The following is a 144,179-nucleotide window of genomic DNA, read 5'->3' on the forward strand; positions in this document are numbered from 1 at the left end:
TGTAGCTAGAATTGAGAGCTTGCTTTGTAGCTTACAATCATCTAGTAGAGTTCTTTAGTGTAGCAAGTGTGAGAGCTCTTAGTGAGTAGTGACTTAGCCATTTGTGTGCCTAGTGATTATAGTAACTAGAATTGTTGGATAGGTGGATTGCAACCCATGTAGAGCTAGAGCAAGTTTGCATTTCGCTATTTGTCATACTAATCAAATTGCTCTAGTGATCTTGTAGATTTTTAAATAGGCTATTCACACCCTCTAGCCATATTAGGACCTTTCACCGATGCAACTCCGCTGCCTCAGCCTACGTGGCATTGAGCTGCTCCTCGACGGCTGAAAAGGTGATAGGAAAACCCTACAACTAAACACACAACATCACATCGCACGAAGTAAAAGAGCAAGATCGTGTGCAATATGACTTACTAGTGAGCTGCGCCTAGGCCTCGGTGGCCACATCCTCCATCGCTGCTATTTTGCGCTCCAACAAGACAAGTGTTGTCTACATGATATCGAGGCAAAGCTACAGTGGTGGGTTATTCTGCACATAGATTCGGTGGGCGGTTGGCCTTGCCAGTCACATCGTGGCTTAATGGCGCCCACCTGTGAGCAGTCGTGCACCACAAAACGCGGGTGCATAAATCAAAATGGTATGAAAAAATAGGAATGCGTAAGGCTTACTTGGTTTGCACTGCTGTGTGGGCAACCATCGCTCCGCCTTCCTTCCAATTGCTTCACCTGCCTTAGGTGTTCGTTGCGGTTATAAATACCCTAGAGTGGTACGGCGAGGGACGCATTCGCTTCAGGTCACCTACTCCGCCACTTCCTCATTCTCGTTCTTGCGCACTTGAAACCTCTTCTCTACCCACCGAGATGGATCACGGCAAGTGTCCTCAAGAGGAGTCACCAGAGGCCGAAGGGCTGACCCCACGTCTCCGATCCTACCTATGCGGGCAAGGCTAAGTTTTCAAGTAATGTTGTGAGATTACGATTGACCTGCGCTGATCGGTGATGCTTCTAGGGCCGTTTCCCATGCCGCATCTAGAGGAGCCGCTAGTGCCCCCTGTGCCATGACCCCATCGACAGCGGGGTCGAGTTCATCCTCCTTCTCATCGTCTTCCTTAGATGACCGACGAGAGTTCCACGAGCTCGTCCGTGCAGTGGATGAGGCCCGCTAGCGCCACTCCGACGCCACCTACGAGGTGGGTTAGCAGGAGCGTTGCCTCAATGCTGTCGGGGTGGCGCTCACCAATTCAGAGAGGGAGAATGCTGCCATGCAGGCGATGACCGTCGATGCACATGCCTATATCGTGGGTGAGGGTTCTCTTTGTCTTGTCCTATCTGACATCCGCAGCTTCTGATCTTCTCGTCTCCTTGTTGCTAGCGCTGGAGGAGCAGCTGGCGGCCTCTCGCCACAAGACGGAGGAAGCCCACCTCTAGGAGTTTTTCCTGATGGAGGACCATGAGCGGGCTATGGTGGCTGGAATTTGGTAGGGAGCCGGAGTCACCCTCGCCGCCATGTAGCTCCGCACCAGCCAGGACTTCTGTGGGGTGGAGCCAGGGTTCCTAGGCCATGCCGGGCTGGCAGAGTGGGCCAAGCTAGTCGGTGACTTTGTCACCGCCACGGTCACCATCGTGGCCACCATGAATGTGGAGGACATCCTCTGCGATGGTGGCCAAGGGCCTTAGGTTGTACCTAGGGCCTTTTAATAAAGAAATCTTCTCAGCTTGTGTTTCTTGATTTCTTTTCTTTTGTGCACCACCGTCTTGTTGTGCTTGCCATTGATCTGATCGTTCGAATGTTGTAGTCACATGACCTTGCTTGGGGATCGACCCATGAGGCTTAGCCTAGTTTAACTCCATTTTCATGACCGAAGTGTCGTAGGATAGATCCAGCGGCATCGTGCCCTCCGTCGACCTCTTTTCTTTAGGTCAACCTGCCTGAGGGGAATGGCCTGAAGTCCCGATATGACTCCATGGAACAGAGCACCAGATGGCCGCATCGCCACTCACGATAATCCCATTGCATCGTAGGTCTTAGTGTAGAGGAGGTTGAGACCGCTCTTGTTATCCATGAGGACATGAGTAGGCGGGTCTTGCCGATGATTGGGTCGACGACAAGGGGAAAATGTCTTGGCAGCGGAATGTGGTCGGGGTGATCCTTTCTATCAAAAGTGATCGCAATCTTTGACCATTTTAGGAAAGCCAGGACAGCGTCGCCTAGGGTGGCCGCGTTGACCTCCTTGTCCGTGATGTTTTACCGGCATTTGGACTTGTGCACCACCATCCCACCAATGATCATGAGGCACCCTTTTTTGGTCGGGATACGCATCCCTTTTTCCCTCATCGCCGGTGAATCTGAACAGTGCGCCCATGCCGGTTGCCTTGTAGTTGTCCTTGAAATAACATTTGGTGGGGTCGCAATCTTCAAGGGTGTGTTTGACTGGGTAGCCATGGTTGCGGCATGATAACTTGACTATCTTGTCAAAACTAACATGGTTGAGTTTGCTAGTCTTCTGCTTGTGGACCCTATCGACCGCCGTGACAAACTTGTTGTCACGATGCCTCCAGCTGTCCTTCTGGTCTTTCCCTCGCTGATGGCGGTCCTTAGCCTCATTCGTGGTTTGTTGTGTCTGAGCTCATGGACGAGTGCTTCATTGGTCATGCCGGAGATGAATGCTCCAATCACGTCCGCATCCATGATGTCATGAAGCTCATTGCACTGCTTGGAAAAATGGTGGATGTACTCATGCAGATTATCTCCCGCTATCTACTAGCAGGCTTTGAGATCCTAGGAGTGGAAAAGTGGCCATGAGAGGTGCAGGATGAAGACAAAGCACTTCTTGGTGATGAGGAAAGATATAGTAGCTCACAAGTGTGTGGATTCAAGAGTGTGTGAATTGAGCCCAAGAGGTGCATCCAGACCCTGGTTAAATAGGCCAACCTTGAAGATGGAGAAGTGTAAGTAATGGTGATGCAACTGTGTTGTGGGCGTAGTTGGGAAATAACTCATGCTGACTTCACCGCCGATAGACCAAACAATCATGGAGGGTCGACAGCCATAACACGTATCATAGTCGGCTCGGCTTTTCATACGACTGAGAAAATACCACGGCCTAATCTATTGTTAACCTATCGGTGGTAGAAGTTTCAACTGCCAGTTTTTTCCTTAGGAGGCCTCGCTATTGGTCCAACCGACAGTGGACATATAACACTGTCGCTTCTATCGTTACGACAGTGAAATATCAATATGTAGTAGTGTTGGGTCCGATGTGTGACTACGGGGGAGATTGTTGGGGTTTAGTCCCACATCATATATCTATGGTGGGGAGCACAACATATAAGACGGGGACAGTCCAACCTATCAGGCTAGTCTTTGGGTTGACTTAGGCCCAAGACCTTATATATTGTCAGCTCTGGTGGACCTGGAACCTATGGGAGCAAGCTCATGGGTAACGGGCCACAGTCTTGTGGTAACGAGCTGGGCCAGCTCCAAGATCGATAACTCGGTGGTCACCACCGGTTTCAATAATTAGTATCGGAGCCGCCCAAGGTTAGAAAAGCTAAACCCGATAAAAATCTTGAGCGTCACATCATGGCGGGGGCACCATGATGTGTGACTATGGGGGAGATTGTTGGGGTCTAGTCCCACATCGGATATCGATGGTGGGGGAGAACAACATATAAGGTGGGGGTAATCGGATATCGATGGTGGGGGAGCACAACATATAAGGTGGGGGTAGTCCAACCAATCAGGTTAGTATTTTGGGTTGAGTAAGGCACATGGCCTTATATGTTGTAGCTCCAGCGGACCTAGGACATGTGGGGAGTGAAGGCTCGTGGTAACGAGCAAGATAGCTCCAAGATCGAGAACTCGGTAGTCACCACTGGTTCCAACAATTGGTAACAGAGCCGCCCAAGGTCAGAAAAGCTAAACCCGATAAAAATGTCAAGTGTCACATCATAGCGGGGGCACCCCGATGTGTGACTACGAGAGAGATTGTTGGGGGTTTAGTCCCACATGGGATATCGATGGTGGGGGAGCCCAACATATAAGGTGGGGGTAGCCCAACATATAAGGTGGGGGTAGTCCAACCTATCAGGCTATCTTTTGGGTTGAGTAAGACCCATGGCCTTATAATATGTGGTAGCAGGGTGATTGTTGGGGTTTAGTCCCACATCGGAATCAGATATCGATGGTGGGGGTAGTCCAACCTATCAGGCCATCTTTTGGGTTGAGTAAGGCCCATGGCCTTATATGTTGCAGCTCCAGTGGATCTGAGACCTGTGGGGAGTGAAGGCTCGTGGTAACGAGCAAGCCAGCTAGTCCCACATCAGAATCGGATATCGATGGTGGGGGTAGTCCAACCTATCAGGCTATTTTTTGGGTTTAGTAAGACCCATGGCCTTATGTGTTGCAGCTTCAGTGGACCTGAGACCTGTGGAGAGTGAAGGCTTGTGGTAACGAGCAAGCTAGCTCTAAGATCGAGAATTCGGTGGTCACTATCGGTTCCAACAGTGACCTTGCAGCAGTGGCCCCATAGCTTCTTGGCATCGAAGTGGCCCAGCAATCAGGAACTCGGTGGTCACCATGGGTTCCAATAGTGACCACGCAGCAGTGGCCTCGCAACAACTTGGCATCGAAGCGGCCCAGCACAATCATGGTGCCCTTGTCCACCTCCATCGCCATGCCTGCCAAGCAATTAACGAGAGCAACGACCAGCGATCAGTTGGCGAGTGTATACCAAGCCAATGCACGATTCAGTGGCTTCTTGAGGAGTTCTTCACATCAAAGTTCAGATATCATGCAATTCGCCTCCCTGAAAGGATGAATGAAATACACAAAGTCTCAGAATTAAGTTCTCGTGCTCTAATCTTCGCACTGAAGTCTCAAGTACTCCCTCCGTTCCAAATTATAAGTCGCTTTGACTTTTTTTTGTTTCATTCATTTTAGTATATATCTAGACATATTATTATATCTAGATGCATAGTAACATGGATATATCAAAAAAGTCAAAGCGAGTTATAATTTGAAACGGAGGGAGTAAGTATCTGGTTCAGCTCAATAGATTTGAAACTTTTCAGAACACATGGCAGTCTTCCCTTTATCGTCTAAACTCCAGTCACAATGAAAAAACCATCACAGATGAAGAATATAGTGCACGAACATCGAACACTTTGGCAGCCAATCCATGTGTCGCCCACCGCAGGCCAACAGCGCGGTAAACAGCCAAACAGGCAGTCAGGCACTGGCGCCTCCACCCATTCTAGCGTTCTCACCCAGGAAACTAACAAGTCGACCATTCGTTTCAAAAAAAAAAAAAAGTCGATCAAGAAACCTTAAGCACACAGAAAAGCATATGCATCGAGGTCTTAGTTGCTGCAAAAAAAAATTGCATCCAAATTGTAAAATACAATAATCTCCGAGCTGTAAAGTACAGCCAAATCTGGGAAGAGGGGGAGTTAATGTCAATAGTCACGACGTTACACACAGATCAGCAGCATCAGCTGCTTCTCCTCGATGACCTACCTAAGCTCCTACTACAGGCTACACTACAGTCTCGACGATGATCTCCTGCAGCGCGCGCCTTGACGCCTCGACGTCGCGCCGCGTAAGGAACGGGTGTGAGAGCAGCTGTGGCACCGTGGCGCGCCGCGTCGGCTCCTTCTGCAGGCACGCCGCCACGAACCGGCGCAGCTCTGCCGACACCTCTGCATCCTCCGGCACGGACGGAGGCTCCCCATCGCAGATCGCCTGCTTTATCTGCTCAACGGACGCCTTGTCTACTCCGGGCAGGAGGGGTCGTCGCCCCAAGAAGAGCTCCAGGACGGTGACGCCGAGGCCCCAGACATCGGCCGCCATGGCGCCGTGCGGCCCGGCGTGCGCATTGGGCGCGAACCGCTCGGGGCTGAAGTAGACCATTGTGCCACCGGTGATGGGGACCAGGAGGCGCTCGCCGGAGCCGCCGTAGAGGATCCTGGAGAGGTTGAAGTCGCTGATCTTGATCTCCCCGCGGGCGTTGGCGAGGAGGTTGTCCGGCTTCACGTCGAGGTGCGCGACGCCGCGGGAGTGGAGCTGGGCCAGCGCCACGACGCACTGCGCGGCCACCTCGGCGAGCGCTGCCTCCGGGATTCCTCCCAGCCCCCTGCGTCGCCGCAGGAGCAGGAGACGGCCGAGGGATCCAGCGTCCATGTACTCGAGCACGAACGCGGCCTTGCCGCCGGGCCCGCGGAGCAGGGCGTGGAAGTCGACGACGTGCGGCGCCCCCGCGGCGCGGGCGAGAACCTTGGCCTCCTCCTCCGCGACGAGCGGGTCCGGGTCGAACGACAGCTTGAGCGCGAAGACCGCGCCGGTGCGGCAGTGGCGTGCCTTGCAGACTCTGGCGAAGCCGCCCTCGCCGAGGTCGCCGATCCAATCGAGGTCCGACAGCCGCAGCTCCTCTGGTACCGGCGGTGGAGCCGCTACAGGCTCGGAGGCCCTCTTCCTCTGGTGCGGCGGAGCAGCACTGCCTGCCGGGCAGAACATCTGGTGAGGCATCATCGGGATGACCGAGCAAGCCATCGATCGGACGCGCTTTGATGGCAGACGCGATCCAAGAAGCAAGGGACTAGGGGAGAGCTGCAAATACGTGCGAGATTGGATTGGGAGGAAGCAGTGGGGGTGCTCGGGATTTATAGCGCGTGAGGGTGAAGCAATGCAAGGTCGGCGGGGCTCAGCTGATTTTGGTGCGCACCTGATCGTGATCGACATCGACCCCAAGTCGGAGTCGAATCTTCACTCCGACTCCGACTCCGACTCCGACTCCACTGTCCACCGCACCCATTGCGCTGATTCTCCCCTGTGCACGCGCGGAGACGTAAACGAATATGATAAAACCTTCCAACTAAGACGATCATCGTGCCTACTGCCGACTGCCTATGTATCCGTCACAGCTTTCCGCTGGCAGATTTAAAATATTTCTACTTAATAATTTGAAACTTGTACTTGCATAATTTTATACTGTGAATGAAAAACTTTCCGTCACATCTATAGGACTTTGTAAGTAAAAAAAAATCTGGTTTTGTGCGGTGCTTTTTAAAAGGTTTTGGGATTTGTTGGGTGATCGTCTTGTTTCTGAAGTTCTCGACGTAGTTAACGATTGCAAAACTCTGGACGCAGCGTTGAAAATGGACGTCAATTTTTCCGTCCCGTGTTTTTCTACATTTGACCTGACCGTTTCTATATTGCCGGAAAAATCCAGAAACGGGACGGAAGGTCTCGGAATCTGAACGGAAGTAGAAATGACGTTTTTTCCATCCGTATTTGTGGAATTCTGTATTTGGTCAGAATTTTTCTGGATTTTACCCGGATTCCAGACAGGCCCATCAAAGCTTGCCTTGTATTTGTCCCAAAGGCCCAACACTAGCCCATCTAAAGAAAACGTAGGTCTCTAAACTCCTAGGCTCTCAACTCCAGTCCATGGTTATTAGGACCGGCCCGGACCGGTAAAAGACCGAACTAAAGACTACAATGGTTCGGTTTGCTTTAACCTAATTAATTTACGACTAAAATTTGCCATGCCAAAACTAGGTAAAAAAATTGCTATGGATTTGGCAAAGGCAAATGTGGGAGGTTGACAAGTTTTTGTAGTCAACCAAATAATAGCCAAAATCATGGTTCGTCAAATCTTTGGTTTGGCATATTTTAAAAGTCAATCATTTGGACCGTAAAAATCTGTCAGTTTTTTTATGAAACCGAAACCGGCCGGTTCCTAGTGAACCGCTCCGGTCTTAACTGCCGTCTGCAGGTGGTGCCGTGTGCGTGCTCCCCGCCTGTGCACCTGCTGCTGGGCCCGCTAGCTGCTGCTGGCAGCCTGCGGCTGGTTCGTGGGGGAGCAGGATCGAGTGCAGTAGTGCAACATAAGCAGCAACAGCATCTCAGCCGTGTTGCCATGAAATATTTTAAAAATCTGAATTTATGGTCCATAAAGTAATATGTTTCTATGTAATAATTTCTCAACATATATGCTCAAGTGAAAATAAATTCTTTTTCTCACATGAAAAAATAAATTGTTTTTCCATAAGTGAAAATAATTTTTCCAGTTAAACTCTTCGCTGCTCGCTACCTTTCGTCTCAAAAAAAAACCCCAGAGACTGAGAGCACTTGAGGGAGAAAGAATGGGAAAGAAAAAGATTTGATCTTAGCCATTGATGGTTTCTTAGACGGCTGAGATGCTGCTACTGCTTATGTTGCAGTAGTAGTAGCTACTGCACTCGATCCTGGTCCGTGGGCGCTTGGAGCCTTTCATGTATGCTGTTTACTTCAAACTTTTTCATTTCAAAAATTTTGAACTTTTTCTCTCGAAGAGCTGTTCTCAATGGTACATACTATTTCAGCATTTGAGATTGTTTTGCAACGGTTAATATTTGAATTATTTTTTGAATCCTTTTTGCACCAAATTGTAAATGCTCCATATATTATCTTTTCATGCACATTTTTTGTGTATCATGTAAAACAACTCTATAGTACCAAAAAATTAGAATTTGTTAATTAAATTAAGACATATCCAGCTACTAATTATCGTTTTTAGATAAAAATTATATGTTATATATCATTATATTGCACCGATTCGAAGTATTTATGGGCGGTTCAATTTATTCGGTCCAAATCTATTGAACCGGTGGTTCAACCTGTTCTTAATTGTTGGACCAGTGAACCAGTGAATCGATAGCCTCGCTGGTTCCATGTCCAGTCCGGTCCTAACAACTATGCTCTAGTCACAGTCGCATGGGCGCAGAGTGCCACGCAGGGCTCTGCCTCCAGGCCGCCGTTTGACAACCCGTGGATGAACACCTTCCTTACATCACCGGTTGAGGAATCTGTCATGCATCTGTTTCTTAGTTGTCCTTCTGCATAGATCTGTTGGGCAAGCTGGGGCCTACTGCCTCCACAGTCTGATGATCCATTTGTGGTAATCACTATGTACAGAGCTCAGCTACACTGTCCATTTGCTTTGGAGATTCTCATCACAATGTGTTGGAGTATTTGGTCAGTGAGTAATTACCTTATCTTCAGGGGCATTCAGCCATCTCTGCAACGATGCAAGGCTATCTTCAAGAAGAAATTTGCTCAAGTTATCCTTAGAGCAAAAGCTAGTTATGAACCCCCATATTAGTCAATGGTTAGAAGGCTATGTGTAATTTTGCTCATTTTCTTTATTACCTTCTTTGTATGGTGAACCCTGTTGTAAAGCCTTGTATTTCTCTATACACCTAAAAAATAACTAATGTCATCGTCATGTGCTAATAATCAATCGCTTCACTCCCTCTGCCTATCGGCCGACTTCGACACCGTGTCGGACACACCGCACGCAGTGTTATCGTCGTGTGCCTGACATGACGTGGCCTGCATCTTCCATCTTCTTCGTGGAGGTTGCTGCAAAATTTGCACTGAGCATGTTCTGTTACATTCTTCTTTATTAGATTTGTATTGGTGTTTTCTGCGCCAAGTGGAAATACATCATTTTTTTTCCTAAATTTTTCAAAATTTCGACCTGTACAAATTATTTTTTATGATTAGTGAAACATTTCCTATACTCGTGGTTGTGCTCCGCCCTTGCCTAATCGATCAAATGGTGACATGAACCGTAGATCAAACCCTGCTAGCTGCCTATAGGCCGACTTCGACACCGTGTCGGACACACCGCACGTAGTGTTATCGTCGTGTGCCCCGCTACGTGTCCACATCGGAATAGAGTCCGCAACATGCAGCCACTTCGCCAATTATTTAGATGAACGCAACCAACTCGCCCAAAGCAATCACGTACATGCCCAAAACAAAAGCAATTACGTACGGACTAAGTGTTAGTTAATTCAAAAACAAAGCAATCACATAAAGGCCTAAAAGGTAAAGAGTTATTGTCGCTTGCTAATTCAATCTCCTGTCCACCCATGTCTATGGAGTATGTGTTGGGATCATCTGCTCACCTCCGCCCACATCTGCAGAGTCTGCGTCGACTACGTCCTCCTAGAAATGGAAGCAGAGCCTGAGAGGTGCTTGTGTCGTGTGAAGCCAGTACGTCGCCAACTACTGTCCTGTGGTTAGCTGCGATGGGCTCGAACTCGCGTGTATATCGCACGGGCTTCATGGTTCTCACAAGGGCGATCGCATCGGCGGCGGCGCCGCGTCGGGAGGCGGCAGCGCGTCGACCTGCAGCGCCGTGCCCAGAGGCAGCAGCGCATCTGGCGGCGGCGTCGCATCGGGCACCATCATCGTGTATGGAAGAGGAAGCATCGCCCGCCACGTAGAGATGAAGAGACGCGACCTTTTCAGCTCCAGCCCCATAGGAAAAAAAAGGAAAATAGGAAAAAGAAAATAGGGAAAAAAAGAAAAAAAAGGGTGCAATGGCAGGAATACGAGAGACACACGTACTATAGGCTATTTTGCGAAAACAATGGAGGTGCCAAATATGCAATTTTCTAGGAAGGTTCGCGTCCTGGTGCTGGACACGACCACAATGGAACGATCTATCATCAATGCTTCATTCCCCACAGGCGAATCCTACTATGTGGCTGTTAAGCGGGAGCATGACGAGCTGTGTCTTGTTTTCAGTAAGGAGCAATGCTTGCAGCTCAAGTTCTGCAACGACGTAGGCTAATGGGTGCTCATAAAAAAATATCTATTGGCCGTATTAGATGTGGACAAAAAATCATAGTCCCGTGTAACGCACGGACCTATATCAATTAAATTAGGAAAACCCTCTCCTGTATTCATAAAAAAAATGAACATCTTTTTGACCCGTTCGTGTTTCTGAATATTTCTATATACCCCTTCTCTGTTCTTCCGCACTCCTCTAATGGCTATCAGTAAATATATATACTCCTATGCAACATGCTAGCCCAAAAGTACCAGGCCTAAAGCCCATCATATCGAGCCCCATATCCTGTGGTACAGGATATGACACGCCGCCGTCGCCCTCCAGGTCCTGGGCTCCTGGCCGGCCCGGCGGCCCCCGCCGCCAGCCAGTCCACCCCGCCCGGCCAGCCCCGCCCTCCAGCTCCAGTAGCAGCCACCATGTCGAATCGTGGTCGTTCCAGCTCGGTGCCGCCGCCAGCTCGTGGAAGAGGAAGCCGTCGGAGCAGCATCTTGGTTTGGGCACCATGTTGCCAGCGCCGCCGCGACCACCATCTTCGATTAAAGACAGCAGCAGCGGATCCATTACAGTTACACGTAAGCAGTAAGTAGCCAGTAGCAGTTGCAGTAGCAGTTAGCGGGGAGTTTGAATAGTTTACAAATTAATAAGAATTTTATTGTTTTCTTTGATAGGAAAGAAGATGAAAGTCAGTGAAGTCGGTGTGTCAACATCATCATCTTCAGCAGGACAGAATGAAGATCCAAATCAAGTGATTGTCAGTGGCGTGGCGTAGGAGGTGACACTCGGAACCAAGAGGAAGGACAACGTACTTTAAAGCACTGAAGAAATAGTTGCCCTTGATGATGGCGATCCTGAGGAAGAGGAGGTTGCCGGGTCAACAGGAAAGAGGAAGAAAAGGTACACATCTGTTGTGTGGCAATATTTTACCAAGAAGACAATGGTAGTAGAGGTTGACGGCAAGAAGTATGAGCAGCTGTGGGGTTATTGCAACTTCCCAAGGTGCAAGCAAAGGTGAGTCTACCAATGGAACAAATGCATTTCGGAGCCATTTGAGATCATCCCACAGTCTTGTAAAAGGTCAGTTGCAACCCAAGGCTGAAAATGACGGTGGAAAAGATGTTACCAATATTCAGCCTTTCAGGTATGACCCTGGGACTAGTTTCAAGAAATTCTATTTGGCAATAATCATGCATGAATACCCATTCAATATCAGGAAAATTGGTTTCATAGCACTCAAAGATTATGACATCCGGAAAATACCATCCAGTGGCGCACTCGCATCAGGGCCACGGCCCACGGGCCCAACAGACAGCTGCTGCTGCAGCCCCGCCGCAAAGTAACGCGATAGCCGCCGCGCTCCCCGATTCGCCCGCGACAGCGCCGTCTCCCAGTAGCTACGATGGTCGGCTGTCTGAGATTCATGACCAGCTTCAAGCGCACGTGAGTGATCCTCTGCACATATATCCATTCGTGCTCGATAGTATATTGGTTCAAATTCGTGTTTACTTTCCATCGATTCATGTGCTTAATTTTTCATTTCATATGAATCTATCACAGGAATCCTTCTCCATTGCCTCCACGATCCATGTGCTGTTGCAGACTTGCAGTAGCACCTTGCAGCTGGAATGGGAATTCCAGGCGTACGTGCAGGAGAGTAGAGAGCGTGGATGCGGTCACGCGGTGTGCGACACGTCGACACTCAAGCTACTCATCCCCGGCAGGTCCGTCTCCTTTCGGTGAACGCGGTGACGGACTGGGTCACAAGACAGTAAGCCACTCTTTCATGGAGTAGCTGTGCATGGTGATGATGATCGGCGGCGAGTGCAGAGGACCAGCTGCCGCATGAAGCCCCATCCCGAGCAGCCAATGTCGTGGCCGGCGGTTGTCGCGCCGTTCAGCAGCAGCAGGCCCATGGGCATGTCCTTGCTCTACTGGTGCTGTCGTACAGGTTGTTCTCTATGTCCGCTGCCGTCGTAGGTCGTAAAGGTTGTTCTCCACATCCTCCCGTGGCTGCTGCTCGTTTTTGAGTCAAGTGGAGGTGATAGGACGGAGGCCAACCAACGACGTTAACAGCTAACAGAGTGCTAGATTCCGGACAGTGACTTTCAATGTTATTTTACGGTAGGATGAACTTTCAATGGTATTTTTCGAATGCCGTGTTCTTTCGGTGCTACGAAACCAATTTTCCCATTTCCTTAAGTCTTTGCGTCTAAGCTTTGCCTTCAAGTCGAGGGTCACTGCTAGAAAAGATATAATGGACATATACATAGAAGCCATGGCATCCGAACCCGCATTTTTCGAACCCGATCCCGTTTTCGCAAAAAAAAAATATAGAAATGGGAGTAGAAATGGGTTTTTTTTCTGTCCGTTTTCATCGCTACTCCTGCGGTCGGCGCTCCAGGGCTCAGGCCTCAAGACAAGACTTCGCCCGTACACCAACCCAATCCTTTCCTCAGTGGACGTTCGCTCCAGAGTCGCACGCATGCACGGCATTTTGTGGAGGAGCGCTCACGGAGCCGCGGATGGGGACAGCGAGCGGCGAACGACGATGTGCCTGCGTTGCGCCGTCAGCGCATCTTGTTACTATCTAGCTTCTGTCCTAACCTTCCCCTCTGATCGGTGTAAGCTCGCGACGGCGGCGGATCTCCGCCTGCAGGCATGGCTCGGAGCGCGCGCCGCCCACCACAGACAAGCTCGATGGAATGCCGCACCTAGTGCGCTGGATGTAAGTTCTCCACTAAACAAATATTTATACGGAGTACGTAGCTACCAAGTCATCGTTTCCCCATTTCATTTATGTCCTGCATCTGCAGTAAACTATAGTACATTGCATCACTCCAATTTTATGAATCATCTTAATCTAAGAGCTGGAGTAAGTAGCACGGAAGCACCATCCATTGTAAACCCTGGCCGTGTGGTTTTGGTGCATGCTTGTCATTGTAGACTTTCTGTGGATCAACTAGAGTAGATCTAGGCCGGTGAACTCATAGAACCATGAAACACATGCACATTTAGACCTAGAACACTACACCGAGAGGGAGATAGGGGAGAGAGGGCTGGTGATGAACCTGAGCCTCCAGATGATGTCGCGGTTGTGCTAGCCATCGCGGGTTCGGTGATGGAGGCAGCACACGGGCAGCGACGGATGGAGTAGAGGTTGCACGGACGTCGATGCAGTGCGGTCGGGCGTAGCAGTGGCGACGGCGAGGATCAGCGGAGCTTCCCGTCGCTGGCTGCGCGCCCTCTCGAGATCGGTTAGGGTTTGTCGGTGGGGTTTGCGGCTCACGGCGAACCTCGTACTTTGAGCCGCCGGCCCCCACCTCTCTATATAGCGCAGTGCGACGGGGGCCCACCAACCATGTAGGGTTGGGCGCCCCCGATCAGGGCGCGAGACCAAGGCCCAATAGGCCGTTGGGCCTATTGGTCAGGAGATCAATCTAACATTCTCCCCCTTGATCTCACTATTACTTTTATCTTTAAACTTTAAACTTCAATCCTTTAAACCTTACTCATTTCTTCACAGATGATGCATAGAGCATGTTTCATCGTCTCGGTCAATCGCCGATAGATTTGACAGCTACAATGCACGTCTCTGATCTAAAACAGTTACTTTAACTTTTGGGCCCTTTATAGTCCAGGAATCATAGGCTTTCCCTTAAACCCATGCCGGCTACATGTTCTCTGAACACGTTGGGTGGTAAGCCTTTTGTAAGCGGATCCGCGAGCATCTTTTCGGTACTTATATGCTCAAGACTTATCATTTGATCCCGGACTTTATCCTTCACAACATAATACTTTATGTCAATGTGTTTGGCAGCACCACTTGACCTATTGTTGTGAGCATACTGTACTGCTGGATTATTATCGCAGTATAATTTCAGTGGTCTATTGATGTCGTCAACCACCTTTAAACCGGGTATGAACTTCTTTAGCCAGTTCACCTGCCCCGTTGCCTCATAACATGCTACAAACTCGGCATACATTGTGGACGATGTAGTGACGGTTTGCTTTGAGCTTTTCCATGAAATAGCTCCCCCTGCGAGAGTAAACACATATCCAGACGTGGATTTTCTATTATCTCCCGCATAATCAGAATCTGAATATCCCACTATATGGAGTGAATCAGATCTTCTATACGTCATCATGAGGCCTTTCGTTCCTTGCAAATAACGTAAGACTTTCTTTACCAATTTCCAATGTTCTATTCCAGGATTGCTCTGAAATCTGCCAAGTAACCCGGTAACAAATGCCAAGTCAGGGCGCGTACACACTTGAGCATATTGCAAGCTTCCGACAGCTGAAGCATATGGAACCACTTTCATTTGATCGATCTCATATTGGTTCCTGGGGCATTGAAAATCCCCATATCTGTCGCCCTTGACTATAGGAGCAGGTGAGGGACTACATTTGTGCATACTGAATTTCTTTAAGACTTTTTCTATGTATGCCTTTTGTGACAGTCCTAATACCCCTTTACTTCTATCTCGGTGAATCTCGATCCCTAGAACGAACGAAGCTTCACCAAGATCTTTCATATCAAATTTTGAGGACAAAAACTTCTTTGTTTCCAGTAGTAGACTGACATCACTACTAGCAAGTAAGATATCATCCACATACAGGACAAGGAAGATAAACTTCCCATTCTTAAACTTTGCGTAGACACAATTGTCCTCAACATTATCTTTAAACCCAAAATTCTTTATTGTCTGATCAAACTTCAAGTACCACTGTCTTGAAGCTTGTTTTAATCCATAAATAGATTTCTTTAGGCGGCATCCCAAACGTTCTTTTCCTTCCATGACAAAACCTTTCGGTTGTGCCATGTAAACATTTTCCTCTAAGTCTCCGTTGAGAAATGCCGTCTTTACATCCATCTGGTGTAATTCCAAATCGTAATGTGCCACTAATGCCATTATGATTCTGAAGGAATCCTTACATGAGACTGGAGAAAAGGTCTCATTGTAATCAATCCCTTCTCTTTGTGTAAAGCCTTTTGCCACAAGTCGGGCTTTATATCTCTCTATATTCCCTTGAGAGTCAAGTTTTGTTTTGTAGACCCATTTACAGCCTACTGTTTTGGCTCCTTTAGGAATTATCTCCAAATCCCAAACTTTATTTGCATTCATTGATCTCATCTCATCTTCCATGGCCTCAAGCCACTTTGATGAATGGTCACTTTTCATGGCTTCTTCAAATGAGGTGGGATCATCCTCCATTTGAAATTCTTCAGTGTTGTACACTTCATAATCAGCAGGAATAGCTGATTTTCTAACTCTTTGAGACCTTCTAGGGGCCTCCTCAATTGGCACATTTTCTGTTTGAGGCTGTTGTTGCTCCCCCTCATGTGTGGCAATAGGTTCTATAGGATCCTGAGCCACAGGTTCCTCATCATCATTCATTGTTGCCACAGGCGGGATAACAACAGGTGCTGGCACCACAGTGTCTTGTCCTGTTGGTGCAGCAACAGCAGGTAGTGAGAAAAATGGCTCATGAATGATCGGAGTGGGTGCAAACACCCGCTTCTCTTCAAGGTCAATTTCTCGAGCTACCATGCTCCCCCTTATCATTTCATCCTCTAGGAAGACAGCGTGTCTCGTTTTCACAAACTTTGTATGTCTGTTAGGACAGTAGAAACGAAAACCTTTTGACTTTTCTGGGTAGCCAATGAAATGGCAACTCACTGTTTTGGGATCTAGCTTCCCAATGTTTGGGTTAAAAACTTTAGCCTCAGCAGGGCTCCCCCACACACGCAAGTGGTTAAGTGAGGGTACTCTTCCTGTCCACAACTCATACGGTGTTTTGGGCACCGACTTACTTGGTACTCTATTGAGAATATGAATGGCGGTTTTTAACGCCTCCATCCACAGACTCGTGGGTAAAGTGGAGTAACTTATCATACTACGCACCATATCCATCAGGGTACGGTTATGCCTTTCAGCTACTCCATTCTGCTGAGGTTCGCCCGGTGTTGAATACTGGGCGACTATACCATTCTCCTGTAAGAACCTTGCAAAAAGTCCAGGAACTTGTCCATATGGGGTATGCCGACCGTAGTACTCTCCTCCACGGTCAGACCTGACTATCTTAATCTTTAAATCATGCTGATTTTCAACTTCTACTTTAAATATTTTAAATTTATCCAACGCTTCTGTTCTTTCTTTAATTGGATAAATGTAGCCAAACCGAGAGTAATCGTCTGTGAATGTTATGAATGAGTCATAACCATCCACACTTTTCACAGGAAAAGGACCACATATGTCTGTGTGAATAATCTGTAGGATTCCTGTGCTTCGTTTGGCATCTTTCTTAATTTTCTTTACATACTTTCCTTTTATGCAATCTCTACATTGTTCTAACTCTGAGAGCTCTAACGGAGGAAGAATATCATTCTTAACTAGTCTTTCTATTCTCCCCCTCGAAATATGGCCTAAACGACAGTGCCATAATTTCGACAACGCATCTTGAGCTCTCTTTCGTTTTCTGTTTCCATTGTTCGATGAGGATACATTTTCATTTTCATCACATACGGAATTAACATTTTCACGAAGTGATAACAAATAAAGCTCGTCTTGTCGGAAAGCAAGACCAATACATTTATTATTAAACAATATCTGACATTTGCCATTTCCAAAATGACAATCATAACCATCATGGTCCAACTTTGAAACACTAATCAAATTTCTTTGCAAAGAAGGTACATAAAGAACATCTCTAAGAATAATTATGAAGCCATCAGCAAGCTCTAACGGAAGATCACCAACGGCCTCAACATCTGCTTGTTCTCCATTTGCGACTTTAATGAAACTTTCGCTTCTTTGCAAAGTTCTCATCGAACGGAATCCCTGTAATGAATTAGCAACATGAATAGTTGCACCTGAATCAATCCACCAAGTAGATTTTGAAAACTTTACATACAAGGATTCATTTACGAACGTAATAATGTTCTCACCTTTATTCTTCATTATCATCTTTAAGAAATCAGGACAATTCTTTTTATAATGCCCCGTCTTCTTGCAGTGGAGACACTGGTCTTTAGCCACTGGGAATTGTTGGTTCTGAGACTGTTGCATGGGACCTTTTCCAGATGATTTGGAGGAAGAACTATTATTATAGTTCTTTTTCTTATCTTTTAGGTAGTTGACAGAACCACCTTGTGAAACTTTTATTCTTTCCTCCTCCTGCACACACATGGCAATGAGCTTTTCTAAATCCCATTTTTCAGGCTGTATGTTGTAATTAACAACAAATGTGTCAAATTCTTTGGGCAAAGAAGCAAAAATCAAATGAATAAGGAACTCATCCTTGAGTGCCAAATCCATTGGTTTGAGCTTAGATGCCAAATTGCTCATTCTCAGTATGTGCTCTCTTATGCCACTACCGCCACCAGAGTACCTTTCTGTAACCAGCTGCTTGATCAGCTGGGTTGCATATGTCTTTGAAGAGCCAGTGAACTGACTCTTTATTCTGTCTAGGTACTCTGTGACCATGTCACAGTCTGGAATTGAGCCCACAATTGCAGGCTCAATCGTGTTCTTTATCACTGCCAGACACTTCTTGTTGGCAGTGACCCATTTCCTATGCTCAAGGTCATAGGACATCTTTACGGGAGCAAAATCCCGCTCTCTGTTCTGCCATGCAGTATCAGTCTCATCTGTCTCCCTCACCGGTGCCTCAGGTTCTTTAGGGCACGGTGTGGTGACAACCCAGTCCACCTCAGCGAGGATAAAGGCCAGGTCTATCTTTTTCTTCCACTCAATATAGTTATCACCTTTTAGAGTGGGGATTTCTTTGATACAACTCATTAAGTTGTATCCTCCTGAAAACACAATTCAAATAGGGTGAGAACAGAAATAACAACAATAATTGCATGCCTTAGTTTAACGTTGGTCAAAATTAAAACATACAATTATTGTCTACACTAATTCTACATCACCGTTGGGCAGAAATAGAATTAATGTATAACAAAAAACATTATAATATTGTCATTAATCAACGTTGGTCAGAATAACAACAACATTATAATCAATTTAAAACATATTCTTTTTCAAAATTAAATTCTCCCGTTGGTTCGAATTTAATAATGAAAATTGCAACTTTAAATACGCAGCGGAAACTTTAACATTTAATACTCTTTTTCCTATTTTCCAGAAGCTAATTTACTATTTACTGAACAAAAAATATCATTGGATAAATTTTGTACAGAAAATCATCATAAAATCAATTCAAATTGATCAAACTTTTCCTGGAAAATAAGAAAAAAACAGAACTGTGATTTTTCTATTTCTTTGGCCATTTCGGCCCAGCCAGCACATGCGCGGCCCACGGCCTGCCCACGCGCACGCGCGCAGCCAGCGAAAACGGCCCAGCAGCTGCGGCCCATCCGCGCGCTCAGCGCGCCCCCGCGCCCAGCCGCGCGCGCTCTCTCCCCCGCGCCCAGGCCGCAACCTGGGCCTGGGCCGGGATTTCGGCCTGGTGCCCTCATCCCGCCTGGGCTGCGGCGCTGGCCCAGTCGCCCGTGGCCGTCCATCTCCATCCGACGGCTGCCCGGCCGTTTCGCCCGAACAAAACCCCCGGCCGGCGCTTTTCCTTAAACCCTAGGTTCATTCTCTTCCTCTCCTTCTCTCTCACCCAGCAGCGCAGCTCGGAGAAAAAAACCCGCAGCAGCGGCCGTCCTCAGTGGTCGAGGGAGAAGAAGGACGGCACCGTCCAGCGCCCTCTCGCCGGCGTGCGTGCTCGCCCGAGGCTGAGCACGCCGCCGTCGAGGGGCCGCATGGTGGTGCCCTGTTGCCGGGACCGCTTGGCGCGGATCTCGGCCCTGTCCCGCGCGCCGTTCGGGAGCGACGCCGCGGTCTCCTATCCGCGCGGTGGCGATGCCGCCGGCGGTGGGTAAGAGCCCAGGTAGGCTTCTTTTAGGGTTTTTGTTTTGCTTTTCCGATTTGAAATCGGTTCTTCTCCTTTCTCAGTCAGTTACCGAGCGGGCGCCGGATCCCGTCGTGACTGCAGTACCGCGCAAACGCGAGGTATGCTCCCCTCTTTCCCTTTCGATTTCTTTGATTCGTATTTTTTGCACTATTTTCCCGATTAGGGTTAGGGTTAGGGTTAGTCACGACGCTGTTTTCTTTTTCCCGAATCATCTTCGGGTTTTAGGGTTCGTTCTTTGCATGAAAACCGAGCCCTTCTTCTTTTCTCAGATCCGACGGATCGAGTTAGGGTTCAACCGAAAGTCGGGTGACCCCTTTTCTGCTTAGATCCACACTGGATCTAAACAACTTTTCTTTTTCTAATCGGTACCCGTTCTAGATCTACATGCTAGTATGGCTCCGGTACCATTGTAGACTTTCTGTGGATCAACTAGAGTAGATCTAGGCCGGTGAACTCATAGAACCATGAAACACATGCACATTTAGACCTAGAACACTACACCGAGAGGGAGATAGGGGAGAGAGGGCTGGTGATGAACCTGAGCCTCCAGATGATGTCGCGGTTGTGCTAGCCATCGCGGGTTCGGTGATGGAGGCAGCACACGGGCAGCGACGGATGGAGTAGAGGTTGCACGGACGTCGATGCAGTGCGGTCGGGCGTAGCAGTGGCGACGGCGAGGATCAGCGGAGCTTCCCGTCGCTGGCTGCGCGCCCTCTCGAGATCGGTTAGGGTTTGTCGGTGGGGTTTGCGGCTCACGGCGAACCTCGTACTTTGAGCCGCCGGCCCCCACCTCTCTATATAGCGCAGTGCGACGGGGGCCCACCAACCATGTAGGGTTGGGCGCCCCCGATCAGGGCGCGAGACCAAGGCCCAATAGGCCATTGGGCCTATTGGTCAGGAGATCAATCTAACAGTCATATATAGATATTAGAGCATCTCCAAGAATTTGCTATCTCAATTTGGCAAAACAAGAAAAAATAGCCTTCAACAGTTTGGCAAAACAACTTGACATCAATAGCAACTTGGCAAATCTTCCCTTAGCACGCACAAATATACGCGCGCGTATACGGCTTGGCATCCGGGGCTCTTCTTTCCTTAGCGGGGCTCTTCGTTCACTTAGCGGGGCTCTTCGTTCGCTTAGCGGGCCTCTTCGTTCTGTTAACGGGTTTTTTTATTTTACCAAGTCAAAAATGCCAAACTCTTGGAGATGGATTGTTTTTTACTTGGTATATAATTTTGGGAGTTGGTAAATCACAAGATTTGCCAGGTAAAATTTGACAAACTCTTGGAGATGCTCTACGTGGTAATCAACTTCTGTATCGACTTTCACCATCTTGGATTCATTCTTTTGTCGCCATTCAATTGTTTGCTGTTCCACTAAAGCCATGGGATCGCCGTGAGTACTCCTTTATGAGTCTGGAGAATTCAGAGCTCTCGTTCTCCAGTAATTTTGAGGGCGTGTCATATTCTATAATTCTTCCTGCTCATCACAATAATTTAGTAAAGCACACTTATATTAGTAATCCAGCAGCTATGTCTGGTAACATGTAGAGAACTGGTGCTTCACTCACATGACTTACCTTCACTGAAAACAAGAATGAGATCACTGTCAATTACGGTGTGGATTCTGTGAGCTATTGTCAATACGGTGCATTTCCCGAATTCCTCGCGGATCGTGTCTTGGATAATTGCATCAGTGGAGGAGTCAACTGAAGCAGTTGCCTCATCGAGAACAAGAACATTGCTTCGCTTTAGGAGAACCCTTCCGAGGCAAAACAGTTGCTTCTGCCCGACACTCCAATTTTCCCCATTCTCGACAACTGCAGGAAATATCTCATAATCTCAGTGACAGTATCATTATGAAAGGGCTATAGTATCAACCAATGAAATTTCGTATTCCAGCATTCTAAATTTACATTTCGTATTACCTGTAGAGTCCAGTTTCTTTGGGTTTTGCCGAACGATATCACCAAGCTGGCATTTATCCAAAATCTGTCCAAAAGAAGGGGGTGGGTGGGAAATGATTCCTGATCATATGCTTGAGGAACTAAACCATTTTACTTTAGTCATGAATTTATAATAAGTTTTGTATTTTTCTTATTTACAGATTGAGTTTTGATGAGATTACAATTTTATACAAAAATTACATCATGATTTTACCGTTTTAGATTATGGGAGAACTCTGAAGCACTGCTTTGCATCTACAGTTCTCTGAAACAGGTGCACTTGTACATGTGTTTTTCTACTTTACCCGGAGCCACATTTAAAGCCTTCATAGTGCTCAATCACTGAGCTTGGTAATTTAGCCATGAATGCTGTTACCAGAATTTATTCACAAAAGATATTGTCGTCCACAACTTGTTTTCTGGTGACGTGGGACATTAAGTGTGAACAATAATTACTAATGCTACAAAGACTTAGGGCCTGTTTGGCAGAGCTCTGGCTCCTCTGAAAATTGCTCCGGCTCTGGCTCCTCTGAAGGAGCAGCTCTTCTGGAGGAGCTGAAGCCGTTCTGGAAAATGTTTGGCAAAACGGCTCATTTACACTAGACGACTGAACCCACAGTAAGGAGCCGCGCGAAGCTCGTTTTTTAGGCTTCTCCTGCGCAGGCAAAAAATAGCTCCGGCTTGACCGGCTCCCCATGCGGAGCCCTTTCCAAAACAGGCGTTTGGTACAGCTCTTGCAGGAGTCGGAGCTGAAGCCCCTGCAGGAGCCCTGCCAAAGAGGCTCTTAGCCTCTCTATTTGACATCTTAAATCGGATTTGTTTATAATGGTATCTGTAGTTCTTTAAGTTACCTCCCACACGCGATGATCAGGGTACTCATTCAGGGCAGTCTTAATGAAAGAAAACTAGTAGTTTCTATAACATAAGATACTGCACAAAAAAAGTACTGCTTTCCAACCCATGGTTTCTATGAGTAATAATTATTTTCTCTTTCTCTCTCCCAACTCTATCTTCTTCCTCCAATGGGAGTGCGACACGAGCTTCATAGAAACTGGTGGTTTCTTCCCAATGACGATTTCATGGTTTCTTGGTGCATTGGATAGTAGACCTGATTTCTTCATGAAGAAACCATTTCTATGATTTTTGCTCTCTTTCTTCATTAATTACGTTGCCATGTCAGCGTTTTGCCTACGTGGCAAGTCATTTAATGAGGATAGAAACCATCATCAATGCACCATTGAGACTGCCCTCGAGGGATCCAGATTCCCTACTGTTCCCTCAAACATCGTTGGATCCTGCGGAATGATGCTTAGTCTTCCTCTTAAATCATGCAGCCCTATTTTCAAGATGTCAACATTGTCGATTTCGATTGTTCCTCCCCTTGGTTCAACGATCCTGAAAAGTGCTTGGATAAAAGTTGACTTTCCGCTACCAGTACATCCTACAATCCCCACCTTCTTCCTTCCTGGAATTGTGCATGATATGTTTCTCAAAACTGATGGGAGGTGCTCTGCATATCGAAACCTATAAAAGCAAACAACATTAGATGGCTGCAATTGAAAAAGTGCATATATCAGGGTTAATGAAATCATAAGTTTCCTTCTGAAAAAGAAAAACTTCCACTCTTATGTGTCATGTCTCATCATAAAGAAAAGAGAGCCCTTTTACAATGGTTGTAAATGCTTCCTAACACTTGCTGACGCTTCCAGATGTCTACCCAAAATTGCTATTTTTGTTGTTTTTATTCGTCCAAGAGCATTATGGTCATTTCGCACATCCCCACTTCCGTCCCCGCCGCGCCCCCCTCCCCCCAGACTCCAATCCCGCGGCATCGCCGTACTCCCCCACCCCACCCCACGTCGAACTCCCCAATCCTACACGCACCTCACCCTAGCTGCCCTCGCACGGCGTCGCGCCGGCGGCCCTGCCCCGCCGCCGCCCCCACCCCCAGCGCGAGGCATGTGGTAGTCACCTCTGTCGCCGCCGAACTCCCCAATCCCGCACACACCTCACCCTAGCTGCCCTCGCACGGCGTCGCGTCGGCGGCCCTGCCCCGCCGCCGCCCCCGCCCCCAGCGTGAGGCCTGTGGTAGTCGCCTCCGTCGCCGGTGGCCCTGCCCTCTTCCTCGCTCATCGCAGCGGCCGTCCTACTCTCGCCCTCACTCATCGAGGCGGCCGCTGTGCCCTCGGCCCCAAGCCGACGGTGGCACCAAGGCAGCGCCGCGGCACCCAGCCAACGGCGCGCCCCCAGGCAGCGGCGCGGTTCCCAGGCAGCCCCCAGGCAGCGGCGGATCCGGTGCTCTCCTCGTCTCCACCTCGTTCAACTTGGCGGCAGGGACTCCAAGGCGGCGAGCTCCTCCATCTCCGGCACGGCAGCCGTGGTCGCGTCACAAATCTTTAGATCAGCAATGGAGGTGTGTGCCCTGAAACCCTATCAACTCTAGAAGTTTTGCTTCAAAATCAGTTCCTTTTATTAGGTGTCATTCAAATAGGAATACTGGAAATGATTGTGGTACTGTTCCTTGCTCCTTAATTCTTGTAGTCTATGCTTAAGCTAGAAGAGGTCTAGAAGTTCCTGTAACATAACTGCACTTTCGACGTAACATAACTGCACTTTCCACCGATCTGTGATGCTGTTTTACTGTAAGTTACATCCCAAAATTTTGAAAGGAAATAATGAATGCATTGTTAGTGTTAGTCATTGTAGAAAGTTTCTGGAAATAGCTATGCAACCGTATGGAACCCACCAGTAACAAGCAAGTTATGCTTCACTGCCAAAGTACTAACTGGAGTTTGATAAAATCCCTCGTAGTAATTCCCATGGACCATGGTGCTTCTGAAGTCAAAGCACAAAGAACGTAAGGCTGTGTTGCCATAAATCAAATAGACAAGGCTCTGCAAGAAAAATGACAAGTTCAAAGGATCATTCAGACCTCACATGCTGTGACATATCCTTGCAGATCAATTACTTCTTGCTTCTTACAAGTCAGTGCTGACCAATGAAGCACAGAAAAGTTTGACATAAGATACACATCGTGCCTTGTTTAGAATTTCAGATCAGTTGAATGAGTGTTTTGTTTAGAATTATTTCCTTTTCCAAACAAAATAAATGTAAATTTACTTAATTAGATAACAATGCATATATCTCAAAGAGTTCTGAGTGACCTACAATGCACAACAGGCAACTAAACCTGCTGGTCAAGAATCAGAGATAAGGTATCATATACTGGGAAGTGTACAGCTACATCAGTGTGTAGTGCAAGCCCAGTAGTTAGTTGGACCTTGTGATGCTGCCCTCAACTGAACTGAAACTGAAACACTGCACTCACCGCTTTACTGGAGAATATAGCTTTTCTTTCATATCGTTTGAACATTGTCACATGATCATCATTTTCCTTTCTTCTGATTTTTGTTCGCTGGGAATATGTTAGTATTGTAATCTGTACAATTTTACAGCCTGGAAATTTACATGGAATGGATAGTGTACTTCAGTTGGTGACTACAGTCAGTATCATGATGCTTGCTTGGCAATTGTAACCATTTTTCTTGAATTTTTGTGTTGTCTTTTACTCGTTCACCCCAATTTTAGCCCAAAATATTCTGCCTCTAATCCTTTTAGCTACTAAAAGTTCACTTTACATGTAGGGAGAAGGGCCTTCTCGAGTTCACTTTAGCTACTAAAAGATACCGAGCAGTGGTCAATTTGCAGTGGTTAAAAAATGGATTCCCAAGATTACGTTCACTAGGGGAAGGGCCTTCTCAAGTTTGGAGCTGTGCTCATGCTGGAGATTGTGTTGCTGGGGCTGTCCAGATGCCAAGATCAAATAGCATTGCGCTATTGACTCGGAGTGGTCACAAGAGGCATGCATCTTCGAAGGGAGAGCCCAGCAAAGATTGGGCTGAAACATAAAAAAAAATACTTGCATGCAACTTCCTAATGCACTCAGTAGGTTATATTCATGACCTCGCATTGTTATAGTTGCAAGGTTATGTATGCTTACGAATGTTTTCATGGCTTAATGGTCCGGCTAGGAAATGACATAGATATGCTTGTGTAGCTGACTAAATTTATCTCCTATCAGTTATCACGGTTGCCGCTTGTGCATAAAGGCCTTAGGTGTACCGATTATTTTTATGGGCTGAATCTGTTCCAGATGAAGTTGTATGTGCTGGAAATCGCTGGTAAACTGGCCTCTATAACTGCTCATCCAGTTCTATGAAACTACCGCAATTATCCCTACAGCCGTACGGCCCTACTTTGTATGATTGTAACGTTGTTAATGTTGAGACGAGATTTGACACTGCAATGAGACATCGATAAGCAGAATCTGTTGGCTGTAACATTGAACTTGGTCGCTACTCTGTATGATCTGTAAACCAAAACGCAAATTGGATCATGCTAGAAAAGCAATTTTTCAGGTGCTCGTGAAACCTTTCCCAGGAGGTGTTGGCATTGCTTTGGTTGGCTCTGAATGGAATCTCGAGTTTTTTAAAGTGTGAACTCGAGTTTTTCTTATTTTTAAGGTCTGTTTTTTTATTAGCAATTAGTAGTGTAACTCAAAACAATTAGCATGGTTTATGGATGAGGAAAAGATTGTGGAGGGTGAAAAATAAATATAATACATAGAATTTGGATATGAATGGTGATAGCCTCACTAGGGGCAGTTATAAAAAAAATTAAAATAAATGGTGGCAAAAAAATTTGTTGCCACGGGCCAGCATCAGCTAGGTCGGGCTCAACCACGGAGGGAGCCCAACCAGGCCGCGCCAGCCCGATTGGCCTAGGTGACGAGCCAGAGCAGGTTTGTACAGTTTAGGAGTTCAATCCCTGGTACTTCTCATGTTCTTTTATCTTGTGTTCTTAGATGCTCAGCGAGCGAGGTGGGACTAAACCGGAAGCAGATGGATGACTGTCGTATTCACGTGGCTTAGTTGGGCCACGACCTCATGATGGGCAGGCCCAGCCGCCGCCCGCTCCCCCTCCTAGCTTCATTGCGTGCGCGCGCAGGCCGATAGGCCCAGCAACCGTGGCCAGGCGCACGTGTCAGCGACCCGGTCCCTTCTTCCCCGCTGCGCCGCATCGACCGGGCGAATCCACCGCCGCCCGATTCCCTCGCACGCGCCCCCCGAGGTTCCCCGCGCCCGTGCATATAAAGATTAGGCCCAGAGCACCGCGCCGGCCCCTTTGAACCCTACAGGAGCCGCCCCGAGCCCTAGCCCTAGCCCGCGTAGTTGTACCCGCCGCTGCCCGGAGCTGTACCTGCCGCCGCCGCTGATCTCCGCCTTCACCGCGTCACCGGCGTCTAGAAGCCTCCACGACCTTCGCAGCGAGGTGAGCAATCCGTCAGTGCCATTCGTGTATCTCTTATGTAGGTATTGTTGGTTTGGTTGATGGAAATCGACAAGGTTTTCAGTTGCAAATGCAGTTGTTCTCAGCCTAGTATATCTCTAATTTGAAACATGTGAGTTGACATGTTCTTCACTTTTGCTTTCAATTTAAGTATTCATAATTCCATACACTGCAGAGGCAGGAGCAAACCTAAACTCATTTCAGATAAACACATACCATACTACTCTAATCCATAGTGTATTGCGAAAACAACTCAAACAATACATGTCTTTTCTACTACTTCAGAGAAAAGAACATTGTATAATATCATCTAAATTTTGTCAAAAAAAAGTAATAGGCTATGTTGCTGTACCATACAGATAAAGTAACACCCTGCTCTGCTATGTTGCTTCTTCAGTTGGGCTCCAAAGCAATAATGATGCTATACATATAATACTCATAGATGTATTGATTCTTTAGTTGAGCTGCAACTGTTGGCTACTTTAGGTGTGGGTGCGGAGCAATTTTTTATAGCAGCAGCTGCATTAGCAAATTAATATAGTGTCTTCCTAAGTAATTTTTCATTGCAATGGATTTTTAGTCTACTGGATGTAGTTTTAAAAGGGTTTCAATGTAGCATGGCACTTATTCTTGTTTTTAAATCTCTAGGTGTCATGGATCGTAGCAACAACATGCAACGAGTTCGGAGGTCCCTGGAAGAGGGAGAGGAGATGGTTAGCAAACAGAAGGCGGACCGGCATGATCTGGATTTAGATATACAGCTTGAACGTGTCCAAGCTGAAATCAGGAGGAGAGAACAACGATGTAAATATGACAACTACATATCACTTCAGCGTGCCGAGCTGGACAAAGCGGTAGAGACTAAGCATTCTGAATTGGCCAAAAGAGTGCGGATAGAACAGATTGCCCTGTTGAACAAAGCATTAACTGATCAGCATGCCACCTATGCCCAGAAGATAGAGCAGGAGCGTGCTCTCTCAAATGATGCCTTGCAAAAGGTTATGTTTAAGTGTGTTCACTGTTCTGCATTATTCTTTTATCTTGGTTAATAGGTAGAGTAGCATTAATCACTATCCATTTTCTTTTTTTTCATGTTAATACAACATTTGTACAAGCATAACATGATTTCGTACTTTGATGTAGCATACTTTTTAGTCTACTGGATGTAGTTTTAAAAGGGTTTGAATTTAGCATGCCACTTATTCTTGTTTCTTACAAAAGGCCCGTGAAGAAAATGATGCCAATATAAAGAACGAGAAACAACACTTTGAGTCCATGATTGAGCAGGCAAAGGCACAATTGACAACGTTGGAGAATGAACGCTTAAAGACGAAGACCCTCATTGAGTCCTTCATCCAACGAGAGGAGGTTCGTGCTAATATGAATATAGAGGTAACTACGGTACTCTTTTAATTTATATTATATATATAACCAGCTGAACGCCCCCCTTGTTTGCACTTTCAGGTAGAAGATATGATATGTATACCACGGAGATACATGTGTGTAATAACTAATAATGAGTGTGGCCCGGTATATGAATTTTTCATATAATTTTAGTTACTCGTTGATCTGAAATGATTCTTATTCGTCTAATCTATACATGCAGCATGTGGTAATGCGCTTTAAGATTCACTCCATGAAGGAAATTTATTCGGATCTACAGAAGTACTACGACAGTCGAGAACAATTGGCCGAGTTTGCAATTACAGAGCCAGCCACCGTTGAGTATTACATTCTGTCAGAGCATTTGACAGCTTATTTTGGATACAAAGGAGACGCACAGTTGTACTACCTGAATCCTGTTCATGGGAGTGAGCCATCAACTGCATTGGTAAAGATTGACAGACAAGAAGATGTAGACAAAATGGTGGATGCACATGCTCATGAAAGGACAAAGATTTGTCATCTGTACATAGTGAACGGAATTGGATTTTATGATGAGGACGGCCGTCCATGGCAGCCTGATGACGAAGGCCATCCATGGCAGCCTTATGAGGAGGACCATCTATCGGGCAGCGCTGATGAGGAAGCTGAACAAGACGACACGTCTCCTGTGATGAAGAAATGACGCGCTGATGAGGAAGCTGAACAAGGCGACATGTCTCATGCGATGAACAAACATGCTTCTTAGCTATTAGATAGTTGGAGTTTGGTCTTTTACTTGGTCACTTGTTATATTTTTTTTGAAAACTGAATGCACTTGCTCTTGGTCTTTTATTTGGACACTTGGTCTATTAGTGTTGCAAGCTGCTACTTTTCTGAAAACTGAATGCATGTTACTGTGATTGTGCAAGCTGATATTTTTTTCCGAAAACTAAATTGCAGTGGCTTGTCCTTTGTCTATTTTACTTGTAATTAGAATGTTGATAAAGACAGCGCGCTCAGGGAATGCCCATTAGATGGCCTGGGCTCTACTAACTACAATGGTAGAAACAGGTGCTGCAATGTCCATTAGATGTCGATTGCTGGACTGGACAGTAACACCAGCTTGTCTATTTTTTCTGCATTGACTTTTTGTTGCTTAGAACGCTGAGTGAGCATGTCCTGCAGATAGTATAACCTGAACTCCTCAAGTACAAAACCAGCGTGTTGCTATGGTGTTCTGTTGATAGACCTATGTTTTGATATGCACCTATCTTCTGGAGGACAACTCAATGAACCACATGCTGGGAATTATAGGCAGATGACATGTACTTTTACTATAGAAGTGTGTTGTGTACCAATCCACGGAATTTCGATCGTTGGTATTTCTGAAGCTTGTTTTGAAATGCTCATGAATGTAATGGACACATGAATTTTCATGTTCTGGCTAGTGATTGAAAAATGTCGCTAAATTCTTGATAATCTGTGAACTGAATGGTTGGTTGCAATTGCTCAAACAAATCTTCGAAATCATCGACCTAGTGTGGTTAACTCTTTTCTCCACAAGCAAGATTAATTGTTTTTGTTACTGGTGTTTGAATCACAAGCAAGCTAGAATTGCATAGGTTCACCTATTTACGTCCACCTTTGTGTAAACTAACATTCTAATGAAGGCACAATGTTTCACGTGCAATAAGAATACTGCACCAGTACAAAATTATTGATATTGTTTTGCTTTTTGTACGTTGCTGCAATCTGTTTGATGGAGTTTACCTGGATGCAAGTGGTTCAGGTCAAAATTAAGTTCAGATTCAAAGATATCTTGTGAGGCAGCAATAATGCAAGGTGACTATGCCTTCATCACGTAATGTGAAACTGCTAGTTAAGCAGTCATGAAACTGCTAACCTCAGGACAAACTGCAGCGATACAAATCACAACACGCACTGGGTTTTGTTAAGTTCTCACTCCAGTATCAAGCATCTTGCCTTTGCCACAGACATCATTTCAAGTTGTCCTACACTATGAACCAGCTTGAGAGTCACCTCCAGATCCTATCTCCACAAACTACCCTATGCTGAACTTGTAAGGTAGATGTTTCAATGTTCTATTTCTTGTAGGCAAAAATCTAGCAAAAAACTTTGAATGAATCAACTGAAGATCACAGCTGCGACGACCAGTATCATGGTTGTGAGGAGTTTGTTGCTCCATCCAGCATCGCCTTGCCGACGACTTGCTATTTGACTCATGAACCTGTGGCCTGTAGGGTTTTGGGGCAGAATGTGAGTTGTAGGTCAAGAACAGTAAAATGTATCATTGCATCAGATGTTAAAAGACATTCAGCTAAGACATACTTTTGCCTCTCCTTCAGTAGACCACAGTACAGGGCATTATCCAGGATGACCATTTCAGTGATGTTGTAGCCCAGTGGCACATAGACCTCCTGCCCTATGTACCAGTTATCCAGCTTTTTGGCACGCAGATTCCAGATACCAACATTGTCAAGCGAGACTAGGACCTCATTGTTGATAAAGACAACGCGCTCAGGGAATGCCCAAAACACTGGTATTCTTGCTCAGGGAATGCACAAATCAAAATAAAATGATTATGGACTCAATTCAGACACGATTATGGACTAAACAACCAAAAAAATAGGTTAAGCTTCATGTGCTATGAAATAAACGACAAAAAAAAATTTGCACACCAGCCCTGTTACAGCTGGCTGGGTCAAATTGGATCTAAGGAAACTATGATTTATAGAAAAGGTATTATAGCAAGCAAGTAGGCATGAAGATGGATGGAAACAGGAACGGATCAGCTTACAAAGGTGACTTGAAATTCCCCCAAAGAGCTGAACCAAGATGGGAGTTGTCCATTGTTAGCATTCAAAACAAGACATTGCCTATTGATTATCTTGTTTTGCTAAGATGGACTAAACAAAATGATGGAACAAAGACATGTGACATGAGGATACTATGGATCAGAGAGTAGACAGCTAGAGGTTTGGCAACAATTCTCTCTCAAAACCAAGTAAGGTTGGGTTTCATTTCAATTCATTTTCACCATGGCAAACCACAACTATTCATAGTAGCAGTTGTTTCATAGCTACTGATCTGTGACCCATTTCATTAAGGTGAAGAACAGTTAGAGAGACACTTGCTAGTCTAAAGACATTGCTGGGTAAGTTCCATGTTCAGCCAAGATGGACTAGAACACTAGTGTGGTTAAGAATGGTAAACAGACACTACCAAAGATAAACATACAAAGAAGCCTAAACATGCAAGTAAAATGCAAAACAAATGTCTCATCCCTACTGATCTGTGCCCCATTTTATTGAGGTGCAGAACCGTTAGAGAGACCATTGTTATTAGTCCATTAGCATTCAAAGCAAGACATTGCCAACTAGGCTCCATGCTTTGCCAACATGGACTAGAAAACCAGTGTGGTTCAATTGGACACTGGTTCAGCTACCATGTAAATCTGCACCACACAGGGCAGTATCACCATTGGTTGCCTTAACCTAAAAAAGGTATCAAAATTAAGAATTACATCACCTATTTCAAAATCTGCATAGAGAATATGTACATGATATGAGAAGAAAATTACCTGAAAACTCCATTTGCTATCTCAAGCATTGACACATCAACTCCATTTCCATTTGCACTGACTATCATCCATTTTGCAAAAGTACATTGATTCCTCCCTGTAGGCTTTTCAACTTGGCCTTTCTGGTTCACTGAATCGATTGCCCTTCAGTGCCTCCTAGCATTTGGGAAAAACAAAGTATAGGGAATGGTCACATCTACTGATTGTGTACATATTGCTTATTTACCTACTAAGCAAAATCACACTGCAAAATGATAATGCACTAATTGTAGTAAGTAGTTTAGACAGATAATAATTTTAGGGTCAAATTGGCCCGGATCAGCAACACATCAACACGAACACAAAGCCGACGATATGAACAAACCAAGCAGCATGATTCCATGATGTAGTTGCAATTTCTGACGAATACATTTACAGACAAATCGTGCTATGTGCCACAGCCTGCGGTCATTTCTAACTATCACTCTCAGCAAGGAAATACTAGAAACAACAGAATTCTGCACTCTATAGCAGCGGTGCCGGAGATCCTCACTAGAGTTTCTCCATCCCATAGGTATCTTCAGCTCCAGTGGCTACCTTTCTTCTTCTTTCTGCTACCATCTCGGTGTATGCCTGAGAGAAGCCACCACAGGGTCAGTTCTATTCTATCATTCTTTGAACTAAGTTTGTAACACAACAGTAAAGTAGCAATGTTTAGAACAGGGTTAGGCCAAAGGTATTTGACATAGAAGAAATGCTTAATTGACTGATATGCTGCAGCGTACCTATTGTGCAACAGCAAGCGGATCCTTGGCAAATCATATATCCAGCACATCTTCAGGGAGCTTTGTTTCCTACAAATGAAGAGTAACATTAGCCATAACTAAACAATCCTCACAGACAGGCAGTTGTTAGCTTTGATGAACATTACTCTTAACTACCTCTTCTCTCACGGAGCATGTTCGCCGATTGTGACCCTCACCCTTACACAGGGTACATTTCACCTTAGATCTCTTCTTATTTGAAACTGACTTCAACTTTTTCTTTGGGGCCCCTTTGCCAGGAACATGCATGGGGATCCAAGACATTTTTGGACTCTGTAGAATCAACATCCATGCATTGCGGCAGCACCAGACCATACCTCTTGTCTCCGTTCTCTCCTCCGTTTGGCAGGATCATAGCAGCTTCCTCATGCAGAACACGTTTCAGCCGCTCATATGCTTTAGGTGAACGAGATGCTAAAAAGGATGCAATGTGACTGATATTGCGTAGCTCATGGTACCTCTGTAGGCTATTGGAATAGTCATACATGGTGCTCTTCCTTATAGGAGGAAATGCACTCTTGGCCCCCCTTGTCCACCTTTTCAAAACACAACAGCCTGGAAGCTCGCGTTCTTTGCGATATCCCAATACAAAGAAGATGTGTGAGCAGGGGGTTCCAAGGGACTGCAACTTAAGACAAGAACAAGAAATTCCCTTCAGATTGACTTCATCAACACATATCTCACATTCCACATGGTATTCTCTGTCTCCTTTATCCTCCCTACCAACAATATACTTAATCGCATCATAGTCATCTAGAATCTCTTTTGCAAAACACTTTTTGGCTGCTGTTATGCTGAACTGCACCTTGGCAAAAATTCTTGGTGTGAACAATTTCGCAACCTCTTTCTCAATAATTGAAGCATCTAGTTCTAAGCATGGCAAAGAATTCGATGCTTCAAAGTCCAGATTCACTTCATTACTGCGCAGCCATGAAAGACAGTGGTCAAAGTGCTCAATCAGCTCTAACAATGTCATTTTACGATCTAGATTTACCTGAATCCTAGAGTTTAGGCTCTCGCTCCGCTGGTTGCTCCTCAGTCCTAAATAGCACTTATCAGCATGGTATGCAGCACACCAGATTTTCCTCCTCTCATACATCTGATACAGCCAGGACTCCTTGTCTGTAACGTTATGCTTATCCAAGAATTCCAGCCATTTCCTCTCAATCTCTTCTATGGAGCAACAATCATAAAGGAAATACCTAAAATTAGCCTTCACACCATCATCGTGAAGATTACGCACAATGTTCTGCTCAATATGCCATATGCATAGCCTATGCGATGAATTTAGCCACACCAGTCTGATTGCTCTCTGCATAGCAAGGTCTCCATCAGTGATCACGAAAAAAGGATGCTTCTGAACCATGGCATCAGAGAATGTCCTAAGAATCCACACATATGACTCAATTGTCTCCTAGGAAAGAATTCCACATGCAAAAAGAACTGTGCTGCCATGGTGATTCACCCCAACAAAAGGAACAAGAGGCAGGTTGTACCGATTCATTTTGTACGTGCTATCAAATACGATGACATCACCAAATGCTGCATAATCAAGCCGACATTGACTATCACACCAGAGCAGTCCTTTCAGGTGCCCTTTCCCATCAGTCTTGTAGTCAAAGAAGAAATTAGGATCCCTACGTCTGCACTCTGTCAGGTAACTAATGACTGTTTGAGCATCACCAGCAGCAATTGTCTCCACCTTATTGCGATGACAGAAATTATACAAGTCCCTTGTTATAAATCCAACCTTATCATACCCACCATACTACATTTCCATAATATCCATTATCTGGTGTTTGCGGATCCCATAAATCTGCATCGCCAAAATATCAGCTTTTTGCTCATCACCGATTCTTCTATGTGAACGCAGAAGACAATCAAGGTCTCGTTCTGCCATTGGATGGTTGTGTTCATAGATGAAATCCTTCACATACCACTGCCCTGTGTTCTGATCCCAAGCAATCACAAATTTAGCAGGGCATCCAACACGAGTAATATTTCGTGGCTTCCACTTCTTAATCTCCCTCTTCAGCTCCTTCTCTTCGCGGAAACCTTCACAACTGCAAACAAACTTCCGAAGGGTCCTCTCATTGTGGCCGTTGCCCCACTCACAATAACTTTTCCTAACACTAAATCCTTTCCCCTTAGCGTATTTGTTATACAACAGATATCCTTCCGTTTCACTACCAAATTTCTTCCTAACAATTTCATTGTACTCTAGCAAAGAATCAAGATCCGGCATTTCCTCCTGCATCAATCAACGACATTTGAGAAAAGTCTGAAGGAATAGTTCTGTAAAGGCATGATTTCATGCTACATTTTCACATACAAGTCACTCAGTTGGTCTACCTAGTAGCGCTGATGGTGAAGTGCCTAAACATAGGAAACAAAGTACAGGAAAAAAATTTATAACTAGCAGCAGCAAACATTCGTACGACAATGTCAACAAATATTTAGGACTACAGTATGACAACGCTTGTTTTCCTTTCCCATTCCCACATATTACTATATTATTATGGCATCAACAACGTTCATGTTCATAGATATCTTTTTTTCACAAGGAAAGCCAACAAAGGAGCCTCCCAGTGCCAAGGCCAGGGATTGAACCCAGGATGCTGGTTTGAGGGCTGGCTCAAGGAACCACCCGGAATAACAGCCCTACTGTTCGTACATTATCCACTAGGCTAAAAAAGGGTTTAGCCGCTGTAAAGGATATGCGGACATTTTTAATCATTCTCCAAGGACCAGAGTATCAGACTTTGTCCAATAAGTGTGGCCATCTACCAATACAAGATAAAATTTGGAATTAAAGGGAACAAAAATCCCTTGATATGACCACAAGTATTCATGGTAAAGGAAAGCTCATAGTAACACTCAACATGTAGGTATTTGCTAATGCAGCTGCTGCTATAAAAAATTGCTCCGCACCCACACCTCAAGTAGCCAACGGTTGCAACCAGCAGTTGCAGCTCAACTGAAGAATCAATACATCTATGAGTATTATATGTATAGCATCATTATTGCTTTGCAGCCAAACTGAAGAAGCAACATAGCAGAGCAGGGTGTTACTTTATCTGTATGGTACAACAACATAGCCTATTACTTTTTTTTACAAAATTTAGATGATATTATACAATGTTCTTTTCTCTGAAGTAGTAGAAAAGACATGTATTGTTTGAGTTGTTTTTGTAGTACACTTTGGATTAGAGTAGTATGGTATGTGTTTATCTGAAATGAGTTTAGGTTTGCTCCTGCCTCTGCAGTGTATGGAATTCTGAATACTTAAATTGAAAGCAAAAGTGAAGAACATGTCAACTCACATGTTTCAAATTAGAGACATACTAGGCTAAGAACAACTGCATTTGCAACCGAAAACCTTGTCGATTTCCATCAACCAAACCAACAATTCCTACATAAGAGATACACGAATGGCACCGACGGATTGCTCACCTCGCTGCGAAGGTTGTTGAGGCTTCTAGACGCCGGTGACGCGGTGAAGGCGGAGATCAGCGGTGGCGGCGGCGGGTAGAGATTCGGGCGGCGGCTATGGCGGTGCGTGGGCTAGGGCTAGGGCTCAGGGCGGCTCCTATAGGGTTCAAAGGGGGCGACGCGGTGCTCTGGGCCTAATCTTCATATGCACGGGCACGGGGAACCTCGGGGGGCGCGTGCGCGGGAATCGGGTGGCGGTGGATTCGCCCGGTCGATGCGGCGCAACGGGGAAGGGACCGGGTCGCTGATGCGTGCGCCCAGCCGCGGTTGCTGGGCCTATCGGCATGTGCGCGCACGTGATGAATCATGGAGGGGGAGTGTGCGGCGGCTGGGCCTGCCCATCACGTGGTCGTGGCCCAACTAAGCCACGTGAATACGACCGTCACCCATCTGCATCCGGTTTAGTCCCACCTCGCTTGCTGAGCAGCTAAGAGCGCAGCATAAAAGAATTGGAGAAGAACCAGGGATTGAACTCCTAAACTGTACAATGCCTACTCTCACTCGTCATCTGGGCCAATCGGGCTGGCGCGGCCTGGTTGGGCTCCCTCCGTGATCGAGCCCGACCTAGCTGATGCTGGCCCGTGGCAACAAATTTTTTGCCACCATTTATTTTAAAATTTATTTTTTTATATCTGCCGCTAGGGCGGCTGTCACCATTCATATCCAATTTCTTTGTATTGTATTTATTTTTCACCCTCCACATTCTTTTCCTCATACATAATCCATGCTAATTTTTTTGAGTTAAACTACTAATTGCTAGTAAAAAGCCAGAACTTAAAATAAAGAAAAACTCGCGATCACACTTTTAAAAACACGTGGCTACAGTCATCGGTTCAAATTACTATCATGTTGGCCTATTGGTCCACTCGGACGACACATGCGAGTGGCGGGTTAGTTCCTATCATGTTATGCCTAGTGCTTCATCACTCTGGCAAGAGATAAGAATGACCGGTTCACTTCCTATCATGTTAGGTCTATTAGTACACTTGGAGTACATGTAAGAGTGATCGGTTCGCTTCCTTTCAGGTTGGGCCTATTAGTCCACTTGGACTAGCCCCGGAGAGTGTAGGTTGAGTTGCTATCGTGCAAGATTAGGAGTCCACTTAGACAAAGCATGAGAGTGATCGCCTGTGTTTTCTTATCGTGCTAGCCTATTGGTCCACTCAGGACGACACATGAGAGTGGCGGGTTAGTTCCTATCATGTTATGCCTAGTGCTTCATCACTCTGGCAAGAGATGAGAATGACCGGTTCACTTCCTATCATGTCAAGCTGCGAGCAACGCAGAACACGGAGAATCGTTTTGAATCGCTCGCGCCGTCTACCAGCCATCCGATGCCATTGAGCTATTCTCCCTTGCCGTTGATGCATTCAAGATCCGCTTCACCCAAGTTCCTAATGCTCGAGACCCATGAAAAGGTGATGGAAGCAGCGAAACGTTGTCCTCTAGACCAAGCATCGGGGATGTAGCTCTAACAACGACCAGCGGTGGCAACAAACTACTACTCCTTGTTAGTGCTAAAGAAAAAAATGACACGTTGACGCGGCGGCGGGCTCGGTTCAGAAATGCCGGTGATCGATGAGGACTCGCCAGGCACCACGTTCACGTGGCGGCAGGCTCAGCCACCACCACACGCATGCCACCCATGGGCCGCTCGGCTTGGGCCTCCTGACTCCCCTTACATGGGCCACGCGGCTTAGCGGTAGGGTGCTCTTGTTTGGAAACTCTCCACTGGAGAACATGGCCTCCATAATTGTAGGATCACAATCGCTCTTTCCTGTAGGATCGCAGTTGCTCATTCCTGATCGTAGCAACCCTAGAGCATCCTTCACAAACCGCATCCTCTCTCTACTTTCTCATCTCTTTTTTATTGTTTCATCTCACCGGCAATGGGTACGACAGAAGATAGAGGCCAGCCAAGTAATCCATCGTCTGGAATTGGCACTATGGATACAGCGGCAGATGGAGGATAGCCCCATACTCCGACTGTAATCGCCAACTGGGTTCAAAATGAGGCAAAGATTACAGGTAAGTTTGCCGTGTTATTTTCCAACCAATCACTATTGTACTACATATGAAATCATTCCAATGTAAATAGACATTTATTATCTGTTGATACAGCATATATGTACCATATACAACAAACTCGAAATATTAAGTCAACTCTAGAACAAAATTCAGTCGGCTAGATGACTAAGATACTTACTCGAAGACTAGAGCTAGGTGATGGGCGAAATCTATTTGGTGCCACGAGGAGACTATTCAACAAAAACATTTCATAGCCCCTTCTCTTTTCTGGTTCACTTAACGTATTCTTATGGAAGTCAGAAAGTAACATGCAGAACCTGGCTTCATTTTTCCACAAATCCTTGAGAATAGATTCAACCTGAACAAATTGAGTAATAAAATGCTTAGTGATCTGCTTCCAAAGCTTGCATTTCCCTTTTGAACTCAAGAAGCCACAAAACATACCTCTGTAGGCAATAGATGTTTCTTTCCTGATGATGCTACCATCTCTTTAATTGCATCATCAGAAAGGTGTCTAACTTCATTGATTGATCCTTTGGACACCAAACCAGGTGAAGTTGGCTCTTCGTCAAGACCAGAAACCCCCATTTCCCCTGAGTTGTGACCATCACCATCTCCCTTGAGTTTAAAATCACCAATTGCATTTGCTCTTACAGCAGAAGCGCTTGTGTCATACAAATCAGAAGATGCAATCACATGCAATCTCGATCTCTATTGGTGTTTTGTTTGCTTATTAGGAAGAATATATAAGATCTCTATTGGGTGACAACTCTTGCAAGAAAAACTTGATGCTTTCCTACCCAATTTACAAAAGCTAGCACACCTTACTCAAACTTATTTTCATTGATCTGTCATTGGAGTTTATAAACTCAAATGAAATTTGGTAATTAGATTAAACAATGTATCATGTACAGTACAATGCAAACTGACTCATAATCTTTGTCAAAGCCATAGTACATGGACACTAAATTGCAAGAGGTAGATGGCACACTCACCACGGTGTGTATTGCTTTGTTACAGTAAATTACCACCAAATCAACTGCTGATAATAGTGAAATTGCTACTGCTCGGCTGTTGTTCCTTGGCTACTACTGCTACTGCTCGGCTGCTGTTGCATTGCTGCTATCCCTAAAAATAAAAACACAGGATCAGTGACAATCTATCACCAGATTATAATTGCAGCATTCATTGTTAATCAGCAAAGTAAAAACTACTTCTCTCACTAACTTTAACATTTCTTATTCACATAATTTGATGCAGATGCCAATGGTACCACGGGTAGTACTACAAAAGAGCGAGGTGACAACAATGATCAGGTAATCTCCATATCCAGTTCTAGTTTTTGTGTAAGTTCCCTCTACATTTTTAGCAACTTATCAACAAGCAACTGGTTGCTGCAGACTGCGTCTTTTCATTTAACACACTCACCTACAAGATTTGAAAAAGTCGTACGTGGTTTATCGGAAGAACACAAGGCTGCTATTAAGGATATGGGATTTGGGGGCTGCTTTGTATGCCAAAGATGAGTATCAAGAAAATAATGATAAAGGACGTTGCACAAACATACCAAGTCAGCAACCAATGTTTCAAAATATGTGATCAAGATATTACTATTTATCCAGAGGACGTGAGAGACATAATGGGACTGGGAATTGAAGGCGCTGATGTAGACGAATATGTAGAGCAAACAAAGACCAGTGAAGAGAAAACTGTGGAAACTGAATTGTTTAAGAGGTATGCCGATGCAAACCACAAGCTCGAGTTAAGGAATCTAGAAAGCATGATTCGTGACTCAAAAACTCCGGATGATGACTTCAAAAGAGCATTTGTCTTGTTCACAATTGGTGTCATTCTAGCACCAAATACACAGCCCCATGTCAATTATAGTTATATACAAGCTGTTGAACATATATCACTCATTGGGAAATTTAATTGGGGACAATTCACTCTGACCCATTTATTAAACTCATGCCATACTTACAACACACAAAAAGAAGCCACCCTAAAGGGCAATTTGGCTCTGCTACAGGTCAGTTCTATATGGTACAACCAACACCTATAAATAGTGTTTATTTTTGATCTTACGTGTTTTCTTCATTTTGTTCACGGTGTTGGTACTAGGAGCATGTCATTATTGAGGACAGCACTTACGGGGTCAAGTACAACTAGACAATACAACCACGGATGGTGATGTGGAATGACACCAATGCTAATGCTCGAACGAAGGCTTTTATGAAGGGGGATAAATGGAGGAACTGTAAGTTTCCAAACATAGCATCAATATGATGCTGTTGTCATGTGTACAATCTAACTTTCTTAATTGTTTGCAGCTTATTTTGCCCCGTGTTTGTCACTCCAGCCATCAAAAAAATGAACCACCAGAAGAATCAATGTCACAAGCGCGACAATCAAAATATGCACACGAGGGGTACATGGTAAATTCACCAATACGCTAGGAGGGTCTAAGCAACCAAAAAGTAAGTATGGCATCTACTTATGTGCCCAAGCTCTGTGTGCCTAATTCATTATATCCTAATTATGTAGATGAAAAGCCTTGAAGAATGGAAAAACGACACTGAAACTCACCTTGGACTGCAAGTGGGAAAAAAACTATTGAGATGGAATACAAACTTGGTACTAAAATACTATCACAAAATGAGGAGTTTGCTAGGTTTTAAAAAGAAATGAGACTGGAAGCTTCCAGGGTGAGTAAGATTGAAACTGAAAATGCACAAATGAAAATGGAAATCAAGGTAACCAGCGTGAGAATACTTATTTTAGCTACCCATCCATGCTTCATTATCTAACAATGTGTCAAAAAATAGGAACTCCGACAGCTAGTGCAGCTTCTTATTCAGCCTACTCCTACAACTGCACATGTTCAGCCACTTATGCCTACATCTGCAAAAGTTCAGCCACCTATGCCTACATCTGCAAAAGTTCTGCCACCTATGCCTACATCTACAAATGCTCAGCCATCTTCTATGACTACATCTTCACATCTACAGGTATTACATCTGCACAAGTTTAGTTATCACTAGTTCATGTCTGGTGCTACAATAGATACTTTGGAATTTAACAAAAAAATACCAATTGCAGGAATCACACCGCAAACGTTTCCAACAGACATTGGCAATAATAAATGACGAAGCACCCACTGCAACAAATGGTACGACAGAAAACATTATGCAACAGCAAGGCGGCCCCTCTACAAATAATGAACCAGGGAAGCATATTATCGGCAACCCCTCTACACATATCAAACCAAGACGACCCATTATCGACAATGATTACAATTTGAAACAAATTGACACAGACGCTGCCATCTTCTTAGTATCAAGTTACGACCATGCTACGGTTGTACACATAGATGGCCATGTTCTTACAACAAAACAGCTGCGCCAAAATGTCACAGGGGGCTTTATAGTAGATGAGGTAATATCATTTCACATCCATGTCGTTAGTACAAACATGCACACACCTACTATGTACTAACTCAACCTTTTGCAGGTCATAAATGCCTTTGTTCATATCAGCAATGTGGAGACTGGGTCGGCATCATATATAACAACATTCCAAGCCCATAAGTTGGCAACAAATAATCTGGGTCCTGACAAACGCTTGACATTCAGGAAGATAATTGCTGAAAAATGTGAAGGAAGGCATTTGGTACGTAATACTGATTTTGTTCTGACACTTTTGCTTGGTTGCTATCTCGTGTTGTACTATGAATTTTGGAAATCTTGCTAGTTTGGATTATAGCCATACACTCAATAGTTTTCAATTCTTTTTCCCAGGTTTTTGTGCCAATGCATATTAACAACAACCACTGGGCTCTCCTAGTCTTGAATTTTATAAAGATAGAGGTACAAATACTTAACTCTATACTAGGAATGCGAGATAGAGACCTAGAGAAGGCATTGGTAAGTACAAATCCTCTGTGTAACAACTACCGGTTGATCAAACTTAACATGTATCTCGCCATCCACTAGGTGGAAGGCATACAGACATGCATCGAGTATTCGGTCAAGAGAGACTTGGTTATATTTGTAAAACCAATTAACTTGCGCGACTGGGATATAGTTCCCTATGATAACATACCGCAACAAACCGACAGGTACTCTTTTTCCTTTGCTGTATTAATGTTGTACTCCAATTACTTATGTTTATGTTCCGTTGCAGTATTTTGTGTGGGGCGTATGTAATAAAATATATACTGGCATGGGACGGAGATCAAATGGCTCATGATTTCACAACGGTGAGTCTTAGAATTATTGTCACTTCCAAATTGCTACATACTGAAACAAAAACTATTACATGACATGCACTACTTTCTCTTGTATAGAAGGAAATGAAAAGTTTTAGATTCAGAATATGCACGAGGTTGCTCCATTCTGAGCGCAACCTAGAATACTTACCCTCAAATGGAAAACCTATCACGGTTTGTGCTTTTACTGCATATTAAAATATTTGAGTTACAACAACTTGTTCCAGACTGTCGGGTCTATCTAACATTTTTTTTGGTGGATGATACTTAGAAGGAAGAGTACTTTGCAAAATATCCGAAGGAACGAGGGGGGCACGAACAGAATGAAGATGCAGACGATGTGCAGACACTATCGCCATCAACGGGAACTCCAACAATAGCTACGGCTAGCATGAAAGAAAGCAATGGAAGGAAAAGGAGGGGAAGCAAATAAAGCATCAGGAGAAGGGAAAGAAAAGACAACATCGGGAACTGAAGATAAGAAAAGAGGACGGGGACGACCGCGAACGAAAGGTGTTGAAGGAAATACAGCAGCAGCTGAAAGTAAGAAAAGAGGACGAGGAAGACCGCGAAACTCCTGTTCTCACTTTGGAGAGCACCGAAACTTTGAATCAACGAGTGCGACGCGTAGGGCGATTCAATGGTAGCCCTTGGAGGGAATAATTGTATAGCAGGAACCACATAGTGGATACACAAAGAGAGGCCACTTTTAGTGATGGTACCTAGCTACTGACACCAGATTTCATGCAACTATTCCTATCCTATCTACTGTAACTAAAATTAAGTTGAAGGCCATACGATGAAAGGTATTTTCTTGCTGGTGCTTCACTTGGTCACTGGTATACAGAGCAACCAATAGTTTCTCAGTATGCATCTCCTTTAAAAAATGTAAATATCCTCACCTAAAACAGTGAGACTAAAAACCGTAACTAGCCTAAAACCTTGTGTGACAAAGCCAGTAAACTACAAAGGGAGACACTGGCACAGATTTGAGGATCCAAGGCCAGATTTAATTATACCTGTATTACTATCTTGGAGCCAACATATGCTTTGATCTTTTTCCAGTCACGGTCAAAGCTGTTACATGAAAAGAAAGAAGGATTAATATGTAAGAAAGCTGCTCCAGATGTGTGGCACAAGGCATTCTACAAGTATGAAATGTCCATAAACTGCTAAAGCATCTGTTTAGGTGACAAGCCATGTATGCGACCAGGATCCATAATAATGGATTAGATACATGTGACTAAAATCCTAACGGCTATCCTTAGGGTAAGACATTGCCATTCAGAACAACTTAGTAGGGTGAAATCCTAAAGGCAACTAGGCAGAATCTAACTACAGGACGATAACGAACAATTTAGGATGTCTACCAGTCATGTTCCACAATGGGATAAAGAGTGATTGCCCCCAAGAGATGAGACTCTAGGGTGTACTAGACCAAATAGGCCCTTAGGTCAGGAATATGATGGGGGAGAGAGCGGGACGGGATGACTCACAGCTGTAGCCTCGAGGAACTTGTCGTGCTCGGGGTCGGTCCAGCTCTCGCGCGACTTGGTGATGGTATACGGCTTGTGCACCCTCCGGGGCTCCTCCTCCTCCTTGTTCCCAACCGACGGCACGAGCACAGGCATGGCCGTGGGCGTGGCGGCGGCGCCCTCCCACGCCCGCCGCCCCTCCTCCTCCTTTCCTCCCCCGGTGACGGCCAGGACCGACGGATCCAGCGGGTAAGGCGTCGTGCTCATCGACACCATCGGCCTGCCGCTGCGCTGCTCCCTCCTCCTCCTTCCTCATAGACCCTAGGGTTGGTGGCGTGGTGGTGGTCTACTGCTGCTGGCGCCTAGAGTTTCTGCTGGTGTGAGACGTGAGGCAGGAGAGGACAGAGGAGGAATAGTGGTGACCGAACGGGTGGTGTGGTGGGGAAGAGCTCTTCTCCTGTCCACAAGTTTCTACACACACTGGTACGCCCACACAACCTTTGCTTCTCTCTCGTTCCCCGGGACGGTCCGGTGTTGGGCTTCCATTCTATTTCGTATGGCCACGGACTGCATGCTCAGCCCATCATGAAATAAATGGCCAGAGCCTTCGTTGATAGGCAGGCGCCGGATGGTTTAGTCCCACCTCGCTGAAAGACCAACCAAGAACGCAGCATAAAAGAACAGGCGAAGTTGCAGACATTGAACTACTGAAGTACAATGCATACTCTCACTCTTGTCACTTGGGCCAATTGGGCTGCCGCGGCCTGGTTAGGCTCCCTCTATGGTTGAGCCCGACCTAGCTACTGGCTGGCACTTTGGCCCGTGGCAACAATTTTTTTGCCCCCATTTATTTTAAATCTAAAACCTGCTTAAAGAAAAAAACTGAAACAATGGGAAAATGCATGGAAGCGAAGAGATGACAAAGCCACCGTCAGTAACAACTGGGTACAAAACTTTTGTAATTCGTTTCTCCAATTTCTCCTGCTCCAGTAACAATAACCAGAATAGCAATAGCAAATGGTAACAAAACCTGAAAAACCATCAGCTCGATTTACAAGTGCACAGGTACCAGGGTTCAAATGGTGAATGCAAAATGCAATCCTGATGTTCAGTTCTTCACCAGATTACAAGCAGACTTGCCCAATACAACATCAAAAGTATTACCAACACATAACGCTGGTCCAACTCAGGAAACTGTTCGAGTCACAACGACCTTGCTAACTAAAATTTAGGACAAGAGCAATTGCCATTGCCTCTGCAAAACTAGCCAAAACCCTGTAGGCCAACAAGATCACTGGCTGGCGCCATAAACCAGACTGGGGAACAGGCAGAGGCTACTGATTTTCCTGTATTCTGGTGGGAATGTATGACCATACATCATGATGTCAAATACACAGTGGTGGGGCACTGACTGACCAACCTCCAGCGCAGTCCAAGTCTCTTCAGGATTAGCATCATCGAATAGCCTGGCAACGTAAACACAGTTACTCTTTCCTCCCCATCTCTCAGGGTTCACGCAAGAAATTGCAGGGTTCCTTCTATCCAGGCTAATAAACAGCGCATGGTTTTCCAACTTCTCCATCTGTACCCACCTATCTGGGAGCTCGTCGTATGTGTTTGCCTGCAGGTGCAACGCAACAGTCAGAAAACAAGCATTTGGCAGAGAAGTCACTGAACTAGAGCTGGAAAGAAACAAAGATTGTCTATGTGGGTTTCATTTACCTGTATAAGAAACGCCATGTCAACTACCAAGGTGGTAACAACACCAAACACCAAGCCCATTGATGTCGTTAAGTAAAGGAGTAAAGATGTCGTGAAGTAAGAGAGTCTTTTCCATAGCCACCAAACAGAACACCTGCAAATTAGAGTGACAATCATACCAGAGCTCTCTTCAGAATATAATATTGCTATATCTACGAGGAATGTAATAACAGGTATCTGCTGTGTCTGTTCAAAAGATTAGCACTAGATTGGTGATATTACATGTAATTTTAACCACACTACTGAATAATCATGCATTAAATATTGGGCTGTCCCCAATCCCCACAAAAAATAAGTGCTACTCTAGATTCAAATAATATAAAAGTAAATGTCTGAAAAATCACTGATAAACCAAAGACAAAAGAAGTTCACAAGGATATATTTACCTGCAACAAGTGGCTTTTAGAAATAAGAAAAAGATAACAATCGATAAAGAACATGTATTCTGTGACAGAAAGCAACTAGCGCCAATAGGAAGGAGGCAGAAGCACACCCTATTTACCAGCACATGTATTGTACATATTAGTATATTTTTTCTATAAACTGGGTTTACATAAGTGTAACTTAGGACAAAACTAAAACAACCTTCCTTTTAGGTATGGAGGGAGGCAGAAGCACACCCTGTTGTTGTTGTGTCCAAAGAGTGACAGAAAGCAACTAGCGCCAATAGGAAGGATCCATACATCTAAAACATATGCTGCTATCACTGACAATAGTTAATTCCAATAATAAAGAATCAATCAGGGAGCTTTTCTGAAGCACTAATAGTTTTTTTCCTTAGTCACTTGTCCATATGTCCTTGTAAGAGGTCGAACATCTTTCAGGTTCAAACCATTAACAGGTTACTTTCTTTTAAAATGATATTCTTTCTTATGATCAGGTATGACCTGATGCCTTTTCCTCCAAGATATTGACGGCTTGCATTAATAACAGCACAGCTACAAGTATCAATTTACAGTTTTTTTCTACACTAGATCAATGCTTAAGCTTTTTGGGCATACAGTTGAGAATAGACTGTGGTTCAGTTTTCATATAGCTGAGGACATTTAGAACAACGAAGCAAACCAAGGCACTAACTAATTTATGATGCCATAGGGTTAGACACTGCATTAAGCTTTCCATGTCACTGAAGAAAACCAACATGGAGGTACAGAGTGATTGCAGAATCTTCACAAGAACAGTGGCATTATATGTAACAAAAAAATCAACTTATAATCAAGTAGTAGCAGTATACCTGGGTGTGGGTTTGGCACCATCGTCCTAAAGCATGAACAGGGTGATGGCCTCCCAGCTATCGCGTTCGCGTCGCCGTGCTGCTGCTGCAGACGCTCCACTTCGCAGACCAGAGGAAGACGGAGCTGCTCGTTGGCTTCAACTACACGTGGAGACATGGGACTGACCTTGAAGCCAAGGTCAGATTGGAGTCAGCGCTGGGCGGAGGCTCGCCCGTGCCGCCGCCCTGCCGCATCGAGAGAGATGGGGAGAGAGAGAGGGAAGGGAAGAGAAGAGACTGTGGAGACTCACCCGCGAGGGGAACGGGGGGAGGGGGCCGCCGGTGCGGACTCAACGGCGACAGGAACGGAGGGGGAGGGGGCGGCCGGTGCGCCGCTCGGGGGGCGCCGTCGCCTCTCGGGAGACCGAGACAAAGATAGGATGGGACGAGTTGGGGAGCTGAGGGCTGGTGAGGAGGGGTCGGCCCCGGATCTCGCCGGAGACGATGCAGGAGCGGCGCAGCGTGTCGAGGTCTTCTCGTGGACGGATGGCGGACGACGACAGCGAATGAACCCTAGGCGACGTCTACAGCTACGAAATTATTATGTTGGAAATGCTTACAGGAAAGCGTCCAACAGATGAGATGTTTACTAACAGTTTGAACCTTCACGATTCATCTTTTTTTAAAAGCAAATATTCATCAAACTATAGTACTTAAATTATACCTCCCAACTATACTACTTAAAACATTATTTTTATAATTATAGATTTTACTGTTTTACCCTTGATTAAAAAAACTATGAAAAAGGAATTACTATTTTTTTATCAGAAGTCCTAATTCTCTCAACTTTGGAGGCGTTGGGAGGCGTTACGGTGCATATGGGCCCACCGACCATAGACACAACCAACGCCTCCCTCATTGACGCCTCTCAACGCCTTCCCTCATATGGGCCCATCAATCATTGACACAGCTAACGCTTCATGATGCCTGCTATTAAAAAAAACGCTTCCTGACGCCTCCTCAACCATGCATGCATTACAGTATCTATATCTGCCACTCTTGCCTTATATTTCTTCATTTTTTTTTACAATCTGTGGCACTCCCTCTTTTGTTTATGTAATCGAATAACCATATTTTGTGCATGAGAAAGCGTGAACATTCTGCTCTTTATTTTGCTCTCATATTTAAAAATGTGGGCTTATTATCTTTGGTGAAATATACTGCAAAATATCATTAAGTCGGCAGTTTCCTGAGATGAATTCTGCTTTGCAGCACTTTCTGCAGGTTGTTGAACCTTTGATTTAGCAAAGATTGTTCAATTTCAGACATTAGTCTCCATGGGAGATTTTTTGGGTTTGCTGACTAAAACTGTACACACGCACACTTGATTATTACACCTATAGTGGGTCAGAACTCAGTATAATATTACACATACCTCCACAATCTTATATTGATAGTTCTGGCATCTGACCAGCTGTTTGGTGGGCGGTAGTGGTCAACTACGAGAGGAGCCTCATTAGGGATCCTCGAGTACTGCATTATTCTTTCAACTGATATCATTTTGTTTTCTGTGTTGCAAATGTTCCAAATTGTGGATGCCAGCTGTGAGTTGAGGTTCAATGCATAAGTCACTGCAAGTCCAGCAATACCTGTATATACAATCACATTAGTTGGCAATAATCAAAAGTAAGATAGCTTGAGGCTTCTGTAATCATCCATGACTATATCTGCATATAGATCTTACTTGGATTTATAAAACCTTCAGGGAGGCTCACTAGCAGAGTCAAAGAAAAGGCAAAGACAGTTGGATAGCATGTTTAGCCTGAAAGAAAGCCACTCCATTGAGGAAATGTTATGGAACCATGGCCTGGAGTGGTTGCCAACAAGACCAAGGTTTGCTTTTCTGAAATGATCTTTCTGTGCATATGCTCTAATACTTGATGCTCCTGCTAGTGATTCCGCAAAATGGTGTAGGATTGGAGCCCTTTGATTTTGCGATAAACGAGCCAACTCTCTCGCTGTTGGTATGTAGTAGCTCTGCACACATACAAAACATGAACACCTTTAGCATTTTGTGAAATGGGTACCATCAAATAAAAGGAAGCTACTAGTGAATCTTCCTGGAATTCACGGTGCAAAAAGGTAATAGGACAAGGCTAATTATAAACAGAAGATCATTTTTAAGAGTTCATACTTGACACAGGAAACAGACCACCGTCACCGGAACAAAGACAGCAAAAACTGGCCATGCAACTTGTGACATAACACCAATGGTCCCCAGAATTTGTATGATTGAAAACACACACCAGCCTAGCTTGTGTGCTATTTCCAGATCTAGAACACTTTGGTCATTAGAGGCCTGTTCCATGTAAAAAAAATAAATAAATAGTTTAATGGTGTGTAAGCATGTGACAAATGATGAGAATGGTCATAAAGTTAAATAAGCACTAACCCTGTTCAAAATTCTACCAGTAGGTGTGGAATCAAAGAAGGACATTGGGGCACGCAGGATGCAGTGGAGCATGTTCTTGAAGAACTTTTCTGATGTTAGTAGACCAATCAGTGACATAAGGATGGACCGAGACAAGACACACAGGGCACTTCCCATAGATAGTGCTATGTATACATAGAAGAGGAGGCCTAATCCAACGGTTGGAGTGGTTGCAGTTGTAGGAGGTGATGCCCATACCATCCAATAGTTGCTGGCTACCTGAAATATTTGAAAGAATGATTGCGCAGCTATTGTTACTGGCACTAAGGCTCCACCATGAACTGCCCTCAGGTAGGCCCAGTAAACCTTCTTGCCAATGCCTCCCTTTTCCCGTTCTTCTTCTTGTGTTAACCTCCCCTTGTCACTGATGCCTTGTGAGACATCATGTGCAGACTCTTGTTTTGTTATGCCCTGAAGTTGATCATCTGTTTCATTTTCTGTATCAAACTCATCCTCACTGTCTGCTGATTTTTGGTTGCCTGCCGGTATTCTGCTGGAACTCTCAGCATTTATAACAGATTCAAGAGCCTGGCTATGCACACCTACTATAGCTTCAAACCCTATGTTTTGTTGAATAAGTTCATCGAATTTCCCTTCTGCACAATCTTACCATCTTGCATCACCTGTTAATTTGAATTCAAACGGTTAGTTACTTGGCAATTTTGATCTTTGGAATATGGATACGATGGGTTAAACCAAAGTATTTTTCGACACTTGCCAGTATAAGGTCTGCGGCAGGAAGGAATTCGACCTGGTGTGTCACATTCAACACTGTTTTATCTTTAAGAATTCCCATTACACAATCCTGTAGAATGAAATTATTTCATTTGATTAGAATATGAACAGATTTCTTTTTTCTCTTCTGACTCAACAATGAGCCTCAAACGGTCAAATTATCACATTACTAGTACAAAGTTGAATGTATTTGTGCATTTAAACGAACCTTGAAAAGCTGGCTTCCAGTATGGGCATCTACTGCACTGAAAGGATCATCAAAGAGGTAAATATCTGCATCCTCATACACTGACCTTGCAATCTGAATTCGCTGTTTCTGTCCACCACTCATGTTAATTCCCCTTTCAACAATCTCAGTCAAATCACCATTTGCAAACAACTCAAGATCTTTTGTCAACGCACATGCTTGTACGATTTTTTTCATACTTTTCCTTGTCATGTGTGTTTCCAAACAGAATGTTTTCCCTTATGTTTCCAGACAGGATCCAGGCAGTTTGAGGAACGTACATATGCTTTGCGGCCACTGACCCTGACAGTCCCATCTAGGTTTGGCATCTCCCCAAGTATGCATGATAATAGACTGGATTTTCCAGAACCGACCATTCCACAGATAGCCACTTTCATCCCTCTCTTTACCTTTAACTCTACATCTGTCAGAGTTGGAGAAGTTGTCTCAAGTTCCCAGCTGAATATTCCATGATCAATCTCTACATCGTAGTTTGTGTCATTTCTCGGTACTTGTGTAACTGCATCACAGTTCAATTCGTCTTCCTCAAGGTACTTTGCCACTCTATCAGCTAAAACTTTTCCCTGAGCAAACACTGAAAGTACGTCAGGAAATGTGAAAATTGGATCTTGTATATGCGGAATGTCGCAAGAGCTGACAAAACAGTTCCAGCTGTAAGAGGAATCCCATATTGCGACATCCCATATTGCCTCTCTCCTCCAAGGAATTTCACCAAATCATTAATCAGTGAGGGTCCGACATAGGATGCGCTGGCACTTAAAACTGCAAATCCTGCGTTGATCATTGCTTTCTGTCTTATAAATATAAACATTGCTGTATAGATCGACGAAGTACTTAAACCATGCCTTCGTTCAACATCATCTATGATCTTTTTAAATGAATCAGAAAGAAACTCAGCAGCGCCTTTGCCATCAACATCTGGCACCTCATTCTTCTCTAGAGGTTTCTTGTATCCAATAGAAAAGACAGGGTTTATCCAGGAGAAGGTGACAAGTTCAAGAACACTTGCTCTTCCATATGGACATGGCCGTTTGGCTTCTGCCTGCTGTCCCACAGATGGATTCAAAAGTGGCTCTGTTACGCTGCTGTCTGTTAATGTGATTCCTGTTTTCCCTCTGGCTGAAATTTCAAACAGGTAAAGTGCAGACAACAAGCATGAACAGATCAATCCATTCTTCAAATCCTATATCATCATGGGTTGACAAAATTGACCTGAGATCAATTACAACAGTGGTAACTGATTGTAGAAAGCTAAATATCCACCAGGACCGAATTACCATTGGAAGTTTTGCAGATTTTGTTTTCTGAAAACTGAATACTAGCAGTGACAATATTATCCACGATAGCACCTGCAAACCTTCACAAAGAATAAAGGTTGGATACTTGCAATCACTTATTCTTTCATGTAACTGTAGAAATACTGCCCTCAGAACATGACTGCCTAGTATAAGGAAGCAACAACCTTTGCATGCTGTATACGAGATACCCAGCTTTATATTTGTAATCTTGTGTTCCTGTTGTTGTTTATTGCTTTCAGGAGCTGCAGCCTTTAGTCTCTATCTCCACCATCTGAATTTCTTGGACACAAATTGAGCCAATATACTCATGATGAATATCAATTGTATCAGTGCAAAAGTGCCCATCCAGAAGCAAGGTGAGTATAGCTCTTGCCATTCTTGCATATGGTGCAATATAGTAGAATCTGTAATAATAGGTTGCAAATTTCATGTCAAAAACCAATGGAGGAGTACATTCTTGAGGAATCAATTTTTTCTTGTGGAAACATAGGAGCTAGTAGCTACAATTATGTCATCGGTACTCAAGAAAAGTAGAAACAAACATGTTCTTGTGAGGACTGAATTTTATCTATTTCTTCGAAGCATTATTTAAAACTATAGATAAGCTGCTAACCACAACCATGGGGTAATTGACCTAGCATGTAAACTGTTAGGAAAAAGGACAATTAACACCAATCATTATCGAGAAAATTGCAATTATAGGACGCGAAACAATGCGCTTAGCTATTATAAGACTCCAAACATCGACTTCGCTAAAACAATCCTTGAAACGTTGGCACTTTGTTATACATGACATTTGATCTTTTTTAATCACTTTTCTCAACTAAAATATATATATTTTGTCATGATGTGACCGTATTGTCCTCAGGGCTTCAATTAACGTGGGATGGGGCTGCTGGCCCCAGGTAGGACTGCAACAAGAACGTCGACGTGTTTGATGCATCATGGCTCGCATCAATGCTTATTCCCTAGCGCTGCTGCTCTTTTGCTACTTTTTGTCAGGTGCAGCTGAAGCGGCGTACAATGTCGCCGGTTTCGGAGCGAATCCCGACGGCCGGACGGACTCGTCCGGGGCGTTCGCCAGTGCCTGGTCCGCCGCTTGCCTGTCACGGGAGCCGGCGACCGTGCACGTGCCGAACGGGCACTTCCTGCTTAGCCGTGCGGCCTTCACTGGCCCATGCTCCAGCAGGGTGACGCTTCAGATCGATGGTACGCTTGTTGCGCCATCAGGCTACACCAGCGGCGAGGACGACGGCTGGATCATGTTCGATCACGTCGACGGCCACGGCGAGGCGCCGTGGGCGTGCAAGGCTGCCGGGCACGGCGGGTGCCCCAGTGGAGCAACAGTGAGTTGCCATATCACATCACATGCATCTTATTCTTGCAAGTGCATGCTGAAGTGCAAACATGCATGACACCACAAATATAAAGTGTTCCTCTTGATCGACTTGGTGCGTCGCCAGTCGCTGAAGGTGCTGAACTCGAGGGACGTGGTGATCAGCGGCCTGACCTCGGTCGACAGCGAGCTGTACCACGTCGTGATCGACGGCTGCGAGGGCGTCACGGTGCAGGACGTACAGATCATCGCGCCGGGAAGCAGCCCCAACACGGACGGGATCCACGTGCAGGCCTCGTCCCAGGTCACGGTCACCCGGACCAGCATCCAGACCGGGGACGACTGCGGCCACATCCCACGTCAATTGAAGCCTGAGAGCAATACGGTCACATCGTAACAAAATATATGTATTTTAGTTGAGAAAAATGATTAAAAAGATCAAATGTCATGTATAACAAAGTACTAACGTTTTAAGGGACGTTTTAGCGAAGTCGATGTTTGGAGTCCTATAATAGCGAAGCACATTGTTTCGCGTCCTATAATTGCAATTTTCTCATCATTATCATGATGTTTGGGGCGGAGTTCATCTTTGAGTTGGACTACTCATCTGTTGTTTCAATTAATTAAGGTATTCTATGTTTGTTGTTTCAGAAACACCATGTTACAAATCTTTTTTGTTACTACTTCAAGCCATAATTGGTTGTAGGATAAGATTTGATCACACCCAGGATTACAGGTTCGTTCTGCTTTACTCCTGTCAAGAATGATTTGACAATGCATTTTTTTTTCAGCTCTTTTTTGGGAACCTTCGTCCCTAATTAGCTTCCTTTTAAAGTAGTGACATGGACCCCAAGTGCTCAAATCTTTCACATTGCCGTTCTCCCTTACCTGATGGTTTGCTCCCATGAACCAAAACTGGCTAACTACTACTTTTCATGTGCTGACAGAAACATTCTCTGATTGCACTATAAATGTTCAGTCGTTCACTGTTCTTTTTCCAGCTATGGTATCTTGTAATGATATCTGAGACTATAGGAGAAGAAGTTATGTCCTTAACTCCTAGTGACGGAGAGAGTTGGACGCTAGTCAGATGGAGCGGAAAGCTAAGCACAGCTCATAACTTGACTGTTGCCATAATGCCATCCCAGTTTGCTATGTTACTTGAAAAAACATGTTTGGAATGAAGGGCCGATTTTTACAGCTGCTAAAGTTAATTTTCAGTCTTATGTTTATTATCTCATTCTCGTAATCCCTAGAGCTATCACTATCACACATATGAACCACGTTTTGTTCATTGGCTACTGATACTGTGACATGCAGTTTTTAGTTATGTACATTCTTCAGCACCATTTGTTTCCATTCCCCTGATGGTTTTCACAAACATTTTAGAACGAAGGAAGCAGGAGGGAAAAGAAATCAAAGGTGGTCAAAGTGGAAAAGCCACGGCACAGCAGTGTGTAACTGACACATGGAGTCATGGTCTCATGGATACATGTCTGGGAGGAGGCGAGGAGCGGAGCGGATTCAGACGACGTCTGCATGCAGTGAAGTTGCAGGACCAGCTTACCTGCTGACGGGTCATCGAGGAAGCCCCCATGGATCAACAGCTGTTGCACCCACTTGGGAAGAATCCGCGCGAGAGCTGCAGGCGAGTAGTGCAGGCTCCCTCTCTCCATCGTGTCTCCAATGAGAGAGGGAGAGGGAATTGGAGAGAGAGAGAGAGAGAGAGAGAGAGAGAGAGATGTGGTGGTGGTGGTGAACTGGTGACGATGATATGTAGTGGAGAGGCGGAGACTGGATGTGCATGACAAGGACGGAGACACTCAGACACCCTGATAGTTGCTTTTTTGGCGTCTCATGGACTCATGGTGCGGTCTTTGTATACGTGCTTGGCAGCGGTATTTCCTGTAAGTTTTTTTTATACTAGCTCTCAGTTGATATTGTGCATTTGTGTACGATCAGTAGTTCTGCAAATGCAATGATTTTCTTTTGCTAATTTTATCGGGAAGTGTAATACCGACCGTGTTTATTACTACTAGTATTTGGTCGCTTCCTTCCTAGGAAGGCACCCTACTGGTACGAGAGGAGAACCGTTTAGTTGGTAAAACCTGCCACGCCAAAGGTTGGTCGTGTCACAGTTTCTTCATCAGCTGTTTGGTTCACTGCCACATCTATGACACGTCAAATTTTCTTAGCACCCTGCCCCACGTATCATAGCCTTATTTTCGTGTCAAATCTTGCTATAAGTGTGGTTTCGATTTTGATTGTCATATTTTCTTTGACAGCCACAATTTACTGAAAGTTAGATATGACGAGTTTTGATCACCAACCAAACCGGCCCGAAGCCACGAGTGCTCAGAGTAGATTCACGCAATAACATTGCACATGTGACTTGGGATCGGAGCAGACGGGCAAGAGCATGGAGCCATTGGGACGAGAAACTGGGGGCACACGTACGGACTCGAGCTGCTCCGGAAACGGAAAGGCAACCAATATACGTATTCCCCCATCATTGCATCAATGATTCATTTCGGTCAGACACAGGCACAGGCACAGGCACAGGCACGCACGTAAGATACCGGTCGATCGCGTTCACGCACAAGACGGCAATTTATTTTACGTACGGTGGAAAAGCCCGGGCACGGAAGCATCATTCTTTAATTTGCCCCACAAGCGCATGACTTGACACGTGGTGGGCATCATCGTCGCAAGAAGCGATCCACTTCTTGTTGTGCTGAATCAATCTTTGATCTGCTTTGCGGTAGTACGTAGATGCTAAGGAAGCAAGGAATGAAACAAGACCTGACTCGATCGACAAAGCGAGGCCAACGACGTATCCGGTCACCCCGCCAAAAAAAAAAAAAAGACGTATCCGGTCCAAGCACATGGCTGTCGACGATCATCACCTATAGCTAACCACCACTCGTATCTAGCTTATAATCCATGGCTTAAATAGTATTTTTCTCTCGCACCAAACTAGCCAGCAGTACTTTCAGCCATGGCTTATAAGACAATCCAGCCGAAACGAACAGGCTGCATATCGGCAGATAAAATCATAATAAAAAAAGAGTTAAATGCACCAGAGATCCATTAACTTGTGATGAGGTTTCGGTTAGGTCCATCAACTTTCAAAGTGGCTTTTTGGGTCCATAAACTTTGTACGTCGTATCACTTAGGTCCATATCTCTCCACGTTGGCTTCTCGTGCTGATGTGGCACGATGCCGTGGCCATGCGGCGTGCATGCAGGTGTGGGGGAACACCGGCAACTACATGGCCAACAGCACCTACCAGTCCAACCTCGCAAGCCTCGCCACGGCGCTCTCCAAGAACCTGAGCCGTGGCCGTGCCTCGTGAGCCGCTTGACACGGCCACCATCGTGGAGGCCATCAGCGTCATCTCGTGCTTCTACGAGGACAAGACGGAGTGGGGGCGGCGCATCGGGTGGATCTACGAGTCAACGCTCGCGCCTCCTACGTGCTCGCCGGCGGTGGCGGCCTGCGCGGCTGCGGCCGCGGCGTCTACCTCTTCAACAACCGCTTCTCGGCGCCATCCCCGCCTCCATCGGAGGCTGCGTTGCGCTGCAGGCGTTTGATGCCAGCAACAACCGCCTGACCGGTGCGGGCGTGCGAGCAAGTCCACCGGCACCACCAGCAGCTCATCATCGGCCCTCGCCGCTGCTGAGCTGGGAGAACACCTTGCTGTTGACGACTCCCACGTCGGTGACGACCGTGTCGTCCGGGTCGCCCGTCGTCAGGAAGCTCGTCAACGACGGCACCCAGCGTGGCACGACAACGTCCTCGGGGAACTGCGCGCCAACAGCGCCGCAATCCTCGAATGCGCCCCGCCGCACGTGCATCTCCTGCAGCTACGGGAAATACTCGAGGTTCCACAGCACGTCGCCCATGGACCACGGCCGCTCCTGCTCGTAGTCCGCCAGGCACCACTCCGCCATCTCCGCAAATTTGCGAAGCGAGTTCTCGTTCACCTCCCCGAGGATCCACGGGTCGGCGATCCGGTCCAGCTGCCCGCACCTCTGCCACCCGATGGCCCACTCGGCGAGGTTGATCTGGTCACGCTCCAGCGCCTGGTCGATCACCGACCGCGCGCACAGCACCTCGAACAGCACCACCCCGAAGGAGTAGACGTCGGAGCGGTCCGTCAGCTGCTGCGTCTTGAAGTACTCCGGGTCCAGGTACCCGAAGCTGCCCTTCACAACCGTGCTCACGTGCGTCTCCCCGAATGACGGGCCGATGCGCGACAGCCCGAAGTCGGCCACCTTGGCGATGAACCCGTCGCCGAGGAGGATGTTGGTGGACTTGACGTCGCGGTGGATGATGTTCTCGGAGTAGCCCGTGTGCAGGTAGTGCAGCCCCCTGGCGGTGCCGATACACACCTCCAACCCGTACAGGTGGCTCCACAGCGTGCCTTTCTCCATGTACTCGTACACCAGGATCATCTCCGCCTGCTCGTTGCAGTAGCCGATGAGCGACACCAGGTGCCGGTGCCCGATGCGGGACAGCACCACGATCTTCGTCTAGAACTCCGACAGGCCCTGCCTGGACGCGCACGTCACGCGCTTCACCGCCACGCGGGTGCCGTCGCGGAGCGCGCCACGGTACACGTTGCCGAAGCCGCCCACGCCGATGAGGTTGCGCTCATGGAAGTTGTCGGTGGCCGACCTGAGCTCCTTCAGCGGGATGTGGAGCTGCGTGCTCACCCTCTACAACACGCCGGTCGTGCCCTCGCTTGACCGGCTCAACGTCTCTAGCACCCACCCGGAGCTTTCCTACGACCACGACAGCGGTTTGCTGCTCTCCTTCTCTAACGGCACCGGCCGCGCCATCCGCCTTTTGTGCCCATGTGGCAGCGGCGGCAGTACTTGCTTGCACGCTCGCATGGCCGCAGCAGCGGCGGCGCACGGTGCCTGCTCGTGCGCCTGCAACGGCGGAGGCATTCCTGGAGAGCGCCGTGGCGAGGCTTGCGAGGTTGGACTGGTAGGTGTGTTGGCCGTGTAGTTGCCGGTGTTCCCCCACACCTGCATGCACGCCGCATGGCCACGACATCATGCCACATCAGCACGAGAAGCCAACGTGGAGAGGTATGAACCTAAGTGATACGACGTACAAAGTTTATGGACCCAAAAACCCACTTTGGAAGTTGATGGACCTAACCGAAACCTCCTCACAAGTTAATGGACCTTTGGTGCATTAACTTAAAAAAATGGACCTTTGGTGCATTTAACTTAAAAAAAACACTGGTGGTGGTGGATGACTGGATGTGTTAAGGACTTTATTGAGATGGAACATGAGACAAGAGAAAGGGCTGTGGATTAAGTGAGGTGTGCGTGGCAGTGTTAGGCTTCAAAGAGGCAGATGGCGACGCCGCAGCTCAATTAAAGTGTTACAAAACTAATTATGTGAGTGGGTTTATACCGAATTAATTCTTGAAGCTCGGGAGTTATAATTGAAGAAGTTAAAAGGCTATCTTCTATCTTATAAGGAACTTATGTATTCACTATTCATTAATGAAATAAGAGAAGATTGGTTTCACAAATAATCTGTCTACTGTGTGATTCTACTTTTTATGATCTTGCGATGGGAACGAGAGACGTGATATTCTACTAATTCTCACGTCTCTTATTGCTTGGTGATGGATCAAGATCTATAACTATTACATATATCTCTCACAACTAAAAAGACTAAAAGATGACATTTTTGTGTGCGACAAAAACATTGGGGTCGTCGGTCTATCATATGGCCTGCGATCCCGCTGAGTCCGTGGCTTCGTGCGCCAGCGGGTGGGACCTCCTCCACGCACGCGCAATCACCCTAATCAGGGCTTCCCCAATGCTGTTTTTACTAATAGCCCCAAGTGTCATATAGGATTAGATAAAAAAGTATGTGCTCTACACTCGTTATAGTGACTTGCAGAAGTTACATTTACTTGGGGAGAGAGAAGGTGGTCCATGCTAAAAAGAAGAGAGGGAGGAAATAAAGGTGAGATATGATGAAAGAAAAAAGTTTCTGTGCAAATCACAAATAGTGATAATTTACATTGTGTGAATAGTAGTCTCAATATTTTCTAATCTATATGGATCATTTATTTGTACTAAAACAACTAGGAGTGTTAGCCTCCATAGGTGGTGCCCTCACCGGCAACGAGGAATCACCGCAAATTCGCAATCACCCTCCATCGTATGCACGCCTCTCCTTTCTCCAGGCTCGCCCAGCACGCCACTCCGCGTGCAGGTGGGCTCCAAGCTCGCGCCGCTCGACCCCCCCCCCCGCCGTCCGTAGCCACATCTGCCTCCGCGGCCTGCGGCCGGCTGCCTCCGCCGACGCTGGCTCGCTCTGGGTCACGGGCCGCAAGGAATTGGCCTTTCCCCCGCTCCCTCGATGCTTCCTCTCCCACGCGCGCAACTCCTCCTCCTTGATCTCTCCCCCACGGACGAGGTACCAGCCCACCAGGCAAGGGCGCCGCCCAAGGACGACAGGCCCCCTACCGCTAGCATGGCAATACAAGCCTCCCGCCGCCAGCCACCAGGGCAGTAGGGCCCACGCGCACTCTCTCTCATGGCGACCGCTAGACCATCACGGCAGCCCTACGCTAGCTGCCTAGGTTTTCGTCAGGCCCTTCGCCATGTCTCCGCCGGACCCTTCGCCGACGACGAGCACCCAACAGGTACGCCCACCCCTTCCTTGCTCTCCCTTCTGTGCTAAGCCGGGGACCAAAACCCTAACTTAAGCTATTTGGTGTACTCAGATCTGATCTAATATCAAGCCTACCAAATTGTCACACCTGTGGCCACTGACGAGATCAAATCGGCGACTGTGAGCAATCACAGGGACAATCTGAGAAGGATGATCTCGATACCGAGGAGGAAGAATCGCTTCCTTCCCTCTGTCCGTGTTCTTCTTTCTGAAATATTTTTCTATTCTTCCCCTTTCCTTTGGCTGGGCAGTATATAGAACTTGTCCTCTCTTGTACCTGGGTCCCACGGCTGGTGGATGGTGGACCCACTTGTCAATCAATGCACTGGACTCCTTGCTCTCCATCCTGGGTGTGACATTACCGCCCCCTCGAAACTTTGCTTGTCCCCAAGCAAAGGCATCATGTAACTGACAATAAGTTTCCTTCAACAACAAATGGTGTAAACAGCTAGATTCATCAATTGAGGAATATTGCTGTATAGTGATGCACAGTTGAGCCTGACTGTTTAGTTTCAAATGAGTCGGAACCATATTAGATCGGTAAGATTCTACTGAACCAAGTAGTAATTTGCCATGCGAAACCATTTTTCGTCGCACAAATCTGGCGCGGTAAGTAAGGATGGTGTTTGGATCCGGTGACTAAAATTTAGGAGATATGTCGGGAGGATGTTGCATAGGGTGTTCGGATACTAATAAAAAAATAAATTACATAATCCTGTCAGTACTCTACGAGACGAATTTTTTAAGCTTAATTAATCTGTCATTAGCACATGTTACTGTAGCACCACTGTTGTCAAATCATGGAACTAATTAGGCTTAAAAGATTTGCCTCGTAAATTAGTCGCAAACTATGCAATTAGTTTCGTAATTAGTCTATATTTAATACTCTATGCATGTGTCTAAATATTAGATGGGACAACGATTAAAATTTAGGAGGGACAATCAAACACCAACTAATTCGATCCTGAACCACTCTCTGGAACAGATGATGCATCCAACAAAGTAGATTAGTAGCTGCCAGCATATGAAATTGCAACTGGTCCCTGAATAGTAGATCAGCAATTATATCTGATCTAGCGTGAATGAGAATAGGCAAGATACCCGGATCACATTGCCTTGTATAACAGCAAAGTATCTTGACTATTCTGGAAGTGCTGCTGTACACCATGTCCTTTTACTGGATATGTACACCGTGTGCATACCTACACCGTGTCCTTTTTTTTTTTGATCCACCCCTGCTGTTGGTCGGTTTTGTTGATTTGCTATGTAGAGATGGAGGGTTTAGAAAGGAACTTACTAATCTAGCAGAAGCAATTGGATAGTTTGGTAAATCTACTGGTAAAGGCAAGTAGGTAATGTTGTTATGCACCTTCTGCTCAGTTTAATAATAGCAAAATTGCTAGTAATTTTATCCCGTCGATATGTGATGCTCATAATTTTTATGGGTGTGTTACTAATTACAGCTACTCATACAGTGATATATTATCTGTAACAGTTTAGTTTGTCTATTGGTTCATAATTTCGTATACAGCCTGTTCATTTGTTGGTTTCAGCCAGGGACTTATCAGCCAGTCAACAGTGTCTTTCTCTCACAACAAACCAACATCAGCTGGACTTATCAGCCCAGAAACCAATCAACGAGACTCATGGTATGATAACTCTTCTCAGCCGCAAAGCATATAATGAGCTGTTCTCGGGTGTTACTGAGCAGAAGCCTAAATCATCGACTAATAGCCTGTTTGGTTTGCCGGTTGAACTCATCTGGCTTCAGGTGAATCCGCCGGAAGCAGAATGGGTTCGTGCGACACATTTTGCGGAGCGACTTGATCTGTCACGATTGGCTTCCGATTCTCTCTCCATGGAGGCACTCGATGACGGACAGTGTGATTCCATACTATGAACCAAACAATATTAGCAGCTTCGGATATAGGATCGGATCATTCCGGATCATCTGACGCCGCACACCAAACAGCATATAATACTCCTGATTGGGTGGCATCTCTTCTTAATGCTTCGTTCGAGATCACCAGAATTGTTCAAGGACCTGGTATCCTGCATCCATGGATTAGTTGCTGTATTGGTGAGTTTGCTTATTTCCCCTTTCTTTTATTTTATTATGGATTTTTGAACTATGACTCCTTTACTGCTGTGATCTGCTACTTGTTTTTTTAATTGATCACAAAACTTCTTACTGCAAAGCGGGCCATACTTTTGATTCACGATTGAAGGCTCTTCTCACTTAAGCACCTCACCGTGCCTGCTGGATCTCCTTCTGGTATTGATTTTTTTTTCTTTCATCTCCTTCCTCCCTAATGCTGATTCTTAGAGTTATGTTTCATGAACTTTTATTTGTTTAAGACACAGTTAGTTGGCCATATCAATACTAACTGCAAACGAGTATAATATTTGCAGCTTTGTTTTCAACTTAATTTGACCTTAGGAAAAAAAAATAGAGCACCGGAAGTTTGATAAATTGCATAGAAAATATGTTCTAATTGTTTGTGTGGTTTTCGTGAAGCACATTCCTATAGATGTTGTTCTATAATTAAATAAATTATATTGTACTTGAACTATCCTCTTTTCAACAAAAATTACATGGATCATGCTTCTTACTTGTACTGCATCGGCTGTGTGATATGATATTATAAGCAAGGCATTTCAGCTCTAACCAATACTCTATGTTTGTTCTTTGAATAATATTTGGAGTGTAGGTCGTGCCATTGGCAGCATATTCACTAAATGATGATATAAAGGGATAGTAAATTTGCTCAATATAAGACAATGCATCGTACTACCATGACACATGCTGGACTCATCCTTTCCATTCAGCTCTCATCCGCGACAAGTATGAGGTAAAATGCATAGTTGCTAATTGCTATCTATTTCAAGGCAAAAACTCAGAAGTCTGAGTTGCATAGTGCAAATTATCTTCAGTTAAATTATTAGGTGTTCATGCATGAGAATGACTTGTTCTGTATTTCTTTCCTCGATAGTGGAACCCTCCAGCCTATTTCAAGAATATATTGTGAAATTCAAAGAGCTCTAGTCGATGTTTCACTACCGATAGCCTGATACGGGGGTACCCGGGGCAGTTTGTTCGGGCTTCAGCTTATGCAGAACTCGACGGTAAACGCAAGAGACAGTCGATTTATCCTGGTTCGGGCCCTCGACCGTGATCGAGTAATAGCCCTACGTCCAGTCGACATTGGTCCTTTGCGTTGGATTGATTGTCAAGTGTTCTCTCTAACTCTCTTCTCCCACCTCCATCTAAGGAGCCCTGCCCTTCTTTATATAGTTAGGAGGCCAGAGTCCTAGTCGGTTTACAATGTAGAGTCCTAGTAGGATTACTGGGTAGTATTACTACTAGGATTACATGGAAGGAATCCTAATCAAACTAGATCTCCTCTCTTCCTTACGGTGTATCCCGTGGGTCCTGCATCGACAAGCTCTTCTTCCATGGTTTCAATCTGACGTGGGTTTTGGTCCGTTTGTGTGTCGGTGGGTTTTTGTGGCGTCATGCAGAGCTGAAGGTGCTGAGCAAGGCGTGGAACGGCCGCAACCGTCGGTGTGACGGGAACCAAGCGCCACAGGCCTCTTCAGCTAGCCTCCATGAAAGTGCATCTAGCCCTTTAGTGAGTTTTGGATGATTGAATGACAACGTGATTAAAGAACTAACCTGTTTGCTAAGTGTGGACAGGTAATAGGTTATCTCATAGGTACTTAATGAAAGCCAAAATGATGTATTGTTGTATAAACAATCTAGTTCAAGCACAAGACAACAATGCAAATAGAATTCATGCAAAGGCTTATTTATTGTGGGATTTCCATGTTCTATGTGAAAGCAAGCTTGTAAGAATTAATTAATGAGACATAAGGGATTGCATATGGATTGGTCTCATATTTGAAGCTTGCTAAATTGAAATGAAAAAGATAATAATACATATGAATGAATGATTCAACACAAGATGTGACTTAATGGCTTGAGATGGTGAAGATAGCAAGGAAAGGCTTCGAGGTACTAAGCAAGGGTGAAGGGCAAGCGACAGCTTGGCGGCCGAAGAACCTAGCTAGGGTGAAGAAGAAAGTACTTGCATTTAGTTGAGGTACTAATCAAGCTAAGATGGTCATATTGATGTGAAGGATCAAATCTATATTGGACAAGTTGACTAAAGTGACTTGATGCATTTGGAGTTATTCATATTTGATGAATGGAATCAAGTCACATGCTCAAGATGGCTATGCTCAAGTGAAAAGATCAATATTGACATGTTGGCACCCTCACTTGATGAAGATTGAAAGACACGGCATCAATTTAAAGAAGATCAACTCAAAAGGTTTAATTTCATTTTTCTTCCGATCTTGAGTTAATAGGTATGCCGTACTATTAAGAGGGATGCAAGTTTAGGTGGTCTGAGGAAGATAGAGTGCTCAAGCATAATAATTAAATCAAAAGAGAGACACTCTAGCACTTCACGAGCACAAAGAATAATTTTCTGTGACTGTCGGTGTCGGAAGTCCCGACGTAAGCCGGAACTCCCGACAGTCGGAAGTCATGACTCTTGCCAGAAGTGCTGACTCCCAGTCACTGCCTGTGCGGTGACTGTGGACGTCGGAAGTCCCGACGTGAGTCGAAACTCCCGACAGTCGGAAGTCCCGACCCAAGCCGGGAGTCCCGGCATCGATGGTTCTACTGACCTGCTGGCTGTGCACGTCGGAAGTCCCGACGTTCGTCGGAAGTTCCGACCGTCGGAAGTCCCGACGTTCGTCGGAAGTTCCGACGTTGGCTGTCTCGAGTGGACTTTGACCTCGCATAAACAGTGTTTTCTTCATACGTTGGAAGTCCCGAGATCTGCGTCGGAACTCCCGACGTAGATCTGAACGGTTAGATTTTGCCTTGGAGTATATATACCCGTCTTCTCCATTCTAACCGTTGCCCACTCATTTCATTGCAACAAATACTCGGCCAAAACAGCCCCCAAGCATTCTAGGCTCGCCACTCTTCTCTCCTTTGCCTCCAACTTCAATTCCTAAAGGGTTTGAGTGATTGGAGAGTGGATTGAGTGAGAAAAACACTTTGAGCAAGCTTGAGCACTTGATTTCTTCGTCAAGCCGGTTTGATTTGCATTTGTTACTCTTGGGGATTTTCCCCTAGCCGGCGAGGCGTCGCCCAAGAGCTTCCATCTTGTGGAAGAGCCTTGGGAAGTTTGTATTACCCTTGTTTTCTAGTGAAGAAACTCAAGTGACCTTTGTGGTATCCTTGAGTGAGGCAAGGAGGTGGAAGAGACTCCGACCAAAGTGGTCACCTCAACAATGAGGACGTAGGAGCTCCTTTGTGGGGCTGCCGAACCTCGGGATAAATTCTTGTCTCCCGCGTGCTTGTTGTTGTTGTGATTTGCTCGAAATTACTTGTATTTGGTTGTCTCCCCCTCTCTAGCTATTTCTTAGGGTTTGGGACTCGATCTACGGAGTGGTGGCTTATCAACGTCAAGAGAGTGACCCAACACCTTACCTTACCACTAGGAAGTGGGTTTAAACGCCTATTCACCCCCCTCTAGGTGACATCCTAGATCCTTTCAATTGGTATCAGAGCAAGGTTCTCACCTAAAGCTTCACCGCCGTGAGAAAAGGATGTCGACGCCTATCGAGTTGGAGCCGATGCTTCTCCAAAATGATGGTTCAAACTTTCTATCTTGGTCAATTCATGTACTCAATGCTTTTAGAGATATTAGTCCTCTTGTTGAGCATATTGTGTTTGCAAGCATACCTCTTCCTATAGTTGATTGGAGCAACTATAAGAATTTATCAAAAGAGGAAGAGATATGCGTGCAACTAAATGCTCAAGCTATTAATATCATTTTGAGTACATTGAGTGTAGAGGTTCAAGATGAGGCAATATTCAATGGACAACCACCTCCGGAGAGTGCTCATCTCATTTGGAACAAACTCATTGAGTTATATGGAAAATCCAAATGCGATGATGCACTTGAGGTCGATTCAATGGAAAATATGTCCATTATGTCTTCATGCAGCGAAGAAGCCTCACAAGATCTCAAGAGCGCCGAGCCGGAGCAAGAGGTGCAAGCCGAGGTGACTGCGCTATCTGCAAGCGCATGCCGGACGTGTCCGGTATCCCTACTAGACGCGTTCGGTATGGCTAAGGCAGCCGGACAGCAGGCAGTCTATGATGATGAGGCTCAAGCCCGGTGGCGGCCAAGTGATGAGTCAACCTCAGTATCTCATGATACTCATCACTTGTGTCTCATGGCCAAGAAAAGCAAGAAGAAGGCTAGCAAGAAAGATCAAGCCAAGGAGATAGCACGAGTAGATGATCAAGAAGAGAGTGATATTGAAATTGAAGATAGCTACACTCTTGATCATATAAGCAACAAAGACAAGCTCATTCTCATGAAGCTAGTTGAGAAGAATAATGAGCTAGAGGAAGAGAATGAGAAACAAGAGCAATCTCTTCAAAATCAAGAAAAGTTTCTCATCTCCAAATTGCAAGAGCTATAGGGCATAAATGAGAGGTATGAAAAATTATCAATTGAGCATGCTTTAGTTACTAACTCCTCTTCTAGTGTTTCACAACTAGAGAAGGAAAACTTTGAGCTCAAGGCAAAATTAGATAAACTCTCAAGCAAATATAATGTGCTACAAGCAAACTATGTTCATCTCAAGTGCTCTCATGAAGAATTAGTAGAATCAAGCATCATGCTTGAGGTGGCTCATGAGGTTGTGATTACAACGGTAAAATCATCTCAACCTCCTACTCACACACTCACTTGTACACAATCTCAATTGAATATTTCTTGTGCTAATGAGTGTGCTTCTCAAGCAAGCCAATCTTCGATTGAGCAAAAATTTATAGAAAACATAGAGCTCAAAGAAGAGGTGAAAAGATTAAAGAAAGATGTGATTCGATTGAAGGGTAAGGAGAAAGCACAACCTTCTCAAGATAACCGTGATAACATGGTGAAGAAGCTTGAGAAGGGTTCAAACCTTGCTTCCTTCAAAACCCAACAAAGGAATCACATTTCAAGCAAGGCCAACACAACCAAGAGCAAGAAACATAGAAAAAGTATGTGCTATGGTTGTGGATTGTATGGACATGAGTGGGCTATGTGTCCACATAAGAATTGGGCCGACAAGGTTGAAGCCGCCACTCAAAAGGCTTCAATCAAGGAGGCCAAGCAAGTGAAGAGTGATGGACAAAGCGCTTGTCTCATGAGCAAGAAATTGGGGCATCCTACCAAGAAATGCCCAATATATCAAGAGTCAAGAAAGGTAGCCCAAGTTGCAACAAGAAGATGCTATGGATGCAATGAGATGGGCCACAAGGTTGATAGATGTCCATACAAGCAAAACAAGCATAAAGCAAACAAAGGTCGCATATGCTATGCTTGTAAAAGAAAGGGGCATCTAAGCTATGATTGCCCAAATGGTAACATCCCTAAGCCGAACACATTTGTTTATGATAATATGCTTAGGAAGACCACAAAAGGAGTTAGCACTAGCAAGGTGATGTGTTCACCACAAACTAGTACTAAGGCCATTTGGGTGCCTAAGCACTTGTTGACTAACCCAAAAGGACCCAACAAGAGTTGAGTACCAAAATGTGCTTAGGTTGATAATGTAGGTACTTGGTGGTGAGATGAAAGCTTCGGGGTGGTTGAGCAAGTAAATTGAAAATATTCACTCAATCTATCAATCAATTCTTATCATAATCTCATATATGGTTGACCCGAAGATAAATCAATGACCATATCGTTTACTTCATCTCTACCATTGGTAACAAGTATCTAAAGACCTTATAGGATAGCCACTTTGTGTTTAGTGCTCAATGGCTCACAAATAAGCATATTTGTGAAATAATTGGAAGTGACTAATTAGTTTTATTTAATCATTATCATATTTGCCATGTGATGCTTTTAATGGCTCTCTAGTAGAGCAATGCATTTGTTCAGATGCAGGCATACAAGAAGTACTAGAGCTAAAACGAAGAATCACAAGCAGCGCTTCAATTGTTTCTGTCCTATGCCAACCAGACATGTCCGGTATGGCCAGAGCAGAAACGAAAAGTGTTTATGTTCTTCACATGCCGGACGTGTCCGGTATGTCTACCGGACGTGTCTGGTATGGCAGCAACCAGAGCACTAATTGGGATGTAATTGAGGTTTGATCCATACGATTTCATATATCCTTAATTTGCTTAGAAGCTTGTGATCTATCAAACCTAAGTGGGTTGTGAGTATGTCTCAATGAAATTTAAATATGGCAAATTACTTTGTGTTGGTCAAAATAGAAAATTGACTCCCAAATTCTTAAAAGAATAAAGTGCTTGTTGAAAGTCATTCAAATTACTTGTGGTACTTATTTAGGGGGAGCTTAGTTTCTATTTTGCACCATTGTGGACTAACAAATCTATCTAGTATTATTTGTAGTCCTTTGGATGAAAATTGATTTCATATATGGTATGATTATTTGACAAGTGAGGTCAACATGATGTTGTCATGCCATGTATTATCTCAGTGGTGATATTGTGGGCTCAAGGCAAAGGTATGTATTTACATACATGCATTGTAAGTGCATCTAAGGCCCTTTATATGTTAGTGTGTGCATTTGTGTGATATAGGATAGATGTTTTTTCAAAATCCCTAACTAGCATGTGTAGGTGGTGTGTTTTTTTTAAAATCATGTGGTTTTGGGTCTTTGTGACCTAGTCATGTCATATTGTGATTATTGCTACCCTTGGTTGATTATTTGCCTAATCACATGTGACATGGTTCTCTCAAGTCCATAAAAATCCCTATGTCCGTCTAAATTCTTTCTCAAGTTTTTGAAAATCATAAATTTGCCAAATATTCGTAAAAGAGAAAATCAATTCTTGGCTAATTCATGTCCCCTAAGTGAGAATCCTAAGCCTATTTCAATTGATGCAAATATTATGCCTAGGAAGGTTTGTTATTGTACCTTATTGGTTAGTATTGCAAAAATTCCGCTATTCATACTAAGGCTATGCCTAAGTATGTTGCATCTAACATGAGAGGACCCAAACTAGTTTGGGGTACCATCGAAAAGTGGATGATCGTTTGTAGGTACCATGGCATTGGAGACTTGATTCAATGAAATTATTATTGTTCATCTTATGTTGAGTCAAGTATTAAAACCTAGTGCAATTCTATCCCAATGCCAAGTCAAAATTGATTGAAGTCCATATGCTATCAACATACAAGTGTCATATTCAAGTTGTGGGAATTTATTGATGTATTTGAAGGCCTGTAAATAAGTGGAGTTGCAGCTTGCAAAGATGATCATAAGCTATCAAGGTATATCTCTTGTTGATCAAAGTTTATTTGGGTGCATATGAGTTAATTTAATTGGATATATATATGCATATGTTGCTTGCTATGAGATGTTTGAATGGATTAAATGCTTAAGTAATCAAGTTTGAAGTTGGTTTGATTGGATATGTTCATAAGATTTCTTCTAGTAAGTGGTTTGAATGGACATATATCTTGTGAGAGTATTCAAACAAGTTGATTTCAAGTTTGGTTCAATTTGGAGAAAAATAGCTCAATTATTGAAATCTGTCCAATATTGAAAATCTGAGCTAGCAGTGATCATTGACATGTTTGAGCAACCAAATCTATTTGTATTGGCTTAAAACTTGGTCTGCATGCTCTACACTTATGGTATTAGTTGCTGTGCAAATTTCATGAGATTTGGATAAGTGATACTTCGGATTTGGAGTAGATCTTGTCAGCTATAGTGCAGCAGTTTTCAGCATGTAGCAGTGTGGAAAGATATGAAATCTGGTAGAAATATAGAAGTCAAAAGAAGCTAAAATTTTTACAGCTACTAGAAGGCTTAGTGTGTCACATCTTCACCAAATTTTGTGGTTTTTGGATATGTACTTTGGGAGATATGATTTATTCTTTGAAGAGTACAGAATCTGCCAGGAAAGTGACAATTATTGGATTGATCAAAAGTCACTTATATTCAAAGGTCCTCAAATTAGAATCATATCTATAAGTGATTGCGGTACCTATGTTTTGGTTTTGGTTTGAGATAGAAGCATGACAAATGATGAGTACAAGACAATTTGTTTGAAGAGTGTATCTGGTACACATTTGGTACTCAAGCTAGAGATCAAGACCAAGATGAAGATGAAGATGGAGTTTAAGTTCTAGTGATAATTGGAGATCTTTTGATAGAAAGAAAAGGACTTAAACAAGTAGAAAGAAAAGGACTTAAAGAAGGATTCAAAGTTATTCATCAAATTAAGTCCAACAATATGGATCAATCAAACAAAATCTTTCAAGTGGATCAAGTGATTTTCTTTTAAGTTATTTCAAGTGAGTATCAATGATGGTTCTTTGGAGAGAGGTCACTTTATCCTAGGCTTGGATGGCTAAAATCAAAGTGGTAATCTAAAGGGACATTTGAGGTACTTGGTTGAAGAAAATCAAGAGATTGGTCTAGAAAGCAAGCAACACCCAAAAGAGAACAAGTCATGAAATTTTAAGTGGTATTACAAGTGGTGCATCTTTTTAGTTCTCTCAAGCAAGCAATGATCAAAGAAGAAGCAAGCCAACCACAACAAGAAGAGTGCACTTGGTCATTAGTGATTCTCAATTCATATGGGTGAAGAATAGGAATTCAAAGAATTGGTATCTATTGGTCTTCACCAAGCTTATAATTGGACTTCATGGTGCTATTGGAGAAATGAATTGAAATCTATATGACTATCTTCCTCTCCAATATAGCAAAGGTATCATTGTATTGTGCATGATCATTTTTCATCCCTTACTAGTATGCGGTTAGTGCATATAGTACATGCTTATAGGATCATGCATTATAAATGAAAATTTTTTGATTCATAGACTACCACTATTGCTTGAATGATTATATGATCTAGTGGTTAGTGTATGAGTTTGTTCATGAGCTAGTAAACCCATGTACTTGATCTATTTTGAATTGCAAACAAGTGACAAGTACAACCTCTTTAAGATGACAAAGGGGGAGAGTTTAATACAAAGGGAGAGATTAGTACAAAGTTTGAACCTTAAGCATTCTTTGTGCTTTGTATGACAGCTTGTAGCCCCTTGTCCTTAATATGTCATTGTTGGACCTTTGTGGTGATAGATGACAAAGGGGGAGAGAGACTGATTAAAGCTTCAGGATAGTCTCATTTGCTTATCTTTGTACCTAAAGATATGTACTGCAGGCTCTGAAGATATGTACTGCAGGCTGTCATTTCTTGTTTTTGTGCTTCATTGATGTATCTTGGATTTGAGATAGATTGTATCATGTGAGAGATGAGACTCACTTATGCTTTATCTATATATCTCTTGAGATATGATCTTTTTTATATATCGGTGGTTTCTGGACTTGAGAAAATATGTAATGAGTGCTATGTGTGAATTACATGTGTTATATTTATTTTCATAAGGACTATGCATGCTAAAATGAAAATATTTGATGTGATGCCTTTATATTTATTCTTGTGTGATATATCTTGTCATATGCATCATGGTTTAACTTTGTCACACACATGCACCCCACGGATGCAATGATTTAGGGGGAGTCTCCTATATGTTTTAGTATGTGCAATTGACATTTGAGGTCATTTTGTGAATTCTAATCATAAGCACATATTAAGGGGGAGCCTCTCATAAATCATTGAACTCAAAAGTTTAAATGTTTATATCATTTTGTAAGCTTTAATCAAGTTGTCATCAATCACCAAAAAGGGGGAGATTGAAAGTGCATCTAGCCCTTTAGTGAGTTTTGGATGATTGAATGACAACGTGATTAAAGAACTAACCTGTTTGCTAAGTGTGGACAGGTAATAGGTTATCTCACAGGTACTTAATGAAAGCCAAAATGATATATTGTTGTATAAACAATCTAGTTCAAGCACAAGACAACAATGCAAATAGAATTCATGCAAAGGCTTATTTATTGTGGGATTTCCATGTTCTATGTGAAAGCAAGCTTGTAAGAATTAATTAATGAGACATAAGGGATTGTATATGGATTGGTCTCATATTTGAAGCTTGCTAAATTGAAATGAAAAAGATAATAATACATATGAATGAATGATTCAACACAAGATGTGACTTAATGGCTTGAGATGGTGAAGATAGCAAGGAAAGGCTTCGAGGTACTAAGCAAGGGTGAAGGGCAAGCGACAGCTTGGTGGCCGAAGAACCTAGCTAGGGTGAAGAAGAAAGTACTTGCATTTAGTTGAGGTACTAATCAAGCTAAGATGGTCATATTGATGTGAAGGATCAAATCTATATTGGACAAGTTGACTAAAGTGACTTGATGCATTTGGAGTTATTCATATTTGATGAATGGAATCAAGTCACATGCTCAAGATGGCTATGCTCAAGTGAAAAGATCAATATTGACATGTTGGCACCCTCACTTGATGAAGATTGAAAGACACGGCATCAATTTAAAGAAGATCAACTCAAAAGGTTTAATTTCATTTTTCTTCCGATCTTGAGTTAATAGGTATGCCGTACTATTAAGAGGGATGTAAGTTTAGGTGGTCTGAGGAAGATAGAGTGCTCAAGCATAATAATTAAATCAAAAGAGAGACACTCTAGCACTTCACGAGCACAAAGAATAATTTTCTGTGACTGTCGGTGTCGGAAGTCCCGACGTAAGCCGGAACTCCCGACAGTCGGAAGTCATGACTCTTGCCAGAAGTGCTGACTCCCAGTCACTGCCTGTGCGGTGACTGTGGACGTCGGAAGTCCCGACGTGAGTCGGAACTCCCGACAGTCGGAAGTCCCGACCCAAGCCGGGAGTCCCGGCATCGATGGTTCTACTAACCTGCTGGCTGTGCACGTCAGAAGTCCCGACGTTCGTCGGAAGTTCCGACGTTCGTCGAAAGTTCCGACGTTGACTGTCTCGAGTGGACTTTGACCTCGCATGAACAGTGTTTTCTTCATACGTCGGAAGTCCCGAGATCTGCGTCGGAACTCCCGACGTAGATCTGAACGGTTAGATTTTGCCTTGGAGTATATATACCCGTCTTCTCCATTCTAACCGTTGCCCACTCATTTCATTGCAACAAACACTCGGCCAAAACAGCCCCAAGCATTCTAGGCTCGCCACTCTTCTCTCCTTTGCCTCCAACTTCAATTCCTAAAGGGTTTGAGTGATTGGAGAGTGGATTGGGTGAGAAAAACACTTTGAGCAAGCTTGAGCACTTGATTTCTTCGTCAAGCCGGTTTGATTTGCATTTGTTACTCTTGGGGATTTTCCCCTAGCCGGCGAGGCGTCGCCCAAGAGCTTCCATCTTGTGGAAGAGCCTTGGGAAGTTTGTATTACCCTTGTTTTCTAGTGAAGAAACTCAAGTGACCTTTGTGGTATCCTTGAGTGAGGCAAGGAGGTGGAAGAGACTCCGACCAAAGTGGTCACCTCAACAACGAGGACGTAGGAGCTCCTTTGTGGGGCTGCCGAACCTCGGGATAAATTCTTGTCTCCCGCGTGCTTGTTGTTGTTGTGATTTGCTCGAAATTACTTGTATTTGGTTGTCTCCCCCTCTCTAGCTATTTCTTAGGGTTTGGGACTCGATCTACGGAGTGGTGGCTTATCAACGTCAAGAGAGTGACCCAACACCTTACCTTACCACTAGGAAGTGGGTTTAAACGCCTATTCACCCCCCTCTAGGCGACATCCTAGATCCTTTCACTCCACGAACGGGAACACGGAGTTGTGCTGGTTCCTGATCAATACTTGCGACGTCAATGCGACCGATTCTGATGGTAGTATGGCGCCGTAGAGGGTGTGTTTTTCTTTCTATGACATTAGTAAGTCGTGAATGTTCCTTTAGTGCATTATGCAGAGAGTTTATTTGCGTGTGAAATATTGATGGAAGCTAGCTGGCTGTGGTCATGCACTGACGCAAAATTGTGTAATATTTCTATATACCTATATGATTTTGCAAATTGTGATGAAGCAGATGCTGGTGAACTTTTAGTAGCATTGTTTTTATGTTGCCCTTAAGCACTAGGCACTAGGTTGCTACGATCAATTTACCATTATTCTTGATTCATGAAAGATGTCAGTTACACTTAGGTTTTACTTGATGATAGATAATGGTAACATTGTTATTAGTTGTAGAAACACATTTAGAATTTTTGTGTCCGACAAGCTTCTTTTATGTCAAAAGTACATTGAAACAGGAGATGAATGCAATTCAATAGCTATACTTTTTTTTTTGCCTCTTGTGAGTTTGAATAGTGCCTGCTCCAAACCAATGTGAAACTTAAGTTGTAGGAACTTTTCACTAAGTGTTCTCTTGCAAATTTTGATAGTTGGCATCACCAAATCTGATTGTTCCTGTTGCAATGCACGGTGAGTATAATATACTTTGTTTTAAGGTTTTGTGGAAGATTTTTCATGACATGCAGTATTATCCATGTGACGAGCACTAATATTTATATATATACTCAAATCTGTATACAGGATGGTATGGAGATGCGACAGAACTTATTCGTGGATTTAGTGGCGCACGAAAGAAATGGAGATCGAAGATTTCTTTCTGCTGATATAAAATATTATCTTAGCAGCATCACGGAAAAATCTATACAGTAGAGTTTGTGAGCCTACGATGCCGCACTCTCTATGACTATGTTAATTTCATGAACTTTGCTTTTTGGATTAAATGTTATTTTAACATTGGTATTTAACTTCACAGTATTGTTATCTTATCGTGTGATCCGTGTGTTTTTAGTCTAGAAGTTTTGCTGTCCCGTAGCAACATATGGGCACAAACCTATAATATTATATATAATATAGGATCTGTCTACATGACATTCAGTTGTTTTTGGCCCTGCTATCAACTGAATTATTCCCATACACTTACACTGTCTTCTACCTATATTTACATTAAATTATTACTATATTTACAATGACTTGTTCAATGTAATTTATTAGATATAGTGGTGTAATTTGAGAATAACACAAATATATGCCAAAGTTTTCAGAAAAATTTACAAATTATTTCTATGGATTCCAGATATCAGAGAAATATATATCAAATTGTTCACAAATATCATTAAATTGTTAACAAATTATTCACAAATTTTAGAAAAAATACAAATATACATGTGGGCTGGGCGTACACGGTACATAATACGTGTATTCCGTTGGAGCTATACACGGGCGTAGATGCGGGCATACACGGACCAACCACGGACGTATGTGCGTGTATTCTAGATGACCCGGACCTAGAATGCTGGAGCACGAGCATGTGCGGGGACCGGCAGCCCATCTCGCGTGACCAACCGACTGACTTATAGCAATTTTGATAATATAATAAAGCAGTTGCGGTGCGGCCTTGCAATTGCGTCGTACGTGACCGTCTGCACTTTGTTTGGTCTGATCGATGCATAAGGAGTAGGGATGAAAATGGATCGGATACGGACGGATATCACAGATATTACATTTGTTTTCATATTTCTGTCCGGATTCGGATTCGAATACGGATAGTATCAACTATGTCGGATATGATACGATTGGATATCGACATCATAAATATGCGATTTGTATATTCGGATACGGATACGGTATCGGATGTTGGATATCCGGACTCGGATACGGACAGATCTCAACCCCTCTAAACAGATTCAGTTTCGAATACGGTCGAAAAATATCCGTACCATTTTCATCCCTAATAAAGAGGGCACCGAGGCATGGTAGGGAAAAAAAAAGAAGGTGACGCGCCGCGCTCTTTTGCGGGAAGGGATGCATAGAGAACTTTGTACTTCTAAAAATACTTGTAACTGAAACATTATAAGCTATGGACTCAAACATTAGAAACTTAATTTGTAATACAAACTCCAAAACTTAAAAAAATCCTAAATTTGCACTATGAATTCAGTAACTTCCATCTGCTAGCAGAATTTCGAAAAAAAAGAAAAAGAAAACATCATACTAATAACTTCATAGTTCTGGTAAGGAGTACGAGGTTCTCTAAGGATCTGTTTGGACGTATATAATGGAAAGCTGACATTGAATTGGGTACCAATGCCAAAGTATTGGAAATGAGCTACAATACTAAATCAGACGTTTGGATATACATAATAAAATTGCCACTTGGAATCTAGGGACATGGCGAATACCAAATAAATGTTTGGATGTAATCTCGTCGAATTGAATTGAGTGTCTTCTTCTTCGCCTAGTAACACCCCACTTCACCTACTTGGCACCGGAGCTCTCATCCACCACCACCATCACCAGCTTCCGCCCATCGCTCGAACTCAGGTGCCGCAGGAAGTGCTAGCTGCCGCCTTCGGTGCTCCCCCATTGATCCACTACTCACTGCTACCGGACTCGAGGAAGGGGATCCCGGCCATGGTGGACCACCCACGGGGAGGAAGACGACCTTTGATTGGTTGGTGGGCATGGGAGTTTGTAAGGTCCTAATGGCTAGAGTGAGGTTGAATAGCCTATTAAAAATTTCTACAACAACACTTAACAAACCGGTTAGACAATTATGAGGCGAAGCAAGTGTTGCGCTAGCCTACTAAAAATGCAAGCCACCTAGCACAATTCTAGTTTCTATAGTTTTTATCCACACAATGGCTATATCACTACACTAAGTTAGTGTGCTCTTAAAGACTAACTAAAGAGCCACACTAACCAAATTAATAAGCTCTCACAGCTAGCTACACTAAAGAGCTTGATGACTAGTTTGCGATAATATAAAGAGAGAGAGCAATATAGTTATACCACCGTGTTGAGGAGTGAACCAATCAATCATAAAGGATGAATACCAATGAAGACCAATTACCTCAGAATCAAATGATGACACAATGATTTTTTACCGAGGTTCACTTGCTTGCTGGCAAGCTAGTCCTCGTTGTGGTGATTCACTCACTTGGAGGTTCTCGCGCTAATTGACATCACACATCAAACCCTCAATAGGGTGCCGCACAACCAACATAAGATGAGGATCACATAAGCTACGAGCAATTTACTCAAGTACCTTTTGGCTCTCTGCCGGAAAAAGATCAAGAACCCCTCATAATCACCATGATCGGAGCCGGAGACAATCATCAACCTCTGCTCGACGATCCTCGCTGCTCCAAGCCATGTAGCTAGCGGCAACCACCAAGAGTAACAAGCAAACCCTGCAGCGAAACACGAACACCAAGTGCCTCTAGATTCAAACACTCAAGCAATGCACTTGGATTCACTCCCAATCTCACAAAGATGATGAATCTATGATATATATGAGTGGGAGGGCTTTGACTAAGCTCATAGGTTGCTATGTCCATGTAAATGGCCAAGTAGGTGAGCTTGAGCCAGTCATGAGGCTTAAATAGAAGCCCCCACGAAATAGAGCCGTTGTACCCCTTCAATGGGCACAACACGGGGTGACCGGACGCTCCGGTCAGATCAACCGGACGTAGGATCCCAGCGTCCGGTCGCCCGATGCTTGCCACGTGTCATCGGCTTCAAACGCTGATCGCCCGATCTCAATGGTCATCAGTACATTTAAGTAGTGACCGGATACGCTGCTCAAAGTGACTGGACGCACCAACACCAGCGTCCGGTCGTTTCCAGTAAGGTACCAGAAGCAAAAAATCACGACCGAACGCGTCCGGTCGTGACCGATCGGACTCACCCAGCGTCCGGTCACTCAACGTCTCCCCTGTGCGCTGCATATGTCATCATACGTCATACTGACTGGACTCAGGTCCTGAGCATCCGATCATTTCTCGTGCCAGCGTCCGGTCATGAGACCGAAACCGCACACTCACTGCTGTCGCTGACTGGACGCGCCGGTCCTATCGAGACCAGCGTCCAGTCACTTATAGTGACCTCCGTTCACCTAGGTTTAGCCACCGAATACATCCGTTACGTTCTGTGAAACCCTGTCTTTTCTATACAGTGCGCCAGTAGCACCGTCGGACTGTCCGCACTCTATGGGCGGACACTCTGCCTGTGAAGTTTAGAACCCTTGCTCAAATATGCCAACCACCAAGTGTATCACCTTATGCACATGTGTTAGCATATTTTTCACAAATATTTTCAATGGTGTTAGCACTCCACTAGATCTTAAATACATATGCAATTAGTTAGAGCATCTAGTGGCACTTTGATAACCGCATTTCGATACGAGTTTCACCCCTCTTAATAGTATGGCTATCAATCCTAAATGTGATCACACTCGTTAAGTGTCTTGATCACTGAAATAAAATAACTCCTACCATTTATACATTTGCCTTAAGCCTTTTGTTTCTCTTTCTTCTTTTCTAAGTCCAAGCACTTGATCATCACCATAGCAAGACCATCGTCATGTCATGATCTTTATTTGCTTCACCACTTGGAGCAGTGCTACCTATCTCATAATCACTTTATAAACTAGGTTAGCACTTAGGGTTTTATTAATTCACCAAAACCAAACTAGAGCTTTCAGAGTTCTTGTAGGAAGGGGAAGAGGAATTTAAGGGCCTCAACTCTTACCTTTTAAATCCAGGGAGAGGGGTGGAAATTGAGTGGGAATTTTTTATCAACACAAGACGAGCGTATCTCCACCATTGATGATAGTTTAAGTTATGATTTTCTATTTCCAAACCCACCAACCAAACAAAGACAGAAGAAACTCCCTCTTCATGCCTAACAGGAGATTGGGAGTATAAATCAAACTCTCATATCAATTTCCTCCACTAAGTACAACCTACAATTCCCATACCCTTTTCTTCAAACTTGTCAATAGAGACGGACCTTGTCTGTGGGTTGTATATACCCCTATCGCTTTCTCGACTTGGGCCAGTGCCCAATGGAGCTAACCAGGCAGCGCCCATAGACAGTTCAACAATTAGACTGTCTCCAACAATCGCGATCCAAAATACAAGACCCATTCGTTCTTTGGGTAACGCTATAGGCAAAGGGTTCAACAACTATTTTTGGTCTTCTTTAATAATAAGACCCAAAAGACAATTTTTTTTTACAAATAGGTCTTCAAGAGAGAGGATACTTAGATTTGAGTTATGCCTCTTCTGGCATCTAAAATGGGTCTTCTATAGATATTGTGTTGGGGACCATTTTAGGTTTGGGTTTCACGATGGATCGTCGGGAGACCGCCTTAGACTGTCTCCAATAGGTGATTCATATGGGCATCCAAACCCAAAATGGGTAGCAGGAGACCTAAAATCAACCTTCAACAGAGTACCTATACGGGAGATCCATTTTAGATTATCTGAGACTGTCTCCAATAAGGAGACCCAAACCCAAAATGGGTAGTGAGAGATCCAAAATCAGCCTCCAACAGAGTATCTATACGGAAGACCTATTTTGGGTTGCCTGAGAGACACAATCCAAATATGGGTATCCTCTCTCCTGAAAACCTATTTGCAGAAAGTATTCTCTTTTGTGTCTTGTTGTTGGAGAAGATGTTGAATAAGTATTGAACGTTTTACCTGTAGCGCTACCCAAAGTACGAATGAGTCTTATATTTTAGGTGGTGTTGTTGGAGATAACCTGAGAGGTACAAACCCAAATATGAATATCCTCTCTTCTGAAAACTTATTTGCAGAAATGATTCTGTTTTGAATTCTGTTGTTAGGTTGAACGTTGAATGTGTATTGAATTCTTTGAGTAGCGCTACGAATGGTGTCGATGTTGGAGATACTCTTAGGGCTTCTTTGGCACGGCTTATGTCAGTTTTGACTTCATCTATTTTGCGCAAATCGAGACACTGTAGCATGAAGCCGTTTTATAAGCCGGAGTTAAAATAAATTAGAAATAAAAAAAACTAATTTTTCTAGTTTCACCGGCTTTGACTTCAGCGGTGAAGCGGATTGCTAAAGGGGCTTTAGCCGCCCAAAATGAAGCCGTTTGCCAAAGGGGCTTTAGCCGCCCAAAATGAATAGAGATCGGCATCTTCTTCGACCTTCCGTCCGTGGCTGAGGCTCGGACAGCGCTCCTTCAGTTCGTCACAGCCTCGCAGACCTGTGCACTGGGGGGGTTGGGGTACCAGCGCCAGCGGCTACCTAGGGCGGCCGCTCCACCTCGCTGGTACGGTAGGTACGCTCCTGTTCTCGAAGCCTCGTCGCGCGGGGGCGGCGAATCCAATGGAGGGCGAAGACGAGCTCACCGTCGGAGGGGGCGTGCCCATCCGGCCGCCGCGGCTAGAAGACGCGGGGCTCGAGGAATGCGCGCTCCCGCCGGAGTCCATCGCCGAGGCCTTCTCCCTCGCCGCCGCTGCCGTCGCCTCCCGCCTCGCCCGCCTGCCCTTCTCCGAAGACTCCGACGACGACGAGGGCCGCGTCTCGGCACCACGCGAAGGAGGCTGCGTGGATGACGCCGGACCCGACCGCGGGGCCGCCCCCGACGCCGGCGGCGGCGTCGCGGGCGACGGCGGCGTCGACGAAGTCGTGGTCGTTGGCGGAGGGCGCGGAGGCGGATACGAGGACGCGGTGGTGGTCGTTGGCCGCGGAGAAGAGGTGGATACAGTCGTGGTGGTCGGGGAACGGCGCGGAGAGAAGAAGCTGGGGAAGGAGGATGGATGCGTCGAGGGGGTCCGAGAAGGGGTCAGTGAACCCAGACGGGCGCAAGGCGACGAGAGGAGGGCGAGGAGGCAGCAGAGAAGGCGATCTTAGTGCCAGATTTCGACTGAACAGCTCAATTTCTGATCGCTGAATTCTAGCATCCCGCTGTAGCTTGGGCCAAGGTTTGAATTTCAATTTAGCTTTGTTCTTATTATTATTGGAGGTAACTGTGAGGGTAAGATCTTTTGCTGCATGTCGTTTGCTTGGCAGTAATGTAGTGTGGTTTTAAGCTCAGACATTTTGTTTATCTCAGATGTTTAAACTCAGATGACAGTTTCTCATCTGTATGTTTAAGCTCAGGCGAGAGTTACTAGTAGTTTCTTTTTCTTCCGTACTGATGATTCTTGGCTGCTATGGGCTGGTGATTGATATGGAATGATGAAACAGCTACTGAGCTGGCACCTATGATGAAAGATCTAAAGAATTTAATTAAAACTTCTTCCTCGTGCACAGTTGCAATGTATCATGTAGTAGTACTTTGTTTTCTTGTCAAATAAACTAAGTTATCTCCGTGAGCAAAAAGAGGCTAACTGGATTATAATGTTAAAAATAGAAATATCCGAATTTGTATTTCTTAAAAGGAGAATTCCTGCATTTACTAAATTACTGTGCATCCTGAATCCATTTGTCACTTTGTTTGCTATAGAAGGGCAAAGTGTCTGAAAATTATTTGCTGGTTGAAATGATGAGAAGGCAAAATAGGATTAACAGGGAATGTATTGCTTGTGAATTCAAACATGTACTGTTCCACGAGAAGCGAACTTGATTGAAATGATGCACAAACATATTTGCCAATTCCCTTTGTGCCACCAGATATGGCAGTGGAAATTGTGTAAGCTTTCTGGTCGAAGTCATACAATTTTCTAAGCTTGATAGTGTTTCTGAATGCTGAGAACGAAAAAATGATGGAACTGAATGAGATGGGAAAGATAAGTTTCTTATCAGATAGAAGGTTATCCAGAATTCTATAGTAACTAGTAGAGGAGCTTCAAAGGTTTTGCATTTCTAGCAACTTAGACCCAAATTAGTATTCTCTCCATGTGACATGAATCATATAATTTATTGCCTCGTGTAGCTAATGTGAAAGGCTTTGTTGTTGTTGTTGTTGTGTAGCTAGTGTGACTGATGAATGTTTCAGACCACCATACCACTTCCAAACATAGAGCAATACTGAAACTTGGACAGTTCTTGTGTTTTAAGGTACTGATGGTAACCAACTAGTTTAACTGGTAACTTTCAGATCTGCTGAAAATTGTCAATGATCGGAGAATTGGTAACAAGGCTCATTCAGCCTGGTGAAGTGGTGATCTAAGCACTTGTGACTTGGTTCACTACTGAGTACTGACATATATGTGCTGCAGTGCAGCAGATCCTGGTAACCGCTTGCTGGCAGAATTACTGCAAAAGAGGCCCCCCACAGTAGTGTTATTAGTTTCAAGAAATCTTTTTTGGAGAACATGCAAGACATGCAAATTTTTTCTTTGTTAAGACAAACTTTTAGTAAATAAGCTATTTGGATGAGAAATTTACATAATTGTCAATTCTGTGTATACATGAAAAGTTGGCATCAGTCATCTGCTTCATCTTTTGTCTATGTACTAGGTTTGTCAACTCTGCATTTGTGAGACCTGACACGTTCTCATGTTATTTGACGTACCGGAAATACTAGAGTTCATTCTTGTTTTTTTGAGGAAACAGGAGGGATTGGAGGCCAATCCCAACTGGCATATATTAACAAAACAAACAGAAGTACAAATCAACAGAATTACAGGAGAAAAATTCAAGAGACGTAGAAGGAAATAAAGAAGATGAGGCAGATTACACAAGCTGCTCTAGCCATAAAGAGATAAAGGGGAGGTATTTTTTTCTTCACACAAAGAATAACTAAGACGAAGTTTTCTCTAAAAAGAAATTTGCAGCGCTCCAAAGAGACAGCCTCCCCTCTGAAAATGAAATTATTCCTGACAGTCCAGACACTCCAACACATCAGGGTGATTATCTCCATGAAGAATGAGGCTTTGAGCTGTGATCTGAAGCTTTCCAGAACTTGAAAGGGGTCTAGCGCTGTTGGCACATGAAAAGAGTTCATTCTTGTTGTGTTTACCGTGTATTTTGACTTTGTCTATTTATACAGGATGAAATGGATAATATTGAATTGCTTGTCACCATCACCATAATTGAATACAAACTTGTAACTGGCTGTGAAACAGTCGCATACCATTTTCCATAGCAGGTTGCTGGCTGGCAGTGGACATTGGTAAAGTGCAGGGGCTTGCTGGTAGTGATGACAGTCATCAGCCACCACACAGGTACAGTAGGTTAGTATATGATCGATGACCCCTGTGGCGCTGTGTTGGCACGCACCTTACCTGTTGGATTTTCTATCTAGTTTTAAGAGTTTTTTTTATCACCATTTCACGAAACATAAGGATGTATAATAATGGATATTTTTTTTGTTAGTGCTTTGTAAAGCTTTGTAAAGTATTTGCGGCTAAAGCTTTTTTTTAAACGAACTTGTTAGTGCTTGGACGTCTGATCCGGGACGCTAGCATCGGAATGTGCTTCGGCGCCCGCTCATGACGTACCCATCTTGCTCCAGAGGCCGCGTGGGACCACGCATGCGCGGGGACCATCCTAAGCATGCTTCGTTTCACACGCGCGCATGCACGTAGCAGCAGCACCACCATCAGTAGACGAGTGCGGTGACCCACGACAGCACGGTGACCTACGGTGGCGCACTAGCAGCAGCAGCATGTGCTTCCTTGAGATCTACTTTTGAGACATCCAAATGAAACATGTGTCTGAAACAGATAAAACACTTGCAACATGCACTTGTAACATGCGTGTATAGCCATAGCAACATGTGCCACACCAGATCTATTTTTAAAACATTCAGATGCAACATATAAAAGAAGACTTGCAACAAAACACCTGAAAAACACAAATCCATAGCAAAACATACGCAACATCTAGATAAAACACTTGCAACATATGTATGAAACATCCAGATAAACACACTTGCAACATATGTCTGAAAAATAGATAAAACATTGGGAATAGACACTTGCAACATACGTGTACAAACCACTGCAATAAATGCAATATCCCGGTCTACTTTTGCAACATCCGTACGAAAATACCTACAACATACCTATGAAACATTTGAAATGTACGCTTGCAACATGCGCTTTCAGCGCAACATCTTTTTGCTGCTTGGGAGAAATGGTGGCTCGCCGGAGTGTGAAATTCATCGACGTAGAACTCGCCGGTGGCGGGGAGCGACCGGCCAGGGGGGCAATAGTCGTCGAGCGCGGCGCCCGGAGTGGAGTTTCCCTCCGTTTCTTCGAGCCTAGCGATGGAGCTTTGCATTGTCGGCGGACCGGCCAAGGGACATCGTTGCAGCCTTGGAGTGGACGGGTAGGGGGCAGCTGCGGACCGGCCAAGGGACGCGATGGGGCGACGGCTGGAGCGGAGCTACCCTCTGTTTCTTCGAGCCCGACGATGGAGCTTCGCGTTGTCGCCGTACTGGCCAGGGGACATCGCAGCCTTGGAGCGGACCGGGGTAGGGGCCAGCTGTGGGCCGGCCAAGGGGCCTGATGGGGTGGCGGCCGGAGTGGAGCCGCCCTTCGTTTCTTTGAGCCCTACGATGGAGCTTCACATCATCGGCGAACTGGCTAGGGGACATCGCAGCCTTGATGCGAACCGGGTAGGGGGCAGCTACGGACCGGCCAGGGGGCGCAATGAGGCAATGGCTGGCCTTGGGCACTAGTACAAAAATGATTTTTAGATGCGGTCAAATTCGATATATAGGAATGGTTGTTTCAACCGTCACTATGACACCGATGGTAAAAACAACTTATTTCTAGTGGCGGATTAACAACCGACTCTCAAAAACAATTTCTAAGAGCGGGTGTGTTAAATCAACCGATGCTAAAAATGCATCTTTACAAACGGTGAAGTTCAGTGAACCGATTCTGAAAATACATATACAGAGTCGGACCTCTTAAGCAACCGGCGCTGAAAATGATTTTTGGGAATAAAAAAAAGCTCGCCGGCACCGCACTGCAGAGCTGCCGTGTCAACCAGTGCCGATGTGCCGCACTGCCTGCACTGCAAGCTACAACAGCCAGCGCCGCAATGTAACGATGCACCCGGCCAGCACACCGGCGCCAAAACCACCACGCGCGGCCAGCTCGCCAGCGCCGCTGCCCTGCCCGTCAAGCACATCGACACCAAGTCGCCACACACGGCCAGCTCGCCGTTGCCGCATTGCCGCACCCGGCTAGCACACCGGCGCCAAGTCGCCACACACGGCCAGCTCGCCGTCGCTGCTCTGCCGCGCCCGGCTAGCTCGCCGTTGTCGCACTGCCGCGCCCAGGCAGCACACTAGTGCCAAGCCGCCACACACGGCCAGCTCGCTGTCGCCGCTCTACCGCGCCCGGCTAGCACACCGATGCTGAGCTCGCCGTCGACGCTGTGGGCCACACCGTTGCCATGGCTGCCGCACCTCTATCCAAAGAACGAACAAGAAAGGGAGAGAGAAGAGAGAAAGTTGGAGAGAGTTCGAGAGATGAGAACAGGTTGTTGCTCTGCGTGAGAAGATAAAGATGCAGTGGGATTGATCGAGGTGCGTGGGTCCTATGCACATGGTTATTGAAAACCAGGAAGTATATGTTCAAACTGCTTGCGCGCGAATAGTTTTCTCTCCCGTGAAATTGCATCTTTAGAAGCAGATCTAAAACAACCGTGGCTAAAATTAGATCTCCTTTAGGAGCGGTTTTGTAAAGAGAACTACCCATAAAAAATAGATCTTCAGAGGCGGTTCTCTTAATACAACCGTCCCTACAAATAGATCTATTTTTAAAAGCGGTTTTTGTAATAGAACCGTCCCTGAAAATTGATCTTCAGATACGGTCACAAAGCTACAGTACCCCTAGGCGTAGTTAGAGGCGGCATGCTAGTTGAACCGCCTCTAATTAAAAAGGGGGGCGTCGCTAAAAATCGTTTATGTACTAGTGGAGACACCGTGGATTATGGACTCCGGGTGACGCTAGTGAGGCCGGCGGCTGGTGGAGGAACCCAACGGTTGCGGCGCTGTGGAGCGCAGTCACGGTGGAGCACGATTTGCAGCGCTACGGTAGAGAGCCTTCTGGAGATTGGTGCAGCAGGATAAGGTTAGAAGCGAGTGGCCAAGAAGATACACCTGTTAAGTTGTTGGCTGGTGCTGTGGCCCGCGATTACCGTTCTTCAAATTTATTGCTTCACTTGCAGAATAGGAGTATTGTCCTTGTCCTTCCCATACACGTATCGATGCCGAATTTCCAACAATCTGGTGGAATGCGTGCCTTTACTGTTTTATTGCCCTTCTGATGCTCCGGAATACAGCTACAAAAGCGGATCTCGGATGGAAGTGCGCACCCACCATGCCCCAGGTAGCGTCCGTCATGATCTGCTCTGCTGATTGGACGGCTGGATACGAAGCAGCAGCTCCAAGCCTCCAACTCCCCACATTGATCAGTATTATACATGCAAATGCCATCCGTATCCGAATCAAAACATCCAACTCAATCTGACTTCCTGACCCCATTTCCCCTTTCTTCCTCACGCGCACAGGAGACACACACAGAACCCACGCCGCCAACGCGCTGAGACTGAGAGGTGCCACTGGGTTTTGCCGGTAGCAGGAACCAAATTAAGGCCTTCTTTAAATCTAATGCGTAAAGTTTTGGGTGTCACATCGAGTATCATTGAGGGTGTCGCATGGGGTGTTTAGATACTAATAAAAAAACAAATTACAGCCCACGAGACGAATTTATTATGCCTAATTAGTCCGTCACATTAGCACATGTGTTACTGTAGCACCATATTATCAAATCATGAACTAATTAGGCTTAAAAGATTCGTCTCGTAAATTAATCGTAAATAGTGCAATTAGTTATTTTTAGTATATATTTAATACTCCATGTATGTATACAACCTTAGATGGGATACATAATAAACTTTAGAGTGAGGAACTGCCTAAACCATTTCCTGCCGTATGGATCCCTGATCCCACGAAGCCTCTCTCTCCGTCTCCTCGCCGACGATGGAAATGGGGAGGAGGTGGCGTTGGCACGCCGTCGCCGCGCTCGGCGTCGCATGCGCGGCCACCGTTGTCGCCGCCGACACGGGGACGGGGATGGGCGTACATAATTCGACGCGGAAAACTGATGGTGGCAACTCGTACCACCACGTCTGACCGGTAATGATGCAAACAGCGCCTCGTGCTTTTGACGAGCAGGATTATTTTGTAGTATCACTACAATGTGTCTGCAAGTGCAATGTTTTCGGGCACGATTTCGCTAACAATGTGGTGCATTTTCTGGATGTCTAATTCTTTTGTGTTAAAATTAAACAGCCAATGGAATTTGGGTGGCGGATCGTGCTGGGATCACTAATCGGGTTCTTTGGCGCCGCGTTAGGGAGCGTTGGCGGCGTCGGCGGAGGCGGCGTCTTCCTGCCAATGCTAGCGTTGATCATCGGCTTTGATCCCAAGTCATCGGCCGCCATGTCCAAGTGTCAGCATCTAACGGTTCCCTCTATTATATTCCGATCCATTCCAACTGAATGATCAATGCTGTACTGTTTATTTGTAAATTGTGATCAACAGGCATGATCATGGGTGCATCTGTGTCAACTGTCTACTACAATCTCAAGCTGAAGCACCCGAGTTTGGACATACCGCTGATCGACTATGACCTCGCCATGCTCATCCAGCCTATGTTGATGCTTGGGATCAGCATCGGTGTAATCTTCAATGTTGTTTTCCCTGACTGGCTGGTCACGGCTCTCCTCATAATCCTCTTCCTAGGTTTGTTTTTTTTATATCCCCAAGCACCTTGAAAACCTCTTGTCTGATTGACCTGGGTTTGCATCTCCTATGCAAATTGAATCACAGTAATAACATCAACAAAGGCCTTCTTGAAGGGCGTTGAGACATGGAAGAAAGAGACCATAAAGAAAAGGGTAACTCTTGCCCTGTCATCTTCATTTTCCTTCTTCTCTCCTGCTATACTAATTGGAATGCTTTCATCTCTTCCATTCCAGGAGACCGCACAAAGAGTGGAGCAATTCTGTAAAAATGATTTCTTTATCTTCACCAAATGGGAAAGCTCTTCAACAACAACAACAACAACAACAACAAAGCCTTTAAGTCCCAAAGAAGTTAAGATAGGCTAGAGTTGAAACCCAACAGAAGCAATCAAGGTTCAGGCATGTGAATAGCTGTCTTCTAAGCACTCCTATCTAAGGCTAAGTCTTTGGGTATATTCTATCCTTTCAAGTATCCTTTTATTGCCTCTACCCAAGTCAACTTCGGTCTTCCTCTGCCTCTCTTCACGTTACTATCCTGACTTAGGATTCCACTACGCACCGATGCATCTGGAGGTCTCCGTTGCACATGTCCAAACCATCTCAACCGGTGTTGGACAAGCTTTTCTTCAATTGGCGCTACCCCTAATCTCTCACGTATATCATCGTTCCGAACTCGATCCCTTCTTGTATGACCGCAAATCCAACGCAACATACGCATTTCCGCGACACTTAGCTGTTGAATATGTCGTCTTTTCGTAGGCCAACATTCTGCACCATACAACATAGCAGGTCTAATCGCCGTCCTATAAAACTTGCCTTTTAGCTTCTGTGGTACCCTTTTGTCACATAGGACACCAGACGCTTGCCGCCACTTCATCCACCCTGCTTTGATTCTATGGCTAACATCTTCATCAATATCCCCGTCCCTTTGTAGCATTGATCCTAAATATCGAAAGGTATCCTTCCTAGGCACTACTTGACCTTCCAAACTAACATCTTTCTCCTCCCGAGTAGTAGTGCCGAAGTCACATCTCATATACTCAGTTTTAGTTCTACTAAGTCTAAAACCTTTGGACTCCAAAGTCTCCCGCCATAACTCTAGTTTCTGATTTACTCCTGTCCGGCTTTCATCAACTAGCACTACATCGTCCGCGAAAAGCATAAACCAAGGGATGTCCCCTTGTATGTCCCTTGTGACCTCATCCATCACTAAAGCAAACAAATAAGGGCTCAAAGCTGACCCTTGATGTAGTCCTATCCTAATCGGGAAGTCATCCGTGTCTCCATCACTTGTTCGAACTCTAGTCACAACATTGCTGTACATGTCCTTAATGAGCCCGACATACTTCGTTGGAACTTTATGTTTGTCCAAAGCCCACCACATAACATTCCTTGGTATTTTATCATAAGCCTTCTCCAAGTCAATAAAAACCATGTGTATGTCCTTCTTCTTCTCCCTATACCGCTCCATAACTTGTCTTATTAAGAAAATGGCTTCTATGGTTGACCTTCCGGGCATGAAACCAAATTGGTTCATAGAGACCCGCGTTATTGCTCTCAAGCGATGCTCGATAACTCTCTCCCATAGCTTCATAGTATGGCTCATCAACTTAATTCCTCGGTAATTTGTACAACTTTGAATATCCCCTTTATTCTTGTAGATTGGTACCAATATACTTCTCCTTCACTCATCAGGCATCTTATTCGATCAAAAAATATGGTTGAACAGCTTGGTTAACCATACTACAGCTATGTCCCCGAGGCATCTCCACACCTCGATTGGGATACCATCCGGTCCCATCGTCTTACCTCCTTTCATCCTTTTCAACGCCTCTCTGACCTCAGATTCTTGGATTCTCCGCACAAAGCGCATATTGGTGTCATCAAAAGAGTCATCCAACTGAAAGGTTGTGTCCATATTCTCATCATTGAACAATTTGTCAAAATACTCTTGCCATCGATGTCGGATCTCATCCTCCTTTACCAAGAGATGCTCCCTTTCATCCTTAATGCACTTAACTTGGTTGAAGTCCCGTGTCTTTCTCTCACGAACCCTAGCTATCCTATAAATGTCCTTCACTCCTTCATTCGTACTCAAATGTTGGTAAAGATCCTCGTACGCTCTACCCTTTGCCACACTTATAGCTCGCTTTGCAGTCTTCTTTGCCACCTTATACTTCTCTATGTTGTCCACACTCCTGTCATGGTACAAGCGTCTATAGCATTCTTTCTTCTCCTTAATAGCCCTTTGGACTTCCTCGTTCCACCACCAAGTATCTTTAGCCTCGCGTCCCCTTCCTTTGGTTACTCCACACACCTCTGAGGCTACCTTCCGAATGTTGGTTGCCATCTTGTCCCACATATTGTTTATGTCGTCTTCTTCCTTCCAAGAGCACTCTTTGATAACCCTTTCCCTAAATACCTCTGACGTCTCCCCTTTCAGTTTCCACCACTTTGTTCTTTCAATCTTAGCTTGTTTATCCCTACGGGCACGCACCTGAAAACGAAAATCTGCCACCAAAAGCTTATGTTGAGAAACAACACACTCCCCTGGTATCATCTTGCAATCCAAGCATGCTCGTTTGTCCTTTCTTCTTGCGAGGACAAAGTCAATCTGGCTACAGTGTTGTCCGCTACTGAAGATCACTAGATGAGATTATCTCTTTCTAAAGAAAGTGTTGGCTATCATCAGGTCAAAAGCTACCGCGAAGTCCAGAACTTCCTCCCCCTCCTGATTCCTACTACCATACCTAAAACCTCCATAAACTGCCTCGAAACCTGCGCTTGTAGTACCTACATGCCCATTAAGATCTCCTCCTATAAAAAGCTTCTCACTACTAGGTATAGCTCTAAACAGGTCATCTAAGTCTTCCCAGAACTGTCTCTTAGCACTCTCGTCGAGGCCTACTTGGGGGCATACGCACTAATTACGTTCAAGACTATATCACCAACGACAAGCTTGACTAAGATAATTCTACCTCCTTGCCTTCTCACTCCCACCACACCATTTTTGAGGCTCTTATCAATCAAAACTCCTACTCCATTTCTATTCGCGACTGTCCCTGTGTACCATAGCTTGAAACCTGTATTGTCCACCTCCTTCGCCTTCTGACCCTTCTATTTAGTCTCTTGAACGCATAATATATTTACACGTCTCCTAGTCGCGGTATCAACTAATTCGCTTAACTTACCTGTAAGTGACCCTACATTCCAACTACCTAAACGAATCCTAGTTGGTTCGACTAGCTTCCTTACCCTTCGCACCCGTCGACTCTGATGCGAAGACCCTTGCTCATTTTTCACTACACCCGGACGCCGATGTAGCGCGCCACTAGTGGGAAAGCTCTTCCTTTTGATTAAACTGTTTCCCTAATATAACGTTTCAGATCAGGAACCAGAGCATGCAACAATAATCCCTATAGGATCAGGTGATGCCGTTGTCGCAAAAAATCCATTACATGATGAGAAGGCAAACTTCAAATGATTCAACTCTTGCATTTTCCAAACAATATTCATAAGATTTTTTTAACTAAATTTTTCCAACGTTTCAGAAGCCATCACTTCTGAAGAATGTTCACTGGAAGGAGTTCGGTCTCCTAGCATTTGTGTGGTTGGCATTCCTTGGGCTTCAGATCGCAAATGTGAGGATCAATTCTACAACCTCTCATCTAATAACATTCATCAGTTGCATCTCGCATAAATTTCCATGGATATTGTAACCAATTTCTTTCTTTAATTGCTTCTGTCCTCTTCACAAGTAATAATGCCTATGGTGTTCTCTTTCCATATTTGCAGAAGTACAGTACTTACTGCTCCGCGCTATACTGGGCCTTGAATTCTCTCCAGGTTTCAATGTTAAAAAAAGACAGATGGTATATGGCGACAATATTAGCCATATACCATAGGATCTATTTTGTCTGAATGGATTGTTGCTATAGGAATTTTTAGGATTTAGATCAATTTTTTTTTCTAAATTCTCAGAATTTGATTTGAATTGCAATCCTCATATAATAAAAAAACTTGGAAAGCATCATAGATTAAATCTTTAATTTCTGCTGGCTTGATGCAGATCCCTGTGGCAGTAGGAGTGACCATGTATGAAGCACATGGGTTGGCGACGGGAAAGAAGGTGTTATCATCGAAGGGAAGCCAACAGAATGCCCTAAAATCTTGCCAGCTCTTTGTATACTGTCAGTTTGGTATCATTGCAGGGCTCGTGGGGGGTCTACTAGGTGTTGGAGGTGGCTTCATTATGGGTCCATTGTTCTTGGAGCTCGGTATCCCTCCCCAGGTATGCTCTAGAGTCCAGCCTATGGCTTGTTTGTGTTTGGAATAGAATTTCATAAAAGAGTCTTGGTTTTTTTTTTCAAGCTATGCTTCATGAGCTTTTCTACTATCCTTGTGGTACCATTGTATAAATTGTGGTACCAACTATTGTTATCTCCGGGTTAGAATTAAATTTCGATAGCTGACTGAACAAAGTATAATTTCGGTAGCTCTTAGTACATTTCTAAAGGCTATAAAAACCTCATGCTTTAAGGTTGGAACACATCCCTAACAACTGGAACTATGATAGGTTTCTAGTGCTACAGCAACATTTGCAATGATGTTCTCATCCTCAATGTCGATTGTTGAATACTACCTCTTCCACAGGTTTCCAGTGCCTTACGGTAATCTTCTTCTTCTTCTTCCACATTTCCTCCATGATTATTACAGTGAAAGCTGGTTATGGACTCAATTCGTTTGCCTTGTCTGTAGCTGCTTACTTCATCGCTATTGCATTCATTGCTGCCATCATCAGTCAGCACTATGTGAGGAAGTTGATCAGTCGTCTAGGGCGTGCTTCACTCATCATCTTCGTCTTGGCTTCTATGATCTTTGTCAGCGCAATTTCTCTTGGTACCATATTCCAAAACTAGCTGAGATTGACCGGAATCCATATATAGCTGGATAGTTACATAATTAATCATCGTCTTCCTGCAGGTTGGGTAGGAATCTCAAACATAGTTCACAAGATTGAGTGTCACCAGTACATAGGTTTTGAAAGCCTTTGCAATTATGGTGCGTAGGAGATAAGTAAATCAGTTTAGAAGTGAAAAACTACACCGCGAAGTCATATGTCCAAAAAAAAGTGAATACAATTCCAAAGTAGATTGGTCGATTTTTCATCAGAGCCAGGGTTAGTAACGACAATCGTGCAGCAACTCCAGAGGGAGTCGACTGCCATCCAAGTTTCCTGTCGAATTTGCTAAGCCTGTTGAACTTGTGCCTCTTGTACAAAAATGCATGTCCCATATTCTCGCATAAACAAATATAAGAGTGCATTGGGTCTTTTGGTGCATGTGTGTAACCACATCTTCCTCTCACGGCTACAAAAAAACAAGTTATATCTCACATATAGATTTTGCAATTTATAGGCAATTCTCCACCCCCCCCCCCATCTCAGCTAATGTTATTTCTACACACTTGTCAAAATACGCAATCACTGTCGGAGCATCATTGCTAGTTGTGCTCTAGCAGACAGTGATTGCTTATCATTGCCGGTTCATAAGTCTAAGATTCAAAAAAATTGGGAAAAGCTATTTACCCGGTAGTGATAAGCAATCACTGTTAGCTACTTGCATGGCTCAATAGGAGATAGAGCTCATGCCCCCCTTGCCATATTTAAGCGGAAACCACAATTTTCCCCCTTTTCCCATTCTTCTCTATTGCTAGTGTAAGGACCGAATGTGCCAAGAGATGGTGGCGAATTTCACTCTAAAAAATTAAAGCAACTAATTAACCTTAGCCTATACAAGTATTAAATCCCCAAAGTTTCTTAGCTCCTAAATTCTTCTATGAACAAACTAATTAATTCTTAGGGCCAACAAGCTAACATGTCCTTAGAAAAGATCACACTAAGATTAAAGTCCTTATAAAGGGAGATTGTAACCTATGCTAAGCACACACTACCATGCATCCAAGTTGTCACTCAAAGAAACACCATGCATGGTCATGTGGTATCGAATTGTTGCCACAACCCATACGCTAAATTGGAACGCAGAAGTCACAAAGACTTGGTTGAGCTCCGCTCCACTAGTGAATACCTGCTTGCAACTCATGCATGGTGGATTTCACTACCACGTACAAGCTTCTTAGAGCCTCCACACAATAGCTCCACCAAAGAAGGTCAAATCCTTCACCAGGCCATATAGGTGCTGACAAACACTAAGAGTAACAAGTATTTAAGCTTCCAACTCGAGGAACAGAAGCAAGAACACCAATAGCACTCTGGGCTAACACTCAAATCTCACTTCTGGGCTTGGGTGTGGCTCTCCAAATGCTTCATTAACCTCCCTACAAGTGTTGGGTACAATGGGGTTAAAGAGTGGCTTCAAATGAGCAAAGGAGTAGCACTTATATAAAGGATGAGGAGGTTGCTAGGACATGGAAAAAAATTGGCAGACATAGTAATCTATCACTGGATGATCCGCAAGCTTAAAAAGGCCTTGTCAGATCATATGGTGGCATTGTGCTGGCACATTCCTTCAATGACTAGTTGGGGATATTCTAGAATATTTTTCGCATATGATATGATAGTGAGTCACACAGTCCCCTGAGATCATATGATACATCATAGGAACTTGGCCAATTGGCCACTAAGTCCAGCTTGGTCCATTGGATGATCTACCGAGGTCACCAAGTTCTCCACCGGATCATACGTTTCACACCATACAGTAACCATGCCATCATGTCACAAAGTCAAGTTGGACTTTCACTGGATGATCCACCAAGGTCACACGACCCTCCGCCGGATCATATACAACGCACCATAGTAAGTTTTCCAACTAGTCATCACTAAGTCTAGATTGGCTCCACCGGATGATCCACTGATGTCACAAAGTCCTCCGCTGGATCATATGTTGCCCACTATGTTACTAGTTTTAAGTCTCTGAACAGCATCACCGAACAATCTGCCAAGGCCAAACATATCATTTGGAGCATGCTTTGTTGTTTGTTTTTAGTATGTTTCAAGTTCGATCTCAACCAATTCAATTTCTTTGATATCCTTGACCTAAAACCAACTTAATGAGGCCACTTACCACCATCAACTCAATTGAGAGTTATCCACTTTATTTATCTCCATACTATTGCTTCAAGTCTCTCAATAGTTGAGTGCCTTAGACCCCCTAATAGTATGGACAAAGGAAAACAATCTATGTTTGCTCTAGAGTGTCCTTAGTCTTCTCGTTTATCGTTTGCACCATACACTTTCATGATCTAAGTTGTGGCCAAGTCATTTGTGGCACAACCATATTCTCAATGTGACTAACTCAAATGCAATACTCCGTGTTAAACACATACTTGTGTTCATCAATCACTGAAACCCTATGATCTCCACAAGAGGCCTAGATGCATTCAATATCCACCTTTTGGTGATTTGTGAAAACACAAGTATCCAAACAAATAAGGATATGAAAACAAACCAATTCACGAGCATGGGAAGGACATGAGTGAGTTATAAATTTGCTCGGTAAACACCTACTTGTTTCACTTAAGATAATAAGATTGATAAGAAATCTCCTGAAACAAGTGTTAGTGACAAGATATATAAAATAAGGGTACCCATAAAATAAAGCTAAAGGACCAACAATTGCCAACGAAGCACAAAGTTAGCTTGGACTTTAAACAACTAGCACACAAGAGTATCACACAAAGATGCATATGCAGTAAAATTAACTAAGTCTTAGCCAACCAAACTAACTCTCATACTTCCCTTGTATCTCACCCATCTCCCCCTTTGGCATCAAAGCATAAAAAAGAGACCTAATTCTACACATCAGAGCTCAGAGGAGGAGGTGGTGCAGTTATGGTGTCAACTCTTGGGGTGACGATGAACTGAGAAGCATATGGACTCATCATCCTCATCCGAGTTGATCTGGTCAAGGGCACCAACGCATCATCAATAGGAGTATCATCATTCTCCTATTCTGTTAGCTCCGTAGTCACAGTGGTTGACTTTGTCACAATGCTGGAGTTCCCGACATAGTCATGTCCATGCTTTGTGTCATGGGGTTCTCCATGGTTTCACTGAGCAGCACACTACGAACCTGAGGAGTAGGAGTTGGAGTAACGAACAGAGCGCCAAGAGAGTCAAACTGCAAACCACCACTGAAGAGCGGTGAGAACCCTCCAAGGGTACCGGCTACACCTAAACAAAGTGCGTTCTGTATCCCCTAGGAGAAGACCGCCGGCACTGGCCTGGAGGTATCTGAGTCGGGCCTATATGAGGTGAAGGCTAAGCTGCCAGGGGGTGAGTGAGTGGAGGCTTGATCTACGGGGGAAGCACTCCTGTCTGCTAGTACAGGTAAGAGAACTGGTAGGCCATCTATGCTCAATCTTCCTCATTTGGTCAATCAACATGTTGTGACCCTTGGTCAACCATCCTCAAACCGCATGGCCTACTCATGCTACATCTACATGAGCTGAACCTGCATCCACATCATCTGTATGGTTCAAATTAAAGTTCAGAGCAAGGGCATGGACTAGAGGGCAGCTAACGAGCAAGCACAGGCAACATATATATAACTTTTAGCCTTATTTGAAACCCAACAGGTTTATATGCTAGCTCTGTATGCTTTGCCGCCGTGATCTGCGCATGTACACACCACACCAGCCGCTAGCATGTCAATCTGCTCGGCTCCATGATATGTAATCCTTGGTGTTATGTGCTTTGGCACTTGCAATTGGTCTATTTGTGCAAATGGTCAAATCTTCTGGGGTCTAAATGTCAAAATATTTTTAAATGGGCTAGGCAAAAATTTAACCACCAATATTCCCTAAAAAAAAAATTAACCATCACCAATAGCCCCGGAACACCATGGCTATTAGTGGAAGGAGAACAATGTTAAAAAAAAGATTAGGCAATGGCTGTAATATGATCACCATCCGTGGAAGGAGAACAAGTGAAAAAAAGCTCCACCGAAACACCATGGGTATTAGTGGAAGGATAACAAATTAACCACCAATGGCTATAATCTGATCACCATGGCCGTTGGATTCGTCCCAATGGCCAGAAACAATTTTGTCATTGTTTATTTGTTTCATAATAGTAGACAGATCAGATTATAGGTTTGCTGCATGGTTTTATTTGTAATATTGTTTTGGTATCTCACTTAGGGCACCTCCAGTCGCAAATCAAACCATGAAATCCACGCAAGCCGAACCAAGGGAGAGTTCGACAGCTCTGCAAATGTTGCTTGGTGGGGTACTGCAGCCAGCGACTATTCTGCGTCCACTTCCTTGTCCGTCCTATCTCCCCTGATCTCTTCCGTCCTGCCAACAATTTTTTATGCGGCTCGGTTTGAATCATCTGCAGAGTTTGATGATTCACTCTGACACCCACGGTTTGAACTCTCCAATGTTGATGGTTCGGTCGGACAAGCTCATGGTTCGATTTTGAACCACACTGGAGCTGCCCTTAGTATGTTAATGACTGCAAAATTTACAGATACAAGCATTTGGAGGATCAATTTTGTTATGGCTTTCCCTTACCAATCCGGATAACGTTGTCACGTACATCTGGTACTGGAGAGTGGAGATGGAACCGTCATCCTGGAATTAGTTGCAACCATCACTCACGAAATTGTTTCTGTGAAGTCGATCATGAGGAAAAATGAATGACGACCAAATATAAAAAGGTTGTGTCCACAGCGCGTGTGATAGTTGTGCCAACGAAGCAACTCATGATGCTTCAATTTTTTAGAATTAACGCACATCTATCACTACCTTTTCCCAGGTCATTCTACCCATCTCATCGTAATCTTAAATCGTGTGTGGGAAACATAAAGTATTATGATATGATATAATATGTAAATGGTGGTCAATGGTCATGTACTTTGAAAAGGCAATGTGCAATTTTGACCATGTTACATCATTAGTCTGGAGATCTGCGTTCACTAGTTCATACCAAGTGTATCATGCAAAATGTTACAGACATATATAGGCTATATATATAATAATAAGGCCTAAGTCAGTAGATTATTAGGGTCAGTTTGGTAGCTCCACTTCCTAATATTTTTTGAGCCTCCTTGATTCTCCGATAGAACGATTCTATTCAGAGAGCAGAAAGAAGTGATTCTAGTGGTGATTGAATATCACTACTACAAGAATGGTATCTAGGGGTGGCTGGTGAGGCTTTGTAGAGACGGTTCGGTCAGCCGTCCCTATCATACCGTCTCTATAAATCATGTATTTATAGGGGCGGTTCTTATACCGTCCTTACAAATCTATTTGTAAAAGCAGCTGATGTTATTAGCCGCCCCTACAAATCGATTCGTAGAGGTGGTTGTAGTACCAGCCGCCCCCTATAATACCTGTTTATAGATACGGTTCAGTCTAGAACCGCCCCTATAGTACATTTTTTCGTAAAAAAAAATTTAAATTTACAATTCAAATTCGACCAGAACACACACACACACACACACACACACACACATATATATATATATATATATATATATATATATATATATATATATATATATATATATATATGCATATATAATTCAAATTTGACCAGAACATATATAATTCAAATTTGACCACAAGCACAAGAGCATTATATAAACTACCATTACAAGTCAAATTCACAAGAATATATATAATCCATTATTAAATATATATAATTCACAAGTCTAATTCATTCCACAAGTCCAAACCGTCCCATAAGGTAAGATCAATGTCAAATTCCATACACATTGTTATCAACGGCCTAGAGCTAGCCTTTCAGTCTCACGAAGGTGTTGGTACTGAGGATTTCTACCTAAGTCAGAATCTCGGTCATGGTAGGTGCCTTTGACGTGTACAATCTTGTCCAATATGAAGTTGTAAAGGTCGCCGATGAGCTCTAAGAGTTGGTCATCCTTGTATGGGTCTCTTTTCATTTCTTTCTCTTCTTTCCACTACAAGAGAACAAGTTTCGGTTTAATATTTCATATCATGTGCGAAGTTTTTATACTACGGGTGAAGAGGTTCAAACTTACCCTTAAGGGGTGTCTCCTGTAGGCACCGGTGTTACTCATCATAGAACATACATAGTATCTACAATGTACACTCCCAGGCTTCTGCTTGGGGCACTGTGTGTTTTGCATATGGAAATGTTAAGTAATGCTTTTGACAGCCATGTAAAGAAGTACTAAAGTAAGTTACACACACACACCGCACATAGTGTTTTTATAGCCAGCCTTTCCTTTCTTACTGGATCATGCCTTCCGTGATGTTCATTGACATAGAACCTAAATGCCCTGTTCGAATTATTTTAGCAAATGCAACTTGTTAGTATCTAAAAGTGAACGTTACAAGTATGTATACAAACATATAAACTAATGAGGATTGTCGAAATGTATATGACTTGAGAATCGATATGAAGTCTTTGTATGTCACCGGGTCCCTATCTATTGAATCAAAGACCCATGCCATTCTCCTTCCGACATCGACGCCTATACAAATCCAGTGGTTGCTGTATGAATTTAATCATAGAACTAGATAAGCTATTTTGCATTGAATAAAATATATCGAACAAAGCTTTAAGTATAGAGTTAAACTTACTCGAAGTTGTATGGTAGCTATATAGTAGAGTGCTGTTGGAGATTTTTAAAAGCTAGGGCAATGTATGCCGAAACCTTAAGGGACTCTTGCCTTAGTTTCTTCGCACGGATGTCCTCTTTCTCCCGAAGGGTCTTTCCAGCAGCTAGCTCTTTGGCATCTAGTTTCCACTGCCTAGGGTAATTAAAATTTGTTTGTGCTATAGCTTGAGGGTCTATATACCCAGTTTTCACACTTGGCATTTGTTTTACAATGTGCACTTGCATTCTACAAATCATGGCGTGGGTTAGTTACAACAAAATCCAAAGATTACATTCATATCATATCGAGAGGACAAGGACTTATAGGCACCACGTGCGAATTAGATTCATTTCCATTGCTCCGAGGTGAAAGCATGTCTGCATGTCATTGAAGTCAAAGATAATTTTTCCGGCTGGGCTTCCAAATGTGCCGGCGAGGAAGCATGCTTGTACGAGCTAGATGTCCCGGTTTGGTAGGAAGGGCTTGCCTCTTTCATATGTTTTTGGGTAATCCTTTGACCATTTTATGGCATCAACATTTGGATACTGCTTTGCTGTTTGGTGGACTTTGCTAGTGACGGCCTCCTTAGAAGCCCATGTTGGGGCTTTTTTAACTTGGTTCTTGGGCTTGAACTGGTCATGGGCATACCACTTGTGCACTGATGAGATGTCTTTCATTGGAACATAAATTGGCCTTATGGTGATTGGATGCTTCTTTCGAAGTTCCCATTTAGGCATGTCCTCATCTTCTTGTGCATCACCTTCTTTAGGAGGCACTCTTTGTTCATGTATCGGCTGCGCTTGTTGAGAAGACTATGGCATCTCATCATGCACTTGCTTGGTATGAGCTGGAGAAGGTTGTGGCTTATCAGGCACATGCTCGCTAGGAGGCGGGGAAGAATGTGGCATCTCAGGAATGTGGTGGTCACGAGATGGTGAAAATATCTCCCTATCCTCAACAACTCGCTCCAAATTTCAGAGAGGAGGAGGCGGCGAAGAAGCAGTCAATATAATATCCCGTTTGTGCCAGAGGATGAATTGCCCCATTATGTCTCTGAGTAACACCAGCCCCTCGGGAGTTGCGTAGTCTATCCCCCACTGCATGAACTCGGGCTTCATGGTATGCACCTCGACCCTAGTGTAGTTTGGTGGTATCTTATTATTGTGGTGTAAGCCACCGAGAGGATGTGCCACACCCGTTGCCACCTCCATCACAATGTTCTGCCGGCCGCTGAGAAACACCAAGGTGCAACTAGTTGGTTCCCGTATGCGATCGATGGGGGTTATGGCTGTAGTGGAACCTTGGCTGCTAGGAACTTTTGGAGGGCTACCAACTAATGCCAGTTCTCTCAGCGATGCCATTAATGTCCGTGGCTCCATAGACAGTCCTTGCTCCTCTAGTGCCTTCGCAACTAGAGCCTTCACTTAGAGCTAAAGATTAGCCTCCCGGTCTCTACCATGTTTCTTGTACATGTGCCTATCCTCTTTGAATCTGTGCTTCCAGGTCGTCCTTTCCCTAGCCCCCTGGTGTGGCCTGTGTGCTCATTGTTTCCCAAGCCAAGGCTAATCTTGTCCCTCCCTTTGGAAGGATTGAATGATCCCTTCTCCTTGTCTTTAGCATATTTCAGTATCCTTGATACTGCCTCTTGGGTCTCTGGCTTATCAAACTTAAGATTACCGTCAAATGATTCTGTACTCCTTGCATATATCCAATTCCTTGAGCGTACCTTCAAATTCTTCACATCGATATTCCTAGAAGCTGTGGCCTCTTCGTCCATCTTCCTAAACTGCTCTTCCTTGGTATAGTAGCCACTGGGATCTAGATGATGGTGGTGTTTGTTCCTCTACGCTAGCTCGGTGTTACGGGCACTGAGCTTCAATGCGTCTAGTGAAGTCTTCTAAGCCATGAGCTCCTCCCATTGACTAGGAGTTATGTTGCCAAACTTGTTGAAGGGAGTTAACCCCTTTTGGATATACTTCTTGTTGAGCTTCGACCTCCTACGTCGGAATGACTCTCCCATGATCTTGAAAGTATTTTTTTACCAGTTCTTGCTTACCCTCTGGAAATCTAAAATTGAGCTTCAGCTACTTATATCATAGTTCATCCTTTTTCTTCTCTGGTACCTCTTTCCAGTTAGGGATTGCTGGGTTCAATTTATCTCTTACTAGGGCCCCGATCGCATTACATAATCGTCCTCTGAATTCCTTCAGCTCAAGGATCTCCCCTGCTGGCCCGACCTCTGTTATCACATAGCATGCCATATCTGGATATTGGTTTGCTTTTGTATCCCCTTGTTTCCTCTTTGGCTTGGTAGTCGTGTTCATGGTTGTGTCTTGAGGTTATGGAGCAGAGGCCTCAATGTTCGTCTCTGTGGCTGTTGCCTCTGCTCTCCTTTCCTCTACTTTGTCTTATCCGGTGAGATGTCATGGACATCGACGTCGTCTCTTTTGAGTTTTAGGAGAGACCTGTATATACGATAGGTCAAAGTGTTAGCAGAGGTAACACAACCAAAGCTTTAGCAAAATTTACAAGCTAAGGCTATATCCCTACCTCCTCGTTTGGGTGAAAATCCTTGTCCAAATCTTCCTCCATTGGCCTCCTTCTGGCTTTATGTGGGAAAGGATCCTCGGGACTTACATATCTCTCTTCTGAGTCCTCATTATAATTATCCTCTTCTTCTTCTTCTTCAACAGCCTCTCCTGCTCTTCCTTCTGCTCCCCCTTCCTCTTCGTCACACTGCTTCTGAATATGCATCACTTCTAGATCATTTTCTAACTCATTATCGAACTGCTCCTAAGTAAGCTAGTCCTCTAGTGCTTGCTCCTCATAGGTTGGCTGCTCATCGTGCTTGGGGCATTGGGCTGCACTGTCTACTGTCCGTGACATTATTTCGTGCTTTGTTCTAATAGATGCAAGAAAGTGTGCTTTAGGTACGCGAGAAGGTATAAGAAATCAAAAAGGTCTATAAAACAAATTAGTCCTATAAAACAACAATATATAAAAAAAACAAGTAGTAGCAGTAGTAGAGGCCTTAGAAACATGTCAATCATCATTTGATCATGAACTTGGAGCATCAAGGCATCATAACAGAGAAGAGAGGAGAAGGTAATGTAGGGGTGACTGATAATGATGCTAAGTTCCTCACAAGTTCTTGATCATCAGCTCATATTCCATATAATGTATGGACCTGGACAATTTCATCATCGGCAAAACAAAGGAAAGGAGAGGGGAGATTTGGCAAAAAAAGCAACAACTGCTTAGCAAACATAGAGCGATAGATGATGACAAAAATAGTCAAAATGTTGCTTGCCAAAAAAAAGAGCAACTGATGGCAAACATAGAAGTAGTAGGAGAGGAGAGGAGAAGAGTAGTAGAAGTAGTAGGACTAGTCCAAACAAATCAGCTGCTGCCTTCCAAAAAAACAGCAGCATTGGTATACAAGCCATCCTAGTTTAGTGGCTCACAAGTATGGGGACATTTCATCATCATAGCCGCCGCCTCAGCAGAAAAAGTTTCACATCATTGCATATGCCACTACCTCAGCACATTTTTTTAGAAGTTTAAAAAAATTCATCATTGCAAATGCCACAAAGTTTGAGAACAAGCAGCTAATGCTCACAAGTAGGTAGAGTAGTAAGCAGCAGCCAGTCACCACAATAGTAGGTAGAGTAGTAGGAGGAAGTAGTAAGTAGGTAGAGTAGTAAGCAGCAGCCAACCACCACAATAGTAGATGAGTAGTAGAAGAGTAGAGTAGTAAGTAGTAAACAACAGCCATGCATAAGCCCACCTAGTAGTAGGAGTAGTAGGAGGAGGAGGAGGAGTAAGTAGTAGTAGTAGTAGGAGGAGCAGTACTAGTAGTAGGAGTAGCAGCCATCAGCTTACAAGTAGTAGTAGTAGGAGTAGTAGTAGTAGTAGTAGTAGTAGTAGTAGTAGTAGTAGTAGTAGTAGTAGTAGTAGTAGTAGTAGTAGTAGTAGTAGTAGTAGTAGTAGTAGTAGTAGTAGTAGTAGTAGTAGTAGGAGGAGGAGGAGGAGGAGGAGGAGGAGGAGGAGGAGGAGGAGTAGGAGTAGAAGTAGTAGTAGGAGTAGGAGTAGGAGTAGCAACTAGCAGTTTAGAAGTAGTAGTAGTAGTAGTAGTAGTAGTAGGAGTAGTAGGAGTAGTAGTAGGAGGAGGAGGAGGAATACAGTAGGAGTAGTACTAGTAGGAGCCTGTAACAAACTACAACTTGCTCCTAGCATACAGATGGCAGGGGAGAGGAAGCAGTGGGTGGCACCATGGAAAAGCCTGAGGTCAAAGCCATGGTGGTGCTGTACACAAACTTGTCGTCGCGCACCTGCATGCGGTGGAAGTTGCCATGTACTTGAGCGCCTCCACAGAGCCGCCCTTGCCGCTCAACATGAAACCAGCTATTGTTTCTATGTTCTGAGGAGAGAGCAAGCAAAAAAAAGACTGATGGCTACCATGTGAAAGCTGCTTATCGCTGGGTCTTCCTATTTATTTAAAATAATCAACCAAGCACACTGGAATTTATCCTAGGCAATTATTGACATAATGAAATTGATACTTTGCTATAATGTCAATGGCAGGGCCAAATGCAGACAGTGTCATCATGTATCTAATCTGACTTGAGTTTAAAAAAAATATAAACAGGTAATCACATCACACGAATGTAATTCTGATCACGAAGCGCCAAACAGAGTAGTGCAAATGTAGCCAAGAGTGCACTAGGAAGGCAGCAACCAACAACCATTCCGATAGTAACAAGTATTTGTAAATGGCATAGTAAATTGAGTAAAAGAAAGTGTGGTGTCATAGATTATCATGCAAAGCAACTTATTATGTCTAATATTAGAGGTTCAAACTCCTACAGGAACAAGTCAATTATCTTATAGTGAAAGCAAAGAGCTATTTCAACCAATATTTTATTGAAACCAATGAATTGATTTGCAAGTTTAAAAAGGTACAACTCAGTCAAAAGTCAACTTCATAATAAGGCAAAAGAACACGCATATGCTCAGCTTAAATTATGAAATCATTGGCATCATTGGCAGTGGCATCTGCTCAGTTAAAATTATCACAGTTAAAATCATTGGTATCACAGGCAACATCACAGTTAAAATCACAGTTGCATCACAGGCAGCATCACAGGAAACATGTGCATAGGCAACACAGGCATCACATGTGCACATGCAAGATCATAGGCAACATGTGAGCTCAGGGACAAGCAAAATCACAAGCAAACCTAGGATCACAGGCAAGAACATAGGCAAGATCTTCGGTGGGAGGAGATAGTGCATAGGCAAGATCACAAGCAAACCTAGGATGAGCTCAGGGAGGAGGACCGAAGATGAGCGGTGAGATGGTGTAACTCAGTTACAGCACTGCTGAATTTATCAGCGCCTGGTGATTCAAGGAAAATGCTAGGTGGGTGAGGGAGAGCCTAGTTGCAGGTTAAGCTTCTAAGGAAGGTTGTATCATGGACACATGGCCTGCAGAAATCACCAAACCTCAAGTCAGATTAATAATTTATTTTGACATGCTAATGGGAGTGTTTGGTTTGGAGAATCAATCCATTCTAGACAAGGTGATGCATCATGAATCCATCCCTCAAATTTAATGGAATGACTTCATTCCTCATATTAGTACTAATTACTAGTTTGTGAGGAATGAGATGATAATGCATCAACTCATTTCATTCCACAAACCAAACAAAATTAAGGAGTGAGATGATGATGGACTACCTCATTCCACAAACCAAACACCCCCTAAATCGGTAAATCCCATATATTTAAAAAAATAGAATGTCATCAAGGAATAAATAATTCCTACTAGAACCTAGATTCATTCAGTAAACTTCATAGTTTGGATTCTGAACATGTGAAAAAGCAATAACAGTAGGATGGTGCATTGATTCGCCATGCCTAACTATTTACTAGATCTGTGGTGAACTACTCAAGTTTGGGCTTCTTAACTGCTGCATGCAGGACTATGGGACTACTAAATGCTGTACCAGGTCTATATCTGCTTTCAAAAGCATGGCACCCATGAAAATGTAGTTGTCACTTGCCAGGTAGCCAGTGATCAATACGAGTTACTTTTGTTTTAGAGAGAATTCCACTTTTAAGGAACGATGCTACATTAACTATATATTATCTTGTCTTCATTGTATTATTCTCATAAATTTACAAACCAGTATAGAAGTGCATAACTATATGTTTGGAAACACCCTTAAGGCATTCTGCATCTCAACTGATTGCATGAAAAGAATCCAGGCCTTCTAAGAGGCAGCAAAAAAACACAATAGAGAATCATGTGGTGGCATATTATTTTCTATCCCATCTTATGAAACTATAACTCATTTCTGTCATAACAAAAGAAAAGATACCTATGTCATAGTATGGCTTACAAAACATGGTAACCAAACCCTAAACCATATCGTGTTTCTGTTATTTGGAAAACATGGTAACCAAACCCTAAACAAGGTAACCAAAGACTAAAGTAGGCATTTTCATCGATTGAAGTTGTCATATCTACCAGAGCAACATATGAAGACATAATGCAGTTTTGAGGTTCTCAACAAGGGATAATATGGAGGGTACAGAAGTAAAAATCTAGTTACAAGCATGCCAAAGGACATAGGCAAGGAAATATTCTCTTGTGTGTACTACTTTACAAGCAAAATCCTGGCTGTGTTGTCATATCTTCTAGCATACTATAAACACTCAGTCCTAGGCAATTGATTGGAGGGGAGGGTGTAGGATTAGCCATAATACCAAACTTCTAGAATTCATTTTTTAGACTGATAGTCTAATCCAAGTAGTTGGTTAACCAATACATATCTAGATTAAATTCCTCTTAACATGGGCCTGTTTGGATGCATAGGGCTAATTGTTAGCCAGCTAATTTTTAGCTCCAGCCCATCCAAACAGGGGGTTAATAAGTGGGCTAATTTTTTTAGTGATGACTATAACTAGTTGCTAACCAACTAGCTAGCCAGCCCCAACTAATTTGGGCTAATTTTTAGCCTCACCTAAGAAGTAGCCCTAGATGATCCAAATAAGCCCATAAACTAGTATATCCTCCTCGCTGTACATTGCACATTATGAAATAGTGAATGCATGCAGTACAATCTGTACTCTCTTGAATGGAACGTGTCAGGGCAAATAAACATGCATCATTATTGCTCAAAAGTAGTTCAATTGCTAATAATACCGAGCAGAGCAAGCCTCCTAATCATTATTTCTCAAAAGTAGTTCAATTGCTAAAAGATACTAAGTATTAACATCCTAGATTTTCTACCATCCAAGACTAGTCAAAGTGGGTAAAGCTAACAAATAGATGCATATATATTTTTGTAAGAGCTCTGTATCATTATCCTACATGAGCCAAAAAAATCAATACAAATATACACTAACACTTTGATGCACACAACCAAAGGATTTTTCAACTACATGGGTTTTGTTCGCATAGGCCTCTAGAGCAATTGACACCTTGGACCATGAGTTACCACAAGATAAATGTTTACAACATACCTCAAGATTCTGGAAACTGAAGTTCCACAATTACACCATGATGCAACTCCACTCTGGGTACCGCACTTCCTCCACAAAGAACTTTAGAGCTGAGGAAGTTCTTGCGGGTTCTCCATTGATGCCCTCAATATCATACCCGCTCTCCGCTTCTTGTCGTCCTTTGCTTCCTCTTTCAAGAATGAAGGATCTTCCCTTAGGTCTAGGCGCTCAGGGGAAGACGGTGTACGGCAGAGGATGTCCTCGCCCATGGCTAGGGTTCCACAGCGGGTCCTAGCGGTGGACAGAGCCAAGGAAGATGGTCGAGCCCCAGCGGAGGCGGTGGTAGAGCTTCTCGTCCCCATGAACAATGGCGACGCTAGGGTTAGCAGCAGGACCCCATGGAGCTCCAAGGCATGGAGGACGAAGAGGAAGAGTGGGGAGGACTACCAGAGCGCACGGTCGGGTGCGCATGGGCCGGCTAAGGTGAGAGGAAGCGGTGCTACGGCACGGAGACGGTGGCGGCGGTGGCGGGGGCGATTTTGGTAGCCTGATGGCGTCCGCAAGGAAGAAGAGAGCCCTACATTTTGGCCTCCCCACGCGCCCTACATTTATAATGGGGATGATTTGTAGGGGCGGCTGGTGAGTGAGCCGCCCCTACAAATGCATTTGTAGGGACGGTTCCTGACTAAGCCGTCCCTACAAATATTTTTCAATTTATTTTTATTACTTGTTCTATATATATATTTTTCTATATATATAAATGTATATATATTTGTTTTTTTATTATTATATATATATAAATGTATCTATATATACATTTTTTATATAGAAAATATATAATTCTATATTTTCTTCTTTACAAAAATAATATTTTAAAAATTGAAAATTTGAAATTCAAAACAACTAAAACAATTTTAGGACACTAAATGACTTCAAATGAAAATTTTGTAAACATCAAAGTTATAGAACTCATCAAGATGTACAACTTATATTTTGGTCATCTTTTCATTTGACAAAATTTGAAAAGTTCAAATTTTGAATTTCAATAAATGGCAACTTCAAACAAGATTTTAAAACCTTAAATGATTTCAAATAAGAAAGTCATGAACATAAAAGTTGTTGAACACATCACTATCTACAACTTTTATTTTAGTCATCTTTTCATTTGACTAAATTTGAATAATTCAAATTTTGAATTTTAATAAATGGCAACTTCAAACAAGATTTTAAAACCTTAAATGATTTCAACTAGAAAAGTCATGAACATAAAAGTTGTTGAACTCATCACTATCTATAACTTTTATTTTAATCATTTCTTCATTTAACAAAGTGTTAGTAAATATTGTTCACAAATCCACATATCACTCATAGTTTCATAAACTATACGAGAGACATGTTGATTTGTGAACAATGTTTGCTATCCCTTTGTTAGATGAAGAAATGACCAAAATAAACGTTGTAGATCCTGATGAGTTATACAACTTTGGTATTCATCACTTTTTTAGCTAAAATCATTTGGTGTTTTAAAATCTTGTTAGAACTTGTCATTTTTTTAAATTTGAAAATTTGAATTGTTCAAACTTTGTCAAACGAAAAGAATGACCAAATCAACACAGTAACTTGATAGGGAATGATTTTAGAAAATTTTAGAAAAAAATCATCACATTTGGAGTTAGTATGAGAGAGAAAAACTAGTTACAAATTTTACCCAGAGATTAAAAGGAAAAAATCACAACTGTTAATAATGATCAACGATGAACAAGTGTGATTTCTCTTTTTAATCTGTGGCTGAAACTTGTAACTAGTTTTTCTCCCTCATACTAACTCTAAATGTGATGGTTTTTTCCTAAAATTTTCTAAAATCATGCTCTATCATTTTAGTCTGGTCATCTATCTTTGTCACTAATCTCTATCATTTTAGTCTGGTCATCTATCTTTGTCACTAATTTTGGACAATTGAAATTTTGAATTTCAGAAAATGACAACTTCAAACCTGATTTTCAACCACTAAATGATTTTAGCTGTAAAGGTAATGAATATAAAAGTTGTATAACTCGTCAAGATCATCAACTTTTATTTTGGTCATTTCTTCATTTCATAAAGTGTTAAGTGCTTGTTTTAAGTGTTTCAATAGTAGTCCGAACATGTTGCAGTAGTAATAAGTGCATGTTTGAAGTATCAGTGTGTTACAACTGTTTTAGTAGTAATAGAGTGGATGTTGCAATAGATTCATATGGATGTTGCCACACACACATGCATAAATGTAGTCTCACACACATGCATAAATATATAGTCTCACACACATACATAAATATATAGTCTTACACACAGGCATAAATGAAGTCTTACAAACACAAACACTTACACAAATACTCCACGTTCAACATCTAGCTGGCCCGCTGTAACAACTTTTCCCTTGACACCTTTTCGTTCCCATGGCAATATGTCTTTGGGCAGGTTCTTTTCCACAACACTGATCTTCTTAGAAAAGTCTATGAATAGCGGCATCTCATCATAGTCATTGTAAGCTTCAACATCGTCCACGCCATCAACTCCGATAATGTGCTATTTTTTGGAGGCAACCACGTGCTTTGTCTTCTTCTTCAGGGGGACATTACTTTGTGGGTCAGGCATATAGAAAACTTGTGCGACATATGAAGCGAGCACCCAAGGGTCATCTTGTGTAACACGTGAAACTCGTTCAATTGGTTTTGTTTGATCCAGCGGCATCGAAACAGGGCCACCGTTATATCCCTTCCATAGTCAAGTTTTGATATCTCTTTAATGATGCCAAAGTATTGGATCTTTTGCCCCAACCCATCGAGAACTTCTATTCGAATGCCGCTGTTTTGGTTCACATATTTACTATCCTTTGCGTGGGTATAGTACGTGTACCCATTGATGTCATAAGCTTTCCAAGATGTCACTTGTCTCGATGGCCCCTCGGCCAACCTACTGATGGTAATAGAGTCTATGGTTTCTCCAGGTGGTATGTTTTGGTCCTTCAACCATGTAGTTAGTCGTTGCTTGTGCTGTTTCATGACCCAATCATATGAACGACCATTTCTCTCTGCCATAATGATAGCCAAGTGTTCATCAATGTATGGTTGCATCAGTTGTGTACTCTACAAGACACTATAATGCGCTCGACTCACTTCTTTGTAATCATGGTCGATGAACACTTTTCTACCACTGGTGCTCTTCCCAGCCAGCCTACCCTTGTGACGAGAATCAGGTTTACCAATCCCTTTCTATACTTTTAGGTACTCTTGACAGCACTTGATGACTTCTTCAGTAATGTAACCCTCTATCATTGAGCCCTCTATGTATGCTTGATTATGCATGTATTAGCTTAGAACTGACATGAACCGCTCATAGGACCATATTTCATGCAAGTAGCCAGGGCCCAGCGCCTGTATCTGATGAACCTTGTGAATCATGAGATGTGGCATTATATCAAAAAAGAGGAGGTAAACACATCTCTAGTTGGTTTTGTGTCTCCACCACAAATTTAGGTAGGTCACTCATCTCTTTCTTACTAATCGTCTTCTATGAGATCTTCAAAAAGAAGTAGCACATGCTGGTGATGGCTATTTTCAAGAACTCTAGCTTTATAGCCCTGATTGCAATAGGTATAAACACTGTCAGCATCACATGACAATCGTGAGCCTTGTAGTGTGTTATTGACAAGTCCTTCATCGACACTAGCTTCTTCACATTCACTGAAAACCCAGTCGGGACTTTGACCCCCTTAGGAACGTGCATATAGCTCTCTTCTCTTCTGGTGTTAGGTTGAAGCACGCCACGGGCAGAGTGTATTTTCCATTAGCCTCAGGTACCGGGTGAAGCTTTGGCATCACGTTTAGCTGCACCATGTCTTTCTGTGATTTCAGACCATCCTTTGACTTGCCTGTGTCCATCTAGGTAGCAATGAGACTCTCAAAGACATTCTTCTACACATGCATAGCATCAATGGCATGGTGAAGGGTCGAGATGGCGACTAGAGGGGGGGGGGTGAATAGTCCTTTTTAAAACTTAATCACGTTGGCTAACCGAAACAAGTGCGGAATTAAAACTATCGGTCTAGCCAAGACTTCACCCCTCTATCTATGTTTACTTAGCACCTTGCAAAGATACTAATCAAGCAACAAAGGTGCTGGGCTAGCTAGAGCTCACCTAATCAATTCTAGGAGCAAGGTCACACAAACCTATGCCACTAGTACTTTAAGCAACAAGGGAGCTCCTACACATGCTAGTAAGCAAAAGCACAAAGCCAACTAAGCTCACTAGCAATGCTCAATAACAAGGCAACCAATGCCAAATTAGAGAGCGCAAATACTTAGCTACACAAACTAAGCAATGTGACTAACAAGGTTACACAAACCAAATTAGCCACGCAAGGGAGCTACTTCTATGCTACACAAGTAAGAAGGTAATTAGCAAGCTACACAAGCTATCTAATTACAAGAGCAACTACACAAGCTTAATATGTATAAAAGTAATTGCAAGCTTGTGTAATAGGGATGCAAACCAATGGGAAGAATAAGGTTAACATGATGATTTTTCTCCCGAGGTTCACGTGTTTGCCAACACGCTAGTCCCTGTTGTGTCGACCGCTCACTTGGTGGTTCGGTAGCTAATTAGCATCACCCGCTAAGCCCGCATGTCGGGCACCGCAAGAACCTACCCCTTGAGTGAGGGTAGCTCAATGACACGCTTTACTAAAGTTCCTCTTCGTGGCTCCCGCGGGGCGAGCACAATGCCCCTCACAAAACACTTCTCCGGAGCGCCGCACAAGCTTCTTGCGGGCTTCCACGGAGACCACCACCAAGCTATCTAGGAGGTGGCAACCTCCAAGAGTAACAAGCACCACCGGCTTGCAACTCAATCACCTAGTGCCACTCGATGCAACCTCATGATGCACTCGCACTAGAATCGCTTACTCACACAATCGAATGATCACTATCAAGTATGTGTGAGATGGAGGGCTCCTAAGCACTCTCAAGCATGGACACAAAGTCCCCCAAGGTGCTCAGCACCAGCCATGGCCGAGGGCCACTTCTATTTATAGCCCCATGGGCTAAACTAGCCGTTACCCCTTCACTGGGTGTTTTTCGAGCCGACCAGACGCAGCATCGGACGCTGCATCGGACGCACCGCTCGTGCATATCAGACGTGTCCGGTCGGTATACCGAACATGTCTGGTAGCTGCCTAACCACCACATGTCCGACCATTGCCTCTAATGGCTCTCTGACATGATGACCGGACGCTCAGCACGAAATGACTAGACGCTACACTGCCGCATCTGGTTGAGTCTAGTAAGCCGCCAGGGCCGACCGGACGTGACAGTTAGAAACCGACCGGACGCTGAGCCTCAGTGTCCGGTCGAGTCCAGTAAGCATCCTCTATCGACCGGACGCGTCCGATCACACCGGACCGGACACTGCCAGCGTTCGATTGACTGCTCTACTGAACTCTGCTTTCTCTACTTCACACCAGACGTGTCCGGCGTGGCGATCGGACACGTCTGATCGCTGAGTATGCCGCCAAATACCAGACGTGTCCGATCACCATACTGGACACGTCTGGTCACTCTATAACCAGTGCGACTCACTCATTTTCATCACCAACTTCTTCTCCTTTGCAAATGTGACAACACCACCAAGTGTACACCATTATGTGTATGTGTGTTAGCATTTTCACAATCATTTTCAAAGGATTAGCCACTCAACTTGCCACGCCACTCGATCCTAGCGACGATGCAAAGTTAGATCATTCGAGTGGCACTAGATGACTGATATGCAAACAAGTTTGCCCCTCTTGATAGTATGGACATCTATCCTAAACTCAATCATAAACTTCTCTACACACCTATGACCGGTGAAATGAAATGCCCTAGGTTATACCTTTGCCTTGCGCATTCCATTCAATCTCCTCCAATGTTGATGCAACACATGCACCAACATGATCAACAATGATATGATTCACTTCATATCATCATGTGATTGTATTGGTTCATCAATCTTGACTTTACTTGCTCTTCACCGTTGCCATCGTCCATCGGCGCCAAGTCTTGCTCAAGCTTCACCGCCACGCGGTCCATCACTCCAAAGCCTTCGACTTGCCCTTCACGCTTGCAACCGGTCCATCAAGCCAAGCCTTGTCTTGATCTTCTCCACCTTTGATCACATAACTCAATGTCATGTCTCATGTGCATTTAAGCTCCTTCATCACCACATGTGTGAGCTTTGCAACATCTCTAAGCCATTTTCACCTTCATGGCATATGTTGCTCACACACATGTACCTGTGGACAAATCACCTATGTATCTCACATAAACACAATTAGTCCACCTAAGTTGTCACTCAATTACCAAAACCACACAAGGACCTTTCACATGGGGACCTCCAAGTCTGGCCAATAAGGTAGATACTAAAAGAAGATCGATTGTTTCTTGAAAGGTACCCCACAGCTTCTATCTTTGTTCATCCCATCTGGATTCTTCTTTCCATAGATGACACATATGTTTTTCACCATTCTGTACAACATGTTCTCCATTATGATGTCTCTCCGGAGGGGGTTCAATCTCTAGGGTGTTGTCATAAAATCTATAGAACAATTTTCTGCGGTACTTGTGGCTTGTCTTTAAGAAGCGTTGGTTCCTTAGGTAAACTATCTTCCTGGATGCATCCAGGAACACCCATGTAGTACCATCCAAGCAAACTAAGCATCCCGTCTTCCCTTTGATCTGTCTAGACAAAGCAAACAGTGTGGGGGTAATAATTGGTAGTAACAAATATTATTGCTCTACATATGAAGTCCTCCTTTCGGAACGTATCGTACATCGGCTCCCCATGCCTTCGTAGCCTCTCCATTTCTTGCATCAAAGGCTCGAGGAACATGTCTATATCAATGCCTGGTTGTTTAGGGCTAGAAATAAGAACAGTGAGGAGAAGGTACTTTCTCTTCTGACACAACCACATTGGGATGTTGTACATGGTCAAGATCACTAGCCAAGTGCTATGGTCGCTCATCCTCTCATTGAAGGGATTCATTCCATCGGTGCTCAAGCCAAACCGTACATTCCTTGGGTCATCGCTGAATTCTTTGTGCTTCTCATCGATCCTTTGCCACTGACTACAATCAGTCGGGTGTGCAATCTTATCATCATCCACCTTGCACTCATCACCCTACCATGTCATGAGTGTAGCTTCTTTAGGGTTTAGGAAGACTAGGTAGTGTGCCCATGCATTGCTACGAGATAACTAACAATTTATACTAAAAACACATGGATCGCACGATAAGATAACAATACTGTTAAATTAAATACCAATGTTAAAGTGACATTTAATCCAAAAAGCAAAGTTTATAAATTTAACATAGTCATGGAGTGCGTGGCGTCGTAGGCTCACAAACTCTAGAGCTTCTAGAGATTGGGTCAAATCCAACCTAGAGCCTCACAACCCTACATCTTTTCTTAGACGGGCTTCACTTTGGTTGCGCCGGTAGCAATATCAACGATCTCCAGTCGATGGACCAAGTCATATGGATCCCCATACAATGGCTCAGACATATAGATTTTGTTCTCCTTGTACTTGGATACATTTGTTCCACTAAAGCTTTCATTGAAATGTTTAGACACAAATAGTGTCTAATCACCGATGTCCCTCACCCTGGACCACTCCGGCGTACGGTCATGGAGGTTGCACTTGTAGATCATGCTGCTGTAGGTGAAGCTCTGTGTCTCATGGAACATTGTCACCATGGCACCCACAAATGTGCAGCTCACCATTTGATTCCAGGTAGCTATGGTGGCAGAGCCCCGTAGGTGGCGACAGTGATGGCAACAACATCGCGGTTGGAGTAGCACTGGCGGCATTGCTGCTGCAGATGAAGATTTCTCTAGTGCAGTCGATTGCCAAGAACTTGTCTTAGCAGTGGACGATGGACCCCATGGTGAACTCTAGTTTGGTGTCGAGCAGCGTCCATGTGCTGTCGACTCCAACCCGGTAGAATGCGACCTCCATGGAGCACCCAAGCATGGCCATGGCCACGCACTCATGGCCGACGGTGTTAGGCGGCGTTGAGAGCACGATCTCACGGAAGAACACATCCCTCATGTCTTCTAGCTTGATGGCTCTTCCTGTAGCATCAGTGTCCCCATAGCCATTGGTGGGATGGAGGACCCATCAGCCATGGACCCTAGACATGCATTCTGATGAGGATGCTGCCACGATGTGTTCGTCTGCTGGCGGGAGCTCAACGCGGGGGGCATGGGCACCGGCGAATGGATTCAGCAGCATCACGAATGTCGCCTCATCCATGAGCGCTAGCCACCCACATGAGGAGCCACATGCCACCTTGCCGCACACGTCGTGCAGCGTCTTGGACAAGACTTTCTTCTCTAGGACTTAGTAGAAGCCAACGTGGTCTGAGTTAGGGTTGAACGGGAGCAGCAGGAGCGGCCCGAAGGTCGCGAATGGGACGACGGCGCACCATGGGGAGCAAGCAGATCGGAAGGACGCCACATCGTGGCCTGACATGAGACGCTGCCCGATGGACTTGAGGAGATCCTTTGGTAGGCCAGATCTCCAGTCACGGAGAGGTAGGGACCTTCTCTTAGGATTGGGAGGCTGAGCCATGGAAGATAGATGACATCAACTATGGTTCACGCAAGAAATAGCAAGCGAGGGCGATGGAACACATGAGCGTGAAACCAAATGAAAAGAGGAAAAAACTGTCCCTTTTGCAAATGCAAAGAAGGGAAGTAATTAAATGTAGGTAGATTTGGCAAGGTTCTCAGAAATGCAAAGAGGTTCCTTTTGTCTTAATTCTCTTTCCTTCTGTGTTAATTCTCTTTCCTTTTGCTCATTGCCATGTATGCTGGTGCATGCAAACATGCAATGTGTATATGGATAGCACAATAATTTTCTACTTCCTATTTTGCCAGGATTCCTCTATCACATGACAGGCAATATTCAATCAAGGAGAATGGCATGATCAATCAGTAATTAAGATGTCGTGGGATCGCAGGCATGAATAGATGGGCGAACCAAAACAAATGTCGCACCAAAAAATATCCACACTTTGTTCTTTTTAGTTGTAGGAGATACGTCTCAAGCGGTCGGTCACTCATAGGTACCACATTACCAAGGCAGGAATTCTTCTATGCTTTGCATCATTGCCTAATGGAGTGTCCTCTAGGGGCTGAGATTCTGTGGGGGGTACGACCCTTGATACCCATGGTAGGCTACATGGGCTATGCCCCCATGGGTGGTCCAGCCCACAAGATAAAGACTTATGGTGCATGGTACTACTCGGCGTCTACCACAAGACATCAAGGGTGATATCCTGAAGATACTACGAGATCTGTTAGGATATGTTCGATCCCATGATTCCTGTAATCTGTTATTACTTACTGGTTATCTCTTAGATCTAACCAACTTGTAACCCTACCACCCAGATATATAAGGCGGGTAGGGGACCCCCTCAAAACACACGCAATATCATACAATAGCCAATACAAATCAACAGACTATAGGAGTAGGGTATTACATCGTGCAGATGGCCTGAACCTGTCTAACTCTTGTGTTTCTGTTGCCTTCTTGTTCTTGATTATGTGCACCACTGTTGATCAATCTACCTTCATGGGATACCCCTCGGAGGACTATTGATGATATTCCATGTAACACCTCGGGTGTTTAAATACTAAAACCTGACATGTCATCATACGCATTGCAAAGCATTTGGCATTTGGTGAAAACTTTGAGATGCATACACTAAAATAAGTTTATATTTATGTGGTATGTGTTGAATTGTATTGTTTGACTCAAGTTCAAAGTTTGCTTGGATTTTAAATTTTCGAGAAAAACCCTGATTTTCAGCATTTAAATCCTACCCTAAAAACTCATTTCAAAATCTAAGTATATTTTGGGGTTGAGCCCAAAAGCAAAAGTGTAGAGCTTGACAAGTTATACAAAGTTTGTTTTTGGAGTTTTCAAAGTTGTTATGAAAAATTTGGAGTAATTCAAAAAGGCGTAATTCGTTAAATATTACCTATTTGAATTCAAAAGTTCATTTCAAAATCTAGACCGAATTGGGGGTGGTTATAAAAGCAAAGTTGTAGAACTTTTGATTTTGAACAACTTTTATTTTTGGAGATTTTTGAGTTGTTATAAAAATTTGGGAGTAATTTGAGTTTCAAACTGGATGGCAATTTTGTAAATTTGATGAACAGTGTTCACCGTCTAAGCTACATGGCCGGCGACCTTCTTCGGCGTTCCAGGCGCGTTGTGGCCGTCCTTGGTGTCGCGCTAGCGTGGAAATGGCTCCGTCGTGGCTTCCTTGAGCTTCTGAGCCGCGCTATAAGTACCGAAACACCGTCGTCGTCGTTTTTCTTCTTCCTCTGTTCTCACCGCCGCCGCCGTTGTCATCGCTCCGGCGAGCTCGCATCGTCTCCCCAGCACCGTTGCTGTCTTAGTAAAGGCCGTTCCAGTTCCATCTTTCTCTTGCACATCCACCTAGCCAACTGTGGTCGACAGATTTCGCCGAGAATCCGCTGTCCATGTCTTTCTTCCTCGCGGCCGGCAACTTCACCGCTGCGGGCGTGTTGTCGTGGCCAGAACCCTCCGGTGAGCCGTTGCCCATGATCAGTGTACCTACGGCTTCGTCTCGATGCTGTAGTACTTAATCCATTGTTGTTTACTCTTTTTGATCACTGCAGTCACCGGTTCTCCTTCACCGACGATCTTTGCTCCGCCGTGATCACCGTGGTCGTCGTCATGCCTCTCCGTTGCTTCTCCGACCTCGTTCCTTGCTTCAACGCGTTTAGGGTGAGCTACTGGTGCTTCCTGGATCCTTTGTTTAAGCTCTACTGGTTTCACGTTGCCGGCGTAGCGCTGCCGTGCCACCATGTCCGCCATGGCCGGCATAGTGCTCGGTCCAGTCCGTAGCTAGCCTAGCTTGTGCCCTAGATCGATGCGCCTAGTCGAGGGTAGTGTTTTGGTACCTTGGTCGTCACCGTTGGTCTCGCCGTCGGTGAGGAATCACCAGTCAGCGCCGTCGTTGCCATGGTCAACGCGGGAGGAAGGGGATGACAGGTGGGGTCAAGGTGTCAGTGACTCAGTGATTTCAAAATGGATTTTTCTATTTTCAGATTTGAATGAATAGTGTCTATTTTTGTTATTTTTGTATAGATTTATTTAGAGCTCCAAAAATTATGAAAAGTTTTGTGTGACTTCTCTGTGATGTATAATATTTAAGAAAAATATGAAATGTTGTTTTTAGTACTTTTTGAATGTGATAAAAATTGCTCAATTTATTAATAAATGGATTTCCATGATTTTTCTAGGCTTATTTAATTGTCCAAAAACTATGAAATTTGTTTTGTTACTTACTTATCATGGAATGAACATTTACAAAAAAATTTTGAGGTCAATTGGAACAAGTTGATTTATTTCATAATTCTTAATTAGTTAATTAATTCATAAAAGCAAATAGTAACCTTTAATGATTTAGGTTTTGTTTGCATTTTTTATTGAGTGATGTCCTTGGGTCATTGGTTGGTAATGATCTTTGGCAATTGATGTAAGTAGTATGAAAAAGATTTGGTTAGTTTGACTTGTAACTGTATCGCGAAGGAAAGTTGTATTCAAATTGCTAATTTTTGCATCCATCATCGAGCATCATGTTTCGTATTCAGCATCATGTTAAACATGGCATTGTTACTTTGTGTAGTGATCGAAGGTGATCACGTAGTAGTTAATCAAGTTGCGGAGGAGGTTCATCCGTCTGTTGGGGTCGAATCGAATACTTGTGAAACGTCGCAGGAGCTGGACTTTTCCATCAACGAAGGCAAGCCCCGGATGCATACAACCCTACCTTGTATTTTACAAATTGATTTAGCTTTTGCTTCTTTTTACTGCATTAAGTGATTAGGAGTCAAGTACAAGCCAAATTGGTACATTACCAACCTTGTTAGTCCATATTTACCATATTACCAATTTTAAATTCGTACATGCCTAGTTTTGCTTAGCTATGCTTAGAACGATGAAAGTCGGGTGATTACCTGCCACCTGCAAGTTTTAAATGGAACCTTGGTTACTTATGTTATCCTGTGATATGGGAATGTGGAGTAATAAATCTAGACTGGGCGGACTCGGTGTGTGTGAGCCACAAGACATGGAGGTCTTATGAGCGGGTTCTTTCTGCCTGTGTCGATTAAGGCACGTCCGTTGTTGAATTGCATGAGGTGAGAATTTGTAGTACTAACCACATACTCCGGTAAGCCTTAACTTGGTGATTCTAGTATGAGAATGGCTACTTGCGCACTAGGAGTGGAGAGATGGTGGGAATAGCGTGTACCCACATGGCCATGGGCTGGAATGGTGGAGTACTATATTCTCGGGTGGCGCGGACCCGTTCTTGTTTTAGAGGATCCAAGAGTAGGTTGGTATATGTAGGTCGGGGACCTGCATATGTCGTGTGGTCTGGAATTCCCAGCTGGGTCTTAATCGGTTCGAATCGTCGTTGCTCCTCGGTTATGGAGACTCAACTCACTGTTCATCATCGTAGTATTAATAACTAGAACTTGAGAATGGTTTGAGAAGGTGTTGGATATGAAGTTTCATGATCTCATTACGGATCATGTCATCTTTGAATATGATTTTATGAAGTTTTAACTGTTGAAATAAAGAATTTTGTTAAAGAGCTTTTACACAAAAATTACTTTGATTATTGCTAAAACCATACCTTGAATCCCTAAGCCTGCATTCTTGAGTCTTCTCAGTTTTATTTCGGTTAAGTCTTATTGAGTACTTTTGTACTCAAGGTTTGTTGACCCTTGTTGCAGGTGAACCTCATGAGCAGATCTGTTTTGGATCGTGCTGCATGACTATTGTTCAATCTGACGATGAGAAGTAAATGTGTGGCCCTTGGGCAGGGCAGTTCTATTGTGTGTTTTGTATTATGTATAATGCCACTCCACTACTATGTTTTGTATTAACTATCAAACTTAGTTATAAGGTTTGAAACTACTATTTTGTAAATTATGTTATTGTAAGACTTCTGCTATTTTTACTCTGGTGTAGATATTTGAATAAATGTTGTAATACTGCAATGACTTTGTAATGTGATCCTGCTCGAAAATTGTGGATGATTCGGGGTTCCCCGAGGACACCCGACAATCTTCTTAAGTTATTGGAAACACGTGCACAGATGTCAAAGGTCGTCGGACAGTGATAGGTGCATGTGGGCCCTATGATTTAGGAGGTTCTGCCACATTCCATTGATAGTTGGCATGCCAGGTAGGGGTGTGCGTGCTGTTTCCATGATGAACAAGATGGTACATTTTGTAGGCTCTTCGTCCTCCCCAAAGCCCGACCAGATCTTTACGGTCGGATTGATCTCCTAGGTCATCAATGCTGACGGAGATGAAAAGATCATCAAGCTAGTGCAGATTGATTCTATGCCAGCCACACCAACACCTGCACAGTAGATATGATCTCAGAACTGCCTCCAAGGTCATCTTCACCAACAACTCGCCGCCTGCTCCCCCGCTACCTGAGGGAGCAGATCGGCAATGATGATCTGATCACATCCATCGATCAGGTTGGCCAGAAGCTCACCAACTGCCTCTCCATCATGAAATCAGCTCTGACCACTCTGGTTCAGCACCGACCACCCTCCAATTCCGATCTATCAGAGGCTGATCAGGAAACTCTAGGGGTTACGGCCACCATCCATTAGGATGCCCTAAGGGGGAAATTCACTGACCAGGTGGGAGACATCTATCCTCTTGCCGACCCGATCGCCGACCAGCTCTCACCGACTATCAATATACTGCAAATTGGCCGATGTTCTAAAGCATCCCTCCACACCATCCTAGAGGAAAACCCAAACTCTAAGTCCTAGGGCTCTATGGAGACTGTCACCGAAACCGCTACCATGCAACCTCCTTTCCCACCCTTCTGAGGAGGCGAGATTTTTAATGTCAGCGTCGATAGCCCTCCACGGGATGGAGAAACCGATGAGGACCGTGTGGCTCATGTTAATAGAAACACCAACCGTGCATAGTGCTAAGCGAATGAGGCCACCATTGTGCTAGCCGAGGCTGCTCGCAACAGAGAACAGCTCAACTTACAAGGGAGGCCACGCCCACTCTGCCGCAACCTCGATGACAAATTCATCCATGTCGACGGTCATGATGTCTACAAGACCCCAAGCACCAAATATGCCGTGGCCGCTAATGAGCTTGCTCGGCTCGAGCAAACGCCAGAGGTCACCAAGGTCGCCGCAATGCTTAAGCTGCACCCTGCCATGTCAACGAGATCTGCCAGGATCAGGGACCTTCTTACTCGACAAGCTCGAATCATCGATCCGCCACACCAAGATCCAAATGCCACCCTAGTAGAAAACATTTTGCCAATCAACATCGTGATGATGGATAACCCCTCTAGGGGGGAGCTAGGGGCAACCACATCAACTACCCTTGCCAACTTGACCAAGATGTCGATCAAGATGTTCGAGCACACATCAACAACCTCTAGGATGCGCGATGTCATATCGATGGGCACCGTTTCTCTGGCCATGAAGAGGAAGTATGCCGACGTCAAGAATACGAGCAAGAGTTTGGTAATCCGGATGCATCCCTCCAGCCACTTAATGCCGACAATGCTACAGATCCCGACGGTGACAATCCTAAAGGGCCTCGAGCATTCATGAGAGCACTCCGAACACTCCAGTGGCCCCGTGGTTTCAAGATCACCATGGTCAAGCCCCACGAGGGTCGGATGAACCCCACACATTGGCTACAAGTTTATGCCACCGCTGTGCATGTTGTCGGGGGATATACCAGTGTCATAGCAAACAATCTTCCCATCATGCTCATGCCAACTACAATGAACTGGCTCACGAGCCTCACCCCAGAATCCATTGGATCTTGGGAGCAGTTGAAGAAGGTCTTCACTAACAACTACATGGCTACATGTACTCGGCCGGGCACCAATCACAATCTGAATCACATATATCAGAAACTATCCGAGCTCCTCTGAAGTTACATCAGATGATTTTCCGAGATGAGGAATTCTATTCCCAACATCATGGAAGCAGAAGTCATCACCGCCTTTATCAAAGGACTCCATCACCATGACCTCTGCTCCAAATTCAATCATAAGCCACCAAAGGGAATCGACAAGATGATCACGACCGCCGATCAGTACGCCGATGTTGAAGAGGCCAAAGTTTGCTTGAACGAGGATGCGACTCATCGCCCAACTTGCCGCAGCGATGAGTGCCCTAATGAATGATGCCACAGTGACTGCCGCTACGGCAACTATGGCCACCATCAAGACATCGGCTATGATAGGCCAGAAGGGTCCAAAGCTAGTCAATATCACCACTTCCGACCAGACAACATTGTCGCCACTGTTGATGAACCTCGTGCCAAATGTAACTATGATGAGCAGTACAAGAAAATCCTTGAAGGCCCGTGCCCCCTCCACAAGAATAGCAAGCACAAGATGAAGGACTGCCTTGGCTTGGCTAAGGAGTTCTAGGCCAAAAAGAAGGACAACAACAACGACGACAGAGCCAGAGGTCACCGACCACCCAGGGACAACAACAACGCCTTCCAGGATCATGACAAAGTGATCGCCACTATCTTCAGGGGCCTCACTGCCTCCGAGAGTAGAAGAGATTGAAAACTCACAGCCCACCGAGTGCTCGCCATCAACATAGAAGACCGCATCACCAACCCTAGCTATCGTCCCCTGGTCTAAGGTCCCCATCACCTTCAATAGGGCCAACCAGTGGGGGGACATCCCTTACATAGGGCATTTCCCTCTAATTATCGATGCTACCCTCAAGAAAGTACTCTTTAGGAATGTACTCATCGATGGTGGAAGTGCCTTGAACCTGCTCTTCGCTGAAGCCCTAAAGGAGCTGGGCCTTGGAATAGAAGACCTCACTCCCTCTGACTCCTCCTTCTGGGGTGTGATACCAGACAGGGCATCTAAACCGCTTGGAGAGATCACCCTCCCGGTACAATTTGGCTTGGCTAGCAACTTCCGTGTCGAGCACATCAACTTCTACGTCACTGACTTCAACACCGCCTACCACACCATACATGGTTAGCCAGCTCTAGCCAAGTTCATGGCCATACCACACTACACCTATCTGGTCTTAAAGATGCCTTCGCCTGTAGGAGTTCTGGCTCTGTGAGCCAACCTCTCCATTGCTTATGCCTATGAAACAGAGAGTCTCTCCCTCGTCGAAGCCACCAATCTCTCCATCTAGATGGCTAGCATGGTCATCGATACCAAGACGGTGCTCACCGATGACCTAGAGATCCCAGCGCTGGAGCCTCCTCGCGCCTTCACCAAGTCTAAGGAAACAAAGGAGGTTGGCCTCAGCCTCGACAATGCCACCAAGATCGCCTAGACCCCAAACAGGAAAGCACGCTCATCTCCTTCCTTCGTGCCAATGCTGACATGTTTGCTTGGAAACCTACAGACATGCCGGGGGTAGCATGGGAGAAGATCAAGCACTCCTTGAATGTCTCACCGACCGCCAAGCCAATCAAGCAGAAGCTCCAATGATTCACACCAGACAAGAAGGCTATTAGGGTAGAAATGAAATGGCTCCTAGCAGCCAGATTTATTAAAGAAGTGTATCATCCTGAGTGGTTAGCAAACCCAGTTCTTGTTCAAAAAAGAATAAAGAATGGAGGATGTGCGTTGATTACAATGATCTCAACAAACACTGTCCTAAAGACCCCTTCGGTCTACCTCAGATAGACGAGGTTGTAGACTCCACCGCCAGCTGTGAACTCCTCTCCTTCCTCGACTGTTACTCCAGCTATCACTAGATATCCCTCAAAGAAGACGACCAGATCAAAACGTCATTCATCATGCCTTTTGGTGCATATTGCTATACCACCATGTCTTTCGGACTCAAGAACGCCAGGGCAACCTACCAAAGAGCCATCCAAATGTGCCTTGACCAATAGATTGGCTACAATGTCAAAGCTTACATCGATGATGTGGTCATCAAATGCAAAACCATCGATAGTCTCATCGTCGACCTCCGAAGAAACATTCACCAACCTGAAAAGATATAGATAGAAGTTGAATCCTTCAAAGTGCATCTTTGGAGTTCCATCTGGCATACTCCTAGTCTATATCATCAGTGCTCATGGTATCGAACCCAACCCCAACAAGGTCTCTGCCATCACCAATATGAAATGGCCAACCTATGTAAAGGATATACAGAAGCTCATAGGGTGCATGGCTGCTCTTAGCCGCTTTATATCATGCCTCAGTGAAAAGGGACTACCATTCTTCAAACTACTCAAGACCTCTGAGTGCTTCTCCTGGTCGGAGGAAGCTGATATGGCCTTTGAGCAACTCAAGTCATTTTTAACGAAGCCTCCGATCATGACGGTGCCTCAACCAGACAAAACACTATTGATCTACATCGCCCCCAATTCTTGCATCGTTAGCACAACTATTGTCATCAAGCGCAAGGAAGTTGGACATGCCTATAAGGTATAATGCCTGGTCTACTTCATTAGTGAGGTTCTTAATGAGTCCAAAACTCGTTACCCTTAGGTTCAGAAGCTGTTATACACCATTTTGGTCACGTCATGCAAGCTCCGCCATTACTTCGAATACTATAAGATCGTTGTGGTCACCGAGTTCCCTCTAGGGGACATCCTCCATAACAAAGAGGCCAATGGCCACATCATCAAGTGGGCAGTCAAGCTCACTTATTCCATAGAATTTAGAAGCAGGCCTACCATTAAGTCACAGGCGCTGGCTGACTTTGTCGCTGAGTAGACTAAGATCCAAGAGCCCATCCCCGCTACTTGCCCCGAGCACTAGGTAATGTATTTTGATGGCGCCCTCAACATCAACAGTGCTAGTGCTTCCATTTTATTCATTACTCCAACTAAGGACAAGCTTCGTTTCGTCCTCCAAATTCATTTTCTAGCTTCCAACAACACCGTGGAATATGAAGCATGTCTCCACGTACTTTGTATAGCCGTCGAGCTCGGCGTTAAACGCCTCATGGTATACAAAGACTCCGTGCTGGTCATCAATCAAGTCAACAAAGATTGGTCCTATTCTAGTGAGAAGATGGACGCATACTGCACCAAGATCAGGAAACTCGAAGGAAAGTTCTACGGTATCGAGTACCACCATGTGGTACGAGACTAAAATTAGCTCACCGACCACCTATCTAAGATAGGCTCCTCTCGCACCGCGATTCTACCTAGGGTTTTTGTTCAAGACCTCTTTACGTCGTCTATTAAGGAAGAGAAGGAAGATCAAGAAAATTCCCCCGCCGAGCAGCTGGTACTTACAGTACCTTCGCCGGTCGTAGATAGGAGGGAATAGTTCATCAAGTACCTCACCAGCACCGATGTACCCGCTGATAAGACCAAAATTGAACGCCTCATCCGTCGCAGCAAGCATTACGTGATGGTGGATGGGAAGTTGATGAGGAAAAGTGCCAAGGAAGGGATACTATAGAAATGCATCACCTGAGAAGAGGGTGCAAAACTACACCTTGAAATCCATGCTGGTTCCTATGACAACCACGCGGCCTCCCAAAACTTGGTCAGCAAAGCTTTTCATGCTAGTTTTTATTGGCCCATGGCCATCGCCGATGCAGAAGACCTCATCTGACATTGTGAAGGATATCAATTTTTCACCAAGCAAATACACGTGCCGGCGTAGGAATTGCAGACCATCCCAGCTTCCTGGCCTTTTGCATGCTGGGGACTAGACATGATCAGGCCTTTCAAGCCTGCATCGGACGGTTTTTGGTATGTATATGTCACAATTGACAAGTTCTCCAAGTGGATCAAATACAAGCCTCTTGTTTTGGCCACTGCAAAGAAGACAGTCGAGCTCTTTGAAGATATCATCCATAGATTCGGCCTCCCGAACAGCATTATCACCGACCTCAGAAGTACATTCACTAGTCATCATTTTTGGGACTTCTACAAAGACCAATGCATCTCCATCAAATATGTCTCTGTTGCCCATCCTAGAGCGAACGACCAGGTCGAATGGGCGAACGACATGATCCTCAATGCCCTCAAAAAAGAGATTATACCAGAAAGAGGAAAAGCATCCGGGCAGATGGCTCAAAGAGCTCCTAGCTATGGTCTAGGGACTACCCACTCAAGGTAGTTGCAACACCGGTGTATCTCCATATTTTTTGGTCTACGGCTCAGAAGCCATACTTCCGACAGACATTGCCTTCCAAGAACCTAGGGTGGAACATTATAATGAAGAGCAAGCCACAGCTATTCAGACAGAGGACATCGACAGAGCCAAAGAGGAATGCTTGTTCACTTGCATCCACATGGCCAAATACCTAGAAGGCCTGCAAAGATGCTACAATCGTAATATCAAAGGTTGTTCATTTGCGATCGGTGACCTTGTTCTCCACAGAAAGCAGAAAACTGAAGGGATGCACAAGCTCTCCTCCCCCTGGGAAGGGCCTTACATGGTCAAAGAGGTTACCCGACCAGGGTCTTACTAGCTATGTGACATGGAGGGAATCGATATCACCAATTTGTGGCACATTAAGCACCTTATACGTTTCTATCCTTGAAACGCTCTAGATATGTACTCTTCACTCCATAACGAATGAAGTTTTTGTTGCCATAATTTGTCTCCATTATTTCTCTACTCTAGTTTAATCTCCATTTATGATCACTAGCTCCAAGCTACTCCTTATACTCTGGCAATTATACGTAATCTCCATAAATGCTCTACCCTGTTTCTCCATACTAAAATATCTTTAAGATATTTTGCCAACCATCAAACAGCACGCGTTCTGCTTTATGTTCTTTGGAGAAAACCCTATCTCTAATCTCTCCCTACATGTGCTATGGGCTCTAGCCCATGCTCAGATCCTACTTATACCACGTATAAATGCGTTAGGGTTAATAACATGTTTCTTTTTCTCTGCAAGCGCTAGCAAGCAGCCTGAACATGCATATGTCTACTTAAAACATTTATACAAATACATAAATGTTTGCTTATGCCCTCGCGCATCTAACTCTCCTCTCCAGTTGTCCCATGCAGGTTCCTCTCCACTCAAGTTGTTGAGCTTGGCCCCCACTGTCTACCTCGCCAAATAGATCAACATCGCCAGCCAGCCTCTTTGCCGTGTCCTCTAGCTCATCTTTCAGCTGCTCCTGCTTCATTGCACCCGTCCCTCTGGTGAATCCAGCTCCTATCACTTGAAGATTGATTGCAGGGTAGTGAGACCAGACCACTACCAGGGCATGTGTCATGACAGAGATAGTGGTGTCTCGGTTGAAGCTTTTGAAGTTCTCCCATGTCGCCTTGCACCTATCAATGATGGCATCCGGATGGGGCGTCCTATCACTGGGCTAAGGAGCTACCTCCATGTCAATATAGTCGAGCACTAGCCTGACTTTGGCCACCATGGCATCAAGTTTTCCCCTCTGGATTTTTGCCTCCAGCTCCAGCACATCGTACTACGCCTTGGTTCTTTGACGGTATTCTACAAACACCAAAGGGATTCGTCAAACGAAGGAATCATATTAGCAACAACTCCGACCACGAACTACTCTCCTTTTAGATCCTTGGCCAGTTTCTCCAATCCCCTAGACGCTTTCTCCTTCTCCTCTTGGAGTTGATCGATGACTTGACACAACCGGCCGAGCTTTGCATCTTGCTCTACAAACATAACGGTCGACAACAACATTAGGACTGTTCGGTAATGCAGAACAAACTCACCTATCTACAGTACCTTTCTTCTGTTCGGATACACTCTTTAGCTGCTCAGAGGTGCGCCCTAGCTGCTCGGAGACACTTTTTAGCTACTTGATGGTGCGCTCTAGCTGCTCAGAGACGGTCTTCAACTGCTCGGATAAGGTGCCCTTTTGGTACTCTAGGTCCTTGGCGCTTGATTCAGCAAGATCCCTTTCACCCTGAGCCCTCTGGATGTTCTTCTCTATTAGCTTCACCGCCTCCTTCACCTTCTCATTCTCCTTGGTGAGGGGCTCCATCCTTTTGATCAACTGCTGCCATTGTACGATAGTTCATGCTATGCCCTACAAAGCACCAAGATTATAAAGGACCATAGTCTCCAATGCCAAAGACGGACACCGCTGATGCAATACTAACTTCAATTTGCTTCATAGCTGTGGAAAGGGTGGACCGAAGCCTCTTCACCTCCCTGGTGGTGTCCTCCTCTTCCATGACCACAATTTCTGTCGTAGAACCGACCAATTTATAAGAATACAAGTATAATGGCAATCCGCAAGCGGTCGCACTGTCATACTTGAACCCATATAAACCCGGTAGTCCGTCGAGTACCACGACGGGTCTCGATAAACGACTTACAACAACCAAGATCGTACAGGATTCAACATACATATTTTTCCTAAATACTACACTTCCTAAGGAACACTACAAAATTTATTTCACAAATTTAGGAGCTACCAAACTGGAGGTATGAAAATCACAAAAGAAATCAAAAACTGGAATCAAATGAGTTAGCCTTCAAACACGGAGTCGCTGACCGGTGGGACCCGGTGGTCAGGGGACCCCACATGTCATTGACTCGAAGCAGAGCAGCAGCACTGCCTAGCACTGTGCGGCTGTGGCTCATCGACGGCGAGCTTCGCTGGTGGTAACATCTTCACTACACGACCTACGTGACCTAGCGAAGCAATTGAGCCACTTGGCCGGCCTTATCATTAACTCTAGAGCTGACGGCGGCTGCCATGGCGGAACGGCGGGGCTAGACTACGGCGGTACACCGGTGTGGGCTATGGTGGCTTGACCTAAGGTGCGGACAAGCATCTATGAACACTGGGGGACCTAGCGCGCTAGTTAACGGAGTGGGAGGAGGACTGTGGCGGCGTGGCCACGACGACGGAGTCAGCGGCGAAGCTCTGGTGGGCATTTGCATAGCGTTGACGCTTACCGAACTCGAATGGCAGGCACGGGGAGAAGCAGTGGTGTGCTGGGGAGACGGTGGTGGGATTGCGGGGATGGAGGAGCGGCTAGACAAGCCGGTGGCTGGCAACGACAGTGGCGGCGAGCGGTGCTGCTGCTACGGCCGCTGCGAGCAATGAAGGAGACCGAGGCAAGCAAAAATGGAGCGCGGCTGAGTGCGGGCGGGTGCGGGGGTGATGAAGGCACGCCCAGGCGCGTCGTGGCCTACGCGGACAGACCGGCGGCGACGCGCGGCCGATTCCCACACCACACGGCAGCAATGCTCTACGCCGGTCGGCCACCGAAACGGCGATTCAGTTCGTCAGACAAGCAATCGTTCATGCCTAACAGCGTGGTTTGCTGACGTTCGTTTACTTAAACCATGCAGAAAAATCAAAATCCGTCAACAACAAAATTGTAGATCTATGTACCATCTCCAACTCTTGTTAAGGCAGCGTACTCTAATTCGCAACATAAACCGAGTAAAATCATCCCCAAAGTGAGCTTGTCAGTCGGTCGGTGTTCATGACTTAGCGAAATTTGCTAAGTGCTAAAATCAGTGATTTGATGATTTTTGAAATCCAATTTCACACATGTTGTGAGCTAAATCAGTCAAAGGCCCAAAAATAAAAGTTGTTCCTTATACCAAATACTACAACATTGCTTTAGTGAACTCCTCCATGCAAGGTCTCTAACACCTAGTTCCAAATTGGTCAAACATGTCACATTTAAAAGAGGAAACACATCAAGGCATGGCTTAATGACCAAACTAGCCCTAGCACTAAATACCAAAGTTGTTCATAATGATATCCTAAGCATGTTTAAGCAATTTGCAAGGCCATTCAAGCATTTCATGAGTAGTCACTCATAGAGCTATTTAAAGTAATCACATGAAATATGCCTTAAAGACTTGACCATGAAAAAAAGACATTCATGATCCATGTTCCATTTGTGAACCTAAGCATTGCCAAATTATTTTGGTGACACAAATCTACCAAGTACATGTTTACATTCATGATCATTTGCATATGTACAAAGAAACATGCAATAACAAGCAACGTTGCATATGTTTCAATTCAATGTTTCAAATTGTAAATGCTGGTTTATGAATGCATGATGATCATGCTCATGTTATGCAAGTCAAGTTATGCAAGGCTAACACCCGAGGTGTTACAGCCCCTCCCCCTTATAAAAATCTCGTCCTGAGATTTGCAAGACCTACCATTCTTGGAAAAAGGCAGGATAAACTTCTTGTAGATAATCTTCTCTTTCCCACATAGCATCTTGTTCACTATGATTGTTCCACACCACCTTATAGAACTTAATAATCTTACTCCGTGTTACTCTCTCCATCTCCTCTAATACTCGAATTGGCTTCTCTTCATAGGTCAAATCCGATTGAAGCTGCACGTTGGTGGGTGCAATAGCTTCTTCCGGTACTCGAAGACATTTCTTTAGCTGAGAAACATGGAACACATCAAAGATTGCACTCATCTCTGGTGGTAGTTGTAACTTATATGCAACATTTCCTTTTCGTTCCAAAATTTTGTATGGCCCTACATATCTTGGTGAAAGCTTCTTTTTCATCCCAAATCTTTTCACACCTTTCATGGGTGATACTCTCAAGTATACGTAGTTACCTACTTCAAAAGTTAGTGGTCTTCTTCTTCTGTCGGCATAACTCTTCTGTCTGGATTGAGCTGCCTTCATGTGTTGTTGGATGATACGTACTTGCTCTTCGGCTTCATTGACAAAATCAATACCAAAGTATCTCCTTTCACCGGGCTCAATCCAATTCAATGGAGTTCTGCACTTTCTGCCATACAAGGCTTCAAATGGAGCCATTTTGATACTCGCTTGATAACTGTTGTTATAGGAGAATTCAGCTAAAGGTAACCATTTCTCCCATGAACCTTTTGAAGATATAACACAAGCTCTAAGTAAATCTTCTAGGATTTGGTTCACTCACTCTGTCTATCCTGAAGTTTGCGGATGATAAGCTGAACTTCTGATTAGCTTGGTTCCCAAAGCCTGGTGTAAGTGCTCCCAGAAACGAGCTATGAACTGTGGTCCTCGATCTGAGATTATGGTCCTAGGTACTCCATGCAGTCTCACGATCTAGGAAACATATATCTCAGCGTATTTCCCAACTATATACCGTGTATTCACGGGTATAAAGTATGCTGACTTAGTGAGGCGATCAACAATGACCCAGATTGAATCGTGTCCTTGTGGCGTCGTTGGAAGGCCTGTGATAAAGTCCTTGCTAATTTCCTCCCATTTCCATCCTGGAATAGGCAATGGCTGAAGTAATCCAGCGGTTTTCATATGGACGGCTTTCACTCTACTGCAGTTATCACACCTAGCAACATAGGCTGCGATCTCTTTCTTCATCTTAGTCCACCAAAAATGGGTTCTTAAATCTTGATACATTTTACTACTACCCGGATGGATAGACAATTTGGACGAGTGAGCTTCAGCTAAAATTTGACTCCTTAGCTCCTGGTCTTTTGGTACCACTAACCGGTCCTCAAACCATAATACACCTCTTTCGTCCAATCTAAAATGTTTGGTTTCTTGCTCTTGCATTTTCCTCTTGATGTGACTTATTCCTACATCTGTCTGCTATAGCTCTATAATTTTGCTTTCAAGTGAACAACTGATCGTGATATTGTGTAGTACAGCAGGATGTAACAAGTTGAATCCATCTTCCAACAATGCTTCCACAATGTTGCAATGGGACTTCTGACTAAGTGCATCGGCTACTACATTAGCTTTACCCGGATGGTAATGCACTTCCAAATTATAGTCCTTAATCAATTCTAACCATCTTCGTTGTCTCATGTTCAGCTCTGGCTAGGTAAAGATATACTTGAGACTTTTGTGGTCAGTATAAATATGACATACATTGCCTAATAAGTAATGTCTCCATATCTTTAGTGCATGGACAACGGCTACAAGTTCCAAATCATGTGTAGGGTAGTTAACTTCATGTTTTCTCAATTGCCGTGAGTCATATGCAATTACTCTCCCTTCTTGCATAAGCACACATCCCAAACCTATTCCTGATGCATCACAAAATACATCAAAAGGCTTTTCAATGTCTGGTTGTGCCAGCACAGGTGCGGTAGTCAACAAAGTTCTGAGGGTGTGAAAAGCTGTTTCACATTCTGGTGTCCATTTGTACTTTTCATCTTTCTAAAGTAGTCTGGTCATAGGCTTAGCTATCTTTGAGAATTCTGGAATGAACCGACGATAGTATCCTGCTAACCCTAGAAAACTCCGAACTTCATGGACCGAAGTTGGGGCTTTCCAATCCATGACCTCTTGTACTTTTGATGGGTCTACTAAGATTCCATCTCTTGATAAGATGTGACCTAAGAAAGGTACTTTGCTCATCCAAAATTCACATTTGCTAAACTTGGCATATAGCTTATGCTCCCTCAGTCTGGATAGGACAATCCTCAGATGCTCCTCATGATCTAACTCATTTTCTGAATAAATCAATATGTCGTCGATAAACATGACCACGAACTTATCAAGTTCGGGCATGAATACCGAGTTCATCAGGTACATGAAATAGGTTGGAGCATTTGTTAGTCCAAAGGACATAACCAAATACTCGTATAAGCCGTACCTAGTAGAGAAGGCAGTTTTAGGTATATCCTCTGGTCTGATCTTTATCTGATGGTAACCTGATCTCAAGTCAATTTTGGGGAATACCTTTGCCTTCGCTAGCTAATCGAACAAGATGTCAATGCGGGGCAATGGATATTTGTTCTTGATGGTCACTGCATTGAGTGGTCTATAATCTACACACATTCTCAGTGACTTATCCTTCTTTTTCACAAACAAGGCTGGACATCCCCATGGAGATGAGCTAGGTTGGATAAGACCTTTGTCCAATAGATCTTGCAATTGAACCTTAAGTTCCGCTAACTCATTGGGTGGCATTCTATAGGGCCTTCTGGATATGGGTGCGGTACCTGGCACTAATTCAATCTTAAATTCCACATCCCTATTCGGTGGTAGACCTGGTAATTCCTCTGGAAATACATCCGGAAACTCACAAACCATGGGGATATCACATATTGTGGTGGTTTGGATAGCACAGGCTAAATGTTGGGGTTCGAAATCGTGGGAGAGTGGAACTAGAAAAGCATTCCCTCCTGTGGGTTCTCTCAACATAATAGTGCGGGTGCTAGTGTCAATAAGAACACCATGATCCTTCATCCAATTCATGCCTAAGATTACACTTATCGACAACCCCAGCAATATTATCAAATCTGTTGTGTACTCCCTCCCTTGTATCAAGATGAGTACATTTTTGACTATCTTTTTGGTAGTAACAGTACCCCCTGCTGAACTTATGTTAAAACCCCCTTTACTTACTTCAATTATTTCTTGATCATGTCTAGATGCAAATGCTTGACTCATAAATGAATGAGAAGCTCCCGAATCAAATAAAATAACAGCGGGATGCTTGTTGACGAGAAACATACCAGCCGTGACAACTTCTCCAGCGGGCACCTCTTCTACAGCGGTATAATGCACTTGTCCCTGACGTGCCCTGGCATTCACCTACCTCTGATTGTTCTGATTTGGGTTGCCATTCCTCTTGGGGTGGGGGCACTCCTTGGACCAATGACCCAGTTGGTTGCAGTTGAAACATGGTTGATTACTTCTGAATCCGGTGGAGCTGTCCTGATTGCCATTTCCTTTTGGTAAGGCAATAGTGAACGCCTTACGGAATGGTTTCTATGGCCTATTATTCTGAGCTTTCGGGGGTGGAGGCCTAAACTTGGGTGCAGGTGGACGAAATTGTGGCCTAGTTGTGATAGGCGCTTTCAACTGGAAAGATCCGGATGCACCAGCCCCATATGCCCTCTTGCGACCCTTGGCAACTGCATGCATGTTGTTGTGGTTTTCTTGGGTCAAGGTATCACTAATAAACTCATTGTACGTGGCACATCGAGAATTTGCCATAGTCTTCATCAGTTTGGTACCCAACCCTCGCTTGAAACTCTCTATCTTTTTCTCCTCGGTATCCATGAAACTTGGAGCATATCTTGACAAGTTGTTGAATGCGTGCATATATTCTGTGAGTGACTTTGTTCCCTGAGTGAGCCTCATGAATTCGGCTGCTTTCATGCGCATCAGGCCCATGCAAATATGGTGTCCCCTAAAAGCCATCTTGAATTGTTCCCATGTCACTCTCGCGTTAGCAGGCAGGGATGATAGGAAATGTGTCCACCATATCCCTGCTGGTCCTTGCAATTGATGAGAAGCATATTCAGCTTTCAGGTGCTTTGTGACCCTTAGCAGACGAAATTTCTGCTCAATGGTATTCAGCCACTCATCGACCTGCAGTGGTTCCTCAGCCACCTTGAAGATCGGAGGCTTCGTGTCTAGAAACTCCTTGAATGAACTGTGCTGATTTGGCTTGGGCCCTGGTTGATGTGGGTGGCCACGAGCAGTGTTTTGCGTGATGAGGCGCAAGGCTTCTTCCATTGTCCTCTAGCTACCCAGGAACTGGGTAAAGAATTCCTGAGCAGACGGTGGCGGTGGGGGTGGCAAGTCATCCTGGTTGCCATCCTGGCTGCCACCAGCTCCAGCACGGGTGCACATCATCTACGAAGTTGCAACAATAAGCGATTATTGGTTGATGCCAAGAGATTGCAGATGAATTAGGTACTCATGCCAAACTGAAATTACTGGAGAAAGTTCTCAAAAGCACAATAAAAATAGAGGCATAACAATTCATTCTCGCAACATGGCATCACCAATTTGACCACTTATCGTGTTCATAACGCATGCAAATTAAAGCGGGATCACCGACAAAGGACTGGAATTGCATTGATGTTCATCCAAACATGCGATTAACATCACATGACAGTCTGGTTACTAATGCCAACTTCGAACTACAGGTCCATTACATGAATAAAGGTGATACATTAGTCCTTTCACTAAGTGCTAAGCGATCTAATCCTCCTCATGATCACTATCGAGGTCAGACGCAGAATCATCTCCTTCCTCAGGTTCTACTTCTTCTTCAGGCTCCACTTCTTCTTCTCCTTCCTCGTACCCTTCTAGATCCATTTCTGTAGCTCCAGGTGGGACATAAGGGTGGAGCTGATTGTTTAGTAGATGATCCTCTTCATGCAGATTATCATTGTACTCTTCCGCATTGGCCAGCTGCTATCCCAGCTCAAACTATCGAGCTCTTAGGACATCTTCCCTAGACCAAGCTGCATTTCGCTGGTGAGTTAACCGAGTCATTTTTTCAGTGAGCCTTTCGTTCTCAGCATCGTGTTCCCTCTGAAGCTGACGTCGATCCTCGTGGGCATGACCAAGAGCACCAGACACATGTCTGAGGCTACCTTCTACTCCATCTAACACTCTCATCATTGCGAACATGGCGCTCATGGAAGGGTTATCACTGTTCTGCCCTTCTGCTGCACCAATCTCCAAGGGTCTTCCTCTTGCCTACTGCCATGAGTTAGTGGAGGGATTGCCCCTCGGAAAAACTCCAACCAAAGCGACTGCCAGCTCCTGAGAAAAATGATCCATGATATCCCTCAGGATCCCAAAGGCTGCCCTGCCAGCTGCTTCTTTAGTAGTCCTGCCAGTTGACTCATAACACCAGCCTGTCCACTCAGAATCGTCACCTCGGGGACGAACAACGGCCTCCACAGTAACTAAGAGACCTTCTCCCAACCGCTCATTCGCCTAGAAGTAGTGGGGTTCCATTCCATCAGGATAGCCTACATAGCTGAGCACTCTCGACAAGAGTGTAGGCATCCCAAACTCTCCAAGGAACGTGTGACGTTGATGGGTACGTGGAGCAAGCTGACGGCTAGGAGCTCTACCTCCGGTGGACTTGCGAGCAGTCTGCTTGGTGCGTGCCATCTGCACCATTAACATGTACCCTTTGGTGAGACAATGCCATAGTGGATAAGAGTTACATAACCGAGTAAGAATTTTATAAGGGGAGGAACAATGTAGTTATGTGAATGGTAATTTAACATGATGCATGCTCGTTCCGTACGTCCTCACAAACTTAGGAAAAATTTATTTCTAACGGTAGACACGGTGGCATACATACGTTCTCTCATAAATAGCGTAACTAGTCGAGCTACATGTTTCGTTGTTAATGTACCTGCATAAAATTTCATTTCAGCCCTAAACCCATAATGAAATATGCATAATGTAATTGTAAATACTTTCATATATGTATACCCATACATATACTTCCGTATCAATCTACCCGACAATAATTTAAACCCACAATTAAATACGTACCATATACATATGCCAGCATGCATACATAGCCGTACCAAAGCTAACTCTTCTCGACCGCACGCTCACATCTTGCGGTCATACACTCATCTTACCTTAGCGTAGAGGCATTTGATCCATACATTACCACTCAAGTGAATGGCATCCATACTATAGCACGCCATATGGACGACGAAGTAAAAACCCCCATGTTAGTACTTAAATAGCCACCTAATAGTCCTTAATTTGGGCATAAGAAAAGTGATCATTGGCACACTTTAGATTTCAAATACCTATTATATAACTATTAGTTGCTAGAGAAGGTTTTTTGGAAAACAAAAACTTTTGTTTTAAATACACTTGTGACAAATAACGTTGAATCTTGCTCCGATACCAGCTGTCGCAGAACCGACCAATTTATAAGAATACAAGTACAATGGCAATCCGCAAGCGGTCGCACTGTCATACTTGAACCCATATAAACCCGGTAGTCCGTCGAGTACCACGATGGGTCTCGATAAACGATTTACAACAACCAAGATCGTACAGGATTCAACATACATATTTTTCCTAAATACTACACTTCCTAAGGAACACTACAAAATTTATTTCACAAATTTAGGAGCTACCAAACTAGAGGTATGAAAATCACAAAAGAAATCAAAAACTGGAATCAAATGAGTTAGCCTTCAAACACGGAGTCGCTGACCGGTGGGACCCAGTGGTCAGGGGACCCCACATGTCATCGACTCGAAGCAGAGCAGCGGCGCTGCCTGGCACTGCGCGGCTGCGGCTCGTCGACGGTGAGCTTCGCCAGCGGTAACATCTTCACTACATGACCTACGTGACCTAGCGAAGCGATTGAGCCACTTGGCCGGCCTTATCGTCGACTCTAGAGCTGACGGCGGTGGCCATGGCGGAACGGCGGGGCTGGACTACGGCGGTACGCCGGTGTGGGCTACGGTGGCTCGACCTAAGGTGCGGACAAGCATCTATGAATGCTGGGGGACCTAGCGCGCTAGCTAATGGAGCGGGAGGAGGACTGTGGCGGCGTGGCCACGACGACGGAGTCGGCGGCGGAGCTCCGGTGGGCATTTGTATGACGCTGACGCTTACCGAACTCGAATGGCGGGCACGGGGAGAAGCAGTGGTGTGCTGGGGAGACGGTGGTGGGATTGCGGGGATGGAGGAGCGGCCAGACAAGCCGGTGGCTGGGAACGATGGTGGCGGCGAGCGGTGCTGCTGCTGTGAGCGATGAAGGAGACCGAGGCAAGCAAAAATGGAGCGCGGCTGAGTGCGGGCGGGTGCGGGGGTGATGAAGGCGCGCCCAGGCGCGTCATGGCCTGCGCGGATAGACCGGCGGCGACGCGCGGCCGATTCCCACGCCACGCGGCGGCAATGCTCTGCGCCGGTCGGCCACCAAAACGGCGATTCAGTTCGTCAGACAAGCAATCGTTCATGCCTGACAGCGCGGTTTGCTGACGTTCGTTTACTTAAACCGTGCAAAAAAATCGAAATCCGTCAACAACAAACTTGTAGATCTATGTACCATCTCCAACTCTTGTTAAGGTAGCATACTCTAATTCGCAACATAAACCGAGTAAAATCATCCCCAAAGTGAGCTTGTCAGTCGGTCGGTGTTCATGACTTAGCGAAATTTGCTAAGTGCTAAAATCAGTGATTTGATGATTTTTGAAATCCAATTTCACACATGTTGTGAGCTAAATCAGTCAAAGGCCCAAAAATAAAAGTTGTTCCTTATACCAAATACTACAACATTGCTTTAGTGAACTCCTCCATGCAAGGTCTCTAACACCTAGTTCAAAATTGGTCAAACATGTCACATTTAAAAGAGGAAACACATCAAGGCATGGCTTAATGACCAAACTAGCCCTAGCACTAAATACCAAAGTTGTTCATAATGATATCCTAAGCATGTTTAAGCAATTTGCAAGGCCATTCAAGCATTTCATGTAGTAGTCACTCATAGAGCTATTTAAAGTAATCACATGAAATATGCCTTAAAGACTTGACCATGAAAAAAAAAGACATTCATGATCCATGTTCCATTTGTGAACCTAAGCATTGCCAAATTATTTTGGTGACACAAATCTACCAAGTACATGTTTACATTCATGATCATTTGCATATGTACAAAGAAACATGCAATAACAAGCAACGTTGCATATGTTTCAATTCAATGTTTCAAATTGTAAATGCTGGTTTATGAATGCATGATGATCATGCTCATGTTATGCAAGTCAAGTTATGCAAGGCTAACACCCGAGGTGTTACAATTTCCTCCCCTCACTTGTGGAGGATGCGAACAGCTTGAGGTCGTGATCCTTCACACTCAATCTTCTCAACCTAGTCCTCTTCCTCCATAGTCAGTGGCACTCCCTAGGGGCTTGGTGGCCGCACAGAGTGACTGCCCACACCCTGTGGCCATATCAAGGCACGCCGCTTGCTCCTCCAACGCTACTGGCCTCTGTGCCCCCAACTCTAGCACATCATCGACAGCTCCCGCCTCTGCCTCTGAAGACTCGGTAGCTCTCGTCGTTGCTCCTGGTGTCTCCATTGAATCACCCGCCGTCGTCGCCAACTACTCTCCACCTCCAACTCCATCAGCAGCGGTGGTCAAATCCTCCGCAAACCGATGAGCGCTCGGGGACTCTAGGACATAGTCTGTTCGCAATGTCTCCATGCCGGGACCAGCCCCTGGCTGCTCGCTAGTCTAGCCTGAAGGATTTAGATCCTCTATGCGCCCCATTCTGCATTAGATTAGTCCATTGATCACCACCACTTTAAAGATCAGACAACAACCAATTCCAAAGCAAAGATACTTACACGTCAGCTTCCTGATAAATGGTTCTGAACTGGCGTTGTATCCTCGAGCACCCAGGCACTGCTCTGGGGTCAACCCACGTGTCCTAGGCTAGAGGTCTTGCGACCCCCACCATCGGTGCCTTCTCCGCCTATTTCTCAGGGACTCCTTCCCCTCCCTTCGATTGCACCTCCATGTGCATAGTGCTCGGAGGGGAGCTACTAGAGCCCCGTCGTCATCTGACCACTTGAACATCACCACACTCTGTGTCCGAGCAGTCCAATAACCACTAAGTGAGATGCCCACTGGCTTGCGGAGGGCTATATCCTCCGTTCTTCTCTTCTTTCGAGCCGACTCATCTTTTGCCGCCTTTTTCCCTCGAACTTTCTCTGATACCAGGGGGGAGACTCTCCTTCCAACTAGCACCTGCGCCCCTAGATTCGTACGAGGTGCTGATGTCCTCTGGCTGAGTGGTTGTCCTGGCATCCACTGCCTTTGGCCAATCGCCCCTTGGCACGCCCGAGAAGTACGTCGCCTGTTCCTGCTAATGGATCTTTCCACAAACGAATCAATCCACTGTTCAGCGCTGGCATGGGATAAAAAGCACCAGGAACAATAGTCAAGATTTTTACCTTAGGAGGTGGGTTCGTGCAGTTGAAGGGTTTCGGCTGCCCCGGTATGGTGTACGACACATTTGGAGCGAATTGTTCGGTGGCCCGGTGCAGCACAACCTCATATAAAACCACCTGGTATTCCACCCCTTTAGCGAGGTATTCAGCGGCACAGTAATGTATTTGCCCACCATCCTATCGTGGAGCTATAGATACACGCCGCCGACCACTTTGGAACCGCCCCCTGCTTTCTTCTTCAGCCAGAAAAGGTGTCGAAAGAGATTGAAATTGGGAAGAATGCCAAGATAAACCTCGTAGAAGTGGATAAACACATAAATGTGCAAAATAGTATTCTAATGAAGATTACACAAGCTCACTCCCCAATACTCCAATAGATCCCACAAGAAAGGATGTATCAAAAGTCCTAATCCATGCCAGAAATAATCTTCGAACACGACGAATTTGTCGGTGTGTGGCATCGGATAGGGCTCACCATTGGCCGGACGCCATCCGACGGTGACACGATCAGGAAGAACGCCCGCCCCCACCATCTCATTGAGCTCCATCTCCCCCATGAGTGACAGTACCCATTCCTTATCACGGCTCGTCCCGGCGGCCGCCTTCTTCACGTTACCACCTCCCCTCTTCGACGCCATCCCTCAGATCTAGATTAGAACTGGCCTCTTTACGCAAGCTTTTTAGCCCTAGCGGCGGAGCGCGTGTGAATGCGAATGAGGGAGCACGAGGGTGAGGAGGAAGATGAAGTGGTGGAGTGGCAAAGGTGGGAACACGGAGTGCGGCAATGCAGTTATAAAGACATGCAACCTACTTTTTGCATTCAAGGATTTTTGGGAAACTGCACCATGCTGATTTGTGCCTTTTTTGAATTCCCCAAAGCAGCATGCTTGGCCGTTATCTGGGCTTCCGCGCAACTACGGCCCATATCACCCATTTTTGACCCAACTTGGTACTACACACCAAATATTCGCCGACATCTCCGCAATGCCATCAAGGCTTAGTAATTTCTACTATACAGTCATTGCTCCAATTTTTTCTCCATGATTTGAGTAATCGACACTTCTTGATTTATTCGAGATTTCCACTTGTGGCTCAGGGACTACGTCATCCTTATGACTTGGTTTCTCACCACACTAGGGACTTTTTTCATTGTTACTGTTGTTTTTGACCCTAGCACCACGTGACCACATCACCTACTGTCAGGCTCAGGGACTAAGTGGGCACACTTCACCTTGCGGTGAATGTGCATTTTTTCATTTCAGGGCTCAGCGCGTGGACTGGTTGCCTGCTTGGCTGGTCTTTTGCCTTTCTTCTACTTTTTGGACCCTGGCACCACGTGACCACGTCATCTACTATCAGGCTCGGGGACTAAGTGGGCACACTTCACCTTGTGGTGAGTGTGCTTTCTTTAATCTAGAAGACTTCGTGCCTCCTGAAGTTGAAGAAGATTATCTCCCTTTCTCGTGGTCAGACTCTAAGTGGGCACACTTGGTTCACAATGTGGAAATTTTGAATTTTGAATTTGAGCTCCTTACATCCTTCTGGCAAGCCTTACTTGGGTAAGCTCGTGCTCGACCGAACAGTTAAGCTAGTCGGCTACAGTCCACAACTGCTCGGTGACTCATTAGGGTGGTCGGACCATGAGTCTGACTGCTCAGCTTTGTTTACACCTACTCGGACAAGCTCAAGATGGCGTTGCATGGTGGATACAAGGCGCTCGGGGACTAGCTATGGGGGGTATGACCCCAGATACCCATGACATATTACATGGGTTGTGCCCCTAGGGGTGGTCCAGCCCACAAGACGAAGACTTACGGTGCACGGTATTGCTCAGCGTGTACCGCAAGACATCAAGGGCGATATCCTAAAGATACTACGAGATCTGTTAGGATATGTTCGATCCCATGATTCCTATAATCTATTTTTACTTACTGGTTATCTCCTAGATCTAACCGACTTGTAACCCTACCCCCCAGCTATACAAGGTGGGTAGGGGACCCCCTCAAAACACATGCAATATCATATGATAGCCAATACAAACCAACAGACCACTGGAGTAGGGTATTATGCCGTGCAGACGGCCCGAACCTGTCTAACTCTTGTATCTCTGTTGCCTTCTTATTCTTGATTATGTGCACCATTGCCGATCAATCTACCTTCATGGGATACCCCTCAGAGGACTGACGGCGATATTCTGTCGATAGATTCTTGTACCACCTTTTTCGTACCCTTCTTATTCCTCTTTTTCTCCATGGAGGCTTCGTCCCCATTGTAAAGGTCATTGTTCTTGTACCGGCTGGCCCCACACTAGGGACATTTATCTAGTGACTTGAACGTTTCACCACGAAAAAGGATACAGTGGTTGGGGCATGCATGGATTTTTTCAACCCCCATTGTCAATGGACTTATAACCTTCTTCGCTTGGTATGTGTTGGCGGGAACTGAGTTTGGTTGTGGCAGCACCCATGACAGGAGATGCAATAGATCATTGAAACTATAGTCTGACTAGCCGTACTTAGCCTTTAGGATGAGTAGCTCAAGCACAAAACATAGCAATGTCCAATGTGTCGGACAACCCTTTTCAACACCATACACAGTCTCCTTCGATGCTTTTGTCAGACTTTCCAAATTTTCTAGTAAAATTTATGGTCCAAGGGCTCGAATCATGTCCTCCAAATCATCTCCATCCTCGACATGAGCTCTGCCATCATTATTGGCACCACCTTCGTCGTTACCATCCTAACCACCAGTATCACCACCTTGTTCATTGCCAAACTCAGGATCCATTCGTGCATCAAGCTCTGCTGAATATTGGGACAGGGATTCTAGGGTTTCATCGTCGTATTCCTCCTCATCCTTGTCATTAACAATAACCGTTTCACCATGATGAATCCACACTGTGTAGTCCTCAACAAATCCTCGCATAATCAAATATGATCTGATGATAGTCACATCTGTCCATGTCATACGGTTCTTGCAATCTTTATAGGGATAAATAATTATATCCTTATTCTCTGTCAACGTCGTTGCATGTTTCTCTGCGGCTTCAATAAATTTATCCACCTCTTCACGGAACATGCCTTGAACCTTAACTAACCATACATCGAAGAGTTCATGTACTCCATCTTTTACAACAACAACAAAACAAACATTAAAGACTACTTATTCAGATATATATATATATAAATGAATTAAATTAATAATTACTTGAGAATAATTGTATATACTTCAGATATATATAAATATAAATCAAATATAATTACATGAAGCATACAAACACACCATGGTAGAGGAAAATTAATTAATGGCCTATTTATCCATAAATAATTAAAATACATATTTGTTGATTACAATAAACAATTTCAAAGACAACAATTAGCAATAATTATATTTTACCCAATATCTTTTATGCAAACCCTAGTCCAATTTCATCAAACATAAATTTACAAAAACAAAATTAATAAAAAAACCAAACCCTAGATCTAGATCTAGATCTACATGCACATGAAACATCCATAAAACTAATTAATTGTTCACTAAAATCAAGAAACATAGACCAAATAAGGGTATGATCTTGTTCCCCTACCTAATTTACTCGTACATTCAAAACTTGGGTCTAATTTGCTTCATAAGTAGCTCAAGCACCATAGAAGAGAGAGAAAACCAAAACTCTAATTACTCACTAACCAACCATTAAAACTTCAAAAAAAGTGTGGAATAGTATTTTCTTACCTTGTACAACCTCTCCACCAAAAGATTTGAGACTAAAACCTTTTTCCCTTAGTAGAGCAATTTTTAGGAGGTGCCCAAGGCCTCCTGAGCCTTTTTTCTCGGGTAAGAGTGAGTGACCCGAGGAGAATGAAGGGGGCTGTAGCCTTTTGTACGTGCAACATTTGTAGGGGTGGCTGGTGATTGAGCCGCCCCTACAAATCGCAACACCGGGGGTGGCTGGTGAGTGAGCCGCCTCTACAAATTGATCCATTTGTAGGGGCGGCTTGTATCACCAGCCACCCCTACTGTGCCATTTGTAGGGGCGGCTAATCTCGTGGGTCCCGAGCACGTCCATTGTAGGGGCGTCTCCATCCCCAGCCGCCCCTACAAAAAAATTAAGCCATTGCTACAAACCTTTTCTGTAGTGTATGGAGCAAGTTTTTTTATCTCATAGCTCATAGTGTAGTCCCCAATGGAGTCCAGTTGCATTTTAACCGTTTGGTAGCACTACACATAATCCATGCTGAAGAAGTCAGGAGCGGAGCTTTACCAAATAGGCTTTAAAATCTATGATTGCCAAAATACAAAATGGTTATTAGTAGAAGGTAACAATGGGAAAGTAAGAAAGAAAAAATAGATACTCCACTTGGTCAATTTTTTAGAAAGAGATAATCACCTTTTTAGTATCTTTTGAAATATTTAGTTCAGCAAATAAAAGCTAGATGTGTGTATATTTGTATTTATTAAACTACTTCATAATCTTGTAAATTTATTAGATTTAACAAATATATTCTAGTATAAAATCATGGTCAGAATTACAACTCACCAAAAAATTGCAAAAAAAAAAAAAACTCAAAAGTATTTTTTACCGAAGGGGTTATTAGGCTATCACGTTAAAAGATAACTTGTCACTACCAAAAGATGGATTATCTTTAATTCGGTGGCCAATAATTTCTTTGAGGGGCAAAATTGAACCTCCTCCAAGGAATATATCATTACCTTGGGGGCTGTAGCGAACCTCCACAGAAATGTATATTCTTGAGTGCTAACTCAAACCGTCAAGGTAATTCCACATTTCCTCAAGTATTAGTTTGAACTGTCAAGGTAATTCAATATTTCCGTGAGTGTCATATTTCCATAGATGCTATTCGAAATCGTCAAGGTAATTCATATTTCCTTGAGTGTTATTACAGCAGCCAAGGAAGTGCTAGTTTTCTTGGGTGCAAATCCTAAGTAAATTGTTGTAGCCGCCTAGAAAAAAATATTGACTTATCTAGTCATTCCTCTTAACCACCAATGTATGGACTCATTGCAGGCTTGTTAGTTAGACATTGCACTTTATAGACACAAATGCTCCCTTGACATGTTGTGGAATGAAATATGGTTTTTCTTGCTACATTAATCCAACAAAAGGTACAATTTTAAGTTGTTATTAGAGAACGCATATTGACACTTAGCTTGAAATGTCTAGTTAGTTTGAAAGCTAACATGCAACATACTAATATACGATGAAGACAAAGTTTGTATCAAAGATG

General features: G+C 44.4%; 4 protein-coding genes and 4 pseudogenes across 4 annotated transcripts; 3 read left to right on the forward strand and 5 right to left on the reverse strand.

The window, feature by feature from the left end:
- Nucleotides 1–5,383: 5,383 nt before the first annotated feature.
- Nucleotides 5,384–6,615, reverse strand: LOC136551625 (mitogen-activated protein kinase kinase 9-like). Its single transcript, XM_066543184.1, has one exon. It carries the CDS (start codon nt 6,551–6,553, stop codon nt 5,540–5,542), a length of 1,014 nt encoding a protein of 337 aa, XP_066399281.1. The 5' UTR covers nt 6,554–6,615; the 3' UTR covers nt 5,384–5,539.
- Nucleotides 6,616–20,886: 14,271 nt separating this feature from the next.
- On the reverse strand, nt 20,887–54,813 carry LOC136551628 (putative ABC transporter C family member 15; annotated as a pseudogene).
- LOC136551626 (protein FAR1-RELATED SEQUENCE 5-like) lies at nt 33,785–34,511 on the reverse strand (annotated as a pseudogene).
- LOC136551627 (uncharacterized) lies at nt 45,054–47,005 on the reverse strand. Its single transcript, XM_066543185.1, has 3 exons — nt 46,869–47,005; nt 45,596–45,728; nt 45,054–45,494 (listed from the first exon to the last, which is right to left on the reverse strand). Exons 2-3 carry the CDS (start codon nt 45,653–45,655, stop codon nt 45,165–45,167), a joined length of 390 nt encoding a protein of 129 aa, XP_066399282.1. The 5' UTR covers nt 45,656–45,728; nt 46,869–47,005; the 3' UTR covers nt 45,054–45,164.
- On the forward strand, nt 52,563–53,351 carry LOC136550653 (polygalacturonase-like). The gene is made up of 2 exons (XM_066542279.1): nt 52,563–52,964; nt 53,082–53,351. Exons 1-2 carry the CDS (start codon nt 52,563–52,565, stop codon nt 53,349–53,351), a joined length of 672 nt encoding a protein of 223 aa, XP_066398376.1.
- A 1,800-nt stretch (nt 54,814–56,613) lies between the features above and the next one.
- LOC136548598 (receptor-like protein kinase HERK 1) lies at nt 56,614–57,996 on the reverse strand (annotated as a pseudogene).
- Nucleotides 57,997–79,578: 21,582 nt separating this feature from the next.
- Nucleotides 79,579–82,043, forward strand: LOC136551629 (uncharacterized). Its single transcript, XM_066543186.1, has 2 exons — nt 79,579–80,369; nt 81,850–82,043. The coding sequence occupies exon 1, from the start codon at nt 79,771–79,773 to the stop codon at nt 80,296–80,298; it is 528 nt and encodes a 175-aa protein (XP_066399283.1). The 5' UTR covers nt 79,579–79,770; the 3' UTR covers nt 80,299–80,369; nt 81,850–82,043.
- A 4,262-nt stretch (nt 82,044–86,305) lies between these two features.
- On the forward strand, nt 86,306–92,386 carry LOC136551631 (sulfite exporter TauE/SafE family protein 3-like; annotated as a pseudogene).
- The last annotated feature ends 51,793 nt before the right edge of the window (nt 92,387–144,179 follow it).

This window comes from Miscanthus floridulus, chromosome 4 (assembly GCF_019320115.1).
Source record: "Miscanthus floridulus cultivar M001 chromosome 4, ASM1932011v1, whole genome shotgun sequence".
NCBI lineage: Eukaryota > Viridiplantae > Streptophyta > Magnoliopsida > Poales > Poaceae > Miscanthus > Miscanthus floridulus.

Coding starts and splice junctions, on each gene's coding strand:
- LOC136551625 (XM_066543184.1), bottom strand. CDS start 6,553: ATGGCTTGCTCGGTCATCCCGATGATGCCTCACCAGATGTTCTGCCCG.
- LOC136551627 (XM_066543185.1), bottom strand. CDS start 45,655: ATGGGCTTGGTGTTTGGTGTTGTTACCACCTTGGTAGTTGACATGGCG. Junction 45,495..45,595: donor ACATGGCGTTTCTTATACAG/GTAAATGAAACC, acceptor TTGCACCTGCAG/GCAAACACATACGACGAGCT.
- LOC136550653 (XM_066542279.1), top strand. CDS start 52,563: ATGGCTCGCATCAATGCTTATTCCCTAGCGCTGCTGCTCTTTTGCTAC. Junction 52,965..53,081: donor GGTGCCCCAGTGGAGCAACA/GTGAGTTGCCAT, acceptor GTGCGTCGCCAG/TCGCTGAAGGTGCTGAACTC.
- LOC136551629 (XM_066543186.1), top strand. CDS start 79,771: ATGGAGGGCGAAGACGAGCTCACCGTCGGAGGGGGCGTGCCCATCCGG.